A 144,179-nucleotide genomic window follows, 5' to 3' on the forward strand; every position below is an offset into this window, starting at 1 on the left:
TTAACCAGTTCATTTGACTGAATGAAAAACTTACCTTGGGCCGGCATCCCACGACCTGTTCTAATCGGCAGCACATATGGGGTTTATGCCTGCAGCTCTGAGAGAACCTGCCTGGGTGAGTGCACAAATGCAGCTCTAAAGTCAGGGCTTTCTTAAGCAGGAATGACTAGTTACATCTCTCTACAACCCTGTGTAGAGAGAGAGGGATGCAAATACTGCTACTAAACCATGTAAGTTTTGAGTGCAAGGCTCTGAGGGAAACTAACAAGCAGTTTCTTTCTTCAATTAGTTCTTGCTCTGCAGATTTGCTTCTCCTTCAAAAGAAGTAATCTCATACTGCAGCCTACAAGAAACAAGCCAGGCTTTGGCTCCCTACAGCTCACCAGCTCAGGGGTTATCAGGGGTTATCTTCTTCAGTGATCCCTGGCTGCCTCAATCTCAAATCCCATAAGCTCTGCAAGCAGGGCTTCCAAAATAGCTAAATCTGAAGGCAGACTTCTGTGCATGTGTGCACACGTGCGTGTGCGCACAAAGATAGACAATCAATTATTTGATGTGAATAAATCTATTTAATTATTTCTTAACATTTTTTTCCATGTGAAAAGATTCCTCTTCAGTTTCAGATTTCAGAAGCTGGGTTTACACAATGCAGTGCTTCTGCTGTGTCTTTTGCCTCAGCAGCTACAAATCTCAGGAGGCTTTGCAGAGCACCAGAACGGAGGAGGGAGAGACACACTTCAGCAGACAGTCTTTTATAACTTTTTCTGATGTTCCACCGTGGCTTAAATACAGCAGAGACCTGACATACATTCAAATTGTTATGTACTGAAGAATGGAGAAATGGTAGGAGAGAAAAAATTACTATGTCCTTCTGAATTTCTAACTACATCACAGTGCTTTCAGAATGTCAGATCACCTTGGGAAGTCTGATTTTTTATTACAGCTCCACTTAATTTTGAATTAATTCTTCCTCACACCCCTTGTATGTAAAAATGATTGCTTTTACTCATACATGTCAATTTTGCCACTGTCCATATTCCTGCTCCACTTATGTGTTCTCCAATACAACATTAAATGTATTACGGACAAGTTTAAGAGGTATCAGTGATTACAGAGAAGAGATGCTCACTTAAACCATTGACATGAAGTGTTCACATATCTGACATTGTCAGTGTCAGAAGAAATATGCAGGTTTCACATAAACACACATATTTCACATGTGAAATCCTGTTAAATTAGGCCCAGAGAGGGAGAATAAATGAGGCAGTTCAAAAAGAAAGGGAGTGAGCTGCAGATACCCAGAACTTATCAACAGCAGGTAAACAAGCCTGAGAGCAAAACTACAAGGGAATTAGTCAAATTAAAGCTAAGTAAGAGAATGGAGAAGTTGAAAAAAACCCTGAGAAAACTGATTGCATATTGTCTGTATTTGAAACTAAAGGAACAGGGAAGATAGAGCCTGTTTTTCTAGCCAAATTGTCAAACATAAGAAGTGAAAGAATAGGGAGAAAAGCAGCTGGAAAAGCAGACATGCTGAGTGCTGACTAATGGGCAGTGTTTCAAGTGCTGGCAGAAGACACAGAGACTCTTGGAAGGAGGTGTGCTCCCCCCTCATGGGGCATACCAAATTTTTATCTTACCTACTTTTTACTAGTTGCCTCAGTAAGAAAAGCCTGAGGGATGCCAGAGTCACTTACCATATCACCTGGCTGCTTTAAATGTTGCAAAGACACTCACCAAAATGTGTTTCTACTGGTTTAGCAGAACCAGTGGTACATATGCCTGTTGAAGATAAGGTGTGGTTGGCTTTTGGTCTGCTGATTTCTCAGCAGATTTGAGAAAATACCCCTAGAGAGGGCTTTGCACAGAGTGCTAAATTCCTTCTTCTTCCTCAACACACAGAGATGTATGTTTGCTTGAGTGGCTCTTCATAACAGCAGCAGTAGCAATGTGCTCTCCTGTAGGGAAAGATGCAAATTCATCTCCCACAGGGATGGGTTGTACTGTGCTCTAAAATGCTTGCTGGCTCTGATGAAACAAAAGCCTTCTGAATCACATGAACCGCACTATACTGCACCTTTCCTGACACTCTGACAGGAACCTTTAACCTTCCAAAGGCTATTTCAGTCAGCCAGTACCCCTTGACATAAACTGGTGCACGCAACACTGATTACGTGCTTGCAAACTGGGAAGCACACACAGCACCTCCTCCGAATGCTCATGAAATCACAGCTCTCAAGGCATAAATGTGTTATCCACAGCAGAGGAGGTCACACCCAAGAGCTTGTAAAACAGTCACAGCAGTGCACAGCAGCGATTGTCAATATATTATTATGTTGTAACATGCCTGTAGACTCACAGTCAGTCAGATTTAAAGTCTTCCCGTATTTGACCCCTGCAGTTAAGTGCTACAGTAATGGACTTGAAAGCATGTTGCTGCAAGAACTTGCCAAATGGTGATGGTACTTAGTATATGCTCAGTGACGGGTCCCAGGGAGTGTGAATCACATGCTAGATACTGTTTTTATGTCTGTGGAGAAATCCTTTCACCTCAACACAGAAATTCTGATCTTATGTGGGAATTTGAAGGTTTGAATGATGGGAGAAAGATGCAGTGTGGAGAATTTCCACTCATTGAAAGGGAGAGTAAGCTTAACACATGAGGAAGACCGACACTTCTGAGATGGTATTTTGAGATGCATAAACATTGCCTTCATCAGGTTGTTTTATATTTGTTAGGCAACCTCTCCTAGTTTCTGATTGAAGAGTCTCACTAGTTCAAGTTATAAAGGAGAGGAAAAACACCCATAAAAAGCAACAAATACGGCATTTCCCGGACATACAATTAATGTAACTTAAAGGCACGCTATCTAAAGCCATTTCAAAGTTTGAATACAATGGCCCAAAGTTGTCTTTTGTCATCTCCTACTGATTCAAGCAACATTTCTTGCATGTTTTTTCTGAATTTCATTGCACTGCTTATAATCAGCTGAAGTTAATTACCGAATACTAACTTTCATGGGCTTTCGTGGTCAAGCTCCTGCAAAGATACAAGTGATTAGTGTCTACAAAAATGCAGTTTCTTTTAAAAATAATGGTTTTGGATCATATTAAGAAATGAAAATGTTGGCAGTATTCTCAGTAGAAGCATGAAATGGTAAAAGTGGCCAGAAAAAGCACTTAGGTAGACTAAAGGTAGCACAGTGCTCAGGGATGCTGAAGCGTTGAGAGCATGAATCCACAGGACTCTGGCTCCTTGATTTTTTTCTCTGTATTTGAAGACTCTAGGAAAGCCCAGATACAAAGCTTTTATCCTGAACTCACTCACACATTCTTCTCACATCATAGCAACTTTGCCTAGTGGCAGGTGTTGCAAAGACCAGAATTAACAGCTGGCCAGTGAAACTGGTGATAAAACCACATATTGACCAACTGCAGCAGGAAAACATTTTTCAAAACACAGCACAATGCATCTGGCCTGTGTTTACACAGAACTGGTCATGCTTTGTGCTGAGGAGAAAGACCCAGCGGGAAAATCACTCGAGCCTGTTCACATGGTTCTCGCAGGGTCACACAGGAGCACAGGCACACAGCCGTGGGTGGTGGCTGCACCTTTGTCCTGACTGAGCACAATGAGACACGTCCAGGTGGAAGTGCAGCTGGCAGGGTGCTCTGCTTGTGGCGTCAGGGAAAACGTGCCACTCACAGGTAAAGCCAAGGACCTGTGTACTGCAGAAACACTGCCACATCTTTCCAGCACAGCGGTGCGCCATACAAAAACTGCCTGGATAGAAGTCGGGAGTAATTTCCTTTGGGAGAATGAAATTTTGAGGCTGTTTCAGTATAAATAGCGAGACCAGTATAAACTCTGCTTCTCCTTGCGGAGTGTCTTCGGTTTCTATTTTCAAAAAATTTAAAGACTAAAAGATATCGCTGCTCAGCCAAGAGGTGTGTGTTCGCGTGGGGAAAGAGTCTGCTTGCCCAACACCTGCAACAGCATCTGTCCAGGACTCCTTCCTTCCTCACCTGCCAAGCACTGTTTGCTGCAGCAAGAAATTCCCCTCACGCCGGGGGACGCGGGATAGGACGAGCGGCTGGAACGCGGGGTGAGGGGTACAATGAGGAGCTGGGTCGCAGGTGTGGACGCGGGACCGGGATGCGGGACTGGCAGCGGGGCTGGGACGCGGAGATGGGGTGCGCAGTGGGACGCGCGCCCCGGAGGCGGGGCGCGGCTCCAGAGGAGGGCCGTGGGGGCGGACCCCGGAGGCGGGGCGCGGCTCCAGAGGAGGGCTCTGGGGGCGGGGCGCGGGGCCGTACTTCCGGCTCGGTGTTGCCGTTACGCGCTCGCCCAGGCTCTGCCGGACCGCTGGCCAATAGCGAGGCTTGGCGGAAGAGCGCGGTGGCCGCTGATTGGCGGCAGACGGCCCGGAGGCGGGGCCAGGCGGGAGGGGCGGGGCGCCGCAGGTGCCATTCCGCAGAGCCGGCGTAGCGCCGGCCGGGCCGGGTCCGTGCTGTGCTTGTTGGTGCCGAGGCAGGATGCGGCTGCGTTCGGGCGTGTTCGCCTCCTCCTGCCTCCTCGTGCAGGCCTTGGGCGTCGCGCTGTTCCTCCGCGGCTTCTTCCCGGTGCCCGTCAGGTCCGTGCCCCGCAGAGAGGCCCGCGCGGACCCTCCCGCCGAGCCCGCCCCGCCCGGCCCAGGTAACGCGAGCAGCTGCCGGGCGCGCCCCGTCGCTCAGTGTCGCGGAACATCTTTCTGTAGCGCCCTGGTGTTCCCAGACCAGTTTCCGGAGTAGTTTAGAACTTCACTGGTTTTCACGTAGTTGCGGATCACAGGCAGGAGTATCTTCTCGCAGTCGAAAAGCCTCAAGTTTTTCCTGACGTTTTGTTTCCCTGATTCTTATGGAGTCGTGATACCTGGTCCTGTTCAATGGCAAGTCGTTTGCAGATGCCGCGCCAGCTAAAACGCCTCACGCGTTTCCTGTGATGGTTCGCTGGCTGTGTTGTGCCCGAGTTTCATTGTTTCTGTGATTTTTCTGTGGCGTAGGAGTGCCTTAATGCCACCTCAGTGAGACTTTCAACACCTCAGCAGTGTCAGAGCAACTGTAGTAATGCAGGTTGCAACATGCACAGTATTGCCATCCATCACCGTTTCTGTGAAATCACTGACTTTACAGGTCCTGCTCTGTTCCAGAGCTAAATTTGAGAAACCAAAATTTTCAAGATTTTTTTTAAGAAGTCAGTAGAGGATGTGCTAATAATGTAGTTGTCTTATATTTTCAGTCGCAGATTGTACTGAAGTAATGTGACTAGGACTGTGTACTTGACGGATGACTTTTGACCAGTTTGGAGCTTGTGGAATGAAACTTCAGGGTCACTTGGCAGGTGGATCGAGTAGTATTTTGCTCATACAAAGCTCTTAATCGGGACACCTACGTCTGGTTAACTTTGTGGAGCAGGACTGTAACTACCGAACTGGGTCTTTAGCTGCCTGATATTTACTGTTAATTCTCCTGAGGTGTGTGGCGTTATGCCTGTGGGGACAGGGTTACTTAAATTGTGAGACACAGTGGAGAGAACAGAAGGTTGTGTGATTTAGAGTGTGATGTGCTGGTGTTGGTTAAGCAGGAATACTGAAAGAATCTAATCTGGTAGCAGAGTGGCAAAGCCTAAGGGGTTTCTGCTGAAAGGCAGGTTGATTTATAGCTGGAGTTGGTATCAAGGCTGTCACAGATATTTGACAGGCTGCTGTGAGTGACATATTGCATTCACATGTGATTATTAGCAGGACACTAATGTAGAGGGTGACTGGGTGGGAAGGAGATGTCAGACAATTTGGTTTTGAAAGGACTGGTTTGTGCTGAAGAGTAGAAATGTGTGCCACAGGGCTACAAGCAGTTTAAATTTAGGCATGTCATGAACAAGCCTAGATGTAGTAGGCAAAAGTGGAGTGACAGTGGAGTACTTACTTTCTGTCGTTCTTGGTTATGATGTGCTTGCAGAATGATGTCTGGATGATAAAGTCTAAAGGCAGAGTATTGCTTACTAAACCATGATGCAGAAGGCTTTCAACCTACTTTTAGACATATTCAGAAAAGAGTATTTTTTAGTGTTTCTGTAACTCCTGAAGGTTTCACATCGTGAGTCGTGACTGCCATTGAGTGCTTGGTGTCTTGGCTGTGATACTGAATGCTTGTAGCACATTATTGTGATAAGTTCTTGGTAGACAACCTGTGGTTTTCTTCACAGAAGTTCAGGTTCATTTAAAGTAACTGTTTTCTGTGTAACCCTGTCAGAGATAAATGAGTGTGCTGCATGGCAAGACATGGACAATGAGTTGCTTTAGCTGTCTTACAGTAAGTGTTTTCACATGGCTTGTAAATGACTCCAAATTCATTTGACCTTCTCAACACTTCGACTTTCTGATCAATTACACTGCAGGAGGAAGTTAGGAGTAGGGTATATGTGTTTGTAATCTGAATATTTTTGCTGTCAGCAAGCTTTTTTCACTAAGCAAGTGGATAGGGGAACAATGTAACTAACAGGACATCCAGTGGTGCTGCCTTGTTTTTCATGGAGAGCCAAAGCATGCCTGCTAAGCCCTGGAAAAATAAAATTATCAGTTTAATTAGAATTGCTTGCAGTTAGCATTTTGTTGTTGAGATTTCCTTCCTCTCCCTGCTGTGCCCTCCTCCCCCATTTCCTGATCTGGAAAATCACTAGCAATAACTAGTCTATGAATGTCAGTTTGTTGATGCTTATCTGTGTACTCTAAAATACAACTTCTGAGGTTGTTTTTGATGTTGTTGTGTTAGACTCGCCATTATCTGCAACCTTTCCAAGCTGTCAACCACTTATGCAGAAAAAACCTTTACCTTAAAGGACTGTAAAATCCCTAACTTTATATAACACATGTACTGAGAAGTCAATTCAACATAATAGTATCTGGGTAGAGGCCTGTGGGTAGCATACATTCTGCGTCCATTTTGCCCTTCTGTGTTTTTTCCTGATAGAGAAATGACACCTGTAGAGGCAGGGGCAAAAATGCTGCCGTGAAGCCTGAACTCCACCAATGTGGACCAAGTTCAATGCAGATAGAGAGTTGCTGTGGCCAGAATTAAGTCCATGCAAGAGAAAGAGTGGGCTTGGAGGCAAGTAGGCGTTGCCTACTACTTTATGCACAGCAGCATTTTTCTGTACCCACCTATATACCCTGTTCAGGGAATTCTGGAATTGGATTTCAGCCCTGCAGCTGGCATGACTAAACTAGTCGTACATTCTCCTACCTTGGAGGGACTGAATGTGCACAAATCTATTTCATACATGTGTCAGTGAAATTGTCTCTTTGTAAACTTCCTGTTATCTTATGGTGAGATTTGATAAAGAGTCATTGTTTATGTTGTGATGTGCAAAATTGGCTATTGGCACAGGTGAATGCTATGTCTTTTTTTCTAACAGAAGTTGTCTGTCAGATAAAATTAGTTCAGATTTACTGAAGTAAAAAGAGAGACAGCTACTCCTTCTTATTGCTTTGAACACTCTCCATTTCAAACCTTTTTCTTAGTTTTCCCAGTTTCAAGTCACACATTCCATTCATATCTTATTTTACTTCCTAGAAGTGATATTGGAGTTGAGTTATTCCTGTGCTGGATGGCTTGAAAACTAATCTTCCTCTGATTATTTCTCAGGTTTTCTGTTTGCAGCTTCTCATTTCTGTATGTATAATTAATAAAGAAGTTGAAAGCCTTCATTTATATGGTGAAGTTGTCTTTAACTTCTGTCTAGTCTTCAGTAAAATTTGTTGATGGCTTTTATATGCCCTGTTTTTATTGCTTAGAAATGGTTTCTAACTGGACCAAGATTCCTCCGCCGCTTTTCAAAAAAGTTGTCATTGTGCTGATAGATGCTTTGAGAGATGACTTTGTGTTTGGATCCAAAGGTAAACAGTTCATGCCGTATACTACTCAGGTTGTTGAAAAAGGGACTTCCTACAGTTTCATTGCTGAAGCCAAGCCACCCACTGTGACTATGCCTCGAATTAAGGTAAGTAGGATTTTTTTCTGCTGTTTCATTGGAGAAGCTTTTCAAGTATGAGTTGTTTCATGTGCTTGGGGTTGGCATAAAGGGCTTTTGTGGTGTTAGTGCAATCTATGGCTGGATGTCTCTTAGCTGTAGTAGTACATGTTATAGAGTCCTGATTTGCCATGGGCAAGAGGTTAAGGCCAGGTAAGACTCTAGTGCAGGCTTAAATGATTGACATTGTGTTTTTATTTGTAATCATGGGAAGGTGACAGTCTCTTAGTTGTCCAGTTGTCTTCTATCTAGGAACATTTTTATTGTATTTTTCTGTGGTCTTGTAATTTCTGAGAAAAAAATCCAGTATAGTATAAAATTGTTTTGTCATAGGGATGTTTCTGAAAAGCTTAAAAAGGAAATTCGGCCAAGTTCTGGGTAATTAAAACATGAATTGTGATGGTGTCATCAAAATACTTGATCATCCAGGCTTGTCAGTGGTAGGTCTGAGTAACACCTCTCCACTGAAGAAGCTGAGAGAGTGATCACTGGTAGGCCAACTAGCAGGCAAGTGAGAGAGTGAGAGGGAGACAGTCTGGTAGTTCTTTACAGGTGGACTTCATTACTTTTTCTAGAAGTTTCTTACTTACTATTTTGAAGGTACTGTTGTTGTTAATGCTGAGCCAGTTTACTTACACCTAAATTGTCTTTTAGTTGATTTAATGATCAGCAAATGAAACAAACATCAACTGTCATAGAAAGTCTTTTTTCTGGCCATTAATTAAGGCAGTAATTTTTTTACCTTCTGTAAAGCAGTTATCTCTGACATCAACTAGCACTGTGTTGTGGCAGATGAGGTTATGTGGAAAGACAGCTTGTGTTCTTTTACTTTGTTATGTTTCCTTACCAAAAATACAATTTGTCTGCTATCTGGCTTATTGCTTCCTCCCATTTACATTGCTACTGTCTTCTCAGTACTGAAAGTTTCTTGTTTAATGTGTCTCTTGTTTCATTAGGCTTTGATGACAGGTAGCATACCTGGTTTCATCGATGTTGTTGTGAACCTCAATTCTCCAGCTCTGTTGGATGACAATCTTATATGGCAGGCAAAAACAGCTGGGAAAAGAATAATATTTTATGGTGATGATACTTGGGTCAAATTGTTCCCAAAGCACTTTGTGGAATATGATGGAACAACATCATTTTTTGTGTCAGACTTCACAGAGGTGAGAGGCTTTGTATGATCCCAAGTTAAATAAAGTGAGTACAAACAGAGTGTGTCAGTTTCTGAGAATGAGTGAGTGAAGCTACCTTTGTTCTGAAATACTCACCTAGCAATTAAATAGAAACTGAATTTGTATGTCTTTTTGGTGTGGGCACTGCTTAGGTAAGCATTTCAATCCCTCATGCATGTCCTGTAAGAAGTGTTGGGATGACATGGTAATCATCAATTTATCACTCTGTAACTTCCCTTAACATCCCATTTTCTCACAAAACTTTTTGTGGTTGGACATTAGACTAGTTGCTTTGTTTAAAAATTCTATTATCCACATTTTCAGTTTGCTATCAGGTATTTTTAGTTAGTGCAGTCTTTAAGAGGTCCATTAATATGTTAGCTTGGTCTCTTAGAGGTATAATTTTATGGTATTGCATTACTTATGTAATTGCAATGGGAACAGTGTTTATGTTGTCAAAGAGGGAGCATAGAATTAAGTGAAACAAATACTGAAAATTCTTACTTTTGGCACAGTAGAAGACTAAATGCTTTGGCAAATTTACTTTGTTTTTGAACCTTTATGATTTGTAAAACCTTAAGCCATTGATCTGCTGCTACTAACTGAAGTATTTTATTACTTAAGGGAGTTAGAAAGGTCTGCTGTGAATTGGGAGACATGTTTAATTGGTTATATTGGTAAGACTTGCAAAAGCTCCAACCTGGAGTAAAAAGTCCAAGTGTTCTACTGAACTTGTGGTTATGTGGCTGTCAAGCTCTTTATGCAGTCTTAATATAGTCTATTAAACACAAAGCTTCTTATAGTTTTTTTGGTAGTTATATATAGACTCAGCAAAGTAGTATCACATGGGAAATATTGTAGGTATTTTTAAGAAGTTAAGAGAATGTATGCAACTAAAATATGTTGTCAACTCAAGCAGAACAGGTGAGTTAGGCCCCAAATAGCACTTTTCAAATAGTTCTTCTTTCTCACTATATTGTCAGTTCTTTTACTGTACAATCTTCTTGTGTTTGCACACTAGCAAAAATGGAATTGAAAGATCAGGGTTTGTTGTACCCTTGAACTTCCCATCACTAAACTGAGACTTTTTGTTGTATTTGTGATACTTGATGTATCACATGTGAAGTGATAATCTGGAGTGTGAAGGGTGAAAGTGACTGAAAAGTTCTTGAAACAGTTTTTAAAAGTTTCTGTGGAAGCTTGGCAACCCATTTGCCTTGTCTGTATGTAATCTGATGCATCCTCACCAGAAAAGATTAAATGGGGTGTAGAATCTATTTTGTAAGACAAATATATTTGCCTGACATTGAACTAATCAATTTTTTTTTCTTACTAACATTGCAAGTGACTGCAATCTCAGCAATTTCTATGGAATTTTCATGGGTGTAGTTAATTTTTTTGTGCTTTTTACAAGAGGGATTTTTTTTTACCTTATAGTTGTTTTTTTTTTCTTTGAGGTTGATGATAACGTTACTAGACATTTGGATAGAGTGTTAAAGAGAGAAGACTGGGATCTCCTAATACTACATTACCTGGGGTTGGACCATATTGGTCATATGACTGGGCCAAACAGCCCATTAGTGGGACCAAAACTTCGAGAAATGGATAACATACTGAAGAAGATTCATATTTCTCTTCTTTCAAAGGTAATACAGCTTCCTCTTGGGTCAGTGTCTGTTAGTTGTGGACTGACATTAAAGTACTTGCTGGTTGTTGTCGGTAGCTTCTTTATTCATAGACTAAAGTGTGTATTCTGTTCTTTGTCTTCCTGGGCCATTTCCTGGTGTAGCATTTTTAAGGATTTGGTGGGTGACCATTTAGTAACATCTGTTAGCAGCCTCTTCTGGGCAGCTGTGAGAACTAACACCCCCTTGGTGTGCGGGAAGAGGAGAGAAATGCCTACCAAAATTCTCCCATCACCTGTGAATGAAATGGTTGTTGGTGTGCTTTCTGGTAATGAAATTCTGTAGGAGTAATGGACATGTGCAGCTAATGGCTCTGATGTCCAGAATTAAGGAGGCATACCTAATTCTTAGATAATTGATACATTCAAGTGGAAGTGGTGGTCTTAATCTGCTTTTTTTATGTGAGCATAGCACATCTGAATTTGTTTTTAGATTGATAAATACTGGTTGTCACTTAGCTAAGCAGTCTGCATTCTGAAATACCAAGTCCTAGTTCCAGGTGGCCCACAGCTTTTTTTTTTTTATTGTTTGTTTTTTGGCTGCTGCAATTCAGAATAGCTGATCATGTGACATTTCAATAGTATTTTTAGTCAAGTAGATACTATTACATGAAAAGAAAGGTTCAATCCTGTGTGTGGAAGTTCTATGAATGTTACAGTTGTTTTGCTGCTGTTTTCAGTATCTTTGCTTTTGCCATTTATGTTCAAGCCTTTATGTCAGTTTTAGAACACATACATAATAAAAGCACTTTATTTTTTGGATAGAATAGGTACTGGTAATAACTACTGATAGTAAAAAGATACTTTGTTGTTGAATGATTGTTAATTTTCTGCCACTTTGATTTGTTAGCTCAAAATTCTTGTACAGGCCTCACTTAAGTTTCTGTTTACTCAGGAGCATACACATCATTCAACATTCTTCAACAATCATTAATAATCAGTCTTCACTGAGTGTCAGATTTCAACCCTTAAAGCCCTTGGGAAACTAGAAATCCTATTAGCAGTAAGATTATTTTTTAATATTGAATTGATATCATGTTAATATTTACAATATTAATAATTCAGCATGTATATTAAAACTTTGTGAAGATGAAGAAATGAAGAGGAGGAATATTTCTGTGTTAATCATACTCTTCTGTGACTCCTGATTTTCTTCTGATAGTGTGATGGCCTTTATTTAATCTTCCAGAGAGTTTCTTGTAACTGTAAATTCAGAGGGTTTTTTAAAGAGGTTTTTTTGCTAAGATATTGAGAAGTGTGCTAGATATGAATGTGCCTTACTTTCTAAAAATTACTGGGTTACACTTAATTGCAGCCATCTCTTGATATCTGCCCCAGGATGAGCAGGTTTCCAAAATGAAGTTAATTTTGAGACATTCGTGTTTGAAAATGATGAAGATAGTGAAATTATATAAATGAGTTGTGTTTGTATGGTAACTTAGATTTTTTCTGTGATTTACAGGAGGAAGCGTCTCTGCCCAATTTGTTAGTTGTTTGTGGGGATCATGGGATGTCTGAAACAGGCAGTCATGGTGGATCTTCAGAAGGAGAAGTGCACACTCCACTGCTGTTTATCAGCTCCGCTTTCGAGAAGAGAAGTGGTGAGGATCAAACAAACATGACCTTTTTTGAGAATTGTCTTAGTTTCAGGTTGAATAGAGTAAATTTTCTTAGTAGCTGGTACAGGACTGTTTTTGGATCCAGTATGAGAATAATGATAACACACTGGTGTTTTAGTGTTTACTCTGAATCAAGGACTTTTCTGTTTCTCATGCTCTGCCATTGAGCCGGTGCAAAAGGAGCCATTGAGGACCATAGCAAGGACAACTGAGCTGAGCTGCCCAAAGGGATATTCCATACCATGGAACATCATCCGTATTGTATAAACTGGGGCTGCAAGTCACTGCTTGGGGATGGACTGGACATTGGTCAGTAGGTGGTGACAAATTTTATTGTGAATCACTTGTTTCTCCTGGGTTTTATTCTTCACCCTTTCTCCTTTTCATTACTATTATTATAATAATATTTAATTTTGTTTCAATTGTTAAACTGTTCTAGTCCCAGCCCATGAGGTTCACCTTTTCTTTCTCCTTCCCACCAGAGAGGAAAGTGGGGTGAGTGAGTGACTGGTACTCGGTGTAAGGCTCCAGTAGATACCAGTGCACAGTGTGCTCTAATAGGGTGGGAACACTACTGCTGTATATAACTGTAACAAGAACAACAATAATACTTACATGTAGATTATAGTAGTTATTATTGTAATGGGAAGGGGCGAGAGGGAGTAATAAAACCCAAGAGAAACATGTGATGCACAGTGCAATTGCTCACCACCTGCTGATGGGTGCCCAACTCACCTTCAAGCAGCAATCCACAGCCCCCAGTCAGCTCCCTCCAGTTTGTGTACTGGCTACGATGCTCTGTGATATGGACTATTCCTTTGACCAGGTCAGCTGCTCCAGCTGTGTTGCCTCCCAGCTTCTCATGCTAGCAGAGCACAGGAAGTGGAAAAGTTCTTGATTTAGAGTAAGCCTTTCTTACCAACAGCTAAAACAACAGTGTGTTATCAACATTATTCTCATACAGAATCCAGAACAGCTCCTGTACCAGATACTAGGAAGAAAATTAACTCTGTCCCAGTTGAAACCAGGACAAGAACACACTGGCAACTCAACTGGCAAAATATAAACAAATTTATATTCTTCTAGAATTCTTCTTGAAAAGTGTTTTGATTTGTTCTACAGCTATTTGTCAAAGCCCATTCTGTATGACCTAAAACTCTGGTTTCAGCCAAAGTTAGCATCAGTATCTTGGTGAAAGCATGAATCAAACTTCGTAACTGCTGAGAGAGTTGTGTATTTCTGAGATGATAATCTTTTACAGCACTGTCCTATCTGAGTTTTGAGAACTAATATGGGATCTATTGTCAGGATACTGGGGTAATGGTAAATGAATAGGTGTAGATGCAAAATCCTATTTGAAGTGAGTTCAAATTTGTCATTCATGGCCAGAATATTGCCTTGGCCCCCATTCTTCTCTCTCAGACAGGTAGGATAGAGGAATGAATGACAATTTCTCACACAGAGTTAACCAGAAAGAGGAAGAAAGCCCTTGGGAGACTAGAGACTATTAGAAATAGGATTTTTCTTAACACTAAATTGATCTGACCCTTGTGAAAGGGTGAGTGGTGATGGCACTGATAAAACGACTGTTGATTACTAAGTCTTAAGGATGGAATATGGACATGAGTGTGTTTACTGTGTGGGCTGATTAATTTTATATCATTGATGTGAGTTTATGTATTTCTGAATCTGATTTTCAACTTGTAGATAATAATAAAAAATAAAAGCCAGATAGTTAAAGGCAAAGAGGCAGGCTAAAGAATGGAGTGTTAGAGAATTTTTAGTGTTCTTTGTAGAGTTGTGGTTAACTAAACTCCTTGACTGAGTGAATCGGTGGAATGTAGTTATACCAGGAGTGAATATTTCCACCCAGATAATACTCCCTTCTGCCTTTCATTCTGACACCTTCTCATTTTAAGATGCTTTCTTTTCTTCTAAAACCTGTATGCAGAACCTTGATTTATTTATCTTGCTGGAGGTTCCTGCAGCACAGTGGAGGAAGATTTTCCTGTTGTTTGTAAAGTTGTTATTGAGCTACAATAGAAAGCACTGCTTCAGGAGTTATTGACCTCTTCTCAGGTCTGTAAACAAAACAAAGTCAAGAGTGGATCAAAGTTCTTGGCTAAATTTTTGTTTTATGAATTTCACTAGCATGTGTTGACAGCTAGGCCACAAAAGTACAGATTCTGTAAATACAGTCTCCTGCTCATTGGATATAGTTTCTGTGAAAGTTTAAACTGAATGAGTGGTTTTTACAGTACAGGTAAATATATCTATTTACCTGTGTTTTGGGATAGACTTGTGATTTCTAATGCCTTTGTAAATATCCAGCAGTTTACTTTTCATTGGTACGGTAATCAGGATTCTAGTGACTGCTCCCTATGATCCTACTGTAAACAAAATGTACTGTAGTTAATTTGGTAGACCTCAAAATAGTAATCCTGTGGGCTTTTTGCATTTAGTATGCTGACAGAGTATTACTTGTATAGTCTTCTACAGAAATATGTCACCCATGATTGGCTAAATGTTTGGTATTTTGGCTTCTTTTTAACCAGTTAAGATCTTGACTTTAAAGACAAAATCTAAAAACTGCTGACAGACAGGCACTCATGCAAAGAGGCTTTACAGATTATAGATGGCATTCTGTACAAGTATGGGATTAATCAAAGCTAGATGAGAAATGAGGGAAATGTTAATGCTCCTAAAAGGAGCCTTGAGAGAAATAGACTATATAGAATTCTTTCTATACTGCATTTAAGTCAAAACACTCAATGCCTGAAGTTACAAAGAGGATGAAATAAAAACATAATGGAAAAGCACTGTTACCTAACTAGTTCAGTGCACACACAAGAAAAAACCAACCCTCGCAAAACCATCTTACACAGAAGGTTATTGAGGTTATTAAAATTATTCATGTCTGTAGATTTCTGTGAGATTGAAGGTGAATCCTAAAAACTGCAGTAAATTAATGGAATCTTACACATGACTCTTTAAAAATCACTGGATTTGCCTGCATGTACCCATGGGTTTTGAGCTTCAGCTTGCTTTACCTTATGTCTAATTTTGTTTGCCTAGCAACCTGATATTAATTAAATCTTGTGCTGTTGTCATTATATTTATTGTGAAGCTTCTAGAATGCTGTCAGTGTTATTTTAAATTCTCATTCTTTGTTCATGTATTAAATTAGCCTACTGTTGTGCTTTCTATTATTTCTAATGTAAAAGTTATGAAACCCTCTTAGGATGTAGGCTGCAATTTGATATTAAGATGATATCCTGGACCATCTGTTTTCTTACTTGTGTAACATTTATGTTGTGTTTACAGTAGTTGTTAGCAATGAAGAGTGTGCTGGCTAAGAATTTAATAAATATTGGATTTACAGCAGCAGAGGATAGCAGCTGAAAAAGCTCAGTCAGCTCTCTGCAGACCACTTAAAATAGCTGATCTAGTACCAATGAAACAATTTTGCAACTAGTAAGGTGCCAGCTGTCTCTGGAGAAATAGAATGGGCCTGTTATTGATATATTTATTTTCTTCTTGCCTTTTTTTTTTTTTTTTTTTTTTTTTTTTTTTTTTTTTTTTTTTTTTTTTTTTTGTTCATTGTAGCTCCTCTAACCCAACCTGAACATGTGCAGCAAACAGATTTAGCTAGCACATTGGCAATAGCTCTTGGCCTACCAATTTCCAGAAACAGTGTTGGGAACCTTATACTGCCGGTTGTTGGAGGCAAGACAATGAGAGAACAGCTACGTTTTGTGCACTTGAATGGGTTCCAGCTTAGCAGATTGCTGCAAGAGAATACACCTGCATATGAAAAAGGTAAATCAGCTGAAAAAATGTTGCAGATGTACTGAAAGGAGATAGTTTATAAAACAGTTTAGACTTTTAAATTGAGTAGTATGGCATTGCACTGCAAATTAGATATTTTCTTGAGAGCAGCATTCGGAACAGTTGTACCGAATTCAATCTTTACTGCAACCTACTTTGATGCACTACTTCTAAATACAGTTTTTTCATTACTACTAATATTCCTAGTTGGCAAAAGAGCAAAAATAATGATGGAATAAGATTAAAGTAAAACTGCCAGTGTAGTTAAATCTCAGTGGTTTCATAACTGCTCTTTGTGAGGTGTCCTATATAGGGCACTGACTCTGAGCTATTTGGAGAGTTAGCACAATGGACTGAATTTTCTAGTTTAAATAAAAAGATGCTTCAAGTAAAGCTGGGAGATAATTTGGGGTAAATGAACTTTTCATTTCATTTTTATGTATTTACTTGGAATGAGGACCTAGAGAACTGCTTATTAAAAATGCATGTGTGTATGTGTGTGTATTTGGAGGAAAGAATAAAAAACAATTAGAAAAAAATAAACCAAAGCTAGCAAAGTGTGGTGTTTCATTAGGAAGCGTGATGCAAACTGAAGTATAAATAATGAAGTTAATACGGTAATGTTTTGAAAAAAAAGAGTCAGAGGGTAAAGGAGAATATTTTACCATTGACATTAGAAGATGTTTTAAAGTGACTGTGAAGCTTGTCAATTGATTTATAATCTGTTGAATTATTAAAATAACTTGATGAGAATGCAGAGTTGTTTTACAGCTAGGAATAATTAAAGTGGATAGCAACATAAATGATTATTCTAGGTCAAGAATCTTTCAACATCACAGCTTCTAATCATAATTAAACCTTGTTCAGGAATTTCAGCAGAACAATTTCTGGTTGTTGCAGCAACGTGCCTATAGGAGGACCCATGCTCCATCTGTTCTGAGATTTTTTTTCTGCACAGATTTCACTTAACCCAGCTGTGTCAAGTGAGGAACTTGCCCTGTTCAGGATATGACTGTGTTGCTGAAAATGCCACCACAAAACTCTATCTGACAGTATTTCTGCAAACACTGATGAAACTACCGCCTTCTGGTTTATATGCCCATTTAAATTTTTTTTTTTTGTCTGGGAACAGCTTGATTTCAACTTGTAGCTTTCATCTGAGAAATGAAAGTCAAAATTACTGAGGATAAAAATGTAAGAATTTTTTATGCTGCTTACTTGTGACTGCAAACTTATTAGAGGTGCTTCCTTACTGGAAAGAGTTTGGCAGGCAAAGCATCCACAATGACCTTCTCTCCTTTCACTAACATAAAGTGACAGTAACATAGTGCTAGTCTAGGTCCAAGTCATAGTAGCTTTTTTTATAGTCTTAATGTCAATTTCCCATATTTCTGTAGACTTCTTAGAGGGCGTCTGTATTTCTTAGAGTGTCCTAGATGTGCAAGGCTATTGGTTAATACTTTGGTCTGTTCAGTTAAGACTGGCAGGGAAATAGTGTGTTCTGTTTGTTTAGTGTTGTCAGATGTGGGTACTTCAGGCTTGGAAATACTAAAGACAATGTCACTAACTCGAGTGACTAATATGAGCATGCCTGAATGGCCATTCGTTTTGCATGGCATTTCAGTGAAGATAAATGCCATCCCACTACCCCACTACAGGCACATACACATGTGTCAGGATTCCCCTAGAAAGACGTTACCTTGCAGAGAAGTTATTATATTCAGTAGTCTGATTCATGTTCAAGAAGGTTCCCATCTTTTCAAAAAAGGTAAAAAGGAGGATCGTGGCAACTGCTTAACCAGTCAGCTTCACCTCTGTTCTTGGTAAGGCTAATTTAGTGCTCTTCTATAATGGAGTAAATGCATCCATGGACAAAAGATGTCATCTACTTAGACTTCTGTAAGGCCCTTGTTAAAGCCTCCCTGAACATTTCTGCTGCTGTTGTTAGAGTGATATGGTTTGACAAATGGACTCTGTAATGAATGAGAAATTGGCTGCATGTCTGTAAAGTCGGTGGCTTAATGTCTAATTGGAAACCAATAATGAGTGGTGATCTAGCAAAATATGTCTCCATTAACAGTACTGGTGATGAACAAGATAATCTTAAAAGCTACCTTCCAGCCTGAATAATTCTACAATTCTAAGATTTTAAGTTGGGAATGTGAGGAGGGAAGATGAATGTGAGAGATGTGAGAGAGTGGTGACAGGCGTGTAGCATGTAGCTGGGAGTCGATGATGAAATAGTTGAGATCTTCTGGGTCAGGATTAGTGCACAGATCAATATGGGCAATATTGTATGGGTGTCTAGTGTGCAGACAGTTGGATCGTAAGGAATTTGTAGCTTTCCAGACAACTAGAGGAAGTCCTACATTCACTATCCGTGGTGCTTATGTGGTGCTTCAGCCATCCTGTTGCATTTCAGGCTAGATAACTGGACAGTGAGATGGACTGAAAAGTGTCTCAGCTGCTGGATTCATGTGAATGTGATCAGCAGCACAAAGTACCCCTGAAGGCTGTTGTGATCAACCACAGAGCTTGACTCAAGCCAGAACTATTTAACATCTTCATCAGTGATCTGGCCAGTGGGACAAAGTGATGTGTCAGCAAGGGAAGGACACAACAGAAATCTGGGCGAAGTGCTTGATGCAACAGGTGGGTCTGCTGCCACTCAGAGGCACTTTGACAGGTGGCAGAAATGGGCTGACAGGAACCTCTTAAGGTTCAGCAGAGGGAAATGCCAAATCCTACACCTGGGATAAGTAATCCCATTGTACTCATGCAGATTGGATTTTGACTGACTGGAAACAGCTGGAAGAACAGCCACGGGCTGAGACTGAGGACAACAGGTTAACATTAGACAGCAGAGCACCCTCATGAGAGGAAGGGTGATAGCATCCAAGTTGGCATTAGGGGACAGTCATCAGCTGGTCAATCCTGCCTCTTGTGTCAGCTGTGGTGATGGACAGCAGGAGTCTTGGGTCTGGTGCTGGGCTTCTCAGTACCACAGTGTAGTGGTAGATATAACATAATGAGTGCAGTGCATGGTCATGAAAGTGATTAAGGGATTGGAACGTCTGTCGTATGTGGAGGGGCTGAGGGTGCTTTGACTGCTCAGGAGGAGTTCTATCAATGTAGGTAATACATGATGGGAGGGAATAAACAAGATGGAACCAGGATCTAGTTGGTGGTCCCCACAAAAAATTCAGAGGAAACCTTTTTAGGTAAGATTTGTCAAACACTGGAATGAGTTGGCAAGAGAGGTTGTGGAGGCTTTGTACCTGTAAACATTCAAGACCTGGCTGGACACAGATCTGAGCAATCTTTTTAGCCTACCCTGCTCAGAGCCTTTTGATCTTTATTTGTAGAACATCTGAACACTCATCAGAGTTGTGCTGACAGCTCTTGGACTATATGATTTCTGAATTCCACAGAAAAAGTCTGCTGCCAGGTTTTTTGAGGGAAAGAAACCCCAAAAGATAATTGGAGTCAGTTGGACATGACTCACAGTTGCTTAGCTGGACATCACGCATATTGAAACTGCTGCTGCAGTTTCAAGCTTTCCAATGCAGATGCTTATCTAGTGGATCATTTAGTGGATCATAACATTTCATTTCAGTGCTAAGAGAAATGCCTATGATTGGAACTTCAGTTTAAAGTAAAAGATATCCTTGAAAGTACTTGCAAGGATAGCATAAGCCTTCCTGCCTTAAAAAATACATGTATATTGTTTTCAACTCTTGAGGTCAAAACCAATAAGCTCTACTGAAGGGGAAAACATGGCATGCCTGCCCAGTGCTATAATTTACAGCACAGGGGTTAGTGCATCCACCAGCTGTTGGGACCATGAGGATTTTGACTGAGTCAGTCATAGCAGGAAAAGACTCACCCATTTTAAGCTATATCATAAAATATGCATTCCTTTTTGGTGGAATACTAGTTTCCTTCTTAAGACAATGAGATGAAGTCAGATGTCATTTGAGTTGAATTGCAGTCAGATGGGAAAGCAGAATGACCTTTACAAGCTGTTTCATGAAGAGGCTATGAATTTCCCTGGATTCAGCTGCTCCAATGTTAAGAGCAAACTATAACAGGACACAAAAATTTCTTTTCATCTTCAAGTGTGTTTTAAGTATATCTGTTAATAATTAAAGAGCAGAATGAAGGCAGGTCAGTAACTTTTCCCCCCCCCATGTTTGTTCATATAAACACACATTTTCAAACTAAGAGGTTGTACAACATTTAATGGGACTTGGGCTTTGCTTTATTGAGATCCAAAAGAATCCTCATGCTTAAACCTATTTTCAAGTAAATTAAATTTTACATGAGAAACTTGAAGCTTGACTAAGGGCTTTATTATTTAAAGCATATCTTTTTGAAACATGCTAATAAATTGTAATGTGAGGTATGAAGTTTTCTTTTGATAGATGTGGATACATGCAGCTAAAGAAAAAGTCTGAAAAAGGAGAATACAAATAGCTAGCAAAAATTAAAAAGCTGAAAGAATTATCTAAAAACACACTTGGGGTCTTTGAGCAAGCTCATACCTCAGTGTAAGATAGGCAGCCCTAGGTATCTAGCATTGCTTCCCTCATGTTCTGAACTTCTGAACGTGTAGTTGAATGATAAACTAGGACCTTTTCTTTGAAAGACATTTTGGAGTGGAATAAAGAGTCATGATTGAGAGCAAATTGGATGGTGTTCTTAAAATGAGTGCAAGTTTTTCAGTTTGGGACTGATCCTGAATTTGTGTAAGATTAAAATAATTTGATTTTTACTGGGATATTTATATATTAAAACTGGAGAAGTAATTTATTTTATTCATTCTTTCCTTTTAACTCTTTTTAAATGATTACTGCTTGTGACTGGACCTAAGTGAAACTGTTGTCAAACATGCTTGCAAAGCTTATTCATCTGGTTATAATAAGGTGGTAGTGAGGCTGAAGCACAAATTGCTAATGTAATACCATGCAAGTAAAACATTGGCAGTGCTTTGCAAAATGTGCAGCTGGGCAAGCCTTGCTTTGGATTTTGCTTCAATTTTGACTTATAAGTATCCTGTATGGGACTGACTTGCCAGTATTACCTGCCTGTTACCAAAATGCTTCTCCAACAACTTAGTGTCCATTACCCTTCTTATTTTATGCTTCCTGCAAATAAATGTGCCACTGAACCAGTATAACTGGAGTTCTGAAATGAAATTTGGCAACCATGGTCTTTTATTCCTGTCTGCAAGATCTTTAAATCATGAGGGTTTGGCTGAAAGTCATCTCTCATAACATGGAAACAATGGCTTTGGTGGGCAATTAGCATGTAAAGAAGTAGATGAGAATGAAATAAAAAAGCTAAAAAGAATGAAGACGGAGACTAGTCAAGAAGCATGAAAAGGGAGCAGAAGATGTGGAGGGAATTTATGTATGTTTCAAAAGATAGCTTGAACTCATTTCAGTCTTCTGTATAATGAAAAAATGTCATGTCAAATCTCAGTTTGATTAAAGCTCATTTTAGATGATCCTTTATGGATGTCCTCAAACGTATGAATATATAACTCTTATTTCAAATATACTGGAAGAGAGACTTTACAGGGAAGTTAAAAGAATGACAGGAAGGAAATAAAATCCCCTGTGTTCACTGGCAGGTAATTTGATATACAGGTGTTTGCTGCTGGCTGGATTGTACTTTCTGTCAGATCCCTGCAAGCCCCCTGCATAGCAGGGTCAGCATGCCTTGGAGTCTGCCAGAAGTCTGGGGAAAACAGACTGGACATTTTGACTTAAATATTGCCTTTTAAAATTCTCACTTTGAATTCAGCCAACAATAGATGATGAAGTGTCTTGTATGATAAGAGACTTGTAAATAGTAAGCACAATTCTTTCATGACCATATGAATTGTGAATAGAAGTACTTCATTCACCTTCATTCACTTGGAATAAAATTTAAAATGTTTCTGGATTTAATAATGTACTTGTGCTGAAAAGGCTTAACAAAAAATACTGGGTTTTTTCCAAGTAGAATACACTGTTCATCTACGAGGAGTGAAAAAGAGCTGTAACGTAAGTCTTTGTGACACAAAGTTACTTCAGTCATTGTTTTAACCTTTCTTGTCTGAAACGGTACAGCAAATGTTTACCCTACTTTCAGCTAAGAAGGAAAACACTGCAAGTTAAATAAAAATTACCAAATTGATCTTTTGTATTTAGTTATAGTTACCTTTCAAGTCAAATTGCAGGGAAATAGCAAGTGCTGTTAGTGTGAAGTGAAATTAAATATCTATTTTTCATAAAAAATGCCAATAATTATGAATAGTCATGCATCGTATAAGTTCCAGTGAGATACGAGTTTCTGAAAGTCAGGTTCTTGCTTTCCATGTGTTATCAGAATTAGTGTTGTGAATGCATACTGTCTTCAATGACTAGTATTTGAAAAGCAGAATCACAGATTAGGTAAAGTAGGACTGGATCACTGCAGGTTGTCTAGTCCAACTGTCTGGCTCAAGCAGGGTCCCCCATAGCACATTACTCAGGAATGGGACCAGACAATTTTTGCATATCTCGAGAAAAGGGCTCTGCAGCCTTTCCATGCAACCTGTTACAGTGCTCAGCCACCCACAGAGTAAAAAATTCTTCCTAATGTTTAGGTAGCACTTCCTGCGTTCCTGCATTGCCTCTTGTCAACAGGCAGACTGCCGCCCTTTTGCTGGGCACCGTTGAGAAGAGCCTGGCACCATCCTCTTGACACCCTCCCTTCAGATACTTACAGGCATTGATGAAGTCCCCTCTCAGCCACCTCTTCTCAAGGCTGAACAGGCCCAGGTCCCTCATAGGAGAGGTGCTTCAGTCCCCTCATCATCTTTGTTGCCCTCCACTGGATCTAATCCACGAGCTCCACGTCTCTCATGTGTCCTGAGGAGCCCAGCACTGGACACAGCACTCCAGATGTGCCTCACCAGGGCTGAGCAGAGGCCAGGATCACCTCCCTTGACCTGCAGGCAATGCTCTTCCTAATGCACTCCAAGATCCCATTGGTCTTCTTGGCCCCCAGGACACACTGCTGGCTCATGGACAGCGTATTGTCCACCAGGACCCCCAGGTCCTTCTCCACAGAGCTGCTTTCCAGCAGGTCGCCCCCAGCCTGTGCTGGTGCCTGGGGTTGTTCTTCCCCAGGTGCAGGACCCTTCACTGGCCTCTGCTGAATTTCAGAAGTTTCTTCTTTTCCCAACTCTCCAGCCTGTCAAGTCCTTCTGAAGGGCTGCACGTCCCTCTGGGGTATTGGCCACCGCTCCCAGCTTTGTGTCATCAGGGAACTTTCTGAGAGGAGACCTCTGTACCTTCATCCAAGTCATTGGTGAATGAGTTAAACTTTACTGGACTTAATGTCAACCCTTAGGGAACACTGCTATAACAGGCTTCCAACTAGAAAGACTGTACACTGCTGATTAAAACGCTCTGAGCTCTGCCATTCTTGCAGCTCTCAGTCCATTCATCCAGCCTGTACTAACAACTCATGTGGTGTGGGTTGTCTCCTTTACTGTTTTCTCTAGACATCGGCTATTTGATGATTTCCTACTTAGTTTACATAATATGTTCTGGATAATGAGTAGTTCCAGTGGACAACATTGTTTTCTCCCCTTACCACCCCTGCCGTATCTGAAGCATTTGAATTGTTTGTCCTGGAAACTCTTTGTAAAAATGGATGGTTATTTTAATAAGTTTGTCAATTGTTAGAGGTCTTGTCAGTTTATTAGGTTAGAATTAATTGCTTTTATTTCAAATAACTGGTATTGTTACAGGAAGATAGTATAATTTTGTACTTGTGAAAAAATTTTCAACTGCTACAGCAATTATATAGTTTTATACACTACCACATCCTCCAAGTAATCTTTCTTTTTTCATGGATCCTCTTGCTTCCTTTCTTTTCTCCCCTTCTCTCTAGATCCTGGATATGAACATTTTAGGATAGCGGAAAAATCACATGGTAACTGGATCAAACTGTATTTAGAGGGGAATAACTCAGAAATACTCTTAAATCTTGGCAAGAAGGTCCTGAAGCAATACTTGGAGGCCCTCAAGACACTGAGTTCTTCATTAAGCAAACAAGTGGCACAGTATGATATGTATTCGATGATGGTGGGGACTGTGATCATTATGGAGGTATGGAAATAGATCTTTCCGTGAAAAAGTTAAGTGCACAAAAGTAGAGTATCTTTGTATACAGTATACATTTACTGCTGACTGGTCTTTAGAATTACTGACTATGGGTTTTTAGGGTTGGCTGACATTCTGTTTGGATAAGATTAATACTCCTTTTAAAGTAAAATCTGGCCTTTAAAATTATTCAAGAGTGCTTTTAGTTACAGTAGATATGTGGATGTGCTACAACTTCAATTGCTCCTACATTAGCTAACCTTCTATTCTTGAGTAGCTTTACTACATTAGGAAAAAATAGTCTGGCAAGTAAATCCCTAGCTGTTCTTCTTTATCTAGTATTGAATACAGCTGCTCCAAACAGGCAATACCTTATATGGCAAACTTTGACAGTTCTAGGATTTGTTCCTTGTACTGATAGATGAAGAACCCTGAAATAAATACTTGCTTGTAGGGTTACCTCTTCATATCTCCCGTAGTTATTAGCATAAGATGTACCATATCTTTAATTTTAAGTGGATCTCTCCAACTGATGTTTTGGGGAAAACTCAAGTGCTGAGTCTCCTTCGTCCTGGCAGGGCTCTGTGCCTTGTCTCCCATGCACTGCTCTCTGTGTACAGAGTGCTTGTGAAATGGCTTTCTGGTAGGCTTCTCAGCGGGGTTTGTCGCTCTGCTGATCACTTCACAGGAATGAGTTCCATGGTGCCCTTGGGTACATGAGATGGTAGGTTCTGTTCCTGCTCTACAGGTGGAAGATTCGGAGGTGGACAAAGTTCAGTGCAAAGCTGAAGGTGCATATCTTTCTTTTGTTCCTTTGTTTCTGGAACCTGTGCATTCAAGCTGTTGATAATTCAGATCTGAAACATTGGACTTTTTTTTCTGGAATGCAGTTGTAGATGCTTACTATTTCTAGGAAACAAATCTCAGGTTTTATGCGCAATCAGCGTTCATCAAAGAAATATGCAGCTACTAACCACAGAAATGTCTGTTGAGAAGTATATGCTCAGCATTACTGCAAGACTCCAGAAAAATGACTGGAGTTTTTTCTCCAGTGCAATACTCAAGAAACTGCCTTGCTTTCTAAAATGTTTTTGTCTTGATACTGATTTTCCACCTTCATTGAAAAAATAAGAATAGAGATGTCGCTTCAAACTACAGCATGCTATAAATGCCAGTTATCCTGTATTTCAGATGAGAAGAATACTTCTGAGACACGAACTGATAACAGTGTATTTGCTCAAAAGACCTAAATTTAGTTTGGTATATATCTAGAGTTCAAGCATTTTCCTGCCATGAATGCTGTTTTAGTTTTAATTTGAATAATGGGCTGAACTGTAAGACTTAAGCCAGTGTAATACTCAAAACTGCATATTTTCATAATCAAGTGAAATATGCAGTAGAATATGAAGAAGCAGCAGACTATTGCAAAGCATTTATTTTTTTTTTTCTTTTGTCTACTTTACCTCACTGTAGTGTGTCAAAAATTTGACAGTGAAAGATTACAGTTTGACAGTGATCTGATTTAGTTGGTTTTGTTTTGATTTGTTTTAATCTTGCCCTAGCACCAGCTGATTGATGTCAGTCTAGTCCTAGCTCCATCTCTGCCGCTTGCAAAGCATTTTAGCGTGTGGCTGAAGTCTCACACTTTTTGGTAAAGGTTTGTATAGGAGTGTCAGGAAGTTTCATTGTATTATTCATCTCTGCTGCTACAGTTACATAAGACAAAACTTGGAATTCTGCCTGATCTGTGTGCAGGTCAGAGCAAAGTGAAAGTAAAACCAATAAATTCAGTTAAGATAAGGAGAGATACAAGAAATAAATACTCTGAGAATTCGTAAGCTAGAAATTGAGCATACACTTTGCGATAGTATGAGAACTTCCCCTTGTTTGGGAAACTATTTAGCTCAGCAGGATCTCATACATTTGTATTTCTCCTACAGGAAATAAATTGCCTTTGACAGAGTGTATTGACTTCAGGCATTTAGAGATGACAAACAATGGGTCAATTTTGTTTGCTTAGGAACTATTTTGATATTGGGAGTCAAAGGCCTTTTACAGAGAATGAAGGTCATACATATTATTGGTTGCCGAGGTGAGGAGGCAAATGATTTATTAAACTTGGGAACTCATGTGTCTAAGCCCTTAATAAATGAAAAGACAATATGGGGATCTCCCATTTGTATGGTAATATCTTAGTGGGGCTAAAGAAATCCAACATAGTTCTTCACAGTTTTTTTTGATAAAGTATGCATATTAACAGAGTGACTTGGATGACAACAGAATGATTTTTTTGCGAGTTCTTATTGTATGTTTTAGCTAACCTCAGTTTTTAGAGTACTAATCCTCTAATTTTTTTCTAGGTTCTGCTACTGCTTTTGCTCAGTGTTCCAAAAGCCCTGAGCAAGCGGGCAGAGTTTGAAGTGCCCCTCTCTCCTCCACTGTTCTCTCTGCTGTTTTACTTGATGTGTCTGATGCTGTGTGCTGTTCATGTCATTGTATGCACATCAGCAGAAAGTTTGTGCTATTTCTGCAGTATGTCCTGGTTAACAGCAGTCGGAGTGATGATGCTGATTTCTGCACTCATGTGTGGTATCTTATCTGCCATTGCAAAGATATTTGAAAATTCCAGACTTCCAACGAAGGTGAGAGCATGCATTAATTATGGTTCAAAATGTTTTATCTTTCATATACTGTCTTTCATATACTGTCTTATATCATTCGTATTACTGTCATTTAAAATTTTGTTTTCTCTGTGTGTTTAAAGAAATTCTTATTTGTAGTGTGAGTATCTATTATTATTTAAAATTTTAATTAAAAAGTGCTGTTGTCGCTGGCATGATACCAACTGATGAAGATCTAAGAAGTGCTTATTTTGACATAATTTGAAGAAATATTTAAATACTGTAGAGTATTTTTCAGTTGACTTTATGAGACTGGAAAGAGTTACACCTTGTACAAATCCTGTGCTTTTACTTAGTTAGGTTTCACAATTGCAATTAAAGCAAGATACTTTACAGTGTGCACAAAGGACAATGATAATACAACAGACAGGAATGCTCTAAGAAAAATATACTTTGCCAATATAGCTTTTCTTGTTTTGGTATTATTAACGTTTGGGATTTTTTTTAATAGTTTTGAAAATTCAACAGAGGGAGATAATTTAATCTGTCCATTCTACTTCTGAGGCTTAAGAAGTAGTTGGTTAAAATCTTTGGAGTTCTCAAAGTGTTCTTAATGTGAGGAGTTACTTTCTGTATTTTACTTAAGGAGTTTTGTTATGTTCAATAGAATACAGGTAATTCCAAGGAAATAGAATTTGCAATGTCTTTTCTTCCGCTGTGAAACTTAGTGTGCCAAGAGCTGTCAGTCACACCATAAAATCAGCTCCTAGCTGTTTTTTCTGCTGCGTGTTAGTCGTATTTTTGAAAGGTCCCTGATGTTCAATAGCTTCATTGCTCATACTACTCCATTCGATACAACCTCTGTTCAGCACAGTCCTTCATCTGTGTTTCAAAGAATCAAGCTTGGGGGTTTAGTACCTTGTTTTTAAATGTGTGACATAATATGGCAAGTACATTGCTTTTATGATATGACAACATGCTCTACCAAGGAAAAAGCAAACTTTCTGACTTGAAGCATTTTGTAACAGCTATATTTCTTACAGTTCAGGAGATTAAGTATTCCTAAGTAAAGATTAATTTTGTATTCTGTGCAGATATGTGCTGTAATTCCTGAGTGTAGATTCAAATCTAAATTCTTATAAGTAAGGTTGCTAATATATTTTATGCAAACTATACCAGATTATAATTTTGTTTCCGTAATTTCTGACTAGGTGGGATTTTTATTAGAAAAAGAAGAAAGAAGAAGAAAAAATAATTAGAAGAAAAAATAATTGAAATAATAATTAATGCTCCAGTGTAGAAATCTCCCACAGACTTGGTGTGCAATGACAAACAAACAACTATGAAATATAAGCTTGTTTTTCATCTTGTTACTAGTTTCTCTAATTTTAGTAAACAGTAGAAATCTAAATATGATGAATTTTGTAGACCTGCATAAAAGTTACATACTTCAGTAGCATGGAAAGCAATGACAACAGATGATACATTTCTTCTCAGGGCGGATAGTCTCAAAAAATCAGAGAATGGTAGAATGGTCTGGGTTGAAAGGGATATGAAAGATCACCCAGTGCCAAATCTCTTCAATAGACAGGGACACCTTCCACTGAACCAGGTTGCTCAGAGCTCTGTCTAGCCAGACCTTCCAGAGATGTGGCATCCACATCTTTTCTAGGCAGCCTGTTCTAGTGTCTCACCACCCTCGGATCATGTGCTTCAAGTTGATAATACACAAATGAGTTTTTCAGCAACGTTTTTCAGGTTTGTGTGTATGTGTGATTTTTCAGGCCTGGGGCAGATAAAATAAAAAAACTGGATTGTCCATCCCAGGTTGGTCTGTGATCCTATTCCTACCTGAGATATATCTGAAAATGTGAGAAGCTTAATCTTACGAGGTTTAGGCAAGATTGGCAAGATTAATTTTGGTTAAAATTAAATTTGGTTGAGGCAAATATTATACTTTGTATTCAGACCTGTAGAAATACATTTTTGTCATCCTATCTTCACTTCTGTACCACAGGTGACTGATGTATCTCATCTCATCAGTCAGGGAGGCTTTGCTGTCTCTGTACAAGTTCCAAAGAAAACTTGAAATATTTTGTGGGTTTAGTTAGTATGTGCCTTCATTCCAGACATGTATACAAGCAGTGACTTGGTTCTGATTAACATTTTTACCAGTCTCAGGGCTGTTGCAGAATGATGTGGTGGGAGTTTTTTCAGGTCTGCTTAGACAAATACAAAGCCTGGAGAAGGTGAAAGAAGCAGTGTCAAACATTCATCTCTGGCTTTAATCCCCTTTTCAGCAGAATGCCTAGGTATTGGGGGAGAAATAGGTTGTTTTTATATGCTGTGTGTTGATCTCGAAGAGACTTCTGTGTGAGTTATGAGTATCACTTATGCTAAAATGTCTTTGAATCCAAGTGTTTACAAAACATCTGTGCATCTCCACATTGCAAGTTTGCGTCTGGGGTCCAATTCTGAAAGAATTCTGAAGCCCTGGTCTTCTGATGGTGGGAGTGGAATCCTGAATCTTGGACTTTCTGGTTAAAAAGAAAGTTTAAAAGCCTTTTTTAAGCTCAAGCTATACGATAAAATGTAGGTATTTTAAAAGTAATTAAGATAAGCTTTCCTGTTAATAGCTTCAGAGCGTTTTTCCTTCAAATTGTTTCCGTTCACATCTAAAGATTTCTCTGAAGTGCTTCTCATTTGTAATGCTTTTTTTTACCCCACTGTGGCTGAATATAGAAACTGATTACCAAGTTCATGAATTTTCTGAAGACCAGTGCAGGCAGTGTTAGCATCTGCTTCCTGACTGTTATTTATAGATTCTGATTGCTGTGTTTCTAGCAGAACCAGTCCCTTCTTTTAATGATACTTCAGGCTTTAAATAGTTCTGCAACCCTTTATGAATTCCAGAAAATCATTAAAAATTTAACTTCTTGTTCATAGTTTTACTGTAATTGCTTTGTAGTTGATTTAAACATGGTATTTACTACTACTAATTGTGAGGTTTTTGCCCTGTGTCTGATAGAAATAAAAACTAGTAGTGTTTTTGAAACTAGAATACAGAAGTTTAGGCTTGTCAAGTAGAGGTTTTGAGAATTTTCATTATTTAGAATTGTAGTGGGTTTTATTACATCTACAAAATGTCCTTCTTTCAGTTTATTTTAAAGCACCTGTTCATTTATTGATTGGTTTTCCTCCTTTGTTTGATATTCTTGATGAATTGAACAATGTTACATTTTTATGCAATTGCACCAAAAATACTTCCGGCATTTTCTGACTTGGGGAGAAAAAAGATGATTGGGTGGTGTCTTTACCCAACGGCGTTCAAAAATTATCCTAAACTTCTGTGAAAATGTAGGAGCAAGTGTGATCTGTAGTACTTTGTCATAGTGCCATCATGGAGAATCAAGACTGGGTTCAGGGAGCTTAAGCATCAAAAGGGAACATAATGATAAGGGTTTAAATTGTGAGTGATGATGAGCATGAAAAATAAAATGTTTCTCATCTGGAAGTAGTTGCAGAATTTCTCAGGCATTAACTGTAGATGTTTAATCACAAAACCCCCAGATAACTGGAATAAGACTCAGAACACAGACTACAGGAGGTTTTATTTCAAAGTGAAGAAGTTTCAAAATTTAATGGTCAAAGGTGCATGTACTCTGTCATTTATGTACTGACACTTTTGCAAGCTAGCAAAGTATGTTCAAAGATAGGGCAGAGAGGTCAGTTTCTGTATTGCTTAAATAGTAGTGCTGATACATCAGTGGTTAACGCTGTCTTGGCTTGGGAGATGATATGCTTACATCATTTGAAGCCTGGTATTTAAAGATTTCTAAACAAAAACTTCTGTTTTAAGTTGGTTGGTTTTTTTTGCCAAGATATCAAACAAACTGAAAGTCATACAGGTTTTTAAGTATCTGGAGTGTCTGCTGAGTTCCTGAGGGCTGGAAATGTTCAGCAGCTGGAAAAACAGAGCTATGAATATCAGAGTAAGACCTACATTTCAATGTCTTTCAACCAAATCTAAAAACTAGGTACAGTCTAAATAATCCAAGGTCAGACTGTATATGACACCATAGTCATGGAATTCGTGAGAAGGTGGAGTTCATATATAATGGATTAGATGTAATTTAGAAAACCTTGATGAATGTATTTCCAAAATTTGTTAAGATTATAATTTACATCATAACTTTTAATTTTGCATAGTGATTTAACTCTGATCTGAAATGAGGTTTATCAGTAAATGTAATTGGATTTTAATCCTTTGATGTGAATATAAGAGTAATTGTTTTCTCTTTTCGCTGAAACTGTGAGAGACAAGCAGGCAAGAAATACAGATTTCTGACCCTAGACATTTCACATTAATGCCATAATTTTAAGGAGGTTTTTGTATGTTCCCCATTGATAATGCATCATTTCTTCAGTTTTCATATCAGTTGCTGACAGCAACCAGATACAAGAGACCAATCCTACTATAGATTTTACGTTATGTCTTACAAAGAAGACAAATTGTATCACAGACTTGTTCATTCTCATTTATTTAGGATCTCAGATTCCTTTGTCTCTGTGAGCAGATGGTGCGTACATGCTCATTTATTTAGTTAGCCAAGATCTTTAAGGTCAGCATGATAGAATTATTGGCATTTAAACTTGCTGAAGATCCATCATGTACTGTTCTTGTCCCAGCTTTGTGAAATTCATGCTCTTTGGTCTTTGCAGAGACTACCTTGTCCTTTTGTTCCAAATACCAGCTTATGGTATTTGCTTTTCAGAACAGAGTACTAAACAAACTTGAGTGGTCTTTATTGAAACTGGGCATTTTTTCAGATTACTAGTATTTTTTCTCCCATTATTGTTGTGTGTAACTTCTTGGAACTTTTTTGGTTGTGTGGGATTTTTTTTTTTGTGTTTGTTTGTGTTGTTGGATGTTGTAGTTTAAATTTTGAGGGGTCCCCGGGGGGGGTCCCCCGGGAGACCCCCGGGTCCTAGGGTCGTGGGTGTTCCTGTGCTGGCAGGCAAAGAGACTCCAGACGGCTGCTGAGGTGCTGATCAGATGAGGGTTTATTCAAAGTCTCACTCCAGGCAGGGAGCACGGTCCTGCGGGAGACGGGGAAGGGAAGGGGAGAGGGGAAAGAGGGGAGAGGGAAGGTAAGCGTCTGGAGACCTCCAGGGGGAAGAAGAGCAAAGAGGCCAAGCCTTCTGTCTTTGCATTCTTAACACAGAGGTTCAAAAGGGCGCGGTAACATTCTCCAGGCAATAGAGTTACAGATACACGATACTGCAGGGAGGGTACAGACTTGGGATAAACCATACATTTTCCAGGGGTGAGCTAGAGCAAACCATTTCCATAAAATGCAATTCCACAATTGGATTTTTTTAGGTGAAATTACTTCAAGGTAATGTATTCTTTAACAACACAAAAAAAGAAGGAGATGTGACTAGATCATAATTGTAATTACAGCTCCTTCATTCTTTCATATATATATCATTAAATTTTGATTTTGCGAAAGTTTTTTTTTTCCTTAAAGCAAAATTCCTAATAATGTTAACTATCTTCTTGCATTGTATGTTTGTTGTCTTCTCTGTTGTATTGTCTTGCTTACTGAACCAAAATACATTTGCTGCACTCAGTAAGTCATGAACACAAGTGATATTTGCAGTTATGATGCACAGAGGTACTTGTATTGTTTATATCTGATTTCTTGTTACATGCTTAATGGTCAGTTTGATTTGATTTTCTTTTAACATGATTTAAACTCTGCAAGAATTGTAGTACACTGTACATCTTTTAATTTAGGAGGTTCTCTGTGAGATTTATCCCTTTGAATATTCAAGATTTTTTAAAAAAATTTGTTCATAGGTCAAATATAGGAGGATGATGTGGTTAAAATATGTAGTTAAAGAAATGAATGTGAAAGTAGTTTCAGAGATCTTTGTTCTGAAGTGAAAATGGCATGCAGTAATTTCAGTCTGGCTTTTACATTTTGTTTTATTAGGTGTTTAAAATGCAGTTTAAGAGATACTTCATGGTATTTTGTAATAGTGCAAAATTAGATAAAATGGTAACGAATGCTTTTTGACAGTGTCTTTCTCAAAATTTTTCATATGTATGCCATCCTGTTTGTTAAGGTATGTTAGGAAGCTCCTGCTGGTTCCAGTGTCCTCTGGCGCTTGCTTTTAATCACTGTGGTCTCAAATTTTTGACATGCAGGCTGGTACCTGCTTGCAGTGGCTTCTTGCAATGCACACAGATGGGAGTGGAGTTGAACAGAAGATAGGAGAGGATTTAGTAAGATAGGATAGACCAAAGGGACCAGGCGAGGGGCTCAGTCAGAGATGTGTACTGGATCCTGCTTATATGTAACTGAATCGTTTCCCCTTTCTCCTCTTACTTTGCCCATTTCCAGCATGTTCCTCATCACCCCCTCTCCCCCACTCTTGACACTTTCTTGAAGCTCTGCTTAATGCGTTGGTTCAGACCCACGGGCGCTGTCAGGTATCTGTAGCGCCCATGTCCTGTCACTTCCCCCATATCTGTTAGAGAGTCCAGACTGACGCTCTTCACAGCTATGCCTCTGATTTCTTGTTAGCCTGTCAATTAATGGCTGAAGAGTTTGGTCATCTTCATGATGCTCCTTAGTGCACATTTATCATGGCTGTGCCTCTCTGTGGTCTTTTTATGGCTTTCTCTGTGTGCTGAAGTTGTTCATTACCTGATAACAGCAATGAATGGGTGCCCTCGACTTCTCATGCCCTTACATTTTCTCTTTAGCTCTATTGGTGAAGGTAGTGTTGATAAGGCAATTCCAATTAGCTGCTGCGAACAGGAAATTGAGCTAATGAAGGCATTAGACAAAAATTATTGTGGTTTTAGATAAGCACAGTATGTGAAGTAAATAATAGTTGGGTAAAGGTTTAAAGTAGATTTTATGATGAAAGTCGCATTTCAAGCTAAGCAATGTCAAGGGTGCCATCAGGCAGTAACTTTGTTAACTTGAGTAGTGAAGGTTGTCACTGTACTGAGTTGAAGGTATCACAGATTTCCGCTAATAGAGAATTACCTATTATGTATATCTCCAGATTTCTGCATGATTTCTATTTTTACTTCTACACATATGCAACAGGGCGTGAACTTGTTTTGAACCTTCTGTTACAGATTGGTAGGGAATCTTAATCTGTACAGTTATGGTTATTCATGGAGAAGTTTTATTCCTTAAACAGAATGCAGTTTTAAAAATTATGATTATAATTGTAGTGCTGAATATGCTTCACTGAAATTATTATTTTATAAACTCTTGAGATTTCTTAAGACAGATACGTTATCCTGCTATTTATTTTGTTTTCATTGCTGTAAGCATCCAATGAATACTTACAAGTGAAAATTCTATATACTCTTTCACCACTGTGGCTTTTTTTTTTTTTTTTTTTTTTTTTACAGAATCCTGTTGTGTCCAGTTCTGACTGGTCGGAAGTAGATGTGCTCGTTCTGGCTGGAACTATTGGCCATGTTTTGAGTTTAGGGGCAAGCAGTTTTATAGAAGAGGAACATCAAACCTGGTATTTTCTTATCAATACGCTTTGTTTGGTGCTGTGTCAGGAACTTTGTAGAAATAATTTTCTTCTGAAAGAATGTGACCCTCAACATAGCACAAATGTAAGACAAAATTTTTATAGTATCGGGGAAACCTCTGAATGCAAGAATATAGACATTCCAGCAGCAAGTAATTCAAAACTGGGCAAGGCCACCTCTTCATCTGAATTCATAAAAGGATCAGATAAGTGGATAAGCTTAGCAACTCCATGGATCATCCTTATTTGCTGTCGGCTGCTTCGATCCTTGAATCAGACAGGTGTCCAGTGGGCTCATCGGCCAGACTTTGGACACTGGTTGACAAGGTAGGTTTCTGATTTACTGTCACACTTTCTGCCTTATTTAAAAGTTAATGTGTTTCATTTGGTGAAATATGTATTTTTCTGCACAGTCTCTGATCAGAAAATGCTGCAGACATACAAAGCAGATAAAGGATGAAGTGATATCAGGAATTTTTCATTGCTGTTTCATGCAGGAGTAATTCCTTGTGTACTATCAATATTTTATAATCTTTGCCCTGCACCATGACTTACCTAATTAATGCCAATTATACATGATAGGTTTATCAGAAGCAAAAAGTAAATATTTTCCATGTGTAAGTCAACAGTGGCTGGTTTGAGAGATTAAAAATCACTTAATAGAATTAAACTCTTGAAATTAAGCCAGGAAGGTTCTGCATAATTTCAAAATCTATGAAGTCACAGGAGTAGATGGCACACATAGAATTCTTCCTTGTCTATCACATGCTTGTAAGGTGTGGGTAAAAAGCTGAAGGAATTTTTTGAGTTTAATATGATAAACAAGAAAGGAAATTTTTTATGACTGAAAGTACATCAGAGAAGAGCTTCTGCTTTTTCCAATACCTTTCAGTATTTTTAAGAACTATGGTTATTATTCAGTGGTACTTGAACTGTCTCATGTACTTTAGTTAGTGGATAGAGAAGCAATACTTTTTGACTGTCTAGTCAAGGTTTTGCAAACAGCATATGAAGAGGCTCTGCTGTGTAAGATAAATAGATTTCTTGCCAGTATCTTATAACACATGGATGAAATGTCATTCATCATTCATTAAAAATGACATGAGCAAATGGAGTAATACGAGACGTGTTATTTATTGGCAGCCTCACAGATGAAACGCTAATTGCAGTGACAGGCATGAGTGCTGAAAGACATGAGTTATGAGGGAATTTGTCGCATTATAGTGGTTGTTCTATACCAGGGTTTTCAGCATGCATTTCTGCTCTTGAGGTGAGGAAATGAGGAAAAAAAGCCATATTTCCCACATCAAGTCCATATGATAGATAACTCACTCCTTCATGATGAGCTAAGTCAATGTGTGAGCAGGATGATGTGTGATTTAGTGTGACTATGAGGATTTTTACAAATAATCCTGAGCATCCGCAAAAGATTTATTTGCCCAAGAATGTCCTGAGCCAGATTTTTTCTTCAATCCTTTTCTGTCAGTCCTTTTCCATGGACTGTGCTGCTGCCACAAGGCCATGAAGCAAGGACCTGATACTCCTGCAGCTGAAAATTTTGGTTTGTTTCAGATACCTGCTTTTACTCGTGTGGTCTCCCAGAGATGTTGATTTACTCTTGGAAATGTTACCAGACTTCTAAAATGGTGTGTGCATGTATGGACTTAGCTTTCAAAAATCCTGTCTTACTTTAGTATGCTCCCTTCTCTGATTTCATGGTGCTTAGTATGCCAGGAAAGCAACAAAACTTTTTGTAGCCTTGGGATGTGGGGATCTCGGAAGGATATCACAGGTGGAATGTAGACTGCAGATACAGCAAGTGCTTCCTAATTTATATCAAAAGTGGGAAATCCAATATGCCCAGCTGTAACAGTAGTTACTGGTCAGGAACTTCTAAACAACCCACTCAGGTGTAAACCCAAGGCTTTTTACATCTGTTCTGGCTTACTCTGGTTGTTGTTGTTGAGGAAGGAGAAGGGAGGGAGGAGTCTATTTTTGTCCCCGTGAATTGGAATTCATGTGAATTTAATATGTCTGTATCTTTCTCTGTACTGGGTAACCCCTAACTGGAGCCATGGTTGAACACAGGGTAAGAAATAGCCTTCCTCCATCTTCTGGTAAAGTTCTTCAAAAGCAGCTCCACTTGCTGTTAGTTGCCTTTGCTAGAAGGGGATGTTGCATGCTGATTGTTGAGTCAGGGTCCACCCAGGTGCTCAGAGTCACCTCTGAAAAGATGGTCAGCCCCCAGTCTGTCCTAATATGTGAGCTATTTCTTCCAAGGTGCAGGGCATGCCTCTTGCCCTTATTGAACTTCATAATATCCCTGGTGGGCAATTTCTTGAGACTGTGCTGCTAGTGCCAACTCTGTGAATTGAGCCTTTTCAGTCCACCTGGCTGTCATGTTTTCTAGCATGAGATTGCCTATGGAATGTTATGGGAGCTGGTGTTAAAAACCTTGTTAAAGCACAGATAAGCAACAGTGCCGGCTTTGTGCTCTTCCACTGAGCTTGTCTCATCACAAAAATATGTCAGGTTGATAAAGTATTCTCCTTCATAAAGCCGTGACAACCCTGTTAAAGCTGTCTGGCTCCCCCTTCAGTAAGGCTGAAGTACAGCAGCTAGATATCAAAACAAAAACGTCAAAATTTTACAGGTGAATTTCTTCCTCTCTTTCCTATCAAATTATGGTCTCACGCTGAATGTATTGGCTTAGGTCTTAAAAGAATTAGAAGAGAAAAGATTCTACATCTCTACTCTTAGGCTATGTCTGATCATTTGGCTAAAATAGTATACTATAGGACCTTTTGCCATACAAGATAGGGAACTTGCTCTGTTTCTCCTCACCTCACTGGCCCTGTTTTTACCTGTTCCTGTGTCAGTATGGTGATTAAATCACTGAATAGATGTGTCTGGAAAAATAATTCAAGATGGCATGGGAAACGCTTAGCTTTTAGTTGGATCACTTCTCATTCTGATTTACCATCAGTCTTCACAGGCAAATGGTCTGGCTTAATAACCGAATGCAGGAAATGCAGCATATACCAGTCAGCACTGCTGTTGTTGAAATTACTGTAGGAAGAGAATTTGGAAGTGTCTGCATCTTTTGAAGTGCTGCAGACAAACAGTTTTTTCTTTCTGCCATTGTCAATCATCCCTTACAAAACCCCACTTCCTTTTCAAATCTAATTGAGACAGAAGCAATACCTACCTTATACTTTGGGACTCTTAAAATATTATGCAACAGTCTGGAGTGTTGTGCCATGGCAGGCTAAGAGGATGCACGATTAGGACTGTCACTGTCATAGTTCTGCCTTCTCCCTTTCATTGATGTAACTACTTCTGTTGGGCTAGCAAGTAAAAGAACAGAACATTGGCAGCCCTGGCACAGATTGTCTCAGGCTGCTGTGGAGCTACCTCCTGACTTAAAACAATGGAGAATATTATATATGTCTCCATGCTGACATATACTTCAGTTGTAATATAGAGTAAAAAGATTGATAATATTTGAAGTATGACAGTTTTTGAATTTGAATTATGTGTTGTACTTGAGTGTATGACTCTGTTATGGCTCACTAAACAAGCTTCAGAAAGTTTAGTAAATGATACAACAAAATCTTTATACATGCTGTGGTCTTTAAAGTGTCTGGGAATTCCTATTTGGCCAGCATGCTTGCATTTTCTTTGGTGGAGGTTTTAACATCTTTGTTCCTTCTTCACATGATATTAGGAGATGTCTGTTTCCCTAATTGGTTTAATTGGTGTAGTGATGTCTTAATAGCATGTTTTTTACTAATAAGAATTTGGAACCTTACTTATATCATGTGTGCCTTTGTTAGTTTGAGTTTGGGCTACTCAGGCTTTTTCTAGCCAGCCCTCTAGTTTGTCTCTAAGATAAACTAATGAACAAATGGCCCTCTTTTTTGTTCCCCTAGACTGATCTTTTGGATATCTGTGCTCCTGCTCAGACTAGTATTTTGCTTAACCAGACAGTGCTTAAGGGGCTCAGCATTTAGAAGATAAAAGTTTCTCTCAGGGAGACTGTTGTCCAGATTTTCCTGTTTGATGTAAGCATCAAAACACAGAAAATCAATCTACCTATACTGTGTTGAATTTGGCTACTAGGAATGCATTCAGCAGTGCTGAAATAAGGAAAATGTTTTTTGTTATTTGCAGACAGACTGTGAAACCTGAAAAATACTTTGATGGGAAAAAGAGCAAAAGGAAACCAGACAGTAGATGAAATGGAAGAAAACATGCAATCTAAATCTGACTGGAAGTCAGGCTTTCTTTTTGATTGTTTGGTATTCAGCTAGCTTTATTTGGCTGTTAATCTTGGTCAGTACTGATATTTGAAAGGTGTCAGAGCTGTTACATAGCAGTGTCAGCTTGAAGAGAAAGTATGATGCTTCTGTATGAAGTGATGCTTCTTGACAAGAAGCATCAGCATGGGAATATGATAATATTTTCTTTTGATAATGTACTTAACTGTTCCCAAATGCCCTTCCCCTCAAAGCTAGCACACCTTGTGACTTCAGTGTATTCGGTTGTAAAATGAAAGAAACAATTAAAGAAGGCCTTATCCACTTAATTTATTAATCATGCACATTTACAATTCCATTCACTCTACTTGTATTTGCAGTAATGAGGTGAGGTCCAAGCAGTGGAAGAAAATGTCTCCAACCTTCATTCTATTACCAGAAGTATGAGTGTAGACCACAAGCTGTTATAGTAGGAAGATAAAGCCAAAGTGCTCTTTTTTCCTTTCCTTCTCAACAGATTTTCTCTCAGGGAGCTATTGGTTCTTCACTTTCAATTTTGTGGTTTTTACAAAACCCAGGACATGGCAGCTGAGATCCGAGTAGCTTGTTCGTGCTTGTATTTCTGAGCAGACTATCAAAAGCATTTAGAACTTTGCTAAATGATAGGAATCTGTTAAGCAACTACCATCTCCTTTGAAATGTCATGCTAATTACGTATGCTTTTAGCTGCCTAACTGTCAGACCCTTGGCTGGAAAACCTTGAAACTGTAGGTGGTTTGTGCTGACCTAACTCTGCTGGCTGTAAATCCTTTTCTTGTTTCTTCAGCAAATGCTATGAAACATTAGGGTTTCGTAGCATGAAACCTTGGGTAGGGCTTTTTTAAACAGAGTCGTATGATTCAAAAAAATTCCAAACAGAGATCATAGAAGACTGTTCCCAGAAAATGTGTACATGAGGTGTTTGTTAGTCCCTGCTAGCATTCAAGAATGAAAACTCAATGTGTATTGGGTTTTTTTAGATAAAGAGACAAAGATGATGATGTTATTTATCCCTGATTTGTCTTGCTCTCGTACAATGAGTAGACAAGGAAAATATGACCTGAATGCCTAAATTTTTTTATAAATCCTCATTTGAAAGGTTTAGTGGCTACTAAATTAGTTCATTATGTTTTGATCATAAAGAAGGTGGTGCTTGCGTTATATTCACAGGTTGCTGCAGGAGTCCACTATTTCTGCTCTCTCCATGTGTAGAGGAAGAATAATTGAGAGGAGAAACATCAAGACTACATTTTCTGTCTCATAGTGTTCTAGATCTTATTCCTTTCACTGTTCGCCATTGGCTTTCAGAAAACAGTGCATCTCTTGGGAATCTTGTTAAGGTGTACCAACTACTTGACTGAGTCCTGCATGCAGAACTAACAGGACAATTTACCTGCCCTACAACCTTTCCTCCATGACTTTTCAAGCACAACAGCTGGAACAGTTATTGGTCAAGCTTGTGATAAAGTGTATGCTAGGGAATAGGATAATAAACATGTTTGAAGTACAGTAATTAGTACAGTAATAAGTGCACTACAGAATTTTTTTATTAAATCAGAGATAAAACTGGCATTTCATAAGTGTGATTGAATTCAGTGTAGGTAACATCCCAGGCACACTGTTAGTTTCCTTAAGTTAGTAGTCTGTTATCATGGGATTTTGAGTTGTAGAAAACAGAAGATGGAGCCCTTAGCTCTCAAAATCTGCATGATGTTCTTAATGTAAGGGAAATTCAACAAAATAGTGATTTTATATTATTTGGGGTACTGGGAATATTTTCAGCAGGCATGGATTGCGCTGCTGAAAATTCGTGGACTACAGTAGGCTTTCTGGAACTACGTATTAAGGCATGGGTGCAGATCTTTGCCTTATCCTATTACATTTTGTAGTGCTAATTCCTATTACTGAAGATTTAAATATATAACACTGGCAGCATGCTCAGTGAAATGCCCTTGATTCTGGAATGCATGTTACCTATTTAGGATGCAGGGAAACAAACAAGTTGTATCTGTGATCTTCTCCACCAGTGATGCAAATTTTGTGTCTATCTCTTGTATGTATTGACACAATACAAGGTGCTGTAGTTGCATAAGGGAATCGGGTTGTGCTAAAGAGTTTTTGTCTGTGTGTTTTAAACTGTGTAAGTATAATTTTGGTCACTTTGGGTAGGTAATATGTTCTATAGGTAGTAGGTCAGGTACTGTGTCTAAAATTAAACAAATACATATGTAGTTATTTCAAAAGACAGTTTTAATCCTGTAGTGGAGAAAGCTTTTGTGTAGTGCCAGAAAATGAAATGCTGTAGTATAAGGAAAACAGACTTTTTCAAAATGTGTAAATAAAAACCCCCTGGTTTGAAAGCAGTAGACCCTTTTCCATTATGCAATATGCAGCAGTTTTTATATAATTAACAGTATAATTAGCATATGGTGGAACACAATAATTACACTTTTAAATATGCATGCTTGAATAGAAAACCTCATTAATAAAACTGCTTTTCTAAAAATACTGAAATATTTTACCATACCTCTTGTAAAGTTCACAGCAGATACCACTGCAGTGATGAATTTGGTGCTGCATTAATTAATACAGTTTATTTAATATAGGGCTCTAGCTAAGGCTCTATTAAATGTGTTTAGCAGTAATTATGGTTTTAAAAGGATTTTTTTCTTTGTTGTTTGTTTTTGTTTTTGTTTTTTTTCCCCAGCTCGGAACATAAATCTGAACTCTCCTTCTTGGCTGCAGTCTCCCTTCTTATGATCTTCTTTCTGGTTCAAAGAAGATGCTCCCTAGTTTCGAAAATTGCTATGGCACTTGGGCTCCTGGGAGTCTACAGTTACCGGGCAGCTATTGGAAATGTTATATTTCCATGGCAACATGGTGGCAAAGATATTTCAAAGTAAGTTCATCAGCAGATAAGTAGTTGTTTCTACCAAAGTGTTGAACTCTTTGGCTATCAGGGGATGAAATGAACAGGATGTTATAGGTTGGAATTACATTCATAAGAATAGAATTGTAGTTTGTAGGTGACCAGCACTGAATTTTTATGATGTGTCCTTAATTTTAAGCCACATGAAATGGCTTTTGACTGTAACAGATGAGAAGCCAGTCAGATAAGAATTAATATGAGGAAAATCTAGTAGTAATACACTATATTTTTGCTACAAAAAAACTCCAAATGATCTCTTGTTGTTTTAGATGGACTTAGCATGTCTAGCAGAGCACAAGCCAAGCTCATTTAGCTACTTCTTAGTTTCAAAAGTGCTTAGTAGTTCAGAGAGCTGCTTTTCCATACCTTGCTTTTGCATTTGAGTGTTCTATAACATAGGCTTTCAAGATATGACCATGCCCTTCTCAAGGTCTCACTTGTGCAGCACAGTGCATAGTAAGGATTTTTAGTCTGATTTTAAGTCTCTTGAAGAGCTAGTCAATAACTGTAAGGAAGCTAAACTCTTTCACCAATGACTACTTCTGACATGTAGCTAAGTGGCTTTAGTTTTCTTGAGGCTCTGTAGCCTCAGGGTTTACTAAATGTCAGAGAGTTGTGGAAAACTACAGTCAGTGGGCATGTTTGATGAGAATTAGGAGATTATGGAAGAGAAGCTGTTGAAACTATTGTCTTCTGGATGTGATGAACTTTCTCTTGCACTCATTTTGAGTTTTATATCAGTACAAATGCTGTTGGATCTTCTTAGTCTGGGGCCAGAGACTCACAAGATGCATAGAGAGGGAAAAAACCCTGCAGCGTAAGATCTAAGGACATAAAGAAGGTCAGGTTTGCTAATGTGGCATATTTTACAGGAAATACTTGTTTATATGTGTATCTGTATATGTTTACATACATTCTATTTCTCCAAATATTGAAGATAATTCTAATTGTATACTAGTGTTAAGATAAGTACTTGTGTGTTAGTTCTGCTTCATGAGAAAATAATCATAATCTTTACTTACTGTGCAGGATTTGGCTCTATACTTGAAACATGCCTGATTTTTGAATGTGGTCTCTAGTTTTGCTTTGTGTTTCAGTAAAAGTCTTGACAAATAATACTGTCGTTGCAGCATGGGACAGAACATTAAATACAGCAATTGAGCCACAAATAAAATGTGATTAGAGAAATAAGTGCCGTACTTAAATACTGAAGTCAGACATTTACTTGAAACTTGTTCATTCTATAGTCAGCATATGAATCTCAATTATTTGAAGATAGAAAGCTTTTTGTATTATTTCTGTTATTAGGTAAATAGCGGACACAGTGATTTACTTAACTTATGTCAGGGCTTTATATAAACCCCAAGTGAATCTTCCCATGGCACACTGTGGCACATGGTTCCTGTCTGAAGAGAGGTTCTGCCTCCCTGAAATACCATGGTGCCTTTCATTTTGCGTAAAAAAAACCCCAACAAACAATCCAAAGCGAACTTACGTCTATGCCTGCCAGATCAGAACATTCTCTGTCATAATACCTACCAGTGCACAGCACAGGCTGGCTTAGGGCTTCCAGCATGGTCCCTGGCAGTGGCCACTCATGTGCTGACATGTGGGCTTCTCAGGAGTAAAGTATGAGGCTCAACAGAGAAACGTGGTTTGCCCAAGATCACTCCTCAGACCTTATCTTCAGCAAGGCTCCTAGTACAGCTTGTAAAAAGAGATGGTAGACAAATCTTAGTAGATTGCAGATGATAGGTGTCACGTTGACACAGTGATACTAGCTTATCTTTATTAGATGTTTGATGTGATTTACGTGATAAAAGCCTGTTTAAAATGCAACCCCAAACCCCAGGACTTTACCTAAAATGTGTCTAGAGGTATCTTTAGTGTATTCATGATCTGGAATAGCTCCAGATGCAGGTAGAGGTAGTTTTGTATAATATGAGAAAAAGCTGTAGGCAGCCACTGCATTTTTCATGTATAGTGCATTCTTCTCTAAGATGGAGAATCTTTGCTCTTTTTACCTCAGAGTTATTTTTAAAAAAATTGTAGTCTATGTGATGAAAAAGATGAGTATATAGTATACTAAAACAAACAAAATAATAGTAATGCATTTGCTGAGGAACACTTTTTCTAGTTTGAATCTTCATCAACTGTTTAATTACAATTTTCACTCAATTTATTGAATAGGAAAATACCCCAACCTGTTTCCTGAAGTTTTACATCTTAAGTAAATATGTGGTAATAATTACGTCCGACTTACCAGAGACACTGAAAAGGGGCACTGAATTTCTGCATTAGGCAGAAACCCAGGAATTCTCTAACCTTTACTGGCTTTTACATTTATTCTTTCTTCCCTAAAGGAAAAATCCGATGGACAAAACAGGGTTTTTACTAAGGGTTGCTGTTTAAGGGAATAAAACAGTGAAGCCCTTTTGCATAAGCTGTTAGGTATAACTTTAAACCATTGAAAGGTAAATAACAGAACAGTGCACTGCATTCAGATTTAGGAAAACCACATTACTGTTGTGTATGATTTCACCTTTTTTTCTTGGTTCTGTACATGCAGAAAGAAAATTGAATATGTAAATGCTCCTGCTTATTATTTCTCCTCTTTCTTTTTCTCGCTTGTATGTGAAAAGAAAGATGGAATTCAAGCTTATTTTTTAGTAATTGTCAGAGAAGGAATGTGACCTTTCTAAGAAAAAAAAGTTATTTATTTACCAAACTTACTTGTAGAAATTTTGGCCAGTGAGTGGTGTCTTTTTGTGGTCAGTTAGCTACATTGGTTACATGAGTATAACAATAATTTTACTATTTTTAGAGTCCTAGTTTAGTCCTCTGTATACTGCTGAGTACAGATGACTCAGGAATCCTCAATTCTGACTGAATTATATTAACTTTGTAGACCATGTTCACTCATTATTCATGTAGAGACAAGACAGATAGTAAGACATTGACTGGTGGAGCCTCACTCTGCCATGCCTCAGACAAACAGACCTGACATCCACTTCGCAAGAAGCCACAGACCCCCTGCCCTCTCATCACCACCCAAAAGGAAGGGACCTTTGAGATGGAGGGGAGTGAAAAGGGGTTTCTACTTGGGGTGGCAGGTGAAACCCCTCCTGACCGCCCTCACCTCCTCAAGTGCCCGTATGCAACAGAATTGAGGCCCTGGAATCTGAGAACCAGAGAAATGAGAATGTGGGTGAAGGTCCATCCACATTGATGAGGTTGCCTATGGCAGAGCAGTTACCCCCCACATCACAACCTCCTCAGTTAAGAAAAAGAAGAGTAGAAGTTGCTGGTGACTCCCTCCTGAGAGGAATGGAGGGCCTGATATGCCAACTGGATCCAGTCCAGCAGGAAGGTGTGTTGTCTCTCTGGCACCTGGAAAAGGGACATCACCAAGAAACTTCCCAGCCTGGTGCAGCCCACTGATGATTACCCACTGCTGGTTTTATAGGTGGGTAAATGACCAAGTCCCAGCAACAAGGGTGCAGATGATCAAAAGGGACCTCAGGGCCTTAGGACAGCTGGTCAGGGGTTCTGGAGCACCTGCTGTGTTCTTTTCTATCCTACCAGTTTTAGGGATTGATGGGGCAAGAAACTGCAAAACCAGGCATATGAACACCTGGCTCTGAAACTGGTGTTACCAGCAGAATTCTGAGTGTCCGAATTTTAACACAGGTCAGTTTATATGACTCTGAGCCTGCTGGCAATAAATGGGGTCCACCTGGCCTAAGGAGGGAGTCTTAGTTCAGGATTTAGCAAGGTCACTGAGAGAGCTGTAGACTAAATTTGAAGACAGATGTAGACAGAGCCAGATTTGACAGAGATAAGGTTACAAAAACATGGTGGGACACCTCACATGACTGGAATGTTGTCATGAAGGACATGTTGCTGAGGAAAGACAGACCAGGAAGATGCATTGGTGGAGCTTCCCTCTATGTGAGGAAACTCTTGGGATGTATTGAGCTCTGTCTTGGGTGGATGATGAGAGAATTGAGAGCTTATGGGTCAGAATTAAAGGGCAGACAGGGTGACATTGTTGTGGGTGTTTGCTACAGGCCACCTGATCAGGAAAAAGTGGATGAGGACTTCTACAGGCAGCTTGAAGCAGCCTCTATGTTACACATTCTTGTGGGGGACTTTAACTCCCCTGACATCTGCTGGAGAAGCAACACAACAAAGCACAAACAATCCAGGAGGTTCCTGGAAAGCATTGATGACAACGTTCCAACAGAGGTAGCAGAGGATGCCACAAGGAATGCTGTGCTGCTCGGGGAGTGATTTGCTGCTCGCCTTCATAACAACAAACGAGGGAGGCCTTGTTGGAGATGTGAAAGTTGGGGGCAGCCTCAGCTGTAGTGACTGTGAGATTGCGGAGTTCAGGGTTGGGCAAAGAGGAAGCAGGACAACAAGCAATCATGGACTTCAGCAGAGCTAATGTTAGCCTCTCTAGGGATCTCCTTGGAAGTATCCCATAGGAACAGGCCATGCAGGGAAGAGATGCCCAAGAGAGCTGGTTGATATTCAAGGGTTATTTCCTCCAGGCTTAAGAATGACACTTCCTGATGAGCAAGAAATTGGGAAAATAGGTTAAGAGACCTGTATGGATGAACAAGGAACACCTGTTGTTGCTGAAGTGTAAGCAGGAAATAACACAGAAGGCGGAAGCAGGGTCAGGCCACTTGGAATGAATATAGAGAGATTGTCAGAGAAGGTAGAAATGAGACAAGGATGTCCAAGGCTCATCTGGAAGTAAATCTGACCAAAGATGTCAAAGATAACAAAAAGTACTTTTTCAAATACATGAAAAACAACAGCAAAACTACGAATACTGTGGGCCCTTTACTAGATGGAGCAGAGACCCCTGTAACAGAGGATATGGAGAAGTCAAGACTTTCCCTTGGTCGAGGAAAGTTGGGTTAGAGAATACGTAGGCAAATCTGGCATCCACAAACTCATGTGTCCTGATGAAACGCATCTACAGGTAAGGGGGAGCTGATGGGCATAGCAAGCATTCTAATGATCATCTTTGAAAGGTCATGGCAACCAGGAGAGGTGCCTGAGGACTGGAAGAAAGAAAATGTCACCCCAGTCTTCAAAAAGGGCAAGAAGGAGGATCCAGGAAACTACCAAGTCAGCCTTACCACAGTCCCTGAAAAGGTGATAGAGAGCAAGCACCTCATTCTGAAATCAGGCCATCTCTAGCCACATGGATGACAAGAAGGTGATCAGGAGTAGTCAGCATGGATTCAGTAAAGATAAATCATGCTTGGCCAACCTGACTGCCTTCTGCAATGAAACAAAACCAGGGATGAACAAAGGGAGAGCAGTGGATGTTGTCTACCCTGATTTCAGCAAGGATTTCAACACTGTCTCTCACAATACCCTCACAGACAAGCTCAAGAGGTGTGGATTGGATGAGTGGACACTTAGGTCCTGGCTGAATGGCTGATCTGTGCAGCCCTTCAGAATGACCTTGACAGGCTAGACAGTTGAGCAGAGAACTGATCAAAATTCAGCAGAGGCAAGTGCAGGGTCCTGAACCAGGGGAGGAACAACTCTAGGCCACAGCACTAGCTGGGGGTGACCTGCAGGAAGGCAGCCCTGTAGCGAAGCACCTGGTGGTCCCGATGGACCACAAGGTGTCCATGAGCCAGCAGTGTGTCCTGGGGACCAAGAAGGCAAATGGCATCCTGGGGTGCATTAGGAAGAGCATTGCCAGCAGGTCAAGGGAAGTGATCTACTCAACTCTGGTGAGGCACATCGGGAGTGCTGTGTCCAGTTCTGGGTTCCTCAGGACATGAGAGACATGGAGGTCCTAGACTGAGTTGAGAGGTGGCCTCTGAAAGTGGTTAGGGGACTGGAGCATCACTTTTATGAGGAAAGGCTTAGGCAGCTGGGCCTGTTCAGCCTTGAGAAGAAAATGTCTGAGAGAAAAGCTCAACAGTATCTCTGAAGGAAAGGTGTCAGACGATGGATCCAGGCATTTCTTGGTGGTGCCAAGCAACTGGGCAAGAGACAATGGGCAAAAACTGATGCACAGGAAGTTGAATATGAGGAAGGACTTCTTTGCTGTGAGGGTGACCAGACACTGGAACAGGCTGCATGGAGATGTTGTGGAGTCTCTTTCACAGGAGATATTCAAGAACTGTCTGGACATAACCCTGTGCAATGTGCTCTAGGATGACTCGAGCCTTGAGCAGGAAGGTTTAATCACATGACTTGCTATAGTCCCTTTTAGTCTTAGTTTCTCAAATCTTGCACTGCTAGAATAGTAGGTCACAGTTTTTAAGCCTCCTGGTCCTTACTTGTCAGCTCTTCTGGACAACATGCTGTGTTTCTTTTGGAAGCTGCCTTTCACTGGAAATTAAGAGTCAAATGAATTTGTAGGTGGTTTGAAGATAGTGTGAGTGCTAGTTACACTTACAACTTAAAACGTAGGGGTTTTTTGTAATGGAATTGCTTAGGGATTTGAAAAATACTAGCCTTGGATTTAACCTGTTCAGCAGAAGTGGTTGGTTTTGACCTCTCTTGAAAGGCTCTGAAGTAGGTATTAGTAAGTAACTAATTTTTCTGTTTTATTTATTTATTAATTTTTTTCCAATTTTATTTTCTCTTTAGGGGGATTACTGAAGCTCGTTTTGTTTATGTCTTTGTTCTTGGCATAGTCTTCACTGGCACTAAAGATTTACTAAAGTCACAGGTTATTTCTGCAGACTCCAGCACGAAGAGCACAGGATTATGGGAAGTATACAGCGGATTGGTTCTACTAGCAGCTCTTCTATTTAGACCTCACAATTTACCAGTCTTGGTGTTTTGTCTGCTGATTCAGACAATGATGACAAAATATATTTGGATACCTTTGAAATTTGATGCAGCACAAATTACTATCATGCACTACTGGTTTGGCCAAGCTTTCTTCTATTTTCAGGTAAGCTGAATACTCTCTCTGCTGCAAAGGTGGGAGAGGGAATAATTTTTCAAAGAAATATTGTCCATTGTAAATAAAACGCTAACTAAATATTACAGTGGAAGAGTTTACTGAGTTCTCAGAAGGATTTAGTTTCTAAATGCTTTATTAATGTTTTGTTTTCAGAAATAGAGAAAGATGCATACCTTAGTGTCTTATACTTAGTAGATTTCCAAAGTGTTATAAGGAACAGAGACTTGTAGCAGGATGATTTTGGTCTGTTAATGGGCCTTGTAAGTACTTTTCAGGTGATAATTAATTTAAAAATGTCATCTGAGTTGATTAATACTGGTAAAAGGTAAGTGGCTTTTGTCACTGGTTCTTGAGGCTTACAGTAGGTCTATATACTGGTTAAGACTGAAGGAAAGTGCTGTTGCATGTAATATCTCTTATAAGAACCATAACTAATTTTCTTTCTTATTATATCAAATGATACCTTCTTTCCTGAGGAGCCTTACAAACTTCCATAACCTAGTTCTCTGGATTGCAAATAAGGTTGCAGTTCCCCCAAAACTTTGCTCTGCATTGAAGCTGGATAGGATCTTTCTACTTCTAGTGTTGTTGGAACCTTGGCATGGCAGGCTGTCTAAAGAGGGCATTTATTAACTGGGGAATCAGGTTTAAGAGGTGGGATTTGCAAAATTTCAATGTTGGTCCTCTGTTGAGTTTACCTCTGAGGCATCACTGATCAACTCTGGTCAAGCTTGGGGTAACTGCAGATTGAGTGTTGGCTTGATTGAGAGTAGTATATGTCCAGATGGGGAATTGCTGATACAGATAAGATCATCATGATTCATCCCTTCCTACCCACTTTTCCTGTTCAGAGGGCATAGCATGTCTTGGTTGAGTGGCTTTTGCATGTTTTGAATGTTACTGTTCAGGCAGTCAGCTTTGATTACAGCCTTCTGAGAGCACCCATTAGTGCAGCTGGCAAAATGCTGAATGAAGACAGAGCCATCTCTGTACTGAGGTACCAAGCAAAAACAGCTGCCAGAAATTTAATGATGAGGAGGCTAGCAAAAAAATCCTAGCTGTGGAAGAGAGAGACTAATAATGAATAGTTCAGTTTTTTTCATAAAGCAGCAAATGGTTCATAAATGTTTCAGTGTTGCTGAATTTGTGGTACACTTGGCTGAGAACTTCACAGAACCATGAAATTACAGGAGAGTTGAAGCTGGAAGTTGCTTCTGGAGATCATTTAGTCCAACCTGACCCCAAGAAACAGCAGGTCAAACAGACCAGGTTGGTCTGAAAAGTGTCCATTCCCTATTTCAAGTACCTGAAAGGGAGAAGACTCTGTAAGCTTTCTGGGTGGTTGGTCCAGGGCTTGACCACCCTAGCTAGTAAAAAAGCCTTTTCTGATTTTAATCAGAACTTCTTGTATTTCTGTTTCTGTGTATTGCTTTTCATCGCTTTGCTAGTCACTATCAGGTGACTGAGAAAGTCTGGCTACATTTTCTGTACTTCCCCTCATCAGGTATTTATAAACATTGTTATGATCACTACTAAGCTTTCTCCTCTTTGAGAGTAAAAAGACACAGAGAGTTGCTTGTATGACACGTGCTTTGATCCCACCATCATCTGTGGTGCTTCAGTGGACTTTTTCTGCCACACCCATGGCTTTTTCATGGTGGCAAGCCCAGAAGTGGACCCAGGCACCCAAATGTGGATCCCACCATTGCTTATTAGATAGAATGGAGATCTCCATTAAACAGCTAGTGAGGCTCTCCCGTAATGGAGTCCCAGATGCTGTTGGTGTTTGCACAAGAATGACCATGGCTGGCTGATCTCTTCCAAATAGCTTTCCATATGGTTAGTTCCCAGTGTGACCAAAGACATGGTTTTATTCCTCTCCAAGTGCTGGATTTGATATTTCTCTTTGGTGCACTTGCTGAATTTCTTGTCATTTCATTCCTCCACTCTGTTGAGGTGCCTCTGATGGCAGCAGACCCATCTGCTGTATCTGCCACTTTCCTGGTTCTGCATTGTGTGCAGATTTTGTGAGTGGAACTCTGTCCCACTGACCAGGTCATTGGTAAAGATGTTAAACAGTATCAGCCTCAGTTCAACCCTTGTGGTTGATCTCTAGTGATCTGCCTTCAGGTGGACTTCAAGCTGCTGATAAGCTCAACATTGAAGCAGTTTCCAGTCCACGTGAGTGTCCAGCGTCCTAGCCTGGACTGCATCCATTTGTTTGCCTGAAGAGATATTACAAGTGCTTGTGAGGTGAAAGTGCCTTATATAAATGTAGCCCATATATCTCCGAAGCCAGCATGGCATAATGGAAAAGTAAACAAAGGCTTCTAAAAGTAATAATTTTGTTTGGAAATGTAATATGGCAGGTTAAATACTGTGTGTTTTCTGCTCTGAATGATGCCAAAAATTTGGGACTAACTTTTCTGGGATAATTTACATCAACTTTAAAGAGCTATAAACATCTTGTAGAAAGCAGCTGTTAGAGCTATCAAGAGCTTGATACATCTTTTCATTGGACTGTGCTGTGTCAAAGAGTTTTTTTCTACACCAATAAAAATATATCTATGCAAGACTAATAGAAGATAACAGGATCTGGTAACATTTATTTCAGCTTTTTAGTGGTCTGAACTGGTGTTATGGCAAAGACTGCTTTTTATCATGATGAATGTTTTGTGGTTTCAACTACCCTTGCAATTGGGGATTTTTTTTATGTTTAGAAGACTGGAAATAGTGATTTCCATTTTACTTGACTGCAAACTGTGGTTTTGGATATCCTGCAGTTTCGGAGCATCTGCCTAGGCCCCATCAATCTCCTGGCAATTTTGACATTTCTTCTGGAAGTGTTTCCTTTGGAAATAAATAACTTCCAGTATGATACAGATTTCAGCAAACTTCAGAATATTTGAAAAATTAGTTCTCTCAAGGGAATTTCTTCATAGATATGAAGAGTCACAGCATTCAAATCTCCTAAATGAGAAATTCTCCTTTGCTGTATTGAGCCAGATTTGTAGATGGGTCTTCGTGCATCTCCCGCCACTGTAAGATCTGGAAAGTTATCTGATCTGGGTGATAGATACTTATCAAGACTTCTGTTAAAAGCACAGCAAAGCTTTTTCCCCCATGTTGTTTCCTATGCTGCTTTGTATGAAATAGAGCGGGCCCAGATAAGAAACTGCCTTCTTGTGTCCCATCACATGTCCCACAGCTCCTACTTCGAAAAGATTATTTTGAATTAGCAATAGCTTAGCGAAAATTTTGAGGACTGCTTAAACTGTTTTAGTGCAGGACCCTATAAAAATGTATCAATTTCAGAGGAACACACCAACTGTTTTCTAGATTTTTTTTGTGTCCGTCCACAAAGATGAAGGTATTTGCCTATTCATGATGCCCAAGACTGATTAAAATGACAACTTAATTGTAATAGGACATGAAGGATTTCCTCTGTTGTCTCTCTTTATTTCTCTTTTTGTTTTTTTTATTTTCAGAACATCTTAGAAATGTTTCAGAAATAGAGAAATCAATTCTGCTAGTGAAAAAAGTGCTAGAGCTTTTAAGGGTCAAGACAGATGGAATTTTCTTTCCCAGCCCTTCCCCCCCTCCTTAGAGGATGAGGTTTTGGTTCTCTTTTAAAAATGTTTTAAGTACATTTAAATTAGGTGTCTTTTTAGCAGAGAGATTAAGAGTTTTACCAAAATACCTGTCTTTAGATGTCTTGTTCTTTTATTCTCTGATGAAAAAACTGTTCTGAAGGTATAGAACGAAACAAATTGAATCATACAAGGGTAAGAGGGACGTTTTTTCCATTTCACAATTGAGAGCGGTTATCTGATATGCAGGATATTAGCATAGAAAAGCAGAATAGTTGAGCTGGTAGTTCATAAATTACAGAGGCTATAAAGGTGCCTCAAAATCTAATTAATGCTCTCTCTTCAATTTCTAAATTTCTCTCAGTTTATTCTGAGAATAGCCTTTCTAGTCTGGGTCCATATTTCCAAGTTCCTTCCAAGGAAGGAACTTCTTCCAGAAATTATATATATAATTTCATGCCTCTTTTATGTTGTTTTTCTCGGTGTGGCATTCTGATCTTCGTTATCTGGGAAAATCAAAAAGCTGGCAACATAACCAAATTCTTCCTTTTCTTTTTTTTTTAATGTATTTAAACATCTTTTTCCTTTTCCTTTGAGTTCTGTCTAGAGTTTGAATGACTTGTTCCAAAGGGAAAAGTACTCAGTTTGTACAGCTTGAAATCGGGATTGAAATGTTTCTTTGGTTTATTAGACACATAATTAACTGACAACTGTATATTGATAATTCACTGCCAGTTACTGAACTGTAGATGCAGGATCCATACCAGATGTACAACAGGTGAACTTCTACCAATATTTATGCCATTTTGTGCACCTGATTTGGGAAAAAAATTCTATCCTCTGCATTGGGACACCCCTCTCCCAAACACATGGAGCTAAGTTTCTTCTCATGGCAATGCAGTTTCCCCTGTTAACTCACACCTCCTTTAACAAGTGCAGCCGCTCAAGCTTTAAGTCTTTGTGTGTCTCAGGAGTACCATAGGCAAGTGACTCAGGTGAAGCTGTAGATGATTCTGCATGGTTGTGTACATTTTCCAGCTCTTCCTTAAGTGAGTGATAGAAAGTGGAGCTCTGGATGTACCCATACCAGTTTAGTAACAGATTTTATTTGTTTGAATAAGCCATTTGATCTTTTTCCTGGGAAAACCAGGAAGGTCTTTGCTTGGTGACAGCTTTCAGATCCCCGCCTTACTTGTGCCTCCCAGTGAAGTGACACTGGTTCTTACTGAATACAGTTCAGGTGTCCCAGGTTTAGCAACTGTCCTGTCCAGGACCATCAGTGATATCTTCTTACATTTGACTGACTTAGGACAGGGTTGTGTTTCAGACAGAACATGTTTGTTCTCAGCTACTGAATGAACATTATGGAAGTACAGCTGGGCTGTTTCTGGTGGAGGAGTCCATCAAATTCTCACCTTCAGCACTGACCTCTGTTCAGCTCACTCTAGGCAACAGTTACTTGTTTACTGCCTCAGAACAAGCAATACCTGTGCTAGAATTCTAGGGGAGAGATATGAAAGAATCACAACTTTATTATTAGGTATGATGTGTACTGCTGGCATAGATGTAAATGTCTTCCTTGACTTTGTTTTTCTAAGTTTTGTGGTCAGTAGAGCTTGTCACTATTAAACTGAGTTCAGAGTGATTCTAGGGTTTCACTTTCCAGACCAGCATAAAGATCTAATGTAGCATACAAAAAAATAGCAGGCTTATGGTTGAAATACAGAAATTGAAAACTGCTGAAATTTGGTGATGTAGATCACATTGAATACTAAATTTAAACTGTGCTAGCTAAATGAGGCAGGAAAAGTATAAATGAAATATGGAACACTTCCATCTGGAAGTAGGAAATAGGAGAAATAGGAGAGAGGTTTGGAGAATGCTTTTTGCACATGTCTCGGTGTGATTATGAGCTACATGAGACTTGCCATGTTGCTGAGCCTTTATTAAATCTCAGTAGACAATATGGTACGTAATGACTAAAGCAGTTACTCTGTCTTGCTGAGTGTGGATTGTAAGTGATGGCCTTTTGAGTATGATAGTAAAAATAGCCTTGTTCAGGATAGCATATCTAATGAATGAGGCATTGTTCTTTCAAAAAAGTATTGTAGGGTCCTTCAAGACTTTGTGGAAGTAGATCTGTGAAAATCCTAACTGTACTGAATAAGTAAGGCTGACAGGAACGGATACTACTTTTCATTAATCAGTTGCTATAGCTGATGAACATGGGGTAAAAAAATGAAGTGCTTGAGTGTGGAAGTTAATTTTTTGATTCTGAATGTAAGTAGGAAAGAAAAAAATAAGGGTGGATTGAAAGCAAGTACTTTGATCTTACACTTGGTTTTGCATTCTGTACTTCATCTGTGTCTGAACCCTGAGTGCATCTTCTGTCTCGGAGTTTAGTGAGCAGGGTCACGTCTTTGATTGACAGAGGAACTGATGGGAGGAAAGCAGAGGGAGGGGCCTGGTCCCTCCCTGGTCTGATGCTTTACTGCCTGTGCTGTATCCTAGCTGTGTAAGCAGTATGTGTGTGCTTGTCTTGTACTTTCTTGATCCTACCACGAATCCAGACCTGTTGGTTGGGCTTTCTGGCCTCATCTCAATCTCTAGTGACTTGCCTTGTCACTACAGATTTGCGATCCCTCGACTGCATCCAGCCCCAATCACTGTGTGTGGATCCAGCCCTGACCTGGACACGCCACTTAAGAGTCCTGCTCACACCTGCCTTGTTTTCACTCTCATTTCCCAGCTTACCTTCCTTTGCAGAACCGGCAAATTCGTTAAATAATTGTAAATTAAATGGGAAGACTATGTATGATGTCATTTTCCCAGCATTTTAGTGAGAGTTTTGTAAATAGTAAGCAGAGGAAAAGGTTGCGCGGTCTTCATGCTTGGAGGTTTTTGGAGATTGTCTAGCTCAAGCGCTGTGTTACTAATGTGGAGCTGGGTAAACCAGATTTGTTTTCTAGTCTTGTTTTAGTAATTAAGGTCTTTGCTTTATCACTTTGTGTGAATTGGTGAAGTGAAGCAAAGTTTAAAATACTCCAGTATTGTCAAAAATAGATGGAATTAATACATTTAGTCAGAATGCTACTTAATTATCAGGATATTATTGCAAGCTTGAGACTCTCTTGATGATTTTTTCAATGAGCTTGAATAATTGCTTGTTTTCTCCTAAGCCCCGAGTTCTCCACATCTCATGACTCAGCAGTCATTTCCCAAAAGTATGTTGTATCTTATCATTACTATTTGTCCTTAAAATGCAACGAGAATAGAAATAAATAACTTGGTTGTTTCTCTTTAGTAAACCAGCTCCTAAAAACTTACTTTGCAGTAGATATTGCTAAAAATATTTTCTTTGCATGAAAGCTCATAAATGAACAAAAATTCCATGTATTTATTTATTAGTCTTGTGGGGTTTTGTTGCCATGCTTAGAGCAGTATATCTGTGGAATGGGAGAAAGAAAATACAGTTTCAGTTTCTGCTGGTTTTTATCACTGGAGGAACCCAGAATAGGTTTGTACATTTTTAGAATCATGTATATCTAATTTGTCTCACCTTTAGGTGAAGAGATGGACTGAGTGACATTTTAAAGTGACTTTAACTTTTTCTTGTTGTGATTTCAGAGTATTGTAGGATAATTTACATTGGAAAGGACTTCAGCAGGCTCACAGTTCAGTCCCATTTTCAGAATGGTGTCAGCTGTGGGGTCAAATGAGATGGCAAAGGATCTTGAAACCTCCAAGAGACAGCAGAATCTTTCTGGGCAACCTTTTCTGAAGTGCTAGAATGATATGTTAAAGTAAAAGGAGGCACTCTGAATTGTCAGTTATTCATTGTGTGCAGTATTAGAATTTATAGCTATGGAAATTTAGCGTAAATACATTAATTTGTCTTGGGGAAAGATACCTAATGTGAAGAAGAAATGCTACTTACTACTCATCAGGGCCCTTCCAGTTTTAACAGTGGCAGTATTATGCCTGAGGTTCAGGAGATTGAGGGTAGGAGTAAGGTATTGGGATACTTGGCAGTGTAATTTGAGTTGTATGTGGATCTAAATGTGTGCATCCTTGTTGTACAGCTATGTCAATTTAAACAATGTCATAGACAGATGGAGTGAGACCTGTGGGGAAAGGACTTGGGAAGGTGAGAAGAAGGGGAACCTGTTCCTTCCGCCAAGTTCCTCACTTGCTCTGAGCACCTTCCAAAGGGAAGTACATCTATTTGCCTGCACTGGTTCTGCAGGACCAGTGACATGCTTTGCAGTGCTGCATTTATTCTTGCTTCTTCTCTCATACAGTGGCATGGGGAGTTGCCCCAAGGTGCCAAAGATCAGCCGTGTGCATATGGATTAAACGGTGTAAAGAGACCTTTCAGCTCTTCGTGACATGAGCAGGAAGGATCTCTTGGGGTCTCAGCTTTTCTACCCTGTACTCATCAAGAAGAGGAGAAGGGAAATGAAAAATAAGTAGAGGTGGTGGGCAAAAGACCTGCTGCTGTGTACAGGAACTGGAGGAAAAGAGAGCAGGTTACCTCCCTACCTGTCCCTGTCAAACTCTACCTTGTTGAGAAGCAGCACCCTGCTCAGGGCTCAAAGTGCTACTCTTAGCTTTCTGCTCTTGCCATGACTTCTAACCAGTCTATATCTTTTAATCCTGAGGAGTAGCCTTATTTTACATCTTTCTTTTCCAATGTTATATTACAGGTTCTAGGGCACAGATGTGCTTTTTTTTTTAGCTGCTTATCGTTAGTTGTGCTCTGCTTTGCTCCTGGCATTGCTGGACATTGCACTAAATGCATAACAGTGATTGATTACACTGGTGCAGTGATTTACTACAGGGATGCATGATGAAAGTCAAAATGAGGAAGACTAACATTTGTAAATCAAGCTTTTTCTACTGTATGATACCTTGGTAAAATCCATACCATACAGCCCTCATACAGCCTCAAGCTCCCCTTACATTCTGGGGATATCTTCATGGTGGGATTGATGGGGAAGTGACTACTTATAATGAGCTCTGAATAGTTCTATCCACAGATGCCTTTTTTCTTTTAGATTTTAGAGCTCAGAAACAGGTATTTTTGCTGGTGCCTAGTTAGTTATATACCTAAAAAAGCTGCTTGTCTTTTGTGCTTCCCTGTGTGCTCTGGGCTTTGTGACAGAAGTGTGTATTTGATGATAGCACTTCCTTGCTGGGGTAACTTGCAGTTCAGGAGGACTACAGTCACTAAGGTGAGCCAAGGTCAGGTTTGAGGGAAATACGGAGCCACCACTTCTCATGTGTTCTGCTGGGATTGAGTCTAAGGCTATTGGTGGTGACAGTCCTTACATTATTGTTGTTCTGGGATTCTGTGAGTGGAAAAAGAGGGTTGATGGCTGTTAGAATATCAGTGCTGTAGAAACTGATCAGTTTCTCAATGTACAGCAAGAATATCTGAGAGCTTTCTCTCTAGTCTGAGGAATCCTGTCTTAATTATAAACTCTGTTAATTGAAGAAATATTCTGCCTTAATCATAGGGTGTGTTTGTTACTTTAGGTATTTGGGTAAAGTACTTTTGGATTTTTAATGGAAAACACTTCCTTCAATTTTACCTTGTTCCTGTTCCTTCCTTGTTCTCTGTTATTTAGTGGCCCTGTTCACTGAAAAAGAAAACTAGGTAAAACATATCAGACCTTGACAGCTCTTGATACTTTAATTGTTGTGTATTCCTTCTGTTTTTCTCTTGGTAGGTTTAAATGCTTTTTATTGATGATTCAGGCTATCTAGACTGACTTGTGGTCTATTTCAATGCAATCTTACGGGGTATAGAGGCTTGGAAAGGAGAAACATCTCTATATTTGCCTGTCTTAATCTGTTTACATGCAGGAACTTGTGCCGTGAGGCAGGCAGGTGGGCGATACTGTGTTACATTTCAGCTTTAAATTAGAGTCCTTCTGTCTCTGAGGGCAAGAAATATTTATTTCCTGGTGTAATTTTAAGTAGCAGACCTAAAATCTTGTGTTTGAACCTTGTCTGATGAAAAATGCAATTTATTCATTAATGTGTCTGAAATCAGCAAGTGTAGCTGTTTATTTTAAATTCTTTTCTAAAATGTAACTTATTAAACAGTAGGCATGTTAATTTGCAGACAAAATAAGACTCACAAAATAGCATGCTGTTTATGCCTTTGTTAATCTGTAAATTCTAATTAAAAGTACTTGTTTGGTAAGCTGTTTTATTGAAATTCATATGTAAAAAATACGGCTGTACTGTAAAGCAATTTAAAGAGTAAGTCCTTAATGGGTGCAATAATTAATATTATTCTAATGTAGTCTAAATGTGTCTTTGGAGGTATTTGGATGTTTACTGTTTTATCTGTGTTTTCAGGGGAATTCAAATGGCATTGCTACTGTGGACATTTCAGCAGGTTTTGTGGGACTAGACAGCTATGTGGAGCTACCAGCAATCTTCCTCACAGCATTTGCAACATATGCGGGACCTTTCCTTTGGGCCATCCATCTGCTGTGCTACTTGAGTTCTGAAGTTAGCAGGTAATAAGTTTTGAAATAAAGTAATGCTCCTCTAAGCACTGCTGATATAAATACCATCCATAAAGTGTATCTCTTTCAAAGAAATTTTTGTTCACATAATATTTTTTCCCTGAAAGTTAGTTTTGTACTAAAAAAATGCACGTTACTTTTTCGGCATAAGTTTGTATCACCTAACTCTTCCACTCTCTGTTTTATCTGCACAAGTTTTTCTCTGGGAATGTACCTGTATGTTTTACTAATTTTGTTTCTTAATGAATTCTCAGTTTGCTGTGCTAAATGACTTAAAATTTTATTATTTTATTTATGACACATGTTCTGCTTAAAAACATTTTTCTTGAAACCTTTTAAGTTAGAGACCTGAGAAAGCCTTTTTAAAGTATTAGAATAGACCTCAAACTTAACTAACATGATGTTCTTTGAATGTCCTTCTTTGACATAGTGACATGCAAGGTTTTATAAATAAAACTAATATTATTGTATGTTACTGGCTATTGCAGTCATTTGTAGCTAAAATATTTGTATTTCTCCTAGTATCTTGTGTGGTGGATTAGTTAAAGTAAAATGAATTAAGGCATCTGAATTTTAAAAAGACTGTTGTAAAACGCTAATGTAATTTGAGTGTGCATATAAAATCCAATTGGACTGTCTAAAATTGCTTTTCACTCATCATTCAGGGTATTTAAAATGAACGATACAGTATGTTAAAATTGGGGAGTTGTGAATTCCATATCACATCGATGCACAAATGCCAAAACGTGATCTTTTTTCAAAGAATTAACATTTGACAGTGACTCAGTTCTTACCATCTCAAAGTCTTTTCTCTGTTATCTGTGGAATCTAAATCGACTTCTTTTTTAGTGATGAAAAAAGTACTGCAGTAGGCTTGGCAGGTGGAATTTTAGACAGTATTTATTTTATCACAGCTTTTTGCCTTACACGTTGTCAACCTCTGTAAACCTCTGACTCCCTTTATCTACATAGTGTCATCTGGTCTCACCGTGTCAGTGATTTTTTTTTTCCTGACTTCTCTCTTCTCCTTTTGCTTCTTTGTTTTGGGCTATGCCCAAAACTCTGTTCTTGTGTTGGCTTGGTTGTTTTCATTAAAGATGTAAGGAGATGGGATCTCCAGCTGACCAAGCTGCACAAACCAGTGGAGGTGTTTGAGCCTGGAGGGACATGTTCTAGAGACTAAATTTCTGCACAGTCACTGTGTCCGTTGTTCTGGATTAACAGGCTCCTTTAACATGTATTCACAGTGATTAACCTTTAGTCACTGATTTGTCTGTCTGCTACATAGCTCTCTAAAGATGTCCAGAAGTCTCTGCTTGGTTGCTGTGGATTTATGCAGAATAGTGCTGGGCCATTGTATTGATCCACTCCTGTACTCCTTAGTATAAATTGAGACCCACTGTAGAACCTTAGTCTGAGGCCAGCTACCCTGAAGTCATCTTTGGTCTTAAATAGGTTGATATGGTCTAAGTACTGGTGTTTGAGTATAATACTTCTGAAAGCCAGACTTTTCTCCATTCATTCTGGTATTTTTTTGCTTCAGGAGGAGTAGATGTGGAGTACAGTAATTATTGATGTCTTGATTTGTGTAACTTTAGAAAGCCCTTTCTTGAGTTTTCCTTACTACCTGCTGACTTGACACCAAAGTGAGTTTTAACTCTGTTTCTAGTGCTGTCTAGTTTAGCTTTAGTTACTGCTTTGCTCAATCAATATATTTTTCCAGTATCCAAACTCTTCAAGTTTTCTCCATTTTTTCAGCTCTATTTAAGAAAAGCATGAGCATATACATATTGTCTTCTGGTAAATGTGTGACCCCTGAATCTGGGTATTGGTTGCATCCTGTGAATGTCCTGTTTTTTCCCAATTCCTTTATACCTCTGCTATGATTTGTGTGCAATAGCATTGTGCTGTTTAACTGTTCACATCCCTGTTTCTGCTGTTTGTTTTTTTGTGGTGGTGGGGGTCTTTTTGTTTTTGTGGTTTTTTGTTTGTTTGTTTGTTTTGTTTGTTTGGGGGGTTTTTTGGTTTTTTTTTTTTTTTTTTTTTGCGTGGTCCCACTCTCCATTCTTCATTGTTGCACTGTAGGTGCTTTGGAACTGACACGTTTTGCTTGAGCTTGAGTCAAGCAGAGTAGAGAACACTACCTTGTTGGCATTGTCTGGGGAAGGAGGAGGAAAAAAATGAGCTCACATAATTTAAAGAACTTCAGTTTTATTGTTTAAAACCTAGACTGCAGACTGTGATGAACACTAACATACAATGAAGAGAAATGATAACTTACAGCATGTTTTTTGAAAGTTCTAACAAAATAATGAAAATCTTTGAGTATCTGTACTTACTTTATATTGTTTCAAATAATATGCTTCTTCAGTAGTGTTGGTTGTTGTTCTGATGTTTTCCTGGTTGAATTTTTGCAGATTAAATCTCAACTAGTAGTGTTGCCAGGTACAGTGCTGGCCTAACCTGCTCTCAAGTGGGTAGCTATGGCCCTGTAACACCCACATCACTTATGTAAGTAAATTCCATCAAGCAGCTTGGGTCTGTAGCTGTTTCAAGGTTCATTTGGGTCAACTGGTAAGGCTGTTTCCAGTCCATACTTACGTACTGTTTCACTGAGGAATCTCTAGCTGCTGGGACTTGTTTAAATTGGTATGTTAATCTGCTCAGAACTTGGTCTATATGCTTTTTATTCTACTCTTGTGCTTTGCCATTGCTGTCTAAATGATTCTTATTACTTGCTTGTTACTCTTGGAACCAAAGCTGAAAATGCAGAAGGCAGGGGTTCAGCTGCTTCATGTGTTTTTTTAAGTGTATGGCAGACTGAACTGTTTAAAAAAAAAAGTGCTAGATGCTTTAGGATGTTCTTTATAAAAGCGTCTTATTAACTGCTTTATAGCAATGTGCCTTGGTCAGTGGAATTCAAACTCCTACTTTTTGATGTGGTCCTGACAGCAAGATGAAGATGTGCCCAGAACCACTCAGCAGCGTCATTATTAGAGAAGAGCCTTGCATTCTGCAGTCTGTTTTAAGAGCTCTTGTGTCTGAGGAGGTTGGCCTGGATAGGAAAGCCTGACTCCAGGGCTGTCTTCGTTAATTTCAGCCGCTTAGCAGAGCCGATGTTATTTACAGCTGCATCAGTTGAGTTGGCTTATCAGAGCTTCTTGCTGAAGTTCTTTAAAGCTGCATTGCATTGGGCATCACTGCCTAGGGGCAAGTATGCATACATACCCTTCCCTCTTTCAGCACCCTGCGTTTATGAGGCCACAGAATACTTGAGTCAGGAGTCCAACTCTCCTGCACAAAGGAGAGTCAGTCAGAGCAAGCAGAGATACTCCAGGGTCTTCTTGAGCAACCTGTTCCAGCATATGGCAGCACTTGGAGTTATTCACTGGTGTTTAAGGGGAATTTGTTGTATATCATTCATCCTTTCGCTGAGCACCAGTGAGAGGAGTCTGAGTACATCTTCTTTACTGCTGCCCATGAGACATTTATGAACATCAGTGAGAACCCTGCCAAACTTTCTCTGCAGAAGGTTAAACAGTCCTGACTTTCTCAGCCTCTCTTTGTCAGTGACATCTCTGTGAGCTTTCAGTGCATTCACTCCAGTACAGCCGTGTCTGTCTTGTACTGGGGACCCCAAAAATGGATCCAGAACCCCAGACGTCATCTCACAGCTTCTCAACAGAGAAAGATCATCACCTCCTTCAACCTGCTGTCCCCACATTTTGTACGACAGCCCTGGGTTGGTTCATGGGAACATTGCTTGCTCATGCTCAACTTGTCCAGTGGGAATGATGTATGTCCTTCTCTACCTATTTGCTTTCCAAATGATCAGCCCCAAGCCTGTTCTGGTGCACAGTGTAGAATTCAGCATGTCCCCTTTGTTAAACAACTTGAGTTTTTTGTCAGTCCACTTCTCCAGCCTGTCAAGATGCCCCTAAGTAATAGCAGACCCGTCTGCAGACTCAGCTCCTGCACAGATTATTCCTCCCACTTCTGTACTATGTGCAGACTTGCTGAGGGGACACTGTTCCATCACCTAGTTCATTAGTGAAGACATTAAGCAGTACTGGTCCCTGTGTGACATCCTGTGGTTGATCACTTGTGACTGGCCTTCAGATGGAATTTCTGCAGCATCTCACTAGTTTTTCAGTTCACCTGAATGTCCACTTTTCCTAGCGTGGACTGCATCAGTTTGCTTGTGGAGATGTGATGAGAGACATTAAGAGCCTACTTGTGAGATCAAAGTGCATTAGATACATGTAGCCCATATGTATTTTGCTGGTGTTATAAGGTGGAATAGAAGATAAGGAGGTTTTCAGGTAGTACATTTGCTGTGGAAATACAGTTGGAAGGTCTTAAATAATTTGCCTTCATCTGAACAAACTTGTGAAGCCATAAGATATTTTCCTCATATGGAAAGGTAAATGTGTTTCTAAAATAATTAAGTGGCATGTGATAGACACTAACATGGATATTACTGCCACTTTTAATCCTTCAGGCTCTCCTGAAAAACTTGGCAGCATAAATGTGAAGGGATTTTCACAGACAGAAATAGAAAGAACTCTTTAGGTTCAGTCTCCATGGAAACTGTGCAATAACTCTTGAAACTATTTTTGAGATGGGGAGTACTGATTAAATTGATGCCTGAACTTAACCAAGTGTTCTGTGTGTGACTTGCATAAATTCCTGCAAGTACCTGGTTCATGTAAAAGGTAGTTTTTACAGTAACCACTCTACTGCTCTGATCTGAATTAGAACTTTGGGTTTTGGGTCGTTACGACTGGAAAAGGGCCATGATGTTGGAAAATTTGACCTATATTATATGACCTCACTGTGCAGTACACTCCAGATGGATTCAGTTTCCAAGCTCCTACCCAAATAAAATTGTCATGTGGGTGATGTTCACAGTGTTGTGTAATTACCACTCTTCAGTTAGGCATCATGATAGTTTTCAATTACCAGCACATTGAAATCTGTGTTTTAGTTGGTTTAGTTAGTTAGGTGTCAGGGTGAACTCATGGGTGTTTTCTGGCACTAGAAGCCTGCATACCTGTTACTTTTTGTTTCACAGATACCAAAAGTTGTAAGAGTGCTTTCACATGAGCAAATGGCTTTCAGATAACGAAAATGGTTGTATCTGCAATTAGAGGCTGTTAGTAGTTGCATAACTTTAATGTTATGCTTTGACTTTGTTAATGTAGAACTCTAGCACAGCGAACTTAAATTTTGCTCTGAATTTTATAATGCTGATCTAAACAGAATTAGGAAGGTGTGCTAACTAAAGGAGTTTCAGCAGTTAATGTCAGCTTTTGCCATCTTCAGCCCAGTGTGTTTGATTGCTTGAGTCCCCTGTTCACTACCCATGTTAATGCATTAATCATTTTTCTTTCTGGACATGCAGTGAGTGTTTCAATATACCTTTTTTTCAGTCCTAGGTAGAAAGGGGAGCCCTCCTCAAAGACAAAGAACAATCCAAACATCTTCCACTGAACCATTCAATATTTTATAGAAGTAATTTTTCATTCTTCTGAATTAAAAACACTTACTTAGGTTAACTAAAGCTGAAAAAAATGCTGTCATCTAAGAGTATATGCTGCTGCATTCTCTAAAACTGTAATACTTATAATCGTTGTACTGCCAGCAGTCTCATTCTCTAAATAAATAAAAAGAAATACAGAGGTCATCTACTTGATTGTTGATATGTGTGGAAATCTGGAAGTGATTGGCTAAAACTGGACTGGTTTTTATTGCCACAAGTTGGAAGAGTATTCTACTTGCTTAGTTTTTTTCCTGAGATGCTGTCATTGTAGAGATGGCTGAAGATTTCTGTTGGACTTTGTTACTGCTCTGTGACAGATACCTCTTCATGCATTCCTTTTTCATGTTGTTGAGACACTGACCTTTCCTATAAGACTTTCTTGAGGCAGCCATGACTCTCAGTATTGAAAACTATTTTCTAATTGGAAAGTGATCCAGCAAAGTAGGGTTGCCTCTGTTATAAACAAATAACAAGTTGCTTCAAAGCCATTTGCAAAATAAATATCATCCTTTTACTCCGTATTTTACTTCGAAACTGGATCAGTTTCAGGAGCTGAAGCACTTCCTGTGTAAATATTAACGAAAGTTGTGTGCACAGAATTTATAAATGCACAGATTTGGGGTAGGTTAGGTTATTTTTGTTTTCTGTAGATAAAAGTAAGTGTCTGAATAGATTTGGAACTTGTGATCTAATTTTTCGTAGAGTTAGCATATCCAACATGAGATTTGCTTTCCTGTAATGACTGATGACTGTAATTGGGAACTTGTCCTCTAGTGTGCTAGCTACTGCCAAATCATTGAGACTTATTCGCTTGGCTTTTAAATAGTCTTCCTGATGCTATTTATTGCAATTGCTGTGAGATTTGGTCTCATCTACAGAAGTGCAGTCTTAGGTAGGGACCACTTCAAGTAACATCAGCTATACTTTTTAATTTAAGTGGTCGATCACTTTTTCTTTGTGGGTGAAACTGAATTGAAAGGATTCTGAACATCTTTTTTATTTCTGCCCAAGCTCTGATTTGAGGTTGTCATGGTTACATTGTCTTCTTCCTCTTGTTCTTCTGGTTTTCATGTGACTTTTGCTCAAGAGCACATAGCTGAGTTGACAGTTCTCATCCCATCTTTAGACCTTCAACTACCTACAGTGCAAGTGTGCAGTACCACTTTATTGTACAAAAGGGTGCAGTGTTTGTTCTTTATTTTTGTTTGGAACTTCTGTGTTGTGAGAGAGTATTATTCTGCCATCCTGATGGTTAGATTTCCCAGTGTTGCTTACACAAAAGAGTTCTTTAAATGTTAATACATGCAAAGCTTATTGAATATATTAAGACAATCAGTATTAACCATGTTGGACATGAGTAACCTAGGGGAAATTTTGTGCTCCAATGGTAAGCATGCAGAGTATCCTGAGAGAATAATGACAATCTAGTCAGAAACTGTTAACAGGATTCTAAAAGGACTTGAAAAGCTGAAAAGATAATAATGGAAGGTTGGTTGAGTTTTGTATCTGTAAATAACTTATGGCAGTCCTTCCTATTGTAACTGAACTATGGTTACTGGAACTTAACAGAGGAAAGCTAACTTTCCTCAAAGTTGCAGGATAATAGGTTGTCACGCAGTGTGTTATTTTCAAAAACACATCATTCTGCAATAAGTGGAATTTTAGTAAATTTGTATGAAAGGGATTAGGTTTTTCTACACTGCCATATAAGAAAATTTTGATTAGTCAACCCAGCCGATGGTAGATGAAGGACTGTGAAGCTTGGTGCTGCTATAAAATGAAGTTTCATTTTCCTATGTGCTTTCCTGCTGTCTCTGACTCATTCATTATATCTTGCTTGCTCTATCTCCTCTCTGCATTCCTTTCTTTAGCCTTTTGGTATCTTCCCAGCTCTCTTATGCTCTTGCCACAACCACACCACCCCTCCCCAAACTCCCCTTCTGTCTTGGACATACTTTGTACCTGTTTCTCGTACTTTTTCTCACTTGTGTGTGCATGACGCCTCTCGCTTTCACACTTGTGTCAAGACAAGACTGCTCCATGCAGACTGAGGAGACAGACCAAGACAGAAAGCACAGAATTACAAGAGCAGATATTTATTTATGAATATGAGGTGTCCCAGTCAAACTGAGGCACCTGGTTTAACACCTCTGTTCATACTCCTCTCTCACTGTGTCAGTCTCTCTATTTATCTCTGTCTGGTGCTACACCTGTCTTCTTTCCACCCCCACAACTACTCTTTCCTCTTGCTTTCCTACCCAGATACTTGGTGTTCTTGCGCACTTTGCTCGTCTCTCTCTCATGGCTGTGCTTTCATCACCGCTCATGTTTGGGTTTCCCCCCTCTTTTATGTGAATACTTTTCCCACTTGCCACATGTGTGTGCTTCCTGCCTCTCGTGCTTCCTGTCCTGGCTATGCTTATCTCTCTCTCATGGGCTTCCCCAGTCTCCTGCTCTGTTCCTCAGTGCACTCCTGTCATTCTCATGGTTCTCCCTGTTTTGTGCTTCTCCCTGTTTTGTGCTTCTGCATGAGCTTTCCTCCTCACTCACACTTCATAGCTCCTTGACTCCCCGTCATGGCTTTTCCCCTTCTTTCATGCTCACTTTTTCTGTCTCCCAGTCATGCTTGCTCCTTCTCACATATGTGTTCTTCCTGCTTTATGTGCTCTTTACATGTTCTCTCACACAGTTCTCCCCTTCTCTCACATACTTCTCACCTTCTGTCTCAGCTGCTTCCCTCATCTTCTTGCTCTTCTCCTGGCTGGCACACTTCTCTTTTGCATCTTCCAGTCTTGCAGCTCCCTCTTTGTATGCTTCCCCCTCTAATGCAAGCAACTCTCATTGCTCATGCACTTTCTCCCTCTTGCAAGCATGCAAATGCTCCCGCTCTCTCATCTGAATGTGCTTTGTTTTTCTCTTGCTTTCTTGTGCATGTTCGGTCTCTTGTGTCTTTGTCTTGGGCATCCTTATGTCTCCTGGTTTTCATTTTTGTGTCTTCCTTTCCCTTTTGTAGCTTTTCTCCTTTCTTGCATGCTTCACCATGTCTCACAGATTTTCCAGCTCTCACATACACTCATATACTATCAAATGCAAATTGCTTGCACTCTCCTTCTCTGTCCCATGTTAAATCTTTTACCTGAGTTCTCATCTTCTCTCCCACCCTTCTTCTTTTACATGCCTTTTCCTCTAGGACTTCCCTCCCTCATTCCCTTTGTCTCTTTGTCTTTTACTTTCTCCTTTGTATGCTTTTCAGTCTCTTGACAGACACACTTTCTTGCATGCACTCTACCTCTCCTAAACTTGCAGTGTCTCACTTGTACATTCTTCTTCCCACTCATTCTCTGTCCTTTCCACCTCTAGTTTTTCTTCTAAATCTGCAGAGCTTCCCCCAGCCAAACCCTGTTTTTGGCTTGTGCTGAACCTGCTTTTCCTCCCTCTTAGATTTGCATTTCCTCCTTCTTGGAGATTTCCTATGTATCTTGCAAGCTTTCTTGAGTCCTTCCCAAAACTGAGTCGCTTCCCCTCCTCTCTCCTCTCTGTCATTATCTTCAGTTGTTCCTCTTCCTCTTCTCTATTGTTCCTTTCCCACATTTCTTCCCCCTCCCACTGTGAGGCTTCTTTGCTCTTTCTCTCTGCACCTATATTTCCCTTCCTCTGATAGGCTTTGCTTTTCTCCTGTGCTTTGCTTTGCCTGCCCTTCATCTGTATCTTTGTCAGTGATCTGTACAAGTCACCCTCTGTCAATTTGCAGATGTCACCAAATTAGGTAGAAGGATCTGCTGGAGGACAGGAAGGCCCTGGAGAGGGATCTGAACAGGCTGGATCAATGGGCCAAGGCCAGTGGTATGATACTCAATAAGGCCAAGTGCCAGGTCCTGCTCTTGGGTCACAACAACCTACAGGCAGGGGGCAGAATAGCTGGAAAGCTTCCTGGTGGAAAAGGACCGGGGGTGCTGGTTGTCAGCAGCTGAACATGAGCCATCGAGTGCCCAGGTGGCCACAAAGTGCCAGTGGCATCCTGGCTCATGTCAACAATAGCATGGTCAGAGGGCCCAGGGCAGTGATTGTCCCCATGTACTCTGCACTGGTAAGGCCACGCGTTGCATCGTATGGCAACAGTGAACATCGGGAGGTACAAGCCGCCAGCAGGATGGGGATGAGACAAGCCTCCTTTTGTATAGCATGAGAATCCATTTTATTTCCTCCAGGACTGAGGAGGGGGAAGAAGGCAAGGGGGAAGGGGGAGAGAGTGACAGAGACCGAGTCGTGGGGTTTTATAGGGTGTTATAGGGATGGAGTTTTAGGGTTTGGGTCAAAGGAGGGGTTAACACAAGGAGAGTAAGATCAGATTTCAGCTTCTTAGGAACTGGAGGATTCCGCAGCCACACCTTGAGTTCTGTTCTCCAGTTCTGGGCCCTGCACCACAGGAAGGTGTTGAGGTGCTGGAGCATGTCCAGAGAGGGCAGTGGAGCGGGTGAAGGGTCTGGAGCACAAGTCTTATGAAGAGCAGCTGGGAGAGTGGGATTATTTAGCCTGGAGAAAAGGAGGCTCGCTATAGTTACCAGAAAGGAAGTTTTAACGGGGTGGGAGTTGGCCTCTACTCCCAAGTAGCAAGTCATGGGACAAAAGGAAGTGGCCTCAAGCTGTGCTAGAGGAAGTTTAGATAGGATGTTAAGAAAAAGTTTCTTCACAGAACTGGTTGTCAAGCGTCGGAACCGGCTGCCCAGGGAAGTAGCTGAGTCACCATCCCTTGATGTATTTCAGTGTGCAGATGTGGCACTTTGAGACATGGTTTAGGGGTAGACTTGACAGTGCTGAGTTCATGATTGTACTCAAAGATCTTAAGAGTCTTTTCCAACCTAAATGATTCTATATGCTTTTTGCATGAATGTTCCCTTTCATGCTTTCACTGCTATCTCATGCTTGCTTTCTCCTGCATGTTTTGCCTCTCCTGCCTTTCGCTGGAATGTTGTGCTGTGCCTCTCATGTGCCCTTTTTTCTTGTAACTCCAAACTTCCCTTTCTCATTCTGTCACTTTGTTCTTGCGCTTTGAGCTTTGCCTCTTGTGTGTACATCCCTCCACTTACGTATTTCTTCTTGCATTTTCACTCCCTTGTACACTTCCTTTCTTATGTCTCTTCCATTCTCTTCAGCATGTTGTCATCTCTACACGTGTGTTATCTCTCTCTCTGACATACTTTGTCTTTCATGTGGGCTTTACATGTTCTGCTGTTCCCTCATTTGTGCTTTGTCTCTTGTGTCATGTACTTTGCTTCTCTCTTTTTTCTTTCTTTCTTTCTGCCTCTCTCTCCTCAGTGTTTTGTGCTCATGCTTTACCTCTTGTGCATGTGCACTTGGTCCCTTGTGTGTGCTCTGCCACTCTGTCTCCCTCATATGCATTTTGCGGCTTTGTCATTTGTGCTTTGCAGTCAGTGTGTAGATTTAGGCATTTTACTTTCCTAGTCACTCTTTCTATAGTGTCTAACATTCTTCTCTCTCATTTCCATTTTTCAGTTTTTCTCTCCTTGCACTTTGTCTCACTACAACTTTGTCTCTCACTATCCCCTTTGTGTCACTTGCTGTCCCACTCTCAACCTCTCTGTTCCTCTCTCTTCTGCTCCCTGTCCCTTCTTCTCAATCACACTCTTCAACCATTCCTCTCCCTCCTGAACTTTCCATCTCTGCATCTCTTTTTGCCTCCCTCTTCCCCATCAATCTGTCTCTCTTTGGCCTCTGTCCTCTTCCTTCATCTCTTCTGCTCTATATCCTATCTTTCCACCTCCCTGAGATGGGCTTTTCCTCTCTCATTTTAGTCTCAAGCTTTTCTTGTCTTCTAGACATGTTTTGCCTCTCACTGACTTCGCTTCTTGCATGATGTTTTTGCCCATGCTTGCCTTTTTAAATTCTCTCTTGCTTTCCCTCTTTGACCATTCTTCATGTCCTTTCCCACCTCTTTGACACATTCTTACATGCACTTTGCCTCTCTTTCATGCTTTCATTCCCTTGCTTCTGCTTTCTCTACACTGCTTGTTATTTCTTGCTCTCGGCATCCCACCGCCTTCCTTTCTCTATCCATCTGTCTCTCGGGCTTTTCCTTTGTCTTAGAAGTGTTTCTTTCCCTCCATTCCTCACAAATAACCTCACAGTTTCACTTTTTTTCCTTCTTTTTGTGTGGCTTCTGCCTTTGTCTCTGCTTGTCTTAGCTTTCTGTGGACACCTCTCTGCCTTCTACTTGTCTCTCTCCCTCCCTGTTTTCCCTCTTAGCAGTGTGCTTTTTTCAGTCAATTCTCTCTTACATCTCAACCTTTGCCTCCCTCTTGGCTATGTTGCCCCCTTCCCAAAGAAACTCTGTCTCCTTGTGGATGAGCTTTCTCTTCCATTCTGATCAGCCTTCTCTTTCACAGACCCCTCCCCTCTCATAAAACCTAAATACATCTGCATTCTCTCACATACATTGCTCCTCACACATGTTGCTTCTCTCTTGGTTTGCTTTTCTCTTATGTTCTTGTGTGCGCTTGTGTGTTTCTTTTCTGTTTTTTTCTGTGTTCCTCACTTTTCCTCCTTGCCATCCCATTGACTTCTCTTTCTCTTGCTCTCATTTTCTCTATATATTTTTCTCTCTTCTGTCTCCAAATTCCCCTTCTTTCTGAGGTGTACTTTCCTTCTCTCTCTTATAGTTTTTCCTCTTTCTCTAACATGTTCTTGCTTTTGCAGATTTCCTCTTTTACTTGCACCTTCACACTTGTGCTTTCTTGTTCTGTGCTATTCCTTGCTATCTGTTGCTGTCTCTCTCTTCTTTCCCTTTTTTCTCTCTTTCATCTTTCTCATTCCCTTTCCCACATGCCATGCCCTTCCTACTCACCTTGTTTGCTTGATTTTCTGTCTTCAACTGTCTTGTCCCCCTGCCTCCTTTTACCTCTCTCTCAAACATGTGTTTTGCCGTGTCTTTGACTCACATGCCATTCTATCACGGAGAATTTTTTTGCTTTCTTGTGCACCCTCTTGCTCTCATGCGTGTGTCTTCATGTTTGTCCTTTGTTCACTATTTCATTCTAAATTGCTCACTTCCTTCCTCTCTTGCTTACTCTCTCCTGAGCCTTCCATTTGTCTCCGACATATTCTCCCTTTCTTTTGGATGTGCTCTGCCATTCTGTTGGATGTACTTGCCCACTCTCTGGTGAGTTTTCTCTCGACTGGGCTTTTCTTCTCTGTCTTGTTTTCCTCACCTCCCTGATGCACTCACACTCACTAGCACTCCCTCTAGCATGCTTATTTTCTCATGGTTTCTCACCTTCTCCCCGGTTTTTGTGTTTTCTCTCCGCTCTTCCATGCACACATTCAAACTAGCTCACCTTTCCTTGTGCTTTTGCTCCTTTTCACCTTTTGCCCTCTTCTGCTGTACCTCTCCATGGCACACATTCCCTTTACATCACTTTACCTCATAGATGGTTCACTTTTCTCTCATATAACCTGCCTTTCTGAATGTTGTGTCATCGTGGTATGCATGTGTGCGAATCCCAATGCACTTTTGTTCTCCCAGCCCCTTCCCTTCACTTCGTCTTCTCTGTTGGACACACTCTTCCCCCTACCTTGTCTTTCCTGGTTTTTGCATTTCCCTTTCTTGTTCTGCTTCACTTTCTTTTGCTGTGCTGCTTAGTCTTATGTTTTTCCATCTGTCTAGGTTTGGGAAGACAGGTATCTGTCAGGAAAAAATGGAATCTCCCTTGGAGTGGAGAATGTAAAACCCCCTCCCTCCAAATTATTACAGTTTTGCAATTAGGAGCTTTCAGCTATGGGAATAGGAGTAACAGTTCTTTACTGGGAATGTTAAAAATGCAAATGCAGTAATACAAAAAAAACCAAGCAAGCAAACAAACAAAAGTCCTAGAGAACCCTGACGGAGTCAGGAATATGACCTGACACCCTGTTGGGCAGGGTGTTGGAAGCAGTCCAGATAAGTCCTCCTGGAGTGACAGATGTGGTTCTGTTGGAGTAGAGATGATCCTGTAGTGGTGGTGAGATGAGTCCAGTCTTCCACTGAGAATCCCATGGAAAAGTGGATGATCTGGCATCCCTCTGTCCCCATTTTATCTGGGTAGGGAATGGCTGGCTCCCCCCACACTGGGTAGAGCATCTCACAATGGGATGGTGTAATGTGTCATCTCACCGGTGAGCCTTAATGGCCCATTAATAGAAGATAACCCCCAGAGGGAGAGACAAAGTCGATGAAAGAGATAAAAAACACTGCCCCAGATGGTCTAGTATCAGAAGGCATCCACCTTCTTTCCTCCCTAGAGTTACAAGAGATAAAGAACAGTATCTCCCAAACGGTTTCAACAGATGAAAATAGAATATACATTTTTGGGTTACATTTTTGAACCCAAGACACCATCCCTCACATACTTTTCCATTTCTGAAACATGGTCTTTATTGCCCTCATTTATACTCTTAGTCTCTCTTTCTCTTGCCTTCCCTTCTCACTGGTTCATTATCTGTCCTTTACTGCACCGCATGCCCCCACTATCCCTGTGTCTCTTGGATGTATTGTCACTTTCTTGCACACACTTCAACACTCTCTTATGCTTTTCTTTGGTGTCTCATGTACTTTGATTCTCTCATATATTTCTTTTTCTTTTGTGTTTCCTTCTGACGCTTTTGCATTTTCTTTCTCTGTCTTGCATTCCCAGTCTCTTTCTTCATGCTGCATGCTTGTCCCTGTTACACAATTTTCCTGTCTCCTGATTTCAGTTTCCCTTTTGCTCTTGCTTCCCGTGCTTTGGGATTTTCTTCACTTTTTTGCATGAGCCCTTGCTAAGTCTTGCTATCCACATATCTGTATTGCTTGCCCCCTTCACCCACTCTCTTCCATTTTCCCCTATGCTCTTCTCTCTCTACAGCTCAATTTATTTTCCTTTTATTTTTATTTTTTCTCATTTCCCTCTTCATTTGCTCTCTCTGTGTTTCTGGCTTACCTTTCACCTGTATAATCTTTTCCCTGGCATATGATCCCTATCTTTCCCATACTTTCCCAAAGTTGTCTACTTTCTTCTCTCTTAGCTGTCCCACTTTTAGGTGCTTTTTTTCAGTCATATGCACTTTGCAACTCTTTGTAGTTTCCCAGCCTTGCATGTGCTTCTTCTTTCTCTTGCGCTTTGTTTTTCTGCTCTCTTCCTCTCCCTAACATGCTTTCTATTACACCATCCCTTTCTCTCCTGCTAGTACCTTTCCTCCCTCACACTTTGTTCCTTGTGCTTCCCCACCTTCTTTCATGCTATCCCTCTCTCCCCTTTTTTTTCATTCTCCTTCTTTCTCTCACTTTCCCCTTCCAATCTCTTTTTGCTTTTTCTTCCCCAACCTTCCCCCTCACTCTGTCCCTCCTTTGATATTCCCATTTCCTCACTCTGTGTCTCTCTTTACCCTCCTTTTAATCTATCTCAGAAGTTTTCCCTTTAACATTCACTCTCTCATATGGTCTTCCTTATTTACTTTCTTTACCTCTGTCATGCTGCTTCTGGCATGTCCTTTGTCCCTCTGTCACATGCTTTGCCTCTCTTGGATGCTGTTACTTTCTTTGCACTTCCCTCTTCCCACTGTTACTTCTCTCTGTCATTCTTTCCTCCCCTTTGGGAGCTTTTCCTTCTCAAGACTCATGTTTTTTACTTTGATATGTCTGCTTCCCCTCTGGCTCATGTTTTCAATCTCTTGCTTATACTGTCCCTACCCCTGTTGCTTGCCATCTCTTTCCATTGCTTGCTACCCTTACTACTCCCTAAGTATCCTTCTTTTTTGCCCTTGTTATCTCTTTTCTTTTGTTTCTATCATTTGCCCATTAGCCTTGGACATGCTTTTTCTCTCTGATGTGCTTGTTCTCCCCCTTCCTCACAGATTTCTCTCAAAGGGAGCTGAGGAGGTGGTTCCCTTCCTCTCAGCAGCCATCCAGGTGCAGGGAGAGGCTTCCTCCAGCCATTGGAGGCACGATTTAAAGAAAGCTCTAGGGAGCAGGTGAACAGAGGTGTGGCATGTGTTTGAGGGAGTGGCATGGCAGTTCATGCAAGCAGAGTTCCAGTCATCCTCCTGCTAGTGGGGTTTTTATTTTGTGTTCCAGTTTGGTTCTTTGTTTGGTTGTTTTGGGGTTTTTTTCAGCAATGGTCTCCAAATGATCAAAAGCTATTAGCTAGTAAAAGTGTGCCAATCTAAACAGAAGCCCCCAAGAAGGATGTGTCTACCTGTCCTTTTCTGTGAGGAGTGTTTGAACCTGTCAGTAGTACCGGGGGGACAATGCAGAAGATGCCTGCCTGTGGTGTGAACAGGTGACTGATGTCCTCTGTCTGGTGGCCAAACTTAAGGAGGAAGTCAAAAGACTAAGGAGTATTAGGGAAAGTGAAAGAGAAATAGAGTGGAATTTCACCCTTCCATCCCTGAGAGAAGCCCAGCAGGAACCAGAGGATTTCTGTGCCTCCTACAGTCATGCAGAAGAAGGAGACCTCATAGATAAAGGAGAGTGGAAATGGGTCCCTTGGGGACTTAATAAAAATTTCTCCCAAGTCCCCCCACCACCTATCCAGGTGCCACTTCAGAATAGGTTGAATCCAGCCTGATGACATTGGAAAAAATAATCTGCTCGGAGAGCCTCCAATTACACTTCATTTGTCAGATGGGTCATCACCTCTTGCATTAAAAAGAGAAGGGTAGTCATAATGGGTGACTCACTTCTGAGAGGAACTGAGGGTCCTGTACATCGAGCAGACCCATCCCACAGGGAGATCTACTGCCTTCCTGGGACCTGAGTATGGAATATATCACGGAGGCTCCCTGGACTGATTCAGCCCTCTGATTATTACCCACTGCTGATACTCCAGGCTGGCAGTGATGAGATTGAAAAGAAGAGCACTAGGGCAATTAAAGGGGACTTCAGGGCTCTGGGTCAAGTGATTGGTGAGGCAGGAGCACACAGGTGGTGTTCTGCTCAATCCCTTCAGTGGCAGGGACAGATTATGAAAGGAACAGGTGAACCTGCATTATCAACAAGCAGGCTGGTGCCATCAGCAGAATTTTGGGAATTTTGGGTTCCTGGATCATGGGGCAGCTTTTACAGCAGCTGGCCTGCTGTAGCCAAATGGGCTTCATCTATCTATTAAGGACAAAAGGATTCTAGCCCATGAATTAGCAGGACTCAATTAGAGGGCTTTAAACTAGGTTCAAAGGGAGAAGAGAATGCAACTAGGCTCTCCAGAAACAAGCCCGTGGGTGGTAAGCCAGAGTCAGGAGTGAAATCAGTAGCCCAGCTGAAGTGCATGCACACTAATGCATGCAGCATGGGTAACAAACAAGAGGAGCTGCAAGCCATGGTACAGCAGGAAAGCTATGCCTTTGTTGCCATACAGAAACATAGTGTGGTGACTCACACAGCTGGAGCGCTGCAGTGGATGGCTACAAGCTCCTCAGAAGAGACAGGTGAGCGAGAAGAGGTGAAGTGTGGCTCTGTATATTAGGGGGACTCTCTACGCCACAGAACTTGAGATTAATAATGATATGGTTGAGTGCATATGGGTAAGAATTAAGGGAGTTGCTGGTCATGTAGGAAAAGAATGAGAGACCCAGAAGCCCAGTTAGAACTCAATCTGGCCACTTCTATCAAGGACAATAAAAAATATTTTTATAAATACATTAATGGCAAAAGGAGGGGCAAAGATAACCTCAATTCTCTATTAGATATGGGAGGGAATTTAGTAACTAAAGATGAGGAAAAGGCAGAGGTACTTAGCACCTTCTTCGCCTGAATTTGCAACAGAAAGACATGTTGTCCTCAGGACAGCTGTCCTCCTGGGTTGGCAGATGGGGTCAGAGGGCAGAATGGTCCCCCTGTGACCCATGAGGAGGCAGTCAGAGAACTACTGAGCTGCTTGGATATTCATAAATCTGTGGGAATGGATGGGATCCATCCCAGGGTGATGAGGGAGCTGGCAGATGAGCTTGCAAAACTGTTCTCCATCATTTAACAACAGTCCTGGCTCACTGGTGAGGTCCCAGATGGCTGGAGGTTGGCCAATGTGACTCCCATTCACAAGAAGGGCAGGAGGGAAGATCCAGGGCACTGCAGGCCTGTCAGCCTGACCTTGGCGCTGGCAAGATTGTGGCACAGATCATGTTGAGTGTGGTTACATGGCACCTACAGGATGGCCCAGGGCCCAGATGCAGCCAGCATGGATTTAAGGGGGGGCAGGTCCTGCCTGACCAACCTGATCTCCTTTTATGACCCAGTGACCTGCCTGGTGGATGTGGGCAAGGCTGTGGATTTTGTCTATCTGGACTTCAGCAAGGCCTTTGACCGTCTCCCACAGCATCCTCCTGAAACCTCTGGCAGCCCACGGCTTGGACAGGAGCACTCTTGGCTCTTTGCTGGGTGGAACTGGCTGGATGGCCGGGCCCAGAGAGTGCTGGTGCACAGTGCTGCATCCAGCTGGCAGCCAGACACCAGTGGTGTCCCCCAGGGGTCTCTACTGGGACCAGTCCTGTTTAATATCTTCACTGATGATCTGGACAAGGGGATCAAGTCCACCATCAGTAAATTTGCAGATGACACCAAGGTCAAGGGAGCAAGCACTGATCTGTTAGAGGGTAGGAGGGCTCTGCAGAAGGACCTGGACAGGCTGTGTAGGTGGGCCAAGTCCAACAATATGAAGTTTAACAAGTTCAAGTGCTGGGTCCTAGACTTGAATCACAACAACCCCCTGCAGCACCACAGGCTGGGGAAAGAGTGGCTGGACAATGCCCAGGCTGGGCAGAAAAGGATTTCAGGGTTCTGGTGACAGCAGCTGAACATGAGCCAGCAGTGTGCCCTGGTGGCCAAGAAGGCCAAGGGTATCCTGGCCTAGATCAGGAATAGTGTGGCCAGCAGGAGCAGGGAGGTCATTCTTGCCCTGTACTGGTGAGGCCTCACCTCGAGTGCTGTGTCCAGTTCTGGCCCCTCAGTTTAAGAAGGAGGTTGAGATGCTTGAACATGTCCAGAGAACGGCAACAAAGCTGCTGATGGTCTGGGACACAGGTCCTATGATGAGTGGCTGAGGGAGCTGGGATTTTCTCAGGAGAAAAGGAGGTTTAGGGTTGACCTTAATACTTTCTGCAGTTGCTTTGAAAGGTGGTTGTAGCTAGGTGGGGTTTGGCTTCTTCTCCCAGGCAATGCAGAATGAGAGAACACAGCACTAGGGGAAGTTTAGGTTAGATGTCAGGAAAAAAATCTCTGAAAGAGTGATTGGGCATTGGAATCACCTGCCCAGCGAGGTGGTGAAGGTACTGTCCCTGGAGGTGTTTAAAGAAAGACTGGACATGGCACTCAGTTCCATGGTTTAGTTGATGAGGAAGTGTCAGGTCATTGGTTGGACCTGATGACCTCAGAGGTCTTTTCCAAACTAGTTAATTCTGTGATTCTCCCTACGTATCTTTCTTTTTTCCCTTTGTTATCCCTTTCTATTTCTTTCTTATCATTTACCCTTTAGCCTCAGGCATGCTTTTCCTCCCTTGATGTGTTCTCCCCTTTCCTCACAGACTCTCTTTCAAGCATTCATTCCCCCTGTCTTGGTCACCCCATCTGAGGTTATTCATCTCTTGCATGCACTGTACCTGCTTTACTCTTGCCTTTCCTCATTCAGATGCTTGCCTGCTCTTGTGGATTTGCCTCACTTCTCTTGTGCAGTTGCATTCTCTGGCATACTTGCCCTCTCTCTGATGTTATTTCCTACTTGCTCCTGCTTTACTGATGTGATTTCCCTCTCACCTGTGCTTTCAGTCTCTTAGATGTGCTTTTCTTCTTTCTCTCATGCTTTACATTCCCCTCTCTCTGGTCCCTTCTCCCCCACTAGTTGCACTCTTCCTATCCCTTCCCTTTGCTTCTCTCCCTTCATTGTCCCACATACATTCCCTTTCTAATTGGCACATATGTTCACGTCTCCATCCCATCTGCATGTCTCTCTCATGAATCTCGCCTCTTTATCAGATACACCTTTCCTCACTCTTTCTAGTGTTTTCTCTCTTACTTTCACTTTGTCTCTCGTTTGGCATTTCTCTTGTGCCTTTGGTGTCCTATATGTTTATTCTTTCTCAGGTGCTTCCCTGTCTCAGTGTCTGTTGTTCTAATCTCTTCATCTTGCATCCCTCTCTCTTATGTGCTTCACCCTTCTTTCAAACTCTTTTCTCTTTTGATTTTATTTTCCTCTTGCTTCCATTTTTACCTGTTCTTTTCCTCCCTCCACTTACTGGTATCTGTGTTTGCTTTGCCCTTCTGATGCATTGCCTCTTTCCCTCTTCTTCACTTCTAGCTTTTTTTTCTCACACTTTTACAGGTTTCCCACACCCTTTTCCTCTCTCTGTGCACTTTATCCGTGTGTGAGGCACCTTGTGCCTGTCTGTCTCAACAGGCTCCCTCTCACATGCATCCTCCTCACTCTCATGTGTTTCTCCTCTCACATGAATTCTGCTTGTAATGCTTACATTACCTTCCATGTGTGCTTTTCCTTGCTTGCTGTTCTCACTCTCTGGCACTCGCCTTTCTCCCACGTATTACTATTCTTTCTGTGTCTTTCTCCCTCTCTTGCATGCTTTCTGTCTCACAAAATTACCCTTCCTGTTTGCACTTTCAATGTGGCTTGTTCTTTCTGTGTTGTCTAGTGTCATTGTTCCCTCTCTCTTGCTGTCACCATCCCTTTGTCTTGCTCCCTCTCTTTTTCTCTAGCTTTCCCTCTCTCCTCATTCCCTTTCTTACTGTCCTCAGTTCTCCCTTACCTCTCCCTTTCTTCAACTCCTACCCTCTCTGTCACTTGCCTCATCTTTCTCACACACTTTCCCAGCAGTATATGATGTGCTTGCCTCTCATCTATCATTTCTCTCTCTGTCATGTGCTTTGCCTGAATGTTGCATGGTTTACTCATGTTCTGCTCACCTTGTACTTTCTCACACCCCTTCCCCATCTTCACCTCATCCATATTCCTGCTGTCACACACATCTTCCCTCATGCTTTCATTCAGTTTTATTGTTGGCATGTGGTTTTTGTTTTGGACATGCACTTTGTGCCTGCTCTCTAATGCTTTGCTTCCCTTTCAGGTTTTTCTTTCCCTTGTGCTTTACTGTTTCCTTTTTTATCTTGTGTCAAGTCTTTCTCTTTCACTAACCTCCTCTCTCATTCTTTCCCACCATTCTCACATTTTTCCTCTTGGATTTCCCTCTTGCTTGTGCTTTCAGTCTCTGGCTTATGCTTTCCCCCTCTAGCTTGCTACCTCCCTCTCTATTTCTCTCTGTCCTTGTCCCACTTGCTGCCCTTCACACTTCCTCTAGCTTTACATCTCTCATAGTATGTTTCCCTCTTTGTCATATGCTTTTACTGCTGCCCTTGATGTTCATGTCCTCTCTCTGGAGTATGTATTTTCTCTCTCTTGGATGCGCTTTGACCCCTTCTCTTGCTTTCTATCTCTCGCTTGTATGCCTTCACTCATTTGTGTGTTGTCTTTTTTCCTGCACATCCTTGATCTCTGTCACTTTGCTCTTCTGCTGCTGTCCTTTCTTGCATTGCTGTACAAGGCACACAGTTCTCCTCTCCTCCGCTTGTACTTTCTCTCTTACTCTTACTGTCAATTTCCCATGCTCCTTTCCCTCTCTCATGCTGCCTCTTCTGATTTTTATTATTTCTTCTTGCTTTCCCTTCTCCCTTCTCTCTTTCTCTTCCTTGTTTTCTTTCCCTCTTGCACAATTTCCTGTTTTTCTCCATCTTCCCCACACCTGTCCCTCTATCATGCTGTCTGACTTTGCCACCTTGTAATTTTTTCCCTTGCATGCTTCATGTCACTCACTGACTTGCACTTTAGCCCCAGCACATGCTGTCACTCTTGGTTGTGCTTCCTCTGTGTCTCTCACTGAGTAACACTCCTCTGACTGTCTACTTGCTAGTTTCCTCTCTCTTTGCATTCCTCTCCTCCATAATTTAATTTGTCTTGCTACCCCCTCACTTTCTCTCCTGAACTCACCCTAACACTCCCTCTCTTGCTTCCTTACTCTTCTTGCCTCTCACACACCTTGGCACTTACTGGCATACACAAGTTCTGTCACTCCCACCTGCTCCTTCCCCATCAGTCTGTCTCTCCTGGGGTCTTTCCCTCTCCCTTGCACTCCTTTCACCCCTCTCTGGACATCCTTTCCCTCCCATCCACTGTACCTTTGGCTCCCCCTGTCAGACATCTTTCACCCTCTTACCCGCATTTACTTTTTCCCACACTTCCCTCTGTCACTTTCTTGCTTGCTTTCTCACACTTGCCTCACAGGGCTTCCCTTCCTACCATGCTTTTCTTGGCTCCTACTCTTCTGCATATGCACTTCCCTATCCCTATTGTACTCCTTACATGTTTTTTTTCCTTTTCTTGTGGGTTGTCTCACATATTTTGTTTCTCTTTTATTGTCTTTAATGCTTTCTCTTGACCACATTTACTTTCAATTGAACAGTATCCCAGTCTCTCTTTTGTACTTTTTAAATTTTATGCACACTGCCTTTTTCTTACGTGTGCCTTCACTTGTTCTTTCATTTCCCCTCTTCTCCTCTTTTGCTCATGCTTTTTGTCTCTCTTTCACACATTCCATCCCTATTTATTTTTTATACTTTCCTTTTAGTTAATGCTTTCAGTTCCTAGAATACTCTCACTCTCATGCCTTGACTTTGTTGCATATGCTTTTCCTGTGGTCTATTGCAATTTCCCTTGCTTGCCCTTGTACACTTTTGTCCCTTGTGTACTTCCTCTCCCTCTCTACCTTATGCTCGCATCATTGGTTTCCTCGTCTTTCAAGTTTTTACTCTCTTGTATACATGCTTTCCTTCTCTATAGTGTGTCCCCCTTCTTCTGCGTGTATTTTTCCTCTCTGGTATACTTTCCCCATCTCACAGTCTTCTGCTTCCTCTGTACTGATTATTCTTACCCTCTCATTCTTGCTTTTACTTTGCCTCTCTTGGGCACACTTTCTCTCCCTTACGCAGCCGTTTTCCTCCCTTCCTGTGCTGACTTGGAAACTTTCCATCTCATTTGTGTACTTTCCTGTTCTGTCCCATGCTTGTGATCTTCCATATGTGTATTTCTAATAAAAATATCTTCTACATAAATTCCCTCTAATTTTTTCATCCATTTTCCCCTGTCTTTCTCCTCTTGGACACCTTTTCATTCTTTCTGCTTCACCTTTCCTCTCTTCTGCACACACTCTTATTTTTCTCTCTGCCTTCCTCGTATGCTTACACCCACAGACACATTCAGTGTGTGTCCTTGGTATACTTTACCTCCTTTTCCCTGTTGTTTTTCATCTTTCTCTCATACTTTTCATATTTCTCTTATGTGCTTTCTGTTCCTCAGTTTCCTGCTCTATCATGTGCATGCCCTCTTCTGACAGGTTCTTTCACTTTCCAATACACACTTTACTTCTTGTTTGCTCAAGTGTCCCTTGTCTCTGTTGTGAATGTTTATTACTTGTACACTGTCTTGGTCTCTCTCAGTCAACATGTGTTCCCCTCTTGTGCCTATTTCCCCTCCCAAATAGTTTCCTTCTTGATTGAACATCTATCTGATCCTCTTTCAGTCCCTATTGCATGCTTTCTCTTCCTTCCTATTGTGAAAAGTTTTCTTTCCTCTCTTACGTGTTTTACCTCTGTTCTGTATATCTCTTGTTCTCTCAGATGCTCTTCCTACTTTCCAATGATGTCTCGATTTTTCTTGCCCGCTCTCTCTTCTAACCAGCTTTCTGTCATGCAATATTCCTTCAATGTGTGAGCTTTCCCTTCCTCCCTGATACACAATACATGTCCTCTCTCTCTGATGTACTTTCCTGCCTTTTCTTCTTATGATTTCTTTCTCAAAGGCACATTTATCTGTCATGTACCATATTACAGTTGCTGTCTCATCATGCTTTCACTTTTTCCTTTGCCTATTTTCATGTTCTGTCTGCTCTCTCCCCTGTACTTCACATGTCTTACATGTCACACATCTCACTTTTTGTCTGCCATACACTTTAACAGTCACACTCTCCCTTCTTATCTTAAGTGCTTCCTCTGTGTCAGACTTGCTGTGTATTGCATGTTTATCCCTTGTAATTTTTGTCTTGCATTCTTCCCCCTCATACATGTGCTCTCCAACTCTCTCTCATGTGTCTGCTTTATAGTTTCTTAGAGGTTTTGTGTAATTCTGCTCTCTTGTGTATTCTTGCCCTTAATTTTGAGCACTTCCATTGCACATGTGCATGCTGTCCCTCTCTCCTACATGCAGTTGTCCTCTTTTTCCTTCTTGTGCTCCCTCTTTCTTGTGCCTCTTCTTTTTGTAAAACTCTTTCCTCCTGCATATGAAGGCTTTCCTGTCTCCTGTGCACACCCACTTTTGCTTCTATTTCTTTCTGTCCTGAGCATTTTTATGTTTCTCTTGTGCAATTTTCCTTCTTTACCTCATGTCATGCTCACTGTCTTACCCCGCTTCCTCTTTTGTGTGTCCTTCTCTCTTGTTTGCTCCCTGTCAATCTCTGCCTATGTTTGCCCTTTCCCTCTCACTCTTCTTTCCATCTTTCTTGCTCTCTTACCTTTGCTTTTCTTCCCCCTTCCTGACTCACTTTATGCCCTTCTCACTCTTTTCTGTCTGTTTTTTTTCCTCTCCCAATCCCGCTCTGGCTTTCTTTGTCCTGCTTCTATTTATGTTTCTTTGGATCTCAGTCAGTCTGTCTATCCTACATGCGCCTTTCCAAATCTCTGAAATTCTCATTCTTACTTTCCTTCTTTCCTTTGCCTATCTCGTTGTCTTTGCATGCTCCTTCTGCCATTTCTGTTCCTCTATTTTCCCTTCTTTTAAAATCCCATTTTCTCTTCTCCTTCACCCTCAGTCCTCTCATTGCTCTCACACTTCCTCTACTCAATCCTTGTGTCTCCCTGTGTCATGCCACCCACAGCGATCCATTCTTTTCCTTGCCTCAGTCTGTATTCCTATCTGTCCCTCTCCCTTTTCTCTGCACTCCCTTCTTTCTTAGCCTCTGCTTCTATGACATCTCCCCTTCTACCAACCTTTGCTCATCTAACTTCCACTCTCTCCCTCCAGTGCTCTTCCCCCACACGCTCTCTTGCCCAGTTCCTCCTCTTTCCTTATCTTATTTCTTTGCACATGTAGTTTCCTTCTTGCACATTCTTTCTACCGTTGTACTTGCCTCTCTTCCAGTTCTTTCCGGCCCGCCCGCCTTCCCGCCCGCCTTCCTGCCTTCCTGCTTCCCTCCCTCTCTCCTCATACTCAAAGTGCAAATTAACATCTGCAGTCTTCTGGAAGTTGTGTACTGTCTGTTTACATTTTCTGTCTCAGAGCCATTACAATTACAGTATCACAAATACTATGGCATCAAAAATCCTGTGCTAGTTTTGTCTGTCTTCTCAGCTAGGGTCCAGAGAGGAAGAGGATCTGCAGCTACTAAATCAATGAATCTTCACTGGTCTTGCAGTTAATTTCTCCACGAGATGAAACCATTCTTGTTCACTGTTCCTTTTACACTTAATGGTGTTAGCAGTGTCTCATCCTTTGCAGGTATTTTAGGGTATGGGTTTACAGATCATGCTGTAATCCATTTTGTTTTCCAGAGAAAGTATGTCAGGCTCTACAGTCTTTATCCTAATGCTGTATATTGTTCTTAAAAGTAATTTGCACAAAGCTGAATTACTAACACTCCTATAAATTTGTGAAAGTAAAATTAGTGTGTATGACACTTGGGCTTAGTAAAACAAGTGTCTGTGTAATCCCTGTGTAATCCCAGAAGACATCTCATTGCACCACAAGGAATAGAGTCTCTGAAGATGAATATGCTGTGCATTGTGCTAGAAAAAGCTGTGAAGAAAATTGGGAGCAATATTCTGATACAGTACATGAAGTATACACAGTGCACTGAAGAAATTATCCTATCCCCCCTTTCTCTTCAGCGCTTTGCATATTCCTTCCTCTTTATTCTGAAACAGATTGGAGCATAGTACCAACGTTGTTTCCTCTCTTAAATTAGCAAGAACTGCATGATGATGTTGGACTCTGAGTGGTTTATGCTGCTGCTCAAGCAGAAGCCGAGTCATTCAGAACAATTTTACTGGAAAGGGAGGGCCATATTTGTCCATCTTTGCTTACATACCTCTTTCCTGTAACTATGTTTCTAGATGTAACTTGTACTTTTGCTGGGATAGGCCTAGTTCTACTATTAGAAGTTTTTTGATTTTTCACCATTAGTTTTCTGTTCTCCTCTGTTCCATGGCCAGTATAACTGCTTGGTTCTGGTAGCTGTGGCTAGGACTGTATATGACATACTGTCATTCTGTGTTTATCTAGGATTTTTCTATCTCCTTTTCTCACACCTTTTCTTGAAGTTAACAAATTCTTTTTGAATGTGTGTGTTACTGGGATGGCAGGAGTAATTTGAGGAGAGAGATGTTATTTTATTTAAGTCTCAAGTTTAAAAATAGTTACTATAGTGGAAAAATACAAAAAAGAATTAACTCTGCTCTCAGTGCATAAGAGTGAATATTGTTTCACAGAACCACAGAACACCCCAGGTTGGAGATGCCCATAAAAGGTCATCTGATTCAACCTTTTCTGGAAACAGGAGCCTCCATGACATCCTCTAGCATACTGTCCAGTCTTGTCTTGAAAATCTGCAGTGATGGGGACTGTACCGCATCCCTGGCAAGATTGTATCTGTGATTGATTGTTCTCACTATACAACATGTATTTCTTATCCTGAGATGAAACCTCTCCCAGCGTAACTTGTACCCATTGCAATATGTTTTCTCCATGTACCACCTGGTGAGGAGAGCACCTCCATCCTTTTTTGCCATCTTTAGGTAATTAAGTACACGAATCTGTGATGAAGTCTCCTGAGCCTTCTCCATGAAGAAGAGACTTAACTCCTACTGTCTTATGTTGTGGAACTCTTTCATCCTCTCCTGTCCTTCTTTACAGCCCCTCCAGCCTGTCCATGTCTTTTTGGAAGGGTGGAGGACCAGAACTGAACATAGTACTACTGATATGGCCTGACAAGCACTCAATAGAGTTGGGATAATCACATTTCTCCCTGCTAGTAGTGCCCCTGAGGATGCTGCCCAGGACATGATTTACCTGTTGCTGCAGCTCTGCTGACTCATGTTTAGCTTGTTGTCCCCCAATACCCCCAGATCCATTTCAGCAACACTGTTCTCCAGCCACAAGCATCCTAGCCTGTAAACCAGGTACAGGACTTTGTTCTTGTCTTTGTTAAACTTCATATAGGTCTTGATAGCCTGACCAGATCTCTCTGTAAGGCAGCTCTCCCTTCTAATGTGTCCACCTTGGCATCCAGCTTAGTGCCAACAGCACATTAGTGAACGTGCTTCCCATCCGGCCATCTAGACTATTTATGAAAATGTTGAGCTCTTTGGGGCTCAGTAACATTCACTGGGGGACCCTACTCGTGACTGGCTGCCACACTGAGTAAAAAACACATATCACCACCCATTTTGGCCTTGCTGGCCAGTTTGTTTTCCATACTTAAATAAATTGTGCTTTACCTTTCTAGAAATGCCTTGTGTCGGTGTGTCGTGTTATACTGGTATATTTTAACCTGTTAAGTTTGAATTTAATTGGAAAACTTGGACATTTAACAGTTTGTGTTAAATTTCTTCAAGTCCCATCTGTCAGTAACAATTGTCAGATGCAGTTTTTCTTTACACCTTTAGCTAAGATCATGAAGAGTAACTGTTTGTTTACAAAGATGGGCAGGAAAGCCTGCAGATGCATCTTACCAGAAAACCAAGCAATAAATTTCCTTGTTATTCCTTGCATGTATGATGCCAATGTAAAATGCTTCGGGTTTTTTTCCTACTGGGAACCTTACTAAGTGTTCAGTGAATTTTGGAGGAGTAGTCATAGAAAACTGATGGATGCTGGGCTTCGAAATATTTAGATTTTTGTTTTGATTGTTAGGATAGTTGGTTATACCTTGCTGCAGTACAATCTGGGCCAGTCGCAACAGGAGTAGCCTGGTTTGGTTTTGAGTTTGGTGGAGGGATTTTTTGTTTTGAGGGGTTTTTTGTGTGTTTGTTTGCTTGTTTGGGGGGTGTTGCCTTTTTTTGCCTTTTTTTTCTTTTAATATTTTGCTGTGCAACTGATTATGCCAGCAGTGAGAGCAGCAAAAACATTGGTACTATTCTGGTTTTCAAACTCTTGATCCTGAAATGAAGAGAATTGATGTTTCAAGTCCTAAAAAATGAAAAGAATTGGCGTTCCAAGTCCTAATAGCTTTTTACAGTTAAATCTTTGTGAGAACCTGCTGAACCCTGTACTACAGTCCACATGTGCTACAGTTCTCTGTAACTTACTGCCACAGACACGACATTGCTCAGGTAGTTGTATCTCCTCTGCCTTTTTTTACTGGAAAAGAGGATGCGGAGGGCAGAGAAAAATCAGTAAGGCCCAAGTTCCCTAATTTCCATGGCAGCAGAATACACTCTACAGCTGTTTTATTTTGCTGGCAACCACCATTTTTGACATCTCTCCATTGATAGGGTGGGGTGACAAAAACTGTGACTTCATAGCATTGAAAACGTGGTTCTGATTGGTAGTTTCTAGCAGAGTTAATAGTGTAAATTTCCAGAGGACTCTTGCTTCCCTTTGAACTGCTAAAAATATGAAGTGTTTTTCCATGACAATGCAGGATTGTGCTCTATATCTAAAACAGTATTGTAGAATTATACTAAGTGAGAGTGGGACATGTGGGAGAGATGTAGCAAATTTGTTCCTGCTGCTGAACTGATTGATACTTGCTTAGATCAGAGAAATTTCTTACACGTTGCAGATAGTCCAAGATGTTGGAGATGTTTGGAGTGCTACATGGTTTGTTTCTGAGTGCAACCCTTCATTAGTATATATGGGGCAGGTGAACAAAATGCCAAGTATTTTTTCAGAGGGCACTAAACAGGAGATCTTTGAAATTGCAAAATGCCTTGAAACAGAAGTGCCACTTAATACTGTAGAAGATGTTAATACAGTAAAAATTGCCTTCAAATAGGCAAATTCAGTGTCTCCAGTAGAGATAATTTAGGCAGTGATATTCAGCTAGAAAAGGGGGGGGGGATGAAGGGCAGAAATGCTGGAGGGTAATTGGCGTTGAAAGGATTCAGCACATTCATACTGAAACCCTCCAGAACGAACCTCCTCCTCAAACCCTAGAAAAGCAACAATCCTAGGGTATTCCATCTTCGTATGCTTGCATATTTCAAAACTGTTTATTTGATGCGGTGTGTTAGAAAGAGGGTTGGAGCACTGTAAACACTGTAAAGTGTATTTTAAAATTCCTGGTGGTTGCATTTGTAGGGCTCTCTATGGAGAATTTGTGCTTGATTTTTAAGCTACAAAACTTGTAAGCCACCAGCTGCCAAATATTCTCTATAACTAGGAAAACTATTTTCACAAGAAAATAGTTATTTTTCTTTGTTTATTTCTTTCCTTTTTTTTTTTTTTTTTTGGCATCGTAATTTTTTCATTTTGCAAGCCTTGTATTACTCATTTTAGAAGCACCTTAGAGGTGGATTTAGACGTGAAAGATTTGTTGGTGAAACACCTACAGTTAGGGTTTAGGATATCCAAAGAAGTGGTAAACCTATTAATACAACAGTTTCTTGGGAATATTTTATTAATTATTAAATATTTTCCATTAAAAGGGACAATTTTTGCTGAAAGCCGATATGTTCTCTAGACCATATTTAATGTTTGCACTCTAATTGCAGCATGTTTAGTGATTTGAATCTGTAGAGTTCTTTGCTTCAGAACTCTCCAAAAATGTTTTTTTTTTTTCCTGGAGCTCACCTGAAGTTTGGATATGCTTTGTCATCTGTAACACATGTAGATTTCTCTTGCAAGTCCCTGTAGGCTAACTTCTTAGATGAGCTGAATATCAGAAGCTGAGTATTCCTTTTTGTTACTCCTGCATTGTGCAGAGGCCTTAATAGTGGTCTGGTTTTGTCAGAACATGGAGACAGCTTGTGCAGTTTATATCTGTCTATGCTCTTCTCCTTTAAATAACGAAAGGTATGAATTACTGAAGAGACAATTCAGTGTGGACCAGTTACAGATTGATACTTTGGCTGTATCCTGTAGTTTTCCACTATTTTAATTGAAAGAGCACAGAATTTGCAAGGTTATGCATTACTGGCTGGTCCAGATCATAAACACATGGATACATGAGTGGCATCCCAATTCATTTGGAGTAACTCAGAAACTGTCTGAACTAGCTGGATTGTTATGGTCATGTTATCAGTAGCTGCCTGATCCCTTCCTTGTGGCTTGGAGATACTGTGGGCACTGTGTCTCAAGAATGAGGAGAAGGAGCACACAAAGGCATTACTATTAACTATATGATTTTTTTCTCTGGCCAAAGTAAGAGTAAAGAATGATGATGTACTAGAAGAGCTAAGGTGTTGTATTAGGATCAGGCCGAGTAGGTCTAACTCCTTGTGCTCAGTCATTCCAGTGCTCTGCCTGCAACAATGCATGTGTAAGCACTTTCACAAGGTCTGAGATAAAACCAAATATTCCACTCTTGGATCCCACTAACAGTTTAGCTTTGTGGATACAATGTGTTTCTGCTGCCTTCTCTAAATTGCACTACTGCTTTGTACAGTGAAACTGTCCAAAATTTCTCTCTGAAGGTAGGTATCTATGTTATCTTGAGAGGTGAAGTGAGTGCTGAGCACTTTTGTAAATAGAGGTATCCTATAAGTAGAAAACAGTTTGTTATTTTTATGGTACCAGAATAAAGAAAGAATTGTATCATTAACCTGGGGTTTCATCTATATGGTCTATCAAGTGCATTTTTTAACTCTAGAAAATATTTTCAAAAATGCCTGTTTGTCTGATTGAAAAGCCATTTCCTCTATTTAGTGGTCATCTGAATATTACAAATACCATTTTTACTACAAATACTGTTTTAACTCATATCAGCATGAAAACAGCTAAGACTTAGTGAACTGCATTTTGTTTAATCCTTGTCAAAATCAGTTATTAAACATAAAATCGGTCACGTACACAAGCTCACTGAAGACTAAGATAGTTATGCAGAAGCAGGGAGCAGTCTAGTTCACTCCCAAGTTGCAGTTTCCTTGGCCAAGCAGCAAGGGAAATAATTTTCTGTGAACTGAATGTATGTTTTTCAGTCATTCATGCCTGCTGTTCTTGATTTTAAAACTCTGCTTTCGTGACCAGTTCTTCCTTCTACTGGAAGCCTGGGGAATTTAGATCTTGACTTCACTGGAAAAGAGGGATGTGTCCTAGTTGTTTTTATTTAAAGAATAAGAAGTTTAATGGTTTATGTAAAATACTGCATACTGTAGCTTACTTAGTCATAAGTGACTAATTAACGTCTTGCAGAAGTGCTAGCCATGTTAAATTTTTATTACTTGGAACAAGATTGGAATTAAAAACTGGGAGGAGCAGAACAGATTCGCAGATCAGGATTTCGCTGTAAAACATTTCCACTCTTTGCCAGGGTATTCTCTTAGGAACCGATGATGTAAAATATTTTGATGGGGGCAGGAAAATGTTCACTTATTATTGCAATGAAATATTTTTTTTCTTCCTTTTGTCAAAAGGGGTAAACATCTGAATTTAGTGTGAATTAATCTCTGCAGATGTATTTTGGGGAAACTGGACAGGGGCTGCCCCAGCATCACTGCTTTGAGTTGTTGCCTCAGGAGAGGGAGGACAATCAAAGTGGAGAAAACCTTTTCACTTCTATTTTCATCTGACTCTTGTCACCCACCAAAATACATAAATGTGGCAAATGTGGACCATGTAGGTTATGTGGGGCAGACATTTCTTGGGATGCAATGGACCCAACTGAGTTAAGCAGCTGTGACAGGAATGCAGTGTATCACTCCTGTGAGCCAAATAATATGGTATTCTTTGGATAATGTTATGGTAGCTTTGCAAAGTCTTGCAGGAGCACAATTTTTATGTTGTTTTGTACAGTGTTGCTGTGGGCAGCAGTGTGCTCTTTACAAGTTCTATGCTGTTGACAAAGGGGGTGCAGACTCCATCTGATGGTCTGTTGCACAGGTTAGGAAGCTTTGTAAGGAGTGCTGTAGTTCTCTCTCTTACCATGCAGGTGCTGTGGAGCAGCACTGTAAGGCAAACGAGACAAAGCTGCCTTGAAACTGCTTAATTGAAACTTTGACGATTAGAATAAAATATATTAAAGCACAGAACAATCTAAGTGTGAAGTGAATAAAAGTACTGGCCACCATCATTGCAATGAGAGTTGCTATGCTTACACCTGACATACACATTATAGGATATATAAAGGTGACAAGAACAAATTTTATTGGTTCATCATAGCATTAACAATCAGCTTTCTAACACAAAGTGGAGATCCCTGAATACTCCTTGTGTTCCGAAATAATGCTAAAGAGTGGAAGAATTCCAATGTCTTTTCTGAGTTTGCCTGAGAATGAACTCCTCTGTTTTTGTTACCAGGAATTCTGCAGCAGTGGGTCATGGCTGTTTCTGCTACGCCCTGATGCATTCAATTCCAGTTGCCATCTATGTTGTGTTGGTAACAGGTCTACGCTACCACCTGTTCATATGGAGCGTCTTCTCGCCAAAGCTGCTGTACGAGGGAGTGCATGTGTTCATCACAGCTGCTGTCTGCCTGTTCTTCACAGCAATGGATCAGAACCGCTCCTACAAAGTGCAGAACTGAAAATAGGTGTGCAGCATTGTGATGTCCGCTGTGCCACTGGAATGGAAGAAGGAAAATACCGGCTTTAAATTGTTGGGCAGATTTGGAAGAGTAAATTGTTAAAAGAGTTGTTTATTTTAGTCAAGATCAGTCTTGTGTTAATACTAATTTTGCTTTAAAACTGTTGGATTGAAATAAACTGGTTTTTCGTACCTTTTGTTCTATAGCTGTCGTTATAGCACTTTCCAGGAAACAGAAAGGTGATACTACATGTTTTGTATTTAAAAATATACATCTTAATATAAATACCGACCAGTGCCTCATGGGCACAGAAAAACAATCTTGTGTACATACAATGTTTTTCGTTTCTTAGACTACAGAATCCTAAAAATGTGCAGGATTTCTAGGTGCTGTTCACAAGATCCCTGAATCCATTAGCCTCGAGTGGTTTTTGTGTTTGTTTTCTTTCTACTAAATGCATTGAAATTATTATTAAATTTTTGTTGTACAAACAACCCAAATAAGAGATTTTGTTTGTTTTGCATAGGCAGCAAGCATTTCTGTTTAAAAGCTGCATTTTTCTTTGTAAGATGAGCGCCGTCATTATTTGTAATGGACTTCGATCTGCACTTCAGACACTGAATAAGAAACACTTATTGTCAAACAAAGTAATGAATCTTCTATGGAGTCCATTCCCTGTTAAAATGTTTCTTCTTATCAATGTATAAATGATAAATCAGGTCAGTGCAGCCATGCTCAACATTTGATCATGTGTTCCACACATGAGTAGACAGTTGTGAGCAGTGAACAGGAAAACAGTTTAATGGATTAAATTACCAGGAGAACAAAAGGTGTAAAAAGTGTGTTTGCAGTTTTCATCACCACCCCCCTAGTGACCTGTCTAGTCATCTCACTTGAATGTGCTGTAATTCATTTATAACAATGTTGTTTTCCTTGCTTCTGTCAAGAAGGTACGTGTTAATGCCTGTACCATCAGTATTCATGTGAGGTCTTTTTGCCTCTTAGTTTTGTCCCTGTTTTGTCCATGTTAATGGCTAATGTGAGTTAGTCTAAATATGTTTGAGGTATATCAGAGGAGAAGCATACAGAGACTTTTTAACTTTTATTAGAAATACAGAAAAAGAAAGCTTTCAAGATCGATATAGCTGACAGCACAGTTGTTAAAATCACTGATGTACTTTTTGTCTCGTGTTACAGATAATGCAGATCTCAAAATGTAGGCCTTTAGTTTTTATACATTAACAATAGGCCATCTTGATTATTAATAATGAAATATTTTTTCAGCTATAAAAAAACATAGAATTTTCAATACACTGGCAACATATTGCTCTTTACCTGGAGGAGAGAATACTGGATCTTAATGTCATTTACTGTGACCTGCTGGAAGATTGAAAATTAAACGCTTCTAATAAGTGACTTTTTACTGCCAACTATGGTTATTTAAAACAGTTTGTATTTGTGAATGTACATCTACTATTTTCACAATTCTCAATATTTTTTTGGTTACCTGCTGGCCAGCAGCCATGTCGGCATTATCAGCATATTCTGTTTACTTACACTGTTAATTTGTAAGCAGTCCTCCCTAAAATTCATACAGAGTATGTTTATAAGACATTTGAGTCAGAGAAAAAGGATGCTAATAAAGAGATGGAAGGGATAGAGCAGAATTGCTTCTGCTGTACAGAATCGTAGAACAATGTGGGATAACATTTACAAGGTCTTTTATTCCTTCCTTCTGGCTTTTTTTTTTTTTTCCTAGCATATCTCTTTTATCAAATAATGAATTCTAAACTATTTCATGTGTATTAAGATTGCATTTTTTCAGATTACTGAGTTAAATGATTAGTGTCCCCCTTCTCCTCTGAATTTGAAAGATGTCCAGACTGTATCCAAGATTAAATGGCTTGGGAAAGCTGTTACTTAGGTCTTCAAGACCCAGAAAGGAAAGGAAGAAGGGAAGGGACTGCATCTCTGTCTCAAGTTAACTCATGAGTTTGCATGATATGAGAAAGAAACATGGTGCTTTCAGCTTCAGAATTGACATTTAAATTTTTTTTCAGCATTTCCTTTTGGGTGTAGGCAAATGAAATAATGCTTCATGAGCTTATGGGCTCTGGCAATGCAAATCTTCTGCCGTGAATGAATGAATTAGCAAGCAGACTTTAACTGGGGGATTATGTTATAATAATTTTATTTTAAATAACATAAAATTTTGGCATTTGATCTGAATGTACAGAGAAAGCAAATGCCTGAACACAAATTTTTATCTCACTAGTTAATTGTTCCACCTCACTTCTAGTTATGTTCAGCATGTTTCAAACCCTCAGATAAGGAGACAAGGGATGTGGGAAGCAGGAATACTACTGGGCTATTTTTTGCCATTATAAGCATACCAGTTTCTTCTGTCCAAGTCACCTGTAGTGCCTGTTCAGTGTGGGATCAGCCTGGGCTTCCTCAGTAGTGCCCTGTGCACAGGCACAAGCTCTTCCTTAAATACTTTCTGAAGTCTTGCCATGTTAAGTATTTCCACTCAGCACTTTCAGTGCTGGTCAGACAGTGCAACCAGTTAAGCTGTGGTCTACAGCTTGCTCTGCTAGATTTCACTGGATCACCACCAGTCAGCACAGCTCAAAGCTTGTAACTGATTTCCAGTATGGTCCCATGGATTCACAGTGGTGAAGCTTAGCTTCATTCTTGTAAATAAATTCAGGTTTAAGAAAAAAAAATCTATTAATATTTTAGGTACTATATATCTGTATTTCTGCTCTCTAGGAAAAGAAGTCTGTTTCCCTCACCAGCACAAAATCCACAGTGTGAATCCCAGCCTTTCTAGCAGGCAGGGCATGTGTGGTAGGCCACGGTTCCTCCATGGTTCTTTCTGTAGAGAGTCAGGGCAGTTTCTGGAATCCCTCACATCAGGCATTTGCAAACTAAACAAGATACAGCTCCACAATTGCACAGTTGCAGGAGGAGGGGCCACAGTTGCAAGTTGTGGTGAGGGGCTTCCTCTGAAAAACCAAGGTTTTCCTGAGTTCTTCACCAGCAGAAAGGGGAAAGAAGCTGTGATCCCAGTGGTCAGTGGGGCAGGAGCAGGAAGTGGCTGATGTCATTATAGGCCTCACACTCTCCTGACTAGGAAAGGCTGTGATCAGGGGATGTTTGTGAGGTTGGCATTGCACCATCTAACAGAAGTATGGAAAGGCTGGGAAATAGCCTCTCTTCAGTCCACAGCAGATAATATAAAGGGAGACTCTTTGCCAAGAGATAGATGGAAGGGAAATGAGTGAGAGGGAGCTTGCAGGATAGTTTGTGCCTGGCCCATTGGTACTTGATTTCTTCTCTTAACAGACGACAGACTCGGTGAAGGGAAGAACAGTGGATGCTGGACAACTTGAGCAAGGCCTTCAGCAGGGTGTACTTGGCACCACACGAGCTAATAGATGAGTGGGCGTGAAGGTGGACTGAATCTATGGGCTCTGGCTTCAGTGGTCTGAGTCACCCCATCTCAGCCTGGACTGGCAGAGAAGTGATGTCATACTAGGGCAAGGAACTTTAGGATCATTCTTAAGCTGGATAAGAGGAAAGACCAGAGCAAATCTGGAAATGGTACCAAAGAGGGAGAGGGCTGTATATGCTGAAGGGGAAGACCACCCTTTGGAGGAGGCTTGGCAAACTGGAAAAATGGGCTGCTGACAACCTGCAGTACAGCCTGGGTACGTGCCCCTGGCTGGTAGTGGTGCAGGAGGGTGCCCATGCGCTGCTGAGCAGCCCTGACAGTCTGATCCTGTTCCCCTGCTCATCATTGTTCAAGCACACACGCACACACATGTCTACGTGGACAGTTTATCCAGTACCTAGCCGAGATCCCAGTGGCCTGCCCTGCTGCTGTCATCCCAACAAGGGAACCCCAGGCATTTCCAGCTTCTCTTGCTGGGATCCAGACCACTTCTCTTACGAGTGAGTCCAGCTTGAAGTTCACTGCTGTTCACACACATATGTCAAGAGCAGAAGATGCACTAATAAAGAAGTAGTATTTAATGAGAGGATGGGGCACTCAGCAATGATGAAGTGAAGAACTTACACAGAGAAATGCACACACTAGAGGCCTGTTTATACAGAGCCACCACTTTTTCTCTATGTTTTCCTCTGCTTTCATATGTTTATTCCTTTCTGAGCCATTTTGGTCTTTCCTTTTCCAATAGCTTTTCCTTAATATGTAATGACTTGCATGTTCCATTAATTCCCATAAACACATGCTGTAAGTTTTACTGAATCCTGAAGTCCTTTTTCCTGTGGATCCCATGAGCCTTATGTTCCTCCAGGCAGTAAGTTCCTTGAGTCTACAAGGTTTTAAGGAAGAGATGTTTATTTTTTTAACTAATCCTGGTGTGCTTCACACCAGGGATCATTGTTCAGTTGCTTAGTGAGTGATTGTATTGTTATCTAAATAAACTACTATGAATTGCTGATTGAGCAATTACGTTAGCTGAGGTCCTCAGCAAGTGGATCCTTGCGCATCTGACCTTTGTGCAGTCATGAACAGTCTGTTAGCACCTGAGTTTGCAGTGACTTGTACCTTGTTTCAGCCTGAGGATGAGGATGCATCAGAGACCTTTTGGCTGCAGTCAGCTCCAAGGAGGTGAGGCATGGAGATGAATTCTTCTCAGAAGGGCACAGGGAGAGCCTTGCAACAGGCACAAGTTGCAGTACAGGACATTCCCAGGAGGTCAGAGACTCTTTCCTTACCTGTGTGTTTACTGTGGGAATGAGGCCCATGTCTCCACCCTGAGAGATCTTCCAGCACTGGAGCAACCTCACTTAGTTGCTCCTGCTGTGGGCTGGAAGTTGTACTGTGTGTGTTCCAAAGATCTCTTCCAGCCAACATTCGGCAAGGATTCTGTGGATTGGCTGTCTTTGAAGTTGTCTCTGCAATTTCTTACTGGCCATTTCACGGGTTATTTCCTGAAGTCAGAAAGCTTTGTAACTGATTTCATAATTAAAAGAAGTTAAAGAAAAGTCTCTGGCATTTTTTTAAAGAAATAGATAAACATGACAGTTGAAAATTGTTGTTAATTTTGGTTTTATTTTCTGTAGCCATGCATTTACACCCTAGTTGCAATGTCACCTGCCCTTCAGTGCCTCTGTAGCTTGAGTATTCCCAGACTTGATTACAAAAGGTCCTGTCCTGCCATTGCCTCTGTTATGATTCGGAAGGTTCTCTAAAATGTTCAACTTACCTGTCAGGCCTGAAGTGAAACTTGTGGCCTGACTGTGATTTCTACAGGTCTGTGCTGGGTATGTTTGGTAGGACACACATAGATGACTAACTTTCTGAAGTTTTTCTGTTTTCAGATTGAAGAACAAGCCTGTGGACATTAATTCCTTTTGTTTTGCCTGATGAGGGACAGAGGGTCATCCTAAAAGGCCTGTTACCTGTCTCAACGTTTGGTGAAAAGCTTGGGTTGCCATGAGGAACAGCCCTGTTCCTGCAGCTGTCTCTCTCAGTATAATACTGTTGTCCTCCTCACTTGCAGGGTACTGAGGAGACATTTTCAGTGTGATACAGTGGTTAAGGTGTAACTCAGTGAAATGTTCAATCTGTTGCACAAAGCACCACTGTTTTTGCATGACATCATTGCCATCTGAAGAATTAAGGAAGCCAGCCACTAGAGATGGGCCTTAAGCATCGTACTTAATCTCAAGATGAACTATACATGGCAAAACTTTAAACACCTTTGCCTTTTTTAGACCTCTGACATTACCACTGCAGTGTGTTGTATTTGCTGATGTCTGTTGCAAAGATTACTGGCAATGCAGAACCTGACGCAGTCCCACTCACACAGCAATTATGCACCCAGTACTGCATGTTGGTGTATTACTCACCAGCAGGGAGACATGAGGTCCCAAACACTCAGAGACCCTGCACCTGTTACCCTGAGAGCTGGTTCTATCTGTCAAGAAAGGGAAATTTGAGCTTAATTTTTCCTAATAGAAAAAAAAAACCCTGAAAATCTGCTTTCTTTGGAGGCTGAAGGAGTTCCCAAAATAGCCCTCCTTGGTCTTAAGCTTTTGCTGACCTGCAAAGGCTGTTTGTGTGGGGTGGTCCTCTGAGAATGCTGAGTCTTTGGTTACAGGGACAGCACTGGAGAGCAGTGTAGTGTCTGGCTTGCTGATTTGGCACAGGCTGGTTTGTATTGTGGGTGGCTTTTTGTTTTGAATAAATGTTTGACAGACTAACATGACTGGAGTCAACAGCCCAGAGTAGTGAGCGGCGTAGGAGTGGGTGAACAGTTTCTTAGGTTTTGGTTGCACATGAACTTAGCCTACACAGCAATGATCAGGACTTTTAGCAATGGCACCGAAAGCCTAGTTCCTCCACAAAAGCCATGCTGAGGTGTCTTGTCAGTGGAGTAAGGTCCCTGGACCTTCCCTTTCACAACTGGAACACAAAGCCACTGCTGAGAAAAGACAGAAGCCTGTTAAGAGAGGATTTTCACAGCTGGAGATGCAGTTACAACTGGAGCTTTGTTTACCACAACTCTGACAAAGATGTGCTTCTGGGAGTGTGAACACCTCCTTTCTGCTCTGTGTAGGCAGAAAATCTCCAACGTTGCCTGTTTAGAGTTGCTCAGCAGTGTGCCACAGCACATGAGTAGCGGCTTCCCCCCTGCTTTGCCATAAGTGTGCAGGACAACCCTGTGGAGATCCATCATGGGAAGGAAATGGGTGGCACTGCCTCAGGGACCCCAGCATAGCACAGCACTTTGTGTTGTCACTTGCACTGAGGTGCCTGCATGTGATAAATCCTTTGGGGAACAGTCTGATGTGTGAAGCGTGTGGAAGATTTCTATGTGGAGAGCCACTCTCAGCTGTGCATGATTAGAAGCTCATCCCTGGCAGGTCTGGCTGCACAGAGGGCAGCCTGGGGAACCCCTATGAGGGCATGGGAACTCCTTCCCGAGGCTCTCAGTAGCAGACTGAGATGATTCCCTGATGGCATGTGAAGAACACTTAATGGAAAGTAGAGCTGTGGTAAGGATGTACAAGGATGAAACAAAATGGTTTATTGAGAGCAATGTTGTTGAATTTTTCTCTTGTGGGGTAGTATTTGCAGGGTGGGGTGTGCTGTCAATCTCATCTGCCCTTTCAACACATGTAGCATTTCTGAGCAAGCCAAAATGAATATGTTTTATGGAAACTCCAGAATTAAAAAAAGGAAAAACCAACCAAGCAAAAGCCACGAAACCAAACCAAGCCAAACCCCAACTAGAAAAACCCAATGACAATAATCAAGACAATTGTCTGACTGGAATCAATTGTTCAGCTACATACAAATTCACAGCAGCTGACTTCGAAAAGGCTTTCATTTCAACATCCTAATCAGAAAGTTTTGGTAGTGGAGAGAAAGGGGAACAGAAGGAAACAAAATATATGTGACCTTCTTTGTACTGCTGAACTGTTTGAATCAAACCTGGAGCAAAACAGAAGTTGCAGGATATTCTGAATTCCCATATCTCTTGGCTAAATATCCAAAATGTCTCATGCATTAAGTTCCCAGGGCAGGCCTCTGCTACTACCTTGACTTCAGCAATGCTTTTTACACTGCCTCCCATAACATCCTTGCAGGTAAACTCACAGAATGTGGGTTAGGTGAACACAGAGTGAGCTGGATCAAGAGCTGGCTGAAATGGCAGAGCTCAGAGAGTTGTGACCAGCAGAGTAGAATCCAAGTGGAGGCCTGCAGTGATGGCATTTCCCAGGGACCAATACTGGGTCCAGTCTTACTCAACTTGTTTATCAACAACTCAGATGAAGGGATAGCATGAACCCCAAGCCAGTTTGCAGATGATACAAAACTGGGGGAGTGGCTGACACACCTGAAGGCTTTGCTGCCACTCAGAGGGACCTTGATAGGCTGCAAAGAAACCCAGTGGAGTTCAACAAGGGCAGGTTTAGAGTCCTGCACCTGGGGAGGAACAACCCCAGGCTCCAGCACAGGCTGGGGTGACCTGCTGGAAAGCAGCTCTGTGGAGAAGAACCTGGGGGCCCTGGTGGATGAGAAGCTGTCCACGAGGCAGGAGTGCCCTTGCAGCCAGGAGGGCTAGAGGGATCCTGGGACATCAGGAAGAGTGTGGGCAGCAGGTCAAGGGAGGGGATTGTCCCCCTCTGCTCCAGTCCAGTGAGGAACATCTGGAGTGCTGTGTCCAGGTCTGGGTTCCTCAGGACAAGAAACACAAGGAGCTACTGAGGAGGGTCCAATGGAGAGTCACTAAGATGATGAGGAGTCTGGAGCATCTCTCTTATGGGAAGACAAAAAGACAAAAACTATGAGAGCTAGGCCTGTTTAGTCTGGAGAAGAGAAGACTGAGAGGAGATCTCATCAATGCATACAAATATCTCCAAGCAGGTGCCCAGAGGATGGTGCCAGACTCTTCATAGCAGTGCCAGCAACAGAACAAGGGTTAATGGCTATAACCATAACACAGGAAATTCCATCTCAACACAAGGAAGAATTTCTTTGCTTTGAGGGTGGCAGAACACTGGAACAGGCTGCCCAGAGAGGTCTGGGAGTCTTCCTCTCTGGAGACATTCAAAACTGACCTGGGCATGTTCCTGTGACACTTGGTCAGGGTGACCCTGCTTTGGCAAGGGGGCTGGACTGGGTGATCTTCTGAGGTCTCTTCCAACCCTAAAACTTCTGTGATTCTGTAAAGACTAGGAAGTTGGGAATTAGCCTGACCAGTCCATGCACATGGGCTTTGGGCAAAGAACGGGTGTTGGCTTTGCTAGTTCCCTTGGTCATGTAACAACCTTATTTAAATGCAAATTGAAGAAGCTCCTACAAGTTCCTTCTTACTCACTAAAGAGACAGTCATCTGCAAATGTGCCTCAGTAGCAGAATTTTACTGGGTTTTTGATGAAGCCTCTTATCTACAAGCATGGCCAACACCTGCAACTCTGCCTTAGCATCCTTATGGTGAAGTCTGGACAGCTGCTGCCTGTTTTGATTCCTGAGTACAAGTGCAGGATAGAAATGAGTCACCCTTTCCATCTTTCCTCCACACTACTGCATCTGTCAGGGTATGTGACACTGTCTGCTCTGGATTCCCATCTCAGCAGAAAGGGAGCCAGGAGTGCCACACAGCCTGCCTGAGACTTGGACAGTGAGTTGGGAATGGATGCTATTTCCTCTTCCCTGAATGCTGTAGGAACATGACTAGGGGCTGTCTGCCACCTGAAGGGACACAACACTCTCCTAGCTCACAGATCAGCAGAGATAGACAGACAAAGGTCTGACTTTCCTTCATCATTTTGTGGATGATTTGTGTGGAGCCTTCTTGCTTGCTTGCCCTAGGGTGAATTTTGCAGGGCAAACATGATACCAAAAATATACCACATGCTATATACCACAGCTAGTAGACAGGTATAGACAAACAGGATATTTAAAGCCTGAAACTCAGATGATAAAATACTAGATGATTAGCAAAGTAATTTTACTCCATTTGTAACAAATGTGCTCATTTGCATGAGGAGTGCAATGAACATAGATTAGATGAAACAAAAGCACAGAGATTGGGCAGTTTTCCTCCTTTATGCAAGACTATAATTAGTCTGTATTTTGATATGTGATGGTTTGAAAATATCTTAGCTGAATACAGAGCAAGTGTAACTTCCCTGGAAGTGTTTCACCTGCTGTTAGATGCTTAAATCGAATTGCTGGATTCATTTCATCAGACCAATTAGATTATTTTACATGTGATGTGCCCCTCCTTCCCAAACCCCTCTAAACATACTGTTTCCCTGGAATGGGCTTTTAAATAGAGCCTTGCTTATTCCCATGGAAATCAGGGGCATTTTTCTCACAGTGCCAAGAGCGCCCTAACTTGCAAATCATTTCCAGTTGCTGTCACTGAAATCTCTTACTTGCCTGATGCTGTATTGCTTGAAATGTATGAAGTACTCTTAGGAACAAAAGATCAAATCAGTTTAATTCTTCATTTGAAATGGCAGTGTCATGCTGCTTTTATGTAAGCATATGCATGTTGAGTATTATTTTCTGAGTGTAATTGCCTTAAGTGCTGTTGATCGTGCAAAGGGAATGGTGCATTCTCTAATTCAAGGGTATCAAAGATCCAGATCCTGAAAATGCATAAGCACGTGGAGAAGGCCTTCTCAAGGGCTGACACAGACATCCAGCTACTCTTGTGTTCAAGGCTGGGTCTGCACCTAGCAGACTGATACTAGGAGAGGCACTCTGCATCTTATCCCTGAGCAGTGCTGGTAATTGGAGGGGGAGACTTGGCAGGAGAGGAGAACTGGTGAGAACAATTGCAGATGGGAAAAAGCAGTGTGGATGGAGTGTTTGGAATCAGGTGGAAGTAGCCAGATGGGACATAGAAAACACCAGGAAGACAAATGAACAGAAGGAAAAGAGTAAAAAACATGTAAATACAGTGTCAAGCAGTGATCCTCCAACTAATTGGTGGCAATGTAAAAAAGCTAGATTGAAATCTGTTTTCAGTGTGTTTCTTGAGGGCTGGTGACTAACTTCAATCCACTCTGTTTTTGAATAGAAATGCAAAGAAAATTAAAGGTGACTTGAAAACATGGGCTGGACAAAATGACCAGTACTGGAAAATTAGTCTAGTTTGAAGACCAGTAGCATTTATAAGAACTGCCAATTAAAAATCTCCGCTTTTACTGAGAACCCCCATCTCATGAAACATTTATTCTGTTCCACACTGGAGGATTTCTTATGAGCATCATCCCACAGTACAATATTAGAGTGCTGGGATCTCATGTTTAGCCTTGCTCGCTGACTAGAAAGCACTTCATGGAATCCTGTCAGGGTCACCCTCTGTGCAGCTTCAGACCTGCACAGAGCAATGTGTCTTGGTGTAGTGGAGGTAGAAAGACAGAACAAGAAAGACACTGACCTAAGCACATCCACCCAGTGGATCCACAGAATAGCCACAAAAATGATCAGAGGAGCACTTCTAGGAGGGCAGGATGAGAGAATTCAGGCTGTTCAGCTTGGAGAAGAAAAACCTCCCAGAAGACTCACAGCATCATCCAGTACTTAAAGGGAGTTTATACGAAAGATGGGGGGAAACATTTTAGTAGGACCTGCAGCAATGGTTTTAAACTACAAGAAGGTAGCTTTAGAATTAGGAAAAAAAGTCTTTACTATGAGGGTAGTGTCCAGAGAAGCTGTGGATGCCCTATTCCTGGCAGCAATAGAGGCCAGGCTGGGCTGAGCTCTGAGCAATCTGGTCCAGTGAAATGTGTCCTGGGCCGTGGCAAGGGGGTTGGAACTAGATGACCTTTGAGATCCCTTCTAACTCAAAATATTCTATGATTCCATGATTCTATGATTCTATGATTCTATGAGAATTAGACTAGCTATAAGGAAGAAATATTTCATGATAAGGGTGGTGAAACACTGGCACAGGTTTCCCAGGGAGATGGTGGATGCCCCATTCCTGGAAATGTTCAAGGCCAGGTTGGACAAGTCTCTGACCTACCTGATAGAGTTGAAGATATCCCTGCTTATTGCAGGAGTCTTGGGCTACAGGATCTTTAAAGATCCCTCAAAAGCCAAATCTTCCTATGATGCTATGAAAAACAGGAATAGAGTGGGAAAACTGTAAATGTAATGTACAAATATCCATAGACATTGCACCCTGAGCATTGCTGGAATTGATAGTACAGAGCAATTTCCTTTTTCATGCATGAATGTTTTACAAAATACTCATTTTATGGCTCCTACTTCACATGCTTGCTCCCTCAAGGTAACATCTCAAGGAAGGTACTGTCACAGCTTGTGAATGAAGGAGGGAAGCCTTTTTAAGAAGGATGAAGCCAAAATTCTAGAAACTGGTTGAGAATTTTCATTGCTTTAAAGAGAGATTTTTACTGGTGAAAGAAAAACACAGCAAATCTATGAACAAATGTCTAGAAATACCTTTTTTTCTGAACACAGCCTCTTACAGGAACCTGCAAGACCATTCCAAGCAGAAGACAGCACCTGTATTTGCTTGTTTTGCTTGTTTGTGTGTTATCATTTCTAGCTTTCAGGTAACCTCTACCCTCTCTTAACTACTGCAGCTGCTGAGTCCTTGCACTGCTCAGCTGCACACAAGCCAGCTTGTGGGAATACCACTGTCATGTGCCTCTTTCAGGGTGCATCTCTCGACTTCATGCATGCCTTTCTGTGTATGTGTTTGTCCATCTGCTGCATTTCACACAGCTATGTTAAGAGAATCTAAACTATGTTTCAAGGGGGGTAAAAGCTATTAGTAGTGCTGTGCCTCTACTTTCACAAAGAAATTACTGCCTTGTTGGTACACAGACCATTGGGGCAGGGGCAAGTTTCTGGTATTCTACTCCTTTAAGTGACAAATTCATTTTTTCCCAAATTAAATGGCAAAGACCAAACTTATCCTCTTCTGCATGCTTCTCCATAGCTGCTGTCTGTTGTGTGAAATAACTCTTAGAAAAACATGAGTATTTAATTCTGGTATCTGATGAGGCTGGCAGCATACTGTGGTATGGAGACTGCAGCTGGTCCAGCTATGATCCTGCAGGGGGAGGCATAAGGAGGGCAAAAGGGGAACACTTGGCTTTATCCTTTCCTCTGCTGTGCAATGTATTCACAGTAAAATGAGCTTCTACCCATGCTCAGCATCCCTAGTCCAGGCTGAAATCACAACATTGATGCTGTGGGAAATATGGTTATTTAATTCATGTTTTATAAATAATTATAGATTGGGAACTGTGATATATATTATATAAAGATATGTATGTGTCTGCTCAACCCGCACGTTTCACGAACTTCTGGAAAGCACCTCCCTTATCTTCCGGGTTCCAAAAATGGAAGGTGAGAACGACTTGCTCCTGCCTACGTGCAGCTCAGCTCATCGGGACTCGCAACGGTCAAACGCTACACCGGTCATCACGGTCATCACACACCTCTACGGCAGTTACTCAAAGCAAGGACTAACTCTGGACATTAGCATTTGAATGTGCCCAGGGACCCTTTCGGGATTTAATGTAAATAAAGTTAATGGTCGATGATTAGAGAAACAATGGGAGGAAAGTTGCCGAGGGGGAAACTAAGTGTATTTAAGTTGGGTCTTTAGGTGGGCAAGTTTGTGAACCCAGCTAGAGGCACTGGCTGCCAGGTCCTGTGTCCCTGGGGTCACCCTTGACTCTGCTTTTCCCGGGAGAACTTCAGTCAAGTAAGTTTGCTGTTCGTGGGGTTCGTATTGTTTTGTTTTTATTGTTTGAAATTGTTATAATTTGGTTCTAAATTTTGTGATTTGGATATTAATAAACCAAACTATTGAATTTGGCAATAAATTTGTCCTGGCGTTTATAACAATTTTGACGCCCAACAGCGGGGCCAGTTTTGAATATTCTACGGATCCCTGCTTCTGACCGGGGGGCGCCCCGCCGTAAAAAGTGGCCTGGCAGAGCGGGTAAGTCCGGAAGAACGAACTGGCTTTACGAACCCAGAACCCACAACAGCAAAGGAATTAGGCATTAGGACAAGCTAGCTTGGGGGGGCTCGGGAACTCAGCAGGGGTTTTCCCCTGGAACCGCGGTATTGTTTCACTCGTAAAAATCTAAGTGCACGAAGAATCCACGCAGGAAAAGGACCGTAAGTATAGCGTGGTTGAGTGGGGGTGACCAAGTGCTTGAGAACGTGTATGTGTGTGTGAGTGTGTGTGTGAATGAGACGTGATTTATCACGAAGCGAGAGCGGACCTTAAGGTCGCGTTTCCGCTGCTCCCGCGAGGGACACGGCCGACCGACGGGGAAGCGATTGGAACGCGTGATATTTCGCTTCGTGTGTGAGTGCTACCCGACGGGGTGGGGGAGGTCACCAGGGGGTCCTGAAGGAAAGAGGACGTCCCTTTTTGAGTTCGGGGACGAGTAAGCCTTCTTGACCGCGACCAGGGGGGTCGCTTAATTTTTTCGGTGGCGGTTACAGAGCCCCGCCGTTAACCGAACATCCACGGAACGGTCATCCGTTGGATCATTAAGTTAACGGCATCGAGTTCGGAAACTCGGGATTTAATTTTTGGTATCCCATAACTTCTGTGCCACGGGGAGTATGGGATCAGATCTCAGCAGAGATCGAGAGGATTCCTTAAGGGAAACCTCAGCGAGGGCTGCTCTTGAAATTCCTCGGAAAAGTCCATTAGGAAAGTTGTTGCAAGGTTGGCAAGAATGCCCAATTAGGAGAGGAGCATCTAAAGATCGGATGATTTATTTGTGTATGAATGTTTGGGGAGGAAAGGAGATAGGACCTAATATTATATGGCCTGTGTTTGGTACTTTTGACGAATGGGCGTGGGAAGCTCTGTGGGAACATGTAGCGAAGAAGAAAAGGAGAGAATTTGAGGAATTGGCATATGTTCTGTTATGGTATGAGGTACGAGTAAAGCTGTGTTCTGAGGAAAGGGAAACACGGAATGAACTGGACTACGGGATAAACTTCTCTCACGGCTCGGTGGCCCCCGTCCTGCCAGCCCCTACCCCTACCACTTCCTCCTCCCCGGCCTTCTCAGGGGCAGAGTTAGCACTGCCATCCGAGACCCATGCGGAGCCCCGAGCTCAGCGGCCACTCCAGAAACCTCCCTCCCGTTCAAGGAGATTCCCGAGAGGGAATCCTGCCCCCGTTTCTGGTCCTGACCCCGCACCTCGGCCACCGACGCTAAAATATGGAGAAAAAGAGAAGAAGGGTAAGGAGATCTTGAAGAGCCCGGGAAGGATTCGGGGTGGGACAGTTGGTGTGAGAGCAAGAATGGCCCGGGAGGAAAAATGGGGGAAAAGAAGCATTCCCGTAAGAAATTTGACAGTAGAGCAAAACAGAAATTACCAAAGGTGAATTGGAATGCATTAGAGAATAACTAGTGGTGTTGGGAAGCGTGCAAATTAGAAATGCGAGAATTCACGTGAGTCTGCAAAAGGAGAAAAAGATAGAAAAGGGATTAAAAGGAATCTTGCCTACTCTTTTCCTTGGTGGTGGTAGATCTTTTACTTCAGGCTGAATACATTTTGGAGACTCCCTAGAGTTGTGTATTTTGCTTTAGGAGTTTTTTTTCTCCTGGACGAGATCGGCGGAGTTGTTTTTTTTCTTTTTTTTTTCTTCTTTTCACTAACGTGGGAATGGAACGAAACCCGCCCCTTCCCGCAAGTGGCAGGGCGAGTCAGTCCATGGTTGCCGGGAGACGAAGGAAAGCGGCAGCTTTAAAGTGATTAGACGAGGCTGCCCGGGACAGAAAACCGCCCTGTAAGGCGAAATAGGAAGCAAAAATGGATAAAAGTATTGAGAGAAGAGACCAAGAATGAGAGCTATACTTATGCGTAGGAAATACCTAGGTGTTTGTTCTTGAAAAGCTGAAAATATATCTTCCTTTTAGTTGTCTGTCTGCTGCATGTGAGGATTTTGTGCAGATCAAAAGGTTGATAGTATGGTGGATGTAGCTCATCCATGTTTAAAACAATTGCTACATTTTGAATTCGGATTGTTAGCTTGAGCAGGAATATGGCATTTGTGTTGGCAGACAGTGTACTGCAAAGGTTTTGGGTGTTTCAGTTTTTCTTTCAAAAGGTTGAAGCATGTGGCCGGTGAAGCCAAAATTAGAGTGGCTGTTGAGAGGCAGGAAACTAAATTTTTCTGTCGAGATAGTGTTAGAATGGTAATTGGAGTCAGGATTCTAGTATTAAGTTGGGAAAGTGGTATAATTCTCTGTGTTGGTAGTTATAGGATTTTTCTTTATTCTTTGCAGTTCCTATTCTGTATGTATTTTATCTAGTTGGGAACCGGGATTCTTAATTTTAATTATTGACTCCTTAGAAGGAGATGGTTTGTGTTGTCCCTTTAATATTATGTCTTCTTACTTGCTCCTCAATTTGGAGGATGTGAACCTTGAGGTTGCCCTGGTGCCTGTGTTTTCAGGGGTAGAGAGTAAGTGATGTATGAGAGGCAGCATTTTGTCACCGGTGTTAAGTTTGGTCAGTGTTTGCTTGTGTATTTAAGTTTAATAATACGCAAGAATAGATAGCAAATACAGGAGCTTTACTTTGGGAATTAGGCACAAGTTATCTCGAGTTTGTTTGTTAAGAAAGGCTAAGTTTGTAAAGTTTTTTTTTGGACTAAAGTAAAAAGCAGTAGTGTTAATGTTCTGATAATTGTACTAGATAAAGCTGTCTGATTACCGGGGCCTGATGTTTACAGTGACTCCTGGCTTTAGAAAACTTTTCTGGGCTTTAAGTTCCGAATTTAAGTAATGTATGGTTTATTACAGAGTAAGTTCTGCTCTTTGTAATAGTTTCTTCTATTTGGTGTGCTTTGTTTTTTTCTGTCTTGTTAAAATACTCCCCCAGGATTATGGGTGAGGTCTTAAGTTTTTCTCTTAATTTGTACAAATTTTGCTTACTGCTCACTGATTGTTTGAATTAGCTCTCTGATGAAGTGAAGAAGTCACTTCAGCTACTGCTGCAGGATTGTATCTTGCCACGCTGAAATAGGGGTCTGCAGCTGATCCTGTCTGTGAGAACAAACCAAAATAAGAAGTGTCGCCATCAAGCTAACAGCAGAGCTGAAAGGTCCGATAGTGCTTCTGGAATTGTGTTAATTTTGCTGATCATTAGGGGTGGCTGAAGCAAGGGTGAGAAGCAGTTGTGAAGGCAGATGCTTCTTGGGGGCTGAGTGAGAATGGCCATGGCAGGGTGCACATCGAAAATAGGGACAAGGTGGTCCCATTGTCTCACTCAAGTTGCGTCCTTCCTTTGGCTGTGTGTATCTGAGAATGTGCTGAGTAGGGGTCTGGAATATAAATTTGTAGTTCAGTTAATTAGCAGTAGTGCAGACTCATTACACTGAGACTGTAGAAACTGAGTGAGGATGTGTGTAACCTTAACAGCTGATTGTCCTGGAAACTGCTGTTGTCACCGAGCATTGTAAGATACTGGGTTTTATGAATGTTTGTCTGTATGCCAAATCACTCTGAATGTGCTGAGTTTGATTCTTGAAATAAGCCCAAATTGTTTGTGCTCATCTATGATTTTTTTAAACTGAATTTTTCTTTAAAAAGCTAAAACCTGTGTTAATACTATGGGATTTGGAGCAGTCTTAGTGTTTATTGTTTGCTCGCTATATATCCAGTGGACATTGTCAGAAGTATTGGTAAGATGTAAAAAGAATTGTTTGTATGTTTCAGTATAAACCTCGTTTAATAAGAAGTAAAATTTTCTTTCTGATTTTTCCTGTAACAGTACAAAAAAGGGGAAAAATTCTGGATTGTATGGTACATTGGGTGAATAGTGAGGTGAGAATCATAGTGATCCAGGGACAAAATTGTTTTTATGGTAAAGGTGTGAATGTACTATTAGATAACTTGTTCTAATATTCAGATTTTCTGAATGGTAGACATGACAGGGATTCTCTCTATACAATATTCTTGTAGTATTGGGCTGGTTTGGAATTTTGTATTAGGTAAATTCAATCTGAGGAAGTTGCAAGATTTCGATGTATATTCATGAGATACAACCAGGAGATAAAAGAGCTTGGAAAGCGGTGTCATTAACCCCTCATTGGGAGGGACCCTTTCTTGTCCTTTTAACTACAGATACAGCCATCCGAACAGCTGAAAGAGGCTGGACACACGCCTCCAGGGTTAAGAAACTAACAGCCCCGAGGGAAAACCCCAAATGGAAGGTCATCTCTTCCCCCGGAGATCTGAGGGTCCGGCTGCACCGAGGATGCCAACACCCTGGAAACATTAAGCTGCAGCCTAGAGGAGCCTCAAAGGAAACTTAATAACCACCCGACAAGGAGGACTGAGAGAGGGAAGGGTAACCAGAAGGAAGGTGTTAGAACATCAGGAAGGGTGAATCCGGAGCTCCAGAAATTTAAAGAGAAAGAACTCCAACCCCAAGATATCAGAAACAAATGGCAGAAGAAATATCCATGCGCTGCTCTGAACCTGGATGCCCCTGCAATCCATATATCCATTTCAAATACAATTATTGTCTTGAAATTTGGGTAGTGCACTGCAAGTGGGGGTGGGGGGGCCGCTGGGGTTATGCCCCAGGTGTTCTGAAGAAAAACAGACTCTGACTATGCGATTCTTAAACTGTGCCACACGTTTGAGATTGATAGAACCAAATTATCCCGGGTGGTATTCAATATACGAAAAGGGGTTAAAGAGAAAATTGGATCTAAAGGCCCAAGTGTTAGCCACGAAGTGCCGTCGAACTAATGTAGTGCCAGAACAAGTAAAGTAATCTCGGTGGGGAATTTTTGAAAAGGAGGTATGCCGTCCGAACCACCCCGAGGGTCCGAGCAGAGAGCCCCTGCTGTCGCGAAGAAACTTCCCCGTTGTTCGGTTGCAACCCGACAGACGCTGGGCCAGACAGAGGGAAGCTTCTGCGGATCACTCTAGGGGGTGTGAACCAGGCTGTGCGCTCGGTGAAAAGCTAGCCCTGTGACCTAAGGCTCCTCCAAAAAGTTACCCCTGTTAAGGCACAAGTAACTAGCTGGCACTCAGAGGCAGTCAAAGACATGGGAATTAGAAAGATAGAAGAAAAGCAGAAAAGGCAAACATGGTTCAGGAATCGCTGATCAGGTGTTTCTCCAAGGAGGAAAAACAATTAAGTAAAATACAAAACATGAATTAAAATTATTGACAAAAGAAAAGAAATGGGGGAATTGTGGGAAATATGGTTATTTAATTCATGTTTTATAAATAATTATAGATTGGGAACTGTGATATATATTATATAAAGATATGTATGTGTCTGCTCAACCCGCACGTTTCACGAACTTCTGGAAAGCACCTCCCTTATCTTCCGGGTTCCAAAAATGGAAGGTGAGAACGACTTGCTCCTGCCTACGTGCAGCTCAGCTCATCGGGACTCGCAACGGTCAAACGCTACACCGGTCATCACGGTCATCACACACCTCTACGGCAGTTACTCAAAGCAAGGACTAACTCTGGACATTAGCATTTGAATGTGCCCAGGGACCCTTTCGGGATTTAATGTAAATAAAGTTAATGGTCGATGATTAGAGAAACAATGGGAGGAAAGTTGCCGAGGGGGAAACTAAGTGTATTTAAGTTGGGTCTTTAGGTGGGCAAGTTTGTGAACCCAGCTAGAGGCACTGGCTGCCAGGTCCTGTGTCCCTGGGGTCACCCTTGACTCTGCTTTTCCCGGGAGAACTTCAGTCAAGTAAGTTTGCTGTTCGTGGGGTTCGTATTGTTTTGTTTTTATTGTTTGAAATTGTTATAATTTGGTTCTAAATTTTGTGATTTGGATATTAATAAACCAAACTATTGAATTTGGCAATAAATTTGTCCTGGCGTTTATAACAATGCTATGGTTAGTGGTAAAACTTGGAGACTGGTCACCAAATGGGACAGAAAACTGGCAGTGGCAGGTTTTTCTCCAGAGCCCTCTGATTAGAGCTTCAATGTGGCCAAGATGAGGGGACAGCTGCCTGAGTCCCTCCAGCTTAGGCAGTCAGGAGCTTTAACTGAGGTGTGCTTTTACCCTTGTAGTGGTTTGACCCTGGCTGGGTGCCAGGCACCCGCTAAAGGCACTCTCTCACTCCTCTCCAGCAGTGCACAGGGGAGAGAAAATATAACAAAAGGTTCAGGAGTTGAGATCAGGACTGGGAGAGATCACTCACCAAATACCGTCATGGGCAAAACTGACTCAGCTTGAGGATATTAACTGAATTTATTACTAGCAAAATCAGAGCAGGATAATGAGAAATAAAACATTAAAAAAACAACTTCCCCTCCTCTCCCCCTGCCCCTTCCCAGCTCTACCTCCTTCCCCAGAGGAGCAGGGAGACAGGGAATGGGGGTCAGTTCAGTGCACATTGTTTCTGCTGCTGCTCAGGGACAGGTGTTCCCCTGCTCCAGCATGGCATCCCTCTCACTGGAGATAATTCTCCATGAACTTCTGCAATGTGGGTCTTACACAGAGTGCCATCCTTCAGGGATGGTCTGCTCTAGCACGGGTCCCCCACAGGGTCACAAGTCTTACCAGGATATCTGCTCCAGCTCCTCTCCCCATGGGTCTGCAGGTCCCTGTTAGGAGCCTTTTCCAGCATGGGCCTCCCAGAGGGTCACAGCCTTCTCCAGGCATCCACTGCACCAATGTGGGGCTCCTCCATGGGCTGTGGGTGGATCTCTGCATCTCTGGATCCCACGGGCTGTGGGTGGATCTCTGCATCTCTGGATCCCATGGGCTGCAGGGGCACAGCTGCTGCACCATGGGCTGCACCACAGCCTGCAGAGGAATCTCAGCTCCAGTGGCTGGAGCACCTCCTGCCCCTCCTTCTCCACTGACCTTGGTGTTTGCGGAGGTGCTTGTCTCTCATATTCTCATTCCACTATGGCCACAATTGCATCTGCACAGTAACTTTTTCCTTTTTCCTCCTTTCTTCCCTTTCGTATGTTATCACAGAGGCATTACTACAATTCTTGTCTGTCTCATCCCTGACCAGTGGCAGGTCCATCCTGAGGCCATTTGGCATTGGCCCTGTTGGACATGGGTCTGCTCCTGTAGTCCCCCCACCACCAAAGCCTGTCCACACAAACCCAATACAATCCTCTCCTGCTGACTCTCTCTCCCTTCGAATGAAGCAGCTGAGCATCCATCAGAGCTGAGATCCCTCCCTCAGTTAATAAGCTGTTTACCTCTCTGCTATGAATATTTACATGACTTAGCCAAGCTGAAGGACTGAGAGGGAAAATGACGAGCATTGCCCTCAGCAGAGCTTGCAGTGGGCAAGCAGTGACCTGTAGAGATGTCCCTGTGCACAAAGACAGTTTCCACAGGTCGGATCCAGAAAGGACATGATTTCTGGTAAAAGCAAGGGATGCAGGGGAGACAATAAATTTTATTAGCTAAGGCAAAAATCAGGCAAGTTCTTGTATGCCTGTCTGCACAAAGAATATGCATGTGAGAGAAATACCAGTGATAAAAAGTCAGAAGGCCTGTACCACCTTCCAGAACCCCCAGCTAATGACATTTCCTGTTATGGCCATCCGCAAGGCCTTGTGGAAGAAGGCAGCTTACTACACTGCAGGTAGCTGGGCAAAGCTCTGGAACCATCTCACTCCCAGTTGATGTGCAGGAATGAAGAGCTTGGCAATTGAAGAGCTTGCAGGAAGATTTCAGCTGGTGCTTTTAGAGATTGATGTCCTTTAAGCTAAGACTCAGCAGTCTCATCCAGACTGTGAATGTCCATGTTCGTGTAAGTATCTGGACAGGAATGATTTCTCTGGTGAGTCTGATGCTCTGGTGTGTGAGAAGCAACATTTCATTGGTTCCTTCTAACTGCTGGAGACTTTACTGACCTGAAGACAACTGTTTTCCAGACCTCAAAGAGAACTTGTGAAGAAAAGGCAAAAACTTTCTTAACAGGAGCAGGATTGCCTTGTCCAGATGAAAAGTCTGAAAGAAAAGCAACACAGTTTCAAGGAACTTGTGTATTGCCAAGAACAGAGTAACCTGAAGGCATGCATGGGTCTCCAGTGTCTAATCTAAGACAGGAGCAGTCTTCTGGACACATTGCTCTCTCGGGTGCAGCCAAAAAGAGCAAGAGGTCAGTTGATGAGGTGCTGACAGGTAAGGGTGGAGCTCCCTGGGGACATTGTTTCAAGGAGCTAAGGGCTGCCAGAGGATAATACTCCCAAATGAAATGGAAGATAGGGAGTTCCTAATTTCTGTGCTTTACAGAAAGCCACCACCATTTTCCCAGATGTGTACATGCTAATTTGGGAAATTTCATTATTCAGCGTGTGAAGTTCTGGCGCAGATGGGTTATGAGGGAAGACATAAACCCCCTATCTATGAGTGGGCACTAGCACTGCTGGAAGTAACTGTTACTTCTGGCTTAAGGGGATCTGCCTCGAGGGTCCCACACATGCAGAATGTGGCAGGAAGGGAATGTGTGAGATCCTTGGTGAGGAGGCCACCCTCTGCAGACATGGATGGGCCAGGGTGGGTGTTCCAGCGCTTATGCTGAGGCAATGACAGTGTGACTGTACGAAGGTGAGCAGCTGCACTGGGGCTGCTGGAGCAAAGTGTAAACTCTGCCCTGGCCCTCCACAGGCTGGTTTTGGTGGATTTTCAACATGTCCTTGAAAGCAGATTCATGCCCACACACATTGTGGAACCCCAACCCCAGCCCCTGACCTCCTGGTCTTGCAAAGGCTGCGTGGGGACAGAGCAGCTGGAACTGCCCACATGGAGATGTGCTGTGATGTCTTCTGGAGAACAGAGCAGCGAGGCAAAAAACAGCCTTTACATTCAGTTGTCTGCTATGTGCTGCCATTAATCCACTTCAGTTCATTTGGCAGCAGCGATCAGAATGAATTAATTTGGGATTTCAGGCTGTTGAATGTTTTTCCTCAGGCAGCTTTCTGTCGAGTTCTGGGCTTTGGGGATTAGCTGCTATTTAAAGCAGCAGTGTGTGAACTTTCCTGATGGCTTGTGCACTGTCCAGCTGAGACAGAGGAAGAAGTGATGCGTGTGGGTGCTAGTCAGTGCTCTGCCTTGGCTCCTCCGTCCCCGGTGGGATTGATCTCATTGAGTTTCTAGGATGTAGGCTTTCAAGTCTTCCTGTGTGCTGAGGTCTGCTGTGTGGCAGCTAATGTCATGCTGGAGACCTGTACAGTCTCGATCTCTCCTGGATTGGAAGATACTTGACAGCCACTGCTTTGGGGCTAAAGCAGCTGTTTTTTGCTGTTTGCCTCTTGATGCAGACAATTCTATCTGCTGCTTCCACTTGCAGAGATGCCCCAGGGGACCAGTCTTCGATGCTGGAAGTAAAGCAGCTAAATAGAAAGATGGAGCTATGAAAAAGTGGCAAGGGAATTTGGGGAGTGGTGCAGGGACATGAGGGGCTGCTGTGAGAGAGAAGCTGTCTCCAAGCTGTTCAGAGCAGGAGTAAGAGCATGTGTCCAGGGACCTGAATGCACTGAGCAGGGCTGCCCTCTCCCCAGCCCAGCACCACTGTGGCCAAGGGGGTCCACAGCAGCAGCACTTGTTGAAGGGGATGCGCCATATTTCCCTGCATGCCTGCATCTAAGCACATCATTCATACCTTTCATTACTGGACGTCTGTACCTCTTTCTAACAGATTCTTTGACTTGGGTGCACACAGTAAGGGTCACAGGAGTCTGCGAGAGGAATCTGGAGTCTGGAAATTGCTTGCTGAAAGGCAGGTGCTTATATCTCACATAGAGGCTGAGATTTGCAGCCTGACTTTCAGATGGGAAGAAAATGTCCCAAAGGCCTTAATAGTAGCCATTTGGAAACCAAACAACCGAACTATCCAACAGGCTTGTGTGACTGACATCAAGTTTTCAGCTTCTTTTTAGTCCAGCTCCAGTTTTCCCTCTTTTTATATCACAAAGTAGCTTTTGCTTTGCTTTGCAGTGAGAATTTAAAGAGGGAGCCAGTACGAAAAATAGAGTAGGTGCAGTGGGTCTTCTGGTCTTGATCTTGCAAATGCACTTGTCTGGTATGCTGCAACACAAGGTCTGTGAGATCCACAGAGAAGGCTATGTTTGACCACAACTGGCCCAAACTTGCACTGGCAAGAACCTGACCATCAATCCTGTGTTCAGAAGTTATAGCTCTGTTTCCTCCAGCAGCTGCTTGTAGGAGCAAGCCTTGTACTACTCCCTGGACAGACTTATCCTTTGACCTTACCCATAATCTGTGGTTTAGAAACACAAATCTGTTTTATGGAACATTTAGATAAAAATCAGTGCTCATCCCACATCTTCCTATTTTCAAACTAGGAATTTTTAACTGGACAGAAGTATAGGTCTGTGACAAAAAAGATAGCAGCTAGAACTGTCCTGGTGACTGATTTTGTATTTGCAAGTTACTATAGAAAACTTTTCAATCCAGAAATATTTTAGCTGGCACTTGTTTAAATTGGATTCTCTGAAAATAGCATGAGTTATTTTAGAAATCTTTTCTGCTTTGAGCTTCTTAGTACCTATTAGGAAATTTTAAGTGTGCATTCACTATGCTAAAAGAATAATGGAGAATTTAGAGCAACCAGTTCTGTGTGGGATGCTTAAAGCATTAACATATTTTGAAAAGATTATTTCCAAAATAAGATACCTAGAGTTAGAAGTGATCGTAATGTGAAATTCCTGCTGTTGAAAGATATAGAGTGGGAAATGTAGAAAGCTGGAGTTATGTATGTGTCCTGGATTAGGATTAAGTGTTTATATGTGCACTCTTCCAGCCTACTGTTATAGCATTATTAATATCCATTCATATGTAACAGATTTAAAAGTTATTAACTCTAAGAATCAGTTTCTGTGATCTGAGAACTTCACATGGAGATACTAAACTAAGTTCTGACAACTTAAAACAAATAATATTATTTGTTATTACATAGCTGGTTTTATTGTTGCTCTGAAAACCTCAGGTAGCTTCAGGATCCCCATTTGATCTGGTGAAGATGTCCTGGGAGGAAGGGAGGGGGATAGTTGTATTACAGGCTGAAACATGTTTTCTATTTGGACTTCATCAAGGCCTTTGACACTGTCTCCCACAGCATCCTCCTGAAACAGCTGGCAGCCCACGCTTGGACAGGAGCACTCTTTGCTCTTTGCTGGATTAGGAACTGGCTGCAAGGCCGGGCCCAGAGAGTGCTGGTGCACAGTGCTGCATCCAGCTGGCAGCCAGTCACCCATAGTGTCACCAGGGGTCTGTGCTGGGGCCAGCTCTGTTCAATATTTTCACTGATGACATGGAGGAGGGTATTGAGGCTTTCACTAGGAAATTTGCAGATGACACTAAGCTGGGAGCATGTGGCCATCTGTTGGAAAGTAGGAGGGCTCTGCAGAGAGACCTGGAATGTCTGGATGCATGGGCAGAGTCCAGCAGGATGAAGTTTAGTAAGTCCAAGTGCCAAGTCCTGAACTTTGGCCACAATAACCCCCTGCAGTGTTATAGGCTGGGAATGTTGTGGCTGGACAGTGCCCAGGCAGAAAGGGACCTGGGAGTTCTGGTGACAGCAGCTGAACATGAGCCAGCAGAGTGCCCTGGTGGCCAAGAAGGCCAAGGGCATCCTGGCCTGGATCAGCAATGGTGTGTCCAGCAGGAGCAGGGAGGTCATTCTTCCCCTGTACTCAGCACTGGTGGGGCCACACCTCGAGTGCTGTGTCCAGTTCAGAAAGGACATTGGGACACTTGAGAGCATCCAGAGGAGGCAACGAGGCTGGAGAGGGGCTGGGAACACAAACCCTGTGAGGAATGGCTGAGGGAACTGGGGTTGTTTAGCCTGGAGAAAAGGAGACTTGGAGGTGACCTTATCACTCTCTACAACTTCCTGGAAGGTGGTTATAGTCAGGTGGGATTGGTCTCTTTCAATGGGCAGTAACTGACAGAACAAGGGGACACAGTCTTAAGCTGCACCAAGGGGAATATAGGCTGGATATTAGGAAACTCCTTTTTACAGAAAGGATGATAAAGTGCTGGAATGGTCTGCCCAGGGAGGTGGTGGGGTTGCCACCCCTGGATATGTTTAGAGAAAGACTGGATGGGGCACTCAGTGCCATGGTTTAGTTGAGGTGTTAGGACTTGGTGATCTTGAAGGTATCTTCCAACCTAGTGATTCTTAGTGTGATTCTGTATGTGAACATCAGCCGTGTGCATGAGTATTCTTGTAAGTTTCTAGGAGCTACTCTGAAAATAAGGAAGTACTGCAAGGTAGGGACAACCTGTAGAATGGTAAAACTAGTGACCATTTTCTCTTGTAAGTAACAGGATCACCTCTGAGGCTTTGCAACGTCCAGAATGAACCTTCCACTATTTATGCAATAATGTCCTCATTTATAGACCTTTTCCTGTAATGTGTGCTTATAAAGTGATAAAGCTCCTCAAAACCCCAGCACCCCAAGAATGTTTGGCATAAGTCACAATGTGAAAAAAGCCGTATGCTTTTGCTGCTACTCCGTCAATGAATTCACTGCAAACGCACGGACGCACACACGTACACAGAATTTCATAGCTCTGCATGGCTATTCATCCAAACCACAAAAACTAAACCTGTCTGATCTGCATTTATTCTAAAAAATGATTCATGATCTATTGAGTTAATTTCATTTCCTTATGCACTGAGCTGACAAATGTGCTCTTAGAAAAGGATAATGTCTACACTTGAAGTTTTCTCCTTACACAAAATTAACTCAGCTCTCAAGCTCCTTTGTGTTGTGTTCAGTGTCTTGCAACAGTGCCTCCATGTTTATCAAAGGAAATGTGAGCTTTTTGAGAGTGTCTTGACTAATAGTCAAGCCAAACAGCTACTAGTGGGTATTAAAATACTTTGCCATCTAAAAAGTTCATATAGCAAACATTTGTAAACAAACAAGAGTTCTGGAAAGGCTGTAAAATGAACCCAAATCAAACTGAATTATAGTCATTTCTCACCTGGCCCACATTCAATGAGTCTTGAGAGAGTGTTTAAATACATCCCCGTGGAACTTATCATCAAAATGCCTTCTAAATGAAAAGACATTAAACAATTATTTGGCTAAGAACTGTTTCCCAATGCCCTTCATGCCCCAATAACTCAGAGTAACTTGGGCTTACACTAGTGCTAAGCAAAGTCTTTAAATTTGTAGTAAATAAGTATCCCGGAGAAAACACACAATGAGGAAGAAAAGCCCTGGTTGTCTTCAGGGAGCGTTCTTTCTTTTTAACACTCTCTGATGATAGGCCAGGGGACTTAGGTCAGATTTCCAAGCACAGCTTCGCTTTTACAGCAGTAGGAGACAGCCTCTTTTTCCTTGGGTCAGGATGTAGCCATGGAGCAGAGCTGGGACAGACCCTGTCGTGCATTAAACACTCTCTCAAACAGCTGGAAATACCTTAAAGTTTTTTCCAGCAGAGAGGCAACGTTAATGCACCTTCTTTTCCTTGCAGGGGGACACCCTGAACTTTACAGCAGTGATTGTGACATTGCTACAGATGCATGCTGGAAGAAGGAATGTCACAGGTTTGGAGACTAGCAGCCTGCCACCTTGCTCAAATCCTGCTTGGCCCAGGTGCTCAAGGAATACACACTGGCCACGATGCAGGATTACAAAATGAGGTGTGATCTGGGAAACACTTTCCTTCACGTGATGATGTGAAATTCCTGAGCTGTGTCACTGCTCAGGGAATGGCTGCTCCCTGGCACAGTGCACTTTTCAAAGAGACAGGAGCATGGATCCTCCCTGCAGTGCCGCTGTTCTGTGGTGGGGAGGCCACGGCCACAGAACCACTTCCATCCTTCCTTGCTCTTGGCTTTTGTCACACAAGGCACAGAGCCTGGGGCTGAATCCCCCTCTGCCCTGGAGAAACTGTCTCTTCCAGGAGGTTCTTCTGGCTGGTTTGGCAAATTGCAGGGTGTAGGGCAAATTGCCCTACAACAAGGGTATGCTGGTGGCACACACCCAGGAGCCCTTCTCAGACTGACAGCTAGTGGGACAAAACTTGCTGACATGGCCTGGGGTGTGTGCCAACATATCCATTGATAAGTAAATCTGCCTTTGTTTCTAGGAAGAGAAAGGATCCTCCTGTCCACTTTAAGGAGACAGATAACAGTGGGATGTGGTGCTGGATTGGATCAAGGTATCAGAGAGTAAAAAAGAAATTACAACACTAAGCTTGTAATAAACAAAGATTAGAAAAGAATTACCAAGACACGTCACTATAAAAGAACCTGGAACCCATTTGAGCTGGGTGCAGACAAACCATTTGGACAAAGGTCTTGTCAATGAAGAAGGCAGCCCATATTCAGCATGACAGATCTTGTGCTGGATATTCACCCAGAGGAGCATCCTGGAGTGAGCACTGGGTTAGAAGTGGAGCAACAGTGTCACCTCTGTGTTTGCCGCTGGGGTGACTGCAGCAGAAATGTTGTGTTCAGCCCTGGGTCTGCAGCTCAGAAACATGCTGTTAATTTGGAAGAGGCTCTGAGAAGAAAGAGGAAAAGAAGTAGGATACCAGGAAACTTGCTTTTGTAATGAAATGGTTGTGAGTTCAATTTACTTGACCCAGGAGGCCACTGGCTGACTTGATCCAAATCTGTAAGCACCTGCTGGAAACAGATGTGATGGCAGAGGGCTCTTCAGTAAAGTAGGCAGACAGATAACAAGACTCAGTTGCTGTAGCTTAAAACAAATTCAAAGCTGAAATGAAGGCTAATTTTTCCCATCTGGGTTAGTTGAGGGCTGTGGTGAAGTCTCAGCCCTTTTCCAGAGGTTGCCCTCAAACCTCAGCACAAGGAAGGGGGATTTAGCAGAGTAGCAATCCCTACTTGCTGTTCATCTGGGGAAGGTTGGCAGGGCAGTCTGGGCTTAAACCCACTTAGTCTTCTTCCCCAGACTGACTTGCAGGTGTTGCATCCTTCATAGTGGAGGAAACATAGGAATGCAGCAGTAATGCCTCTCCCCCTTGGCTCATCTCAGGGCTGGCTTTACTGCTCTCTGGGGGCACAGGGCAGGCTGGACCACTGGCAACCTCCATGGTGCTGGTGCTGCAGGAAGCACTGCCCTGATGTAGGGTGCTTGGCCGGGGGTCTGAGGTGAAGGCACTGTCCCTGTGTTGATTACCCCCAGGCACTTGAACCCACTCAAACACTTGAGACCCCAGTCCCCTAGAGAGGGAACTGCCTGCAGATTTAGGGATCTCACACCATGTCCCTTCCTTCCTTTATGTCAGCATAATCTCCTGCTCCCCCAACTCCTTCTGGGCCCCAAACCTGGCTGATCCAAGTGCAAGGCAAGTCTGTCCTGCTTTGGCTTATGCTGCTGAGAGCACAAGGGAGGGAGGAAAGAATTGAGGCAATCCATCTGAGGTGGATGCCAGATCAACCTTTCCTCTGTGCTGCTTCAGGAATGGAGAGACTGTGCAGAAAATTCTTCCTGAGCCTAGGCAAGGAAGGCCATGGGCAGAAGAATTGGCAAGGCACATGGAATTATGAGTGTAAAGTCCAAGCATGTATGTTTGGGCTGTCTATGTTGTCACAATTCTAGATGCTCCGCAGAAGACAAAGAACATCTTAGGCTAACAGACTGGTCTCTCTCCTGCTTGGGACTAGCAAATCCCTTTTCATGGCAGACAGCTCTCCTGCTTTCCAGATTCCATGCTCTGTCGTGTGCACCATGAAACAGGATAACTTTTAGGGCTGCAGGTCTATAAGACAATCATGTCTGGAGACAATAATGGAAAAATGATCCTGTCAGCTGTGCATTTTTCTTCTGAGAGGGAGATAGACTGTATGAAATCTTTGCTATCAATCTGGGATCAGAGTCTGGGAGTGAAACAGATAGAGCCTGGGCTGTTGACATGGCTTTGTCTATGGCAGTATTGAAGTACTACTTTACTGATATTCCTGCTGTTAGACATATTAATGTTTTATAAGACCTTGCACAGAAGCTCAGAGAGGGTTTCCTTGCTAGCTGAATAGCCAGATTCTCACTGGTAGTTATGCCAAGGACTAATTCCAGCATTCAGGCAGCTATGCAAAATTCTGTCCTATCTATGGAAGTAACTATGAAAGTAGTAGATACTGTCTCCGAGACACTGTATGACCTTTTGAATAAAAAGGGAAAGCAAAGAGATTTTCTGTGAGCTGCTCTGCTCCACTAGGCAGGAACAGACTGCATTTGTTAATAGTAAACTGCTGCTCCCTAGCAAAGGATTTTCTGCTCTTCGTGAAATATGCACTGCAACACTGAAGTGCTCTAAAGAGCAAATTTTTTGTTTGCCAGAAGAGGACTCATTTGTAAGAAGTCAGTAAGAGTCAGGAAGTGGGAGTCATTTGGGTTCAACCTTTCTTCCCTTGGAGGAAGGTGAGAAGGCTGCTGTATGCATGATACAAGTTGCTTTTATACCTAAATTTTTATGTGGTTTTAACACATTCCAGGGAAATGGTAACCAGAAGTGACTATCTATTACCCAAAGCTATAATGTTCTTCTAACCAGAGATCTAATGCTGGCTCTTCCTCTGTCATAAACATTTCAGTCTAGAAGCTGCAGACCAAGGTGCCCTATGCATGTGTATCTCCAGTGCCCCACACCTGTGGCTGCCAAATTCGTATTTTGGAGGAAAAGATGTTTTTCAGTTGTCCACATTTCCCGTTTGTTTTTTTTTTCTATGGGGAGACTGGCTGCAGCTCCTGGGGTTTTCTTCCTCTCTCTTTACTCCTAGTGTTTCCCATGGTGGCAGCCTTCTTTCTGCACTGTCCTGCTCATGTCTGTACTGCTTCACAAGGCAGGGAGGAGACAGCAAGTGCTGGGACACAGTGAGCCTCGGGAGACACTTGCATCTTCCTTTTGTTGACTCCAGAGGCCTCTCTTGAGTTTGCAATCTAAATGGCTTTGGACTGGATAAAGGCAAATCCTTCCATGACAAACTCTCTGGAGACTGCATTTGTGCTCAGGGCTTGAATCTGCAGAAGAAACTTCTAGTGACTCCTTGTACTTTGAATAAGGCAGGGAAAGTCAGGCCAGTAGTGACAAGGAGAACCAGAGAATTAGTACCTGAGAAGAGCAGGGAGAATAGAAAAAGAGACAGGATAGCTCTTCTGAGGTCTTTGATATAAAATTATGTAAAAAAAAAGCCCAAAATACTTGCTTTCTGTTGTAAAAAACCCCGATTTTATAATGAGTGAGTAGGAGATTTCAGTTCTGACAGGATCTGCTGGCTCTGGGCTGATAAAACTGTTATGCTTCCAACTCTTCTACATATACCATCTTTGCTGAAAATGATGTTTGGTTGAAATCTGCCATATTTGGATGTTTGCCTGTAATTCCAGATGTTCAACGTCCTGATCAGAGTTGTTATGCAGAAATTTAGAGCTGAAGCATTGCAGAGGAACTGGTGTCTTCTATGCAACTGCCGTATTTGCTACACACTGAAATGAACGTGTTGAACTTTTTATATACAATGCAGAGCAAGTCACTCAGCATCCCTGGGGTTCATTGCACAACGTTGTGATGGGACTTGTTCTGTGCAGTGAGCTGGACACAGAATCATGGAATCACAGAATGCTGTGGGTTGGAAGGGACCTTAAACATTACCTAGTTCCTAATCCCCCACCATAGGCAGGGACACCTTCTACCAGAACACATTATTCAAAGCCCCATCCAACCCAGGTGTGAACTCTCCCAGGGATGGGGCATCCACAGCTGCTCTGGACAACGTGTTCTAGTGCCTTACCACCCTCACAGGAAAGACTTTCTTTCTAATATCTAATCTAAATTCTCACCTTAATTTTAAACTTTTCCCCCCTTATCCAATCACCACATGTCCTTATAAAAGGTTTCTCTCCATGCATGGACATGATTTTGGTCCCAGAAAACCCTTCATGAGGAGAAACATGGCAGGCCTGTTTGGGGGCAATATGTATTGATACTGAACAATTGTTTTCATGATTAATAGGATATTGAAAATCTCTACTTCACAAGATAGGAGAGATTATCTTCCCCCTGAGACTCGGATCTCCCTTTTGCTGGAGAAGTCTATAAATGAAATGGAGGAAATGAGACCACAGATCACCCAGCCCCAGCATCCAGTCTTGGACTATGACCAGTTACAAATGCTCTTCTGGATAAGCATAATTTGGGAGATAGTATTCAGAGGCAATTTGGCAATTCACCTAAAATCCTTCTCTTGGTATCTCTGATGGCTAAGTTTGTTGAGAAAAAGCTTTTTCCCGTTTTGTGTTTAGGCTGCTGCAGAGTTAAATGGTGGCTCTCTGTGGTGTGGGAGCAGTGATTGCTGCCACCGCAGGACTGCCCTCACCACCTCCAGCTGTCTCTCCTCAGCGAAGCCTGTGCCACTTGCTGTCAAGCAGGGTGTGTGTCAGAGTCCAGAACATCGCTCTGGCCACCCTGGAGAGTCTGGAGACTGGAGAGGGGGGTCTAGGATCTGTACCAGGGGGTCAGCCAGCCTCACACAGAGCCCAGGAGGACACTGCCTCTGATCCCTGTCCATGGGAGTGAATGCCCACATTGTATGAAGAATCACAAGCTGAGAGAGTTCAAAATAAGTAGTATTTAGTTTATCATAGAATGTAAATGTAGAATCTAAGATTCTCAGTATATGGGGTTGAAGAGGCAAGATGGAGGAATTGGGGAGTGGTCCTTGTTCTTTTCCCCCATTTTCTGCTGAGTTGTATTACAAGGATTGGTTTAGAGTAGAAATGACATGTTAACATGGGTAGTAGGTATTGGCAAAATTTTGTAAATAAAAAGTACATTTTGGATGATGGTTGGGTCAAGGGGACCATACATAAGGTCTGGGACCCTCTGATCCACCCCCAGTCTGCTGCATTTCCTGCTCTGCTGGAGATGCCTTGCAGAGCTGAGAAAGAACTGAGAGATAATGAAGAATAAACAACCTTGGAAACATGCACTGGCAGACTCAGCTTTTGTTCTCTGCCTCCGGCGTGAGACCTTTTGGGCAAGGGAAGCTCGAAGGCCTTATTACCTTGGGGAACAGCAACCCCGAGGAGAACCTCAGGGAACAGCAATCCTGAGAGGTGTGTGTCCTTTACCCGGCCCTGCTGTCTGCCTCTGGCCATTGTGCCTGGTGTGGGGCACCAAGTTGCATGTCACCTTGTGTGAGCACCAGCACTTCCCACTCTTTTCCAGCTCGCAATCACTGATCCTCAGAGCACCTTCTTCTTCTGAGCACCTCAACCATCTTCCTCTTCCAGTCACGGTTGTCTTTGCTGACCTTTGGGAAGTGAGCTTGCAAAATGTCTCTTATTTGCTGTGAGCTGGAGAGAGGATAAATTTTAATTACTCTCTGAAACCAACAGGTTGGACAACCTCTTCCTGCAGCCCCTAGGCACTGTGCATTCTGTTCTGTAAATCAGGTGCTTTATTAGATCCGCTGTAGCAGAAAATGAAATGTAAAACTGAGTGTAGACTTATTTTAGACACAGTAGTAGCAGAAATAAGAAAGGAAATATCTTTGACTTACTGGGGGAAGTAATTTAGGAAGAAATTGGAATGGTTAATTAGAGAAAATTATCTCTATCTAATTCTCAAAGGCTAATTTAAATGCTCCAGTCTTTTTCATGTAAGGAAAAAGTCTATTTTAATAGCTTGGATTATTATCAGGGAATGTAACTTTAGTGGTAGCAAAAAAAATTCATAAGTTTTCCATGAAAAAATACTGTTAAAGTGGCATCTGAATATTATGACAGAGATGTGAAAATCATAGTGGGCCTCTTTTTTATTACTATTATTTTACTCTTGGGGAGTGGAAGGTTGGGGGAAGAAGACAGGGAAAAGGATTTATGAACCTTTTCAAATTTTCTTGTATACCATAAGTGCTAGAAACTTTGAGACCAAAAGCTGTGTCTGTGTGATTCCTGAATTTTGAACTAAGTAAAAAACCCAAACATTTAACCTCTTGACAAAATCCCAGAATTTGTAAGGATATCAGTAAAAATACTTATTTTATACAGGAAGTATGATATTGCAAGTTCCCAAAACATGTTGTTTTATATGATTTCAACTAAAGAAAAGTCTTGTATTGATTAACTACCTTTCTTCAATTTAATTTTTTACTCAGGCATTCAGTTGTTAAAGAAAGAGCTTGGGAGTAATGTTTGACAACTTTCCCAAAGCAGAATTCTGTCTTTTACCTGCTGAAGACTTGAGGTTTTGCAGATTGTGCTGTCTGTGAGGTGGTTGTAGACTATCGTCTTGCAAAACAGCCCTGTCACATTACCAATATGTTCCAGTCTCCTTTGCCTTGGCTGGGACTGTCTGTTGTCTCACCTCTAAAGCAGCAGCTCTATTCTAGATGAAGAGACTTCTCTCCTCAGACACCTGGTACCTGACCCCTTGCTAAAGCTCAGGTGGCTCACGAGAAGCCTCAGTGGGATTTTACCTATTTTCCAGTTAGAAGAGGACATTACTCCTTTCCTGTGCTGCTCAGGCTGTCCCACCTGATGCAGAGGACATGGGGCATTAGAGAAAAATGATAAAACAAGGTCTGGAGATGGTCTGCCACTATCACTGTGAATGTTCTGTACCAGATTTTGTTGCTGTTGGCACTGCACCTGTTCTGGAACAGCTCAAAGCATTTGGACACCAGATTCAGTTCTTACTTTCATTCACCTTCATTCTCACAAGAACTAAAAGCAAGCCAGCCAACAGCTCCTCTGTCAGAAAACTCTTTTCCTTCCAAAATCAGTAAAACCCTATTGCACAGTAATGTGTTTAGCATGAGTCCAGGCACCAGCCTGTGTATGGTCATCAGATACAAGGGGGAGTTTGTATGGGAAACTCCAGGAAACTGTCTTAAGGAGTCAGCAGTGCAGACCACACAGGAACAGCCTTTCATTTTCTTCTGAGAGGTGGTAAACCTATTAAGCTACCTTTGGGAAGGATGAATGACGTTTAGTCACTGGGTGGATAACTCATGTCTCATGACACTATCTGCAATTACCTAATGAGAGGCTGAAGGCTATATTTTTCCTTTCGGAGATACATTTTCTATGTAGTTATGCATCTTTTGCACCAGGGATACTTTGCTTCATCTAGTGCAAATTCTGCTTTTTACTGAAATTTTTGCAAAGAAGTGGGACAGATTCTGCCATGTTTGTCTAAAAAATATGCAGTGACATATTTTCAGTAGAATAATTCCATTTTGCCACTGTTACCATAATAAACTTGCCTTTTTTGGGTTTGTTGGTTTGCTTATTGGTTTAAATAACTCAGTTCTGACAATGTTGTGTTTTGAAAAACATTAGAAGTGTGGACTACTTTCCACCAAAGTGGTCAATAGTCCACATCTTACATAAATATGATAAGGCAGCTCTGAAACCAGAATACTGATTTGTGAAGTTATCATCTACCTACAAGTCTTAGTGTTAGCTACTCTAGTGACAGAGAAATTCCATGATGACTCCTTTGTCCCAAAGCTGTTGAGAAGGGCATGTACTGTTCTGATGACTTCTTTTCCAACTGTTTATTAGCATCTAGCCCATAGCTTTTGTAATCAGGATCAAAAGCAGTATTCTTCCTAAACTACAACAAGGAATTACAAGAAAGCCATCAGCACATTCAGTCCTATGCTTGTAGGCAGAGATAATCCTTCAGCTTCATCAGAAGCTGGAAAGAAACAACCTACAAGCAGCTTCATTGGTATTAACCCAATGCCCAAGACTTTTGTGTCTTTCCATGGAGCAGTGGATGCTGGGCAAAGGATTTTAGCAGGGTACACCCCTGGAGTTTTCTAGTATGACAGACACTGTATTTACAAGTGCAATTAAATACTTTCAGAAGGGACTATGTAACAGCGTATGGGACAAGTGGAAAGTAAATCCAGATTCTGATCTTGTTTGGATTAACTTTAATGTGGAGCAAATGCAAGAATTCAAGCAAAGCTAGTTAATATACAGCTACTGTACAATCTGAGTCTCAGTTTGCTCCAAGCTGCTCTATACCTCAGTCCACCCCTCAGCCTTCTTCCCAGTGCTCAGGCAGCTACTAACCTGATGCTGTTCTGCTGTCACAGGAGGGTGGATGCCGTGTGAGGGATCATATTTCTTGGCACTTTGCTCTCTGGCTTTGCAGAACTTCGAGTCCACCAGCCCAGATGCCTGCAGCAGACATCGACTCCTGCCAGCTGTCACCATCAGAGGGCATGGCAGTAATGTGGCTGTATTCAAAATGATGGTTTCATATACCTTCTACGTGTGTCTCTGGTGCCCTAAACAGGACAGTAGAAATAGTGATGGGAAAAGGGAACTTGCAGGGGTAGTATGCAGCTACAAAAGCAGAAAAGTCTGAAGTGGCATGGCAGAGAAGAGGAAGGTAGACTGAGTATGAAATGTAGGGGCAGAGAATATCAGATCTGGAAAAGACTAGTGAAGGAAAGAAGCAGACAACAGTTAAATGGCTTGAATCAGTGTGGAGAGTTTTCACTGAACGGGCCAAAGGCAGAAAGGGAAGTATCTCCTTCTATTTTTAGCCAAGCAGCTGAATTACTCCACTTACCTGCCCGCAGGGGTCAGGCAGTAATGGAAACCACCCTCTGAGCAGGAGTAGGGCTGTGCTTTGCCTGCTGGTAGGGCTCATCTCCTGGCGCTGTGTGATGGCACGGGCTGCAGCACGGACCTCCTCTGAGCTGGAGTTCAGGAAGATGAAAATCCTAGGGGACTTGTCCATGTTTGGGCACCCGCTGGCCATCCCAGGGGCCTGGGGCATCGAGGGCTGCAAGTGGCCCTCCCCTCGTGACTGCTGGGAGACCACGGCCACGCCTGAGCAGCGGTGTGCTCCAGCCCATGGCCGAGCTCCCCATCAGCCTCCTGCAGCACAGCCAGTCTCCATTTCTGCACTCAGTGCACCCCCTGTGCCTGTGAGCTTGTGTGCCACATCATTTTGGGTATATTTGGTAAATCCTCAACTATCTAGAGAGATTGTCTTCCTGATTTATCATCAAGCACCTTGTTCTTCTCTAGAGGGCAATTCAGTGCAGCTAAATTAGGTTCCTGCCTTGCTTTGTGCTTTGAAAGAGCCTTTTTCTCTGTCTAATGACTGCAGAGTACATGCTTCCAGCTCACATGCTTAAGGGTTATGCTGTGTATCTACTACTGATTATTCCTGGCCTTGTGAGGTGGCATCATCTCAGAAATACAGATAAAAGGTGTGCCTAGCTGAGCAAATAGGATGGGAGATGATGTATAAGGCTAAGGGTGACAAAGGAAGAGAGAACTTAAGGACAGTCCTGACATGAGTGTTAATAACACTTACAGGTGGTTGAGATTCCTTCTCTGCAGGGAAATCTTGGTGTTGTGTTCTCAGGAGCCATTTTTGTCAATGGTAGTCTGTGGGGAAATATAAAAAATCAGTTAATTGTACAGATTTTTATTTTTTTTAACTTTAATATTTTTCTGTCATCACAACCCTGAAGCTGTGTTTGAGGAAGAAATGGATGAACTGACATCATCTTTTTGTCCTTTAAATGTCTGTGAAGAGAAGAGGAGGTGAAATGTAGCAGATAATTCACCACTGCCAGGATCACATCTTTTATATAGAACATGGCCATCAGGTTTCATTTTTGGTTTTGCATTTTTGAGTCATTATCCACAAAGGGTGGACACATGGGGGCCACAAAGGATGGGGGTTTCATGTTTCTATTGAGATAATCCTTTGCAGTTCCACTTGCAGCCTGTGAAGAGCCAGGTTTTGCTGGGCCTGTAGTTTGTGAAGCATGGGGAGCATTGTTGCTTGTGGTGCCCTAGGAAAAGACAGAACTAATTCATCCCCTACAGATTAAGAGTGGTGTGAATGTGGTGACCACAACCTAAAGGGGCAGAATCTAGCAAGAATGGGCCCTATCAGCATCACAGGTCACCCGTGGTGACAAAAGAAGCCATCTTGTCCCGCTGTATCTGGTGTTCTTTCTTGGTTTACGTTTGTGGATATGTATGGCTTATGGTAAGAACAAATGCTCTGCCCAGAATCTGCCTGGAGGGAAGAAGGATGAGCTGGTGCTGAGTTATGGCAAAGCAGGACAATCCCCTCCCTTGCCTGGCTGGTGATGCTGTGCCTGGTGCCCTCCAGGACATGGGTGGCTGTCCTGGCTGCCAGGGCACTGCTGACTTCTATTCAGGTTGCCACTGACCAGGACCTACAGGGCCCTTTCCATGACACTGTTCTCCTCTTGTTCCCTGATCTGTCCATACATCCAGGGTTGCCCTCCCCCACATGCAGAATCACCACCTTCCCTTGTTAAATGTCACACAGTTGGTGATTGCCCAGCCCAGTAAATTGTTAGGTCTCCCTGCAGAGCCTCTCTGCCTTTGAAAGAGTCAAGACCTCCTCCCAGTATCTCCCTGGGCTTTTGAACAACTGTTGAGCTGAATTTATCCAGGTTGCTGCTCTGGTGAGAGCACTGCCAGAGATTAAGGCAGACCTGTCTCCTGTTGAGCTCAGAGCTGCCTGGTGGCCTGAGGAGGAAGGGTATCACCCCACACACCCTGCTGAGCTTGGCTGCAATGTGATCTTGCTGTAGCAGCTGCTCTTTATGGCTGAGAGACACCATCAGCTCAGGACCAGCTAGGATCTCTGACCTGGTACTCCCTTCCTTCTGCTCCAGACGACCCAGCCTGCACCTCTGGAGCACCAGAGGGAGCTTAGTGGTGTTGTGGCCAGAAGTCAGCAGAGTTGGGCAAACAACCTCCTGCTGCATCCCACTTCTGCTCAAAGACCTGGGCTCTGTGTGCCAGGGCAGTTCCAAGGCGGGGACTGACCAACGCAGGGCAAGTTGCTGCAAAAGGATAAACACTGGAATTCCTCTCACAGGTGAAGGAAAAGCATATGAAAAGCTGAGGAAAACAAATGCTTAAATATCTGTCACTCAGCATCTCTGTCCTTATTTAGAAAAATGCATTGAGTGAGAGGCCACACTACCTCAGTCCTCATCTATCCTCTGGCTGATCTTGGGGACTCCAAGGTTCACTTTTCCTGGAAGGGAGCCAGGAAATTAATTTCCACTAGGGATGCCAGTAGCATTACCTGCTGAATGTGGGTAGTATTCCTCTCACTGAAAGGCTGGAGATGGGCATATCTGCATTTGTGAAAGGGCTATAGGTGGCCCCAGTAACAATGGATGATTATCGAGGAGGTTTTGGAGATGGCTAGCAGAATTATTTTAATATTGCTGAGATTTTATTATACCTGAGACGTGTTAGGCCACTGAAAGCCTTGGACAGACTTTTTTTTATTATTATTATTGCTTAAGCTGACATGATGAATCAGTGTTGGTACCTGGTCTCAGCTAGATCTGATACCATGTCTGTACCTGCTGTTCTGGTTGTGATTTTTTTTTCCATCATGCAGATTCTGCAGATAGGATCTGTGCTGTGATTTGGAAATGAAATATTGTGGATAGAAAAACAATGAGATTTTCAGAAAGATGAGAGGTACATGAACAAGACTTCAGTGATGCTGCATGTTTGAATCTTGGCTCATTTGGAAATCCAACAGATGAAACTATCTTCTTCACATTTTGCTGGCAGAGGTATCACAGCTGTACTTGGAGCACTTCTCCCTTTCTGGCTTTACTTCATAATTCCAGCCAATCTGACATTTCTTCTTTGGCTTCAGACCTGCTGTTCCTCAGCCTGAATCCTCACAGGCAACACATGGGTCACAGTGGTTTACAAAAAGGTATTTATTTCTTTGGCATCAACTCAGAATCTAATTTCCTACACGCATTTTGAGGTGCACATAAGCAGATACGTCAGGCAAGCAAGGAGGGTGACTAAGAGGCAAGGATGTGCTGTGGATGCACCCTGGAAGTGCAAGCTTGTTATGCTCTGTTATGCAATGACACCTGTTTGCAAACATTAGGTCACAGCCTTGAACACATCCCTGCCTCTCCCAGCAGGTTTGGACTCAGCTTCTGATATGCACAGCAGCTTCAGTGTTGCTTCAGTGTCTGCACAATAACCAAGGCTGAATGTATATAGTTTTATTGTTCTCTTGCCTGTGCCAAACCAACCCTAGGCAATACCTTGGTTTTGGGGACAAATGAGGGATAAAGCAAACAAAAAACCTGAGAGAAAGCAAGAGAAACTGTTGGTAGCAGTTACTGTTCAGTTCAGACAGATGACAGCATTTATTATTCCTTGCATGGTATCCAGGGGAACCTCAGGAGCTCCCTAGCAACAATATAGCAGGACAAGGAAGTGTCTTAATTCCTGGAGCTAATGTGTTTGTGCAGGGCTATTGGCCTTTGGACACTATCTGTCCTGGTTGTAATGGTATGGAGAGTTGCTACCTCCTTCCACAATACTGCCAGGCAGCAAAAATGGCAAAGACAGCAATTTCTGGAACTGAGATAGAGGAAAAAGAGCAGACATAGTCTAAGGAACCATGTGGTCAATCCATGAGGAAGGAAATACTTCCTTCTGCATGAGATACATGGCCAATCTGTGTATTTTATAGAAATAAAGCTGTTGTGAATTCTGTGTTACCCCTTCTATCATAAAAATCCACCTTTTCAAGTTCCTTTCCTCTTTTTCCATCTCCATTTAATCATCTCTTCATCCATATCTAATGTTTCCTTGTTTCTAAAGATGACATATATGATCCTGCCATTGTTCCTCTTACTGCTCTGCTGTAGGTAGATCATTACAGAACAGGAAACCATACTATGTTCCCTCAGGATGGGCTTTATAAAGGATCCTAAATTTCCATGATGGCAAAGCTTTCAAAGGCCTAGTGTAGTCCTCTAAAACAAGATGGTACTAAGATCCTCTAGGAACTGAGAGACCACTGACACTGGAGACAAATGGCTCCATGTCGAAATGTCACCTTACAAAATTGATTTTAGATTTTTAATCTTGAAATTGTGTTTAGACATGTCTCCCCTTTATTATATACGGCATCAGGGCATCTTTAATTTCCTCTGCATTTGGGTTTTGTTCACCTGTTGCTATTTCCTTGAAGGGCATCAACACAGGGTGAATTTTGCATGAGTTCAACTTGGGCTAAAGGCAATACCTGAGAGTTGGTATGTCCCTCCAGTTCTTCCAGCCCTCTGCTTTGTTCCACTTGGCTAAGCTGATGCATAAATCTCTGTAACCAAAACTGAGCTGTTAACAAAAATCTCCCTCACTCTCTCATCATAAAATCTTGAAAAACCCTACTGTGTTGCTCTGCTATCTCCACATGTAAGCTTTGCTCTTGGCAGGCACAGGTGCATCTTTTTTCAGAGATGGGACCCCTAGGAAGAAGTTCATAGGTGGTCTCATAGGTGGTCTGTGGGACTGGTAGTTCCTTTCTGTTGCTCACTGGGGTGCAATTTTCAGGCACCATGTTAAGGTAAGTGCTGCAGACACCTGGAACAATGTACCTTTCTGGTTGGGAATGTATGAAGCATTTTGTCTCTAAAACATTGGGGTTTTTTCCCTAGATTGTCTGGATGATTGGAAAGGGATGGAGTGCTCCTTCCCCATGGCATACATTGCTTTCCCCTGTCTTGACATGAAAATTTTTCCTCACTCAAGGAAACGTGGACATAGCTGTGTAATTTTGCTGTACTCTAGAGTACTCTGACAAGGGAGGAATAACATTTGCCTCACTACTGATGCACATTGCACTGCAGACACCTTGTCATGGCGTATCTCTCCTCTATTCAACTCTGCTATGGATACCTGTATATGATGACACTTCCAACACCAGCAAGGTATAATTTTGCCAGCTTCAGAGCCATCCACTGTCTCCTCTGTTTGGTCATTTGGAGACGAATCTGTGTCCCCCCACCCAGTTTGGTGCTATTGCAGCATTTCTAGCCATGATGAGCTGAGCAGAACTTGGGCTGATGATTCATTACTGGAAGAGTGTTGAGCATACAAATGAGAGGGCACAATCAGCAGCGAGGCTTGCTTTGCGTATTTCTGCTCTGCTGTGCTTCACCAGTAGGAATATTTCTCAGACCAGCCTGCACTCCTCTGCAGCCCTGATGGCAGGCTATGTGGTGATTTAGCACTGTAGAAACGCCTCTGACAGGCATAGGCAGTGAAAGGAGCTTACTGAACGTAAAGTGCTGCTGGCATGCACCTATGCTAAGCTCCTCCTTTTCTCATAGCCTCTATCAGTGTGCTTTATTAGTCAGGCAAGTGAGGAGTTCAAAGAAAGACTGAAAGAAAAATAATGCACATATGCATGTCACTGCCCACCTCATCTAAATCAGTGTGCAATGATGAACCATTATTATATGCATGCTTCTAGCTACTTGTAGATGGCCACAATCCAGATTAGATGCTCTCTGTGCCAGTACATCTGATTGTCAATAAGAAGCAGCTGGACTCAGCTGAAGCAAAAGCTTTTTCCTGCATATGACAGAAGAGTGTTGCTAAAGTTGGCTGACTCCCGGGCTGTGTAGGATATATTCCAACAATAATGTTGTGGGGTTTTTTTGCTAAACACTTTCCAGCTTTTTCCTGAAGAAATGTACTCAGAATTTCCCATAATGCATTTTGCAAAGCTGACAGTCAGCACTTTATGTGATCTTTTCTCCTTATGGTGATATGAGGTAGGTTTTTTGAGTAATTCTATTGACTGTAGTGATTTTATTTCCATTTGTCCACATCCAAGGGGACCTGAATCAGGACCTGACATTTATCCACTGGTGGCTAAAAGGCAGGTGGAGGTGGAAGGGTATAAACATCAGTGAAGAACACAAAAGGATTAAAATACCAGTTACAGAAAAATCTCCCGTTAATGCTCTGGCGGCCAGCAGAAATTCATAGTTCACTGAAACAAGCAAGTGGTGGTGTGGTAGACCAGCAGCTCACCCATCTCCACACAAACATCTGAGTACATGAGCACGGCATCCAGCTCTGGGGTCCCAGCAGAGAAAGGACTTTGACCTGTTGGAGCAAGTCCAGAGGAGGCCACTCAGATGATCAGAGGAATGAAGCATCTCTCCTATGAGGAAAGGCTGAGAGAATTGGGATTTTTCAGCCTGGAGAAGAGGCAGCTTCAGCATGATCTAATTTGGCCTTTCAGTAACAGAAGGGAGCCTACAAGAAAGAAAGGGAGAGATATTTCCAAGAGCATGTAATGATAGGGCAAAGAGAAATTACTTCAAACTGAAAGAGAGTAGGTTTAGATTAGGTTTAAGGAAAAAATTCTTTACTGTAAGGGTGGTGAGGTACTGAAACAGAGATGTTGTGGCTGCCCCATCCCTTGAAGTTTTCAAGGCCAGGTTGGATGGAGGTCTGAGCATTCTGGTCTAGTGTAAGGTCTCCCTGTCCATGGCAGGGGTGTTAGAACTAGCTGGTCTTCAAGATCCCTTCCAACCCAGGCCATTCCATGAATCTATGATTCTCTGACTTATGGTCTCTTTAGGGAAGCAGATGAACCAGACTGTTATGCTGCCTCCCAGGTGCCAAAAATGGCCTGTTGTCTCTTTGCATTAGTTATTTGTGTTGAGGTTGTAGTGGTATTTCTAGGTTGAAGTGGGTAAATATTTGTTCTGATGATGCATTCTGATGCCCATCTCCTCTGAGCAATACCGTTATTCATAGAAGTGAGGAAATTTTGCACGCAATAGCTCAGGAAACTCACTCTTTCCTATTTGGAGCCCTAATTAGAGCAATTAATCACTGCTGCTTCTGCCATCTAAGCTTTCAGGCTAGAATATATTGTCCTCTCTTGTCAGAGCAGAAAGGTAAAAATGGTTTCCTTTTACCTGACACTTTGCCAGTACAGCCTTTATCAGTGTCTGCCTCCTACCAGCTTCTATCTTTCCTGAGAGCTGGAGCTGAAAATGCAAAGAACAAAATGATGTGACTGTTCAAAAAGAAAGAAGAGCTGTGAAATTTTAAGAGATCAGCTTCTTCTCTGTTTACGTGGGTTTTATCTGGATGTCTCCATTTGCATTACCTTTCCTGGTAATTTCTTTTTGTTTCCATATTGCTGTAACAAGGTGATCATTTTCACAGAATCAGAATGACTAGGTTGGAAGAAACCTTCAAGATCATTGAGTCCAAACCAGCCCTCACACCTCAAGTATGACGGCACTGAGTGCCACATCTAGTCTTTCTTTAAACACATCCAGGGACAGTGTCTCCACCACCTCCCTGGGTAGGTCATTCCAGTACTTCATCACTCTTTCTGTAAAAAAACGTTTTCCTAATATCCAGCCTATATTCCCCTTGGTGCAGCTCAAGACTGTCCCCTTGTTCTGTCAGTTGCTGCCTGGAGAAAGAGACCAATCCCACTTGACAACAGCCACCTTTCAAGAAGTTGTAGAGGGAAATACCCTGACATTTGGTGGGGGGGAAATACCCTGATATTTCCACTGTAAACAGGGGCGTTCTTTCCACTTGATGCAACTAAAACTTTCCTCATAAAATCCCTACCTATTGAAGTTCTCCAGGTATGTGCCCAGGAGAGGGCAGGATGAGGATTAGGTTGCTCTGTGCATTTTAATTCCGTACCTGCCCCTTGGCTGGTCCATCAGTATTTAATTTAACTGGTTAAATGTGATTGTCATTCTGCTTGCCCTGCTTCCCCATGTATCAGTGTGCATCAGGTGATAAGCTGTAGGGGCTGGGGATCACAGGACAGCACCCTGGCCCTCTCTATCTCAAACTACCTAACTGTAAGTTAGGGAGATCAGTGCTTTGGTCTCTCTTCTGTGTGTTCTTGTGACAGTGATGACTCCTCCAGGAAAGAAAGGCATTTCTTTTGGCACGTGACCTACTGTGCTGCACCCTGGGGTGCACTGAGGCTCTCTGCTGCTGAGGATCTCAGGGGCCTGCAGTATAAAGCGATAAAGAGAGAAGCTGAAGATCTGAATAGTGCCCTGCTTTTTTTTTTTTTCTTTTTTTTTTCTTTTTTTTTTTTTTTTTCTCCTGGGAAAAACTGTGGTGGTATCTTTCTGTCCACAGACCTGCAGGTTCCACTGAGGCCCCCCATGATGCTGGCAGTGCCTGCATTTCTGCTGAGATTCAGTGGCTGAGTAGGGGTGTGCTGAGGTTCTGCTGCTGTGCTGAACAGAATGGAAGAGCTTGGCTCTGCAGTAGCAGTAGGGAAGATGAAGATGGCCATCTGTCCACAGCCAGCATACACATTTTCCACACACACACTAATGCATCTATGAACACAGAAGGTACTGGACTGCAAGTCTAGTCTAGTCATGTACAGAAGTTTTTGAATATCATCTGGAGATTTGCAGCATTTCCAGCTGCATGTATAAGGGAAGTTGAAATTCATGTTCTTGTTAGCCTTTGCTAACATTGTGAATGGTCTGACAGCAGCATTGTGAAATATCAATTTTCTTTTGGTGTACTTTCTGCTGCTTCTTTATCAGTCAGCTTCAAAACCTCTTACAATGAAGCAATTCTCTAAATCTGAGATGTTAACACTAATGTTTGTCTTTTTGCTGCCCTTGATGAAAAATTAATGAACCATGAATGAATCAACAGTTCTGCCCTGTTTATGCTTTTTTCCTTTTCATGCTTGGATGCCAAGATGCATTTACTGAAATATAGGAACAGTTGCTTTTTGACTTTTGAGATAAATTCATACAGGAAAGCTTTGAACAGGGATCCTCATTCTTGGACCTCTGAATCTTGCAGACCTTAAGCAGATAAGAATTGCCACAGCCCTCCAGTGAAGGACAGCCCAGAACAGGTCATAGCTCTTGTAATGTGCCAAATATCATTTGTTGCTCATTTCTGTTTATTGCCCCACCAGCTGATTAATTCAGAACATCATTATCAGGCTCTCCCCCTAAGCAAAGAGGCAACACACAGTATGCACTTGGCATTCCTGAGCTCTTCCTTTGGAGAAGTTGCTAGAGAGAGCAGAGGATAAATATTGAACCCAAGACACAACTTAACACCTCTGTTGTGAAGGTCTGCAATTGGATCACTTTTGTTTTGTTGGAGGGGGAGTGAGGGGGTAGCAATAAAAGTATTTATTGCTCTTCCCATTCCACCTGAATTGAACAACTTGCTCTAGCAGAAATGACCCAGCAGCAGCTCTCCAAATGCACAACAAGTCTGGAACCTGGCACTGTGGCTGCAATGTGCTTTCCTCACTGCTGTCACAGGGAACAGTGTTCCACCTGGGCTGCACATCCCGCCGCGCGCACAGAACGGCTGACTCGCTGACACGCTGACTCCCAGGGGCCAGAACCTGCCTGAACCCATCCAGCTCCTGGATTAGTACCTCATAAGAGACAGATGCTCGTTGCCACTGACAAGACAAGCTCCATTGCTTAGGAGAACACGAAGTGCAGTAAACAATGCTCCAGGTAAACCTGGACGATAATGGTGCCTTTCAATGTATTTCTGGTAGCTCTCCAAGAACTGTACTGATAAAGAAGTCTATGTGCTAGCCAAATGCATTTCTGTGCAGCTATCATCTTCCAGTTTGTTGAGAGAAGCACCCTTATGTTCCATTCAGGATAACAAACCATATTTCTAAGCAACAGTTTAACAAAGAGCTGTATCAGAATTACTTCCTTATTTAGAGCAAAAGATGAATCAGAAAGCAGAATTTTTTTTTTTTTCAATCTTCCAGTCTTGGTTTGGTGGTAGTAATTTTTTCAATTCAATTCTAGTAATTTTTGATTACAATTCAAAAGGTTTTGGACAGATTATGTAGTTTTCAACACCTACATTTCCATTTCCTATTTTCCTAGGAGTATAATTTAGTCAATCTGCATACACCAGTAGCTTCTCTGTCATTCAGGAAATGGTAAGTATTCCAAAATGTGAGGAAATAGGAATTTCTCAGTGGCTCTTCCCTTTCCAGTGAAAGTGTGATCTTCTTTTGGTAGGGCTTTTCCTTGTTTCTAGAAGCCACTGCACCTAGACATAGCAAGATCAGCCTCTACTCAGATCCACCACTGACAATCCCTTGTGTTGGCATGCATTTTAATGAATGGAATGCAGCTCCATAGACCTTGAGACTGTACACACCTCATCCAAAATCCATGACTGTTTGATTGCCTAGAACTTTCTTTTTTGTAGCACACCTTTGTGCTGTTGCCTCCTTGATTTGTGAGGAAATGCCAGAATTTGAATGTTGGCAAATAAGGCCTCATCTGTACCATGTGTCGAATTCCTTATATGACCTCTACAGGAATTGGTGGCACTCAGTAATTTGTAGGACAGCTCTACTTAATCTCCCTAAATTTAATAATTTAAATGCCTGGAGATTTTACTGAGTATTTTTGTGAGATGAGCTTTCATTTAAAATGTAGAACCTGGGAGAAAAAGCAAATTCTGAAAGAACCTTCTCTAAACCTAAGTATTAGGTTTCCAAAAATATAAACCCTGGAAAATAATCCTTTTAGATATTATAGGTATTCTTCCATTCTCAAATCTTAATATAAAACCAATGAATGCTTCGGAACGTTTAGTCCTCTGAACCCATTAAGAGGATCATGATAAGCTTTCTCTCCTCCCACACTTCACTTTATCCTCTGCTAACAATGGCCACAGAGGAGACAAACTGGTAGGGATGCTTGAGGTATTTAGTAGGTGTTTAAATCCTACCTGCTGAAGTGAAACAAATGATTCATTTCCAAAGACCATGAAATGAACTTCCCCATCAGACAGATCTGTGCCAGAAGTAATCCATAAGTGAAACCCTGGGAACTTCTGCTATGTTGTTTTGCTATGTACTTGACTTTTCTATGTTCTGGTGATGAGCCAGCATGTGTTTTTCACTCAAAGTGTTTCCTTCCACAAGGATATCTGGAGGTCTTCCAGATATCTAAAATTCCACAACCACAGTAGTGGTAAATTGTAATGTCATCCCCACTCCTCCCTCAAGGTAAATTCACTGAAGTTTAAGTCGTTTGGGTCTGAAAAAGGAATGGAACAGGACAACAGGACTTTCTTCTGTAAAGGAAATACACCTGAGAGAGTCTTACGGCCTCTTAGATGACTTGAGCTTCAATTACAGACTATCTAGGCTGGCATCAGGGAGGCATAGCCATAAACTTCAACTGAACTTCACCATGGTGCCTGAACATTGGCTAGAAAGTACTCAGCACACCTGGCCAATAGAAAGCAAGGCAGTTACCTAAAACATACTTTTAGAAGACCAAGTTTGAGGATTTCACTTTTCAAAAGCTATGCAGGGAATTTCAGAACTGGTAACAATGAAGAACACAATGCATTCAACTCAAAATCTCAGATTTCTTCTAGTTATTTTGTTTGGGCAGTGCCTCCTTTGGGGCAGGAAACACTGCATGCTGAATGGTTGCAACAGGTGATTGAAGCTTTTCCCCCAGCACTCCATCAGCCTGTGGATTTCCTGAAGTCCATCTGTTCTCTGCTAAACTGTTATTAGATGAGCTGTTGCAGATTCTAGAACATACACCAAGCCCTAGTCCCATGCCATTAACTACTGAGAGATAATGAAGAAATTTAAAAACTGGACAGTGATCATGACAAATTTGAATCTTACCCTTATGCATTTTAATTGGAAATATGTGCTTGTATTAAGGAGACGTAACTCTAGCACGTGTGTAGAGTGCCATCATACGAAATGAACAGATTTTTACCAGCAGAATTTATCTAAAATATTTGAATATCTTGTAACTGAGAAATATCTGGCTTATGAAAAATGACTCAACTTCACAGTAAAGCCTGGAATTTTATACCATGGTTCCATTTGCACCAGTTGTAAGTCTCTGAAAAGCAAGTTTTTGTAATGAAAATGGTAACTAAATACTAATTTCAGTTGTACTATTAGACATCCGCCTAAGACAATAAAGAATATGAAATGAAGAGCATTAGGCTTTTCTTATAGGATATGCTGTGCTTTAAAACTTATTTTATTGATCCTAAAGTTACAAGATCAATTACTGACATTTTCTTGAGGATCAATCTTGGATTAAATGGCAAAATGAAGAAAAGGTTTTCATATGTACTGTATCCAAAAGCAGAAACAGATTGCCATTTTCATGTGAACATTCAGAAACCTTTTCTGATTATTAAACAGTATGTCTGAAATATATCTAAGTTATACCAGCCGCTATAGCGCATTTTGGTGAACCAAAGAAGTCCTACAGTGAAATCAAACTTTGAGTAAAATCTGTACTACTTTAATACAATTTCCCCTCTAACATAATTTTTTTTCCTGTTTTTAGATTCATGTATATTCTGTCTGTCAATTACAATGTATAAGTAAGTTTTAAGCAAGGATGTTGGAGTGTGAAAATAATTCATGTGAATTGCTAATAGGCTGGTGGGAATAAATTTTTTCCACATGAAGGCAAATCCTGTCTCATCAAAGACAGCAGACTTGATTTTCCACCTTGCCTAACCACCATTACCTGCAGAAGGGACACGAAAGCTGAAAGCAATCCTCTACGAAATCAGTACTTCACTGTGACCAAAACGGTAGTACTGAGCTTATTCCTCCCTCCCTTTGAACCAATGTGAGTAAAGCTGGAAGCAAATTAAAACAACAAGCCATAGGGCAAATAGAAGTCTTGTCATTACTTCGGGTAGGCAAAACGGAGATTTGCTAGCACATACATGTTTCTCTTCTGTTCTCACTGGTTTTGCTACTTAAGGCAGAAGTCTTGCAGTAATCACCCTTCAGTGACAAGAATTGATCAGGTTTGCATCCACCTTGACAATCCTGTGATGGAGAATGGGAAATAAAGGGACAGTATGAATCCTCTCAGGTTATTAACCCAAACCCCAATGCTTCCCACACCAGCCTATTTTCAATTTTGGCACAGTAGAGTTTATACACTCTAACATTATTGCTCAGAAGATAGAATGATGATTCAGATTTACTAAAAACAGCTTCACAATACTGCAATCATGCCTGTGAAGCTTCATCTCATATCCTGTATTTATAAGTTTCTTCTCACTGAGAAATAAATTTGTGTGGTGTTTCGTGTTTTATCAGAAAAGTTAGTCACCAGATACCTGAAACACTGATATACCATCTTTAATAAAACATGGCTTGTTTGGTCAATTTGCCTGCCAATTTCTTTTCCTGCTTTTAAAAATGTGTATAATACCATAGGTAACCTCCCTTAATACTGCTATCCATACAAATCACAAATAACTGAGAAACAATATGCCACTGCTGCATCCTGTCATGCCAGAAGATCAAGATTGCTTTGAAGATTATTTAGAGTAGGTGTTACATATAATTTATGGCCAGATCCACTGAAGTCAATGAAACAACGCCTACTGGCTTCTGTGGGAGTCTGACTTGGACATTATTCTGGCAATCTGTCCACCACTAAATTAAACTATTCCAAGGGATAAAAGCCCAAATGAAGAAAAGTAGAAATTTGAGAACTAAAACTGAGCCGCAAATAAATATTCTAATTCAATGGCATCCTGAAAAGACTTAAATAAAACACAAACACACTTACACAGGCATGTACACACACATACATACAAAAAAAAGTTATGACTTTAACAATCTTAAAAATCCATAGTCTAAAATTGTTTACATTTAAACACTTGAGTATAATAGGTAGCTTTCTTGACTTTCCATTTATTTCCCTGAGCACTGATCTTTGGAACATCTGGAGTTTCAGAATTGTCTAGTTCATAATTCCTAAAATAATTATCTTAAGTAAAATGCTGTCTTTTTATGACAAAGAAATCAATTCCTTAAGTAAAACTAGGATACAACTTCCATGAACTACAGTGTATGTAGCCAATTTTTAAAAAACCAACAACTATTATTACTCATCTGCATCTGTATTTAGGCACCTAGCTGGTTCATCTGTTTTTCAGAATCACTCTGCAGTCTAGCAGTTCCCATTTAATTCAGTATCAGGTACTATGCTGTCTCATAAACTCATTCAGTTGGAGACCTACATAAGAATTTAGCCTCCCTGCTTTAGTTACTCATTTTGCAAAATCCCATTTGTATGAGCAATAAAGTATGCTACGGAATTGGTCTTCTGCCTAAATCAATATCATAGGAAAAGATTACAGGACTTCTCACTTTCCCTTAAGGGGTTAAGAAGGTGCATCTGCAGAGAGGCAGCATAAAACCAATCTTTGATACTAAAATGGGACTTAGCTAGGGCATATGTTTTAGACTGGCATTTCACACCAGGAAATCTGCTGGCCAAAAGGAGCTCTATTTTAAATTTCTGCTATTTAGAACTACTTGACAAATTGGCAACTGCTGTTTTTCACTCTCTTCTCTAGATTAGAGCTTTAATTGTGGGCTTCACAGATATCAGGTTGCAACTTTAAGACTTTTCAGGCATTCTGCATTTTAGATTACACAAAGTGTGCAAGTCAAAACATTTTAGAAAACAACAGTGCAGAGATATTTGAATGTTTTAGAATCAAATCCCTCTCTCCAGTTCTAAGGCTGCAAATTACGTCAGCCTCTCTGCAGCTAAAAAGTTCAAAATAATTTTCCATGAAACACAGAAATAGACTCTTAACTTTGCATACTCTTAACTCTCTTTCCACTCTGTCTCCCCTCCTCTGCCACCTTCCCCCCACCCCCCAGCCCCTGGGTAGCTGATACACTGGCATTATGCAGCAGGCTCCAAGCACAGGATTAACAAAAAGGTTATTTTGTAATACTTCATTTCAGTATGCCTTAACTGGAGGAGGGGGTATGGAACCAAATGCAACCAGGAGAGTTGCTTTTTGGTTCTTCGTGCAACATGAAATCAAGCTTTTGTCAGTTCTCAAATGATGTAATAAAATATGTCGCATCTGATTCTCTTTAATTAGCACTTTTTTTTTTTTTAATACTATCTGCAACTGGCATTTCACAGCAGAATCCAAAAAGGAGGATTTAGCACTTTTTCTCTTTGCAGGAACCCTTTTTAATACCTCAAAGTTCACGAAGAGTTAACAGCATTAGATCCCATCACTTCCCCCCTCCCCCTTTTCAGAAATTAGACTGGCCTTTTTAAAATAAATAAACAAAACAAAACAAGCAAACAAAAATATCCTTGCTTTAAAATAGGAGTATAAAGAGTGTTTTGAAAACACACTTGGAAGATGTCTTCCAGGATGGTTTATATGTTTTTTTATCCTTTAAAACTGTGACTACTGCACCAGTTAAGGCTGTTTACAATATATATATTTTTCAAATAAAACTTTTAATATTCAAGCTTACCAGATTGATGAATTGTAACAGGTAAAATGGAACTCTTTACAAGGAAAACCATGTAGTTGTACAAAATAGAATTATACCCTTCACCTGTGCAAAACAAAAAGAAATCCTGCCTTGCATTAAAAACACAGAACCTGTTTACAAAAAGGAATGTGTACTACATTTGGACTTCCTTTTTAACTGCCATATCCTAGCAACATCTCAGTTATTTTAGTAAAGGAACTAATCATCAATTTTAAACTGCAGTGAATGTACCAAACATTTTCACTATAGACTTCTGAAAGCTTTTACAGTAAGAAGTTATCAACAAAAGCAGGCACGTTAGTGTACAAAAACGTTGTTGATTTTTTTCCTGTTTCTTTGTCAAAGTGCAGGTTTTTCTCAATGTGCATCTTACAAGACCAACGAATGTTTTAACTCACTAAATCTTAAAACAGAACTCAATTCTCCCAAGGAGTAGTGTAAACGTTAAAGATCCCCAATACACCTCTAGTAAACGTGACACAAATGTCTCTGCGTTGTTTAGAAATTTAGCTCTTTTGAGAGGTAAAGAAGCTTCATGACACCTTTTCCTTACACTGGCTGGTTATCATAAATGGGTAACTCTGGACTGCTAAAGCTGGAGACTGATGAATCACTTGAAGGGAACTAAACTTGGCTACAGAGGAGAGGCGACGGGAGGAACCAACCCTTAGGCGTTTCTTGCGCAGCCTTCGGAAAATTCAGCCGCCGGCGGACGAAGGGTCGGTGTGGGGGAGGGAAGGGGGAGAAGGAAGGGGAGAGCAGGGAGGGAGGAGAAGCTTCCGCAGAGCCAGAGGCACGGCGGCAGGCCGGCCGTGTCCCGCTGCGCCCGCGGCGGCGGGACCATCCCGTCGGTGGTGCGAGAAGTGTCCCCGGGCCCCGCGGCTGCGGAGCGCGGGCGGGCCCGCTCCCGGCGGTCACGGCGCTCCGGGGGCCGGGCGGGGAGCCGGGCGTCCCGGCGGCGCTCGGCGCTAAGTGCCGTGAGCGCAGGGCTCCCCGGGGTAGATCTCCTCATAGGCGGGGGGCTGCTCGCTGGGCAGAGGGTAGCAGTAGGGGTAGGAGGCGTTGAGCTCGGGGTCCATGGGCGAGTAGCCGGGCAGCTCGACGGAGGGATGTCCGCCGCAGTGCACCTCCACGCCGGCCTCGTCGAAGACGT

The 144,179-nt window shown here is 41.7% G+C and overlaps 2 protein-coding genes across 4 annotated transcripts in view; one reads left to right on the forward strand and one right to left on the reverse strand.

The window, feature by feature from the left end:
* Nucleotides 1-4,444: 4,444 nt before the first annotated feature.
* On the forward strand, nt 4,445-96,288 carry PIGG (phosphatidylinositol glycan anchor biosynthesis class G (EMM blood group)). Its single transcript, XM_063422022.1, has 13 exons — nt 4,445-4,696; nt 7,833-8,038; nt 9,025-9,234; nt 10,701-10,889; nt 12,390-12,528; nt 16,153-16,365; nt 24,304-24,521; nt 26,876-27,157; nt 34,578-35,035; nt 41,714-41,905; nt 48,569-48,878; nt 58,850-59,013; nt 91,093-96,288. The coding sequence occupies exons 1-13, from the start codon at nt 4,537-4,539 to the stop codon at nt 91,316-91,318; spliced, it is 2,967 nt and encodes a 988-aa protein (XP_063278092.1). The 5' UTR covers nt 4,445-4,536; the 3' UTR covers nt 91,319-96,288.
* A 43,385-nt stretch (nt 96,289-139,673) lies between these two features.
* The window catches only part of TMEM271 (transmembrane protein 271), a 5,520-nt gene continuing 1,014 nt past the window's right edge, over nt 139,674-144,179 (reverse strand). The window contains exons 1-3 of one of the 3 annotated variants that reach the window (XM_063423048.1): nt 143,692-144,179; nt 143,006-143,089; nt 139,676-140,524 (exon numbers count right to left, since the gene is read on the reverse strand). The exon at nt 143,692-144,179 is cut by the window's right edge and continues 1,014 nt beyond it. In XM_063423048.1, the coding sequence (XP_063279118.1) occupies nt 143,995-144,179 (185 nt within the window). In that variant the 3' untranslated portion in view covers nt 139,676-140,524; nt 143,006-143,089; nt 143,692-143,994. Of the gene's footprint in view, nt 140,525-143,005 lie in introns of all 3 variants that reach the window. The other 2 variants (XM_063423047.1, XM_063423049.1) reach the window with 2 other exon arrangements.

The sequence above is a fragment of the Prinia subflava genome, chromosome Z, assembly GCF_021018805.1.
Source record: "Prinia subflava isolate CZ2003 ecotype Zambia chromosome Z, Cam_Psub_1.2, whole genome shotgun sequence".
NCBI classification, from domain to species: Eukaryota; Metazoa; Chordata; class Aves; order Passeriformes; family Cisticolidae; genus Prinia; species Prinia subflava.

Coding starts and splice junctions, on each gene's coding strand:
- PIGG (XM_063422022.1), top strand. CDS start 4,537: ATGCGGCTGCGTTCGGGCGTGTTCGCCTCCTCCTGCCTCCTCGTGCAG. Junction 27,158..34,577: donor ATTCCAGACTTCCAACGAAG/GTGAGAGCATGC, acceptor TTTTTTTTACAG/AATCCTGTTGTGTCCAGTTC. Junction 59,014..91,092: donor TTGAGTTCTGAAGTTAGCAG/GTAATAAGTTTT, acceptor TTTTGTTACCAG/GAATTCTGCAGCAGTGGGTC.